General features: G+C 42.2%; 3 protein-coding genes across 8 annotated transcripts in view; 2 read left to right on the top strand and 1 right to left on the bottom strand.

The window, feature by feature from the left end:
- Positions 1 to 9,021: 9,021 nt before the first annotated feature.
- Positions 9,022 to 73,833, bottom strand: Pank1 (pantothenate kinase 1). 4 transcript variants are annotated; one of them, XM_042054234.1, is made up of 7 exons: positions 73,815 to 73,833; positions 31,098 to 31,450; positions 24,141 to 24,394; positions 19,072 to 19,248; positions 18,433 to 18,556; positions 11,772 to 11,897; positions 9,022 to 10,469 (listed from the first exon to the last, which is right to left on the bottom strand). In XM_042054234.1, the coding sequence occupies exons 2-7, from the start codon at positions 31,431 to 31,433 to the stop codon at positions 10,410 to 10,412; spliced, it is 1,077 nt and encodes a 358-aa protein (XP_041910168.1). In that variant the 5' UTR covers positions 31,434 to 31,450; positions 73,815 to 73,833; the 3' UTR covers positions 9,022 to 10,409. The 4 variants fall into 4 exon arrangements, with proteins under 4 accessions (XP_041910168.1, XP_038170203.1, XP_038170218.1 ...); XM_038314275.2 differs by lacking the exon at positions 73,815 to 73,833 and adding an exon at positions 69,326 to 70,096; XM_038314290.2 differs by lacking the exon at positions 73,815 to 73,833 and adding an exon at positions 68,494 to 68,732.
- A 22,433-nt stretch (positions 73,834 to 96,266) lies between these two features.
- LOC119806508 (ribosomal biogenesis factor-like) lies at positions 96,267 to 96,560 on the top strand. Of its 2 annotated transcripts, XM_038318286.1 has the most exons (2): positions 96,267 to 96,387; positions 96,496 to 96,560. In XM_038318286.1, the coding sequence occupies exons 1-2, from the start codon at positions 96,267 to 96,269 to the stop codon at positions 96,558 to 96,560; spliced, it is 186 nt and encodes a 61-aa protein (XP_038174214.1). The 2 variants fall into 2 exon arrangements, with proteins under 2 accessions (XP_038174214.1, XP_041911399.1); XM_042055465.1 differs by having other exon boundaries at positions 96,267 to 96,560.
- Positions 96,561 to 128,624: 32,064 nt separating this feature from the next.
- Kif20b (kinesin family member 20B) overlaps positions 128,625 to 144,179 on the top strand; it is a 57,325-nt gene continuing 41,770 nt past the window's right edge. For both annotated transcript variants that reach the window (XM_038314361.1, XM_038314362.1), the window contains exons 1-11: positions 128,625 to 128,712; positions 131,066 to 131,213; positions 134,422 to 134,508; positions 134,592 to 134,708; positions 135,488 to 135,626; positions 137,536 to 137,720; positions 141,480 to 141,516; positions 141,971 to 142,195; positions 142,708 to 142,819; positions 143,796 to 143,867; positions 143,952 to 144,098. In XM_038314361.1, coding sequence (XP_038170289.1) covers positions 131,067 to 131,213; positions 134,422 to 134,508; positions 134,592 to 134,708; positions 135,488 to 135,626; positions 137,536 to 137,720; positions 141,480 to 141,516; positions 141,971 to 142,195; positions 142,708 to 142,819; positions 143,796 to 143,867; positions 143,952 to 144,098 — 1,268 coding nt within the window. In that variant the 5' untranslated portion in view covers positions 128,625 to 128,712; position 131,066. The remainder of the gene's footprint in view (positions 128,713 to 131,065; positions 131,214 to 134,421; positions 134,509 to 134,591; positions 134,709 to 135,487; positions 135,627 to 137,535; positions 137,721 to 141,479; positions 141,517 to 141,970; positions 142,196 to 142,707; positions 142,820 to 143,795; positions 143,868 to 143,951; positions 144,099 to 144,179) is intronic.

The raw sequence follows: 144,179 nt of genomic DNA on the forward strand, positions 1-144,179 counted from the left end.
CTATACTTTCTTTACTTGAAGGATTAATTTATGAGATATACTGTAAATGTATATGCATCCAAACACATACACCACATAAATACTAGAAAAAAACACAAAGAATGCACTATAAAAGAAAATGTAATCTATGAAGGTAAATAAACTTGAGTAGTAATAAAAAGCAATTCTTTTATTCAGATGTAGTGGTGTCTGCCTGTAATTTCAGCACTAACTAGGGGGACTGAGATACTAATATAGACTTGGAGACCAGCCCAACTATACAGCAAGGCCATATCAAAAGAAAGAAAAGGCCGGGCGGCACGCCTTTAATCCCAGCACTCGGGAGGCAGAGGCAGGCGGATCTCTGAGTTTGAGGCCAGCCTGGTCTACAAGAGCTAGTTCCAGGACAGGCTCTAGAAACCACAGGGAAACCCTGTCTCGAAAAACCAAAAAAAAAAAAAAAACAAACAAAAGAAAGAAAAGCTTTTAAGTTCTCCTGAAAATTACTATTTATATATCCCCTGAAGATATATGAGAAGATAGACTATCTGCCTTTCTTATAAAAATGTGGTAAATAGGCATGTCTCAAGGAGCAAATTGCATAAATCCTTTAGATTCCTTAACTTGTTGACATTGGGACAATATGCAGTGACGGGGAAGAGGAGAAGAAAGAAAAGTCTAATACTAAAAGAAAAATCGTCATAATTATTTCTGGATGCTTTATAGCCTACAAAAATAATGAACTCTTAACCTTATACCTCCAAAAATTCAAGAGGAAATCCATTTGGAGAGAGGACTGGGGAGAAAGAGGGAGAGGGAGATGTGTGTACTGGTTAGTTTTGTGTCAACTTGACACAAGCCAGAGTCATCAGATGATGGAGCCTCAGCTGAGAAAATGCCTCCATAAGATAGGATGTGGCAGGCCTGTGTGACTTTTTCTTAACTAGTGATTGATGGAGGGGGTCACAGATCATTGTGGGTGGTGCCATTCCTGGGTTGGTGTTCCTGGGTTCTAAAGGAAGCAAGCTGAACAAGCCATGAGGAGAAAGCCAGTAAGCAGCACTCTTTGCAGCCTCTGTATCAGCTCCTGACTCCAGATTCCTGCCCTGTTTGAGTTCCTGACCTGGCTTCCTTCAGTGATGGACTACCGTGCAGAAGCATAAGCTGAATAAACCCTTTCCTCTCCAACTTGATTTTTCGGTCATGGTGTTTCATGGCAGCAATGGTGACCCTAACAAGACAACATGGAAGGGAAAGGGGAGGATGGAATGGAAAGAGAGAAGGAAGTGGGGAGAAGGGTAGCTCACACAGTTGAGACTCTCTGAATTTATACCAAAGGAGTCCACATGTAAAGTACTCTAGCTTTGGACCACAAAATATTGGAAAACATACACTTGGTGTTTGGAAATTTTAGCTTGAACACTGAAGCACACACCAGTCCCAATACTCAGGAGGCTGAGACAGAAGCATAGCCATGAATTCAAAGCCCATCTGAGCCATATAGTAAGCACAATTGGTTAGAGGCACAAAGCAAATCTCTATCTCAAAAACAACAACAAAAGAGTGATAATTTCAAGAAATATGTAGAGAAACAGAGAGAAAAGCAAAAGAAATTAACAGAATTGAAAGTGGATCCCATCAGGATTTCTTTAATGATTCACATATAAATTAATAATTTTAATTCTAAAAGAAAATTTTGGTTTTCTTTTTAAAATTTATTTTCTCTATTTGGATGTTTTGCCTGCATATAAGTCTGCACTCCATGTGTGCTATGCCCACAGAGGCCAGGGAGGCATTGGATCCCTAGGAACTGGGATTTACATCTGGAGTTACAGATGGTTGTGAGCCACCACATGAATGCTGGAAATTGAACCCAGGATCTCTAGAAGAACAACCTGTGTTTTTAACCACTGAGCTCTCTTTCCAGTCCCTTTGTACCACTTTCAAAGGATATTTCTCTATGTACTGTCTTAAATTTCTTTTTAAAGCAACTTTATGTAAATATAGTTCATGCATGATTCAATTCATTCATTTCAAGTATACAAGTGAATAGTTCTCAATCTAGTTGTATACCCATCAACCACAATCTATTTTAGAACATCTTTCTCACCACACTAAGAACCTCAGGTTCGTTAGCAATTAGCTTCCTCATTTCCCTCAAAGGAAGCCTAGGAAACCACCAATCTACCCTCCAGCTCTGTAGACCCACCTTGTCTGCATATTTCACAGAAACAGTCATATGCTATTTGCTCATTTGCCTTCGGCTGCGTTGTGTACTCAAATTCAAGATGTTTTAGACTCCAGTCCTTTTTATGACTATCTAGTTCCTTGAGTTTCTATACAAATCTTGGGATCGTTTTCTAAATTTCTGCTACAAGAACAAGAGAAAGCATCTGAGATTTGGGTAAGAGTTATCTTATCATCTGTATATCAATTTGGGAGTTATTCTTATCTCAATAATATTAACTCATTAGGTCTGGTAGTATAGGCAGATTCTTCTATACTCCCAGGGTTGAGGAAAAAGAATAGCCACAAGTTTGAAGCCAGTTTATCTAGTCTTAGTGTAAAATCTTACTCCAGTAAATAAATAATCTTTGGATCTAAGTGATATGAACTATTTCTACTTCTTTATCTGTTTTTGTTTAATTTTTGTTATTATTATTATTGGTGGTGGTGGTGGAGGTGGTGTGTGTGTATGAAACTGAGATAGTCTAGTCTTAAATGACAAGCATGTTTCTTTGTTGAGCTATTTCATCAACAGTTTAGTTTTTGTTTTTTATTTAAATAACATTTTTTTCATTTATTTTATATACTGACTGCATTTCTCCTCCTTCCTCTCCTCCCAGTCCATCCCCCCATGTTGTGTCCTGATGGAGGACTCTCACTGGTTAATAAAGAAACTGCCTTGGCCCATTTGATAGGCCAGCCTTTAGGTGGGTGAAGTAGACAGAACAGAATGCTAGGAAGAGGGAAGTGAGGCAGATGCTTCAGGCAATGGCCATGCCTCCCCTCTCTGAGACAGTTGCCATGAAGCCAGCCACCAGGTCAGACATGCTGAATCTTTCCTGGTAAGACACCACCATGTGGTGCTACACAGATTATTAGAAATGGGTTAATCAAGATGTGAGAATTAGACAATAAGAGGCTGAAACTAATGGGCCAGGCAGTGCTTAAAAGAATACAATTTGTGTGTTGTTATTTTGGGGCATAAGCTAGCCGGTGGCCGGAAGCCGGGAGGGACAAAAAGCAGACCTGCCCGCAGCTCATCACTACAGTGTGTCACCCCCCCAGCCCACTTCCCATCTACTCACCTCCCCTTCCACTCCTCCATCTTCATTCAGAAGGGGCAGGCCTCCCATGGGCTTGAGCAAAGCATGGCACGTCGAGTTAAGGCAGGACTGAGATGTCCCTTGTGTCAAGGCTGGGGAAGATAATCCAGCATGGGGAACAGGTTCCCAAAAGCCAGCTAAGCACCAGAAATAGGTCCTGATTTCACTGCTAGAGGCCTTAAAAACAGCAAGCTATACAACTGTCACACACGTGCAGAGGGCCTAGGTTGGCCCCATAGGGGCTCCCTGTTTGTCGAGAGTCCATGAGCTCCCAAGGGCTCAGGCCAGCTGTGTCTGTGGATGCATCACCTGCCTGTCATGGCCCCCTCACATCCAGTCATGACTGCCTCACCTGTCATGACACCCTCACTTCTCTGTCATGAACGGCTCATTAATCCCACCTCCTTTTCTTCAGCAAGACTCACAGAGCTCAGCCCAGGACTTGGCTGTGGATCTCTGCATCTGTTTCCATCAGTTACTGAATAGTGTCTCTGATGACACTTAGGGTAGTCCCCAATCTGATTACAGTAGATGGCCTTTCATGTACCCTCTCCACTATTTCTAGGAGTCTTAACTGGGATTATCCTTGTGGATTCCTGGGGGTTTCCCAGATATCAGGTTTCTCCCTAACCCCCAACTCCCCCCCCATTTAAGACATCTTTTTAGCTACTCTCCCCTTCCTTCCTACCTATAACCTACCTCTCACACCCAAACCACCCAACCTGCTCCCTCAAGTTCCCATTCTTCCATCCCTCTTCCCCTACCCCCAGTTTATCCAGGAGATCTCTTCTATTTCCCCTTCCCAGGGAAATCCATGCATCCCTCTTTGGACCCTCCTTGTTATCTAGCCTCTCTGGTGCTGCAGATTGTAGGTTGCTTATCCTATACTTTACTCCTAATATCTACTTGTGAGTACATATCATATTTATCTTTTTGGGTTACCTCACTCAGAATGATTTTTTTCTAGTTTCATCCATTTGCCTGCAAATTGTATGATGTCATTGTTTTTTACAACTAAGTAATACTCCATTGTATAAATGTACCATATTTTCTTGGTCCATTCTTTGGTTGAGAGGCATCTACGCTGTTTGCCAGTTTTGGTTATTAACGAATAATGCTGTTATGAACATAGTTGAGCATATGTCCTGGTGGTATGATTGTACAGCCTTTGGTTGTATGCCAAGATTGGTATAGTTGGGTTTTGAGGTAGACTGATTCCCAATTTTCTGAGAAACTGCCTTACTCATTTCCAAAGTGGTTATACCAGTTTGCCCTCCCACACTCAGTGGAGGAGTGTTCCCCTTATTCCACATCCTCTTTAGCACAAGCTGTCATCAGTGTTTTTGATCTTAGCCATTCTGAAAGATGTTAAGACAGTATCTCAGAGTTATTTGTGATTTGCATTTCTCTGATAACTAAAGATGGTGAACATTTCCTTAAATGTCTTTCAGCCATTGAGATTCTTCAACTGAGAATTCTTTGTTTAGATCCGTACCCCATTTTTAAATTGGATTATTTGGTATTTTGATGTCTAATTTCCTGAGGTTTTTATATATTTTGGATAGCAGCCCTCTGTCAGAAGTAGGATTGGTGAAGATCTTTTCCCATTCTATAGGCTGCCATTTGAAACAGGTCCTGATATGTAGTTCAGGTTGGCCTTGAATCTCCTAATTCTCCTGCCTCAGCCTTACAAACGCTGGAATTACAGATGTGTACCACATGACTAGTGTATTTAGATCTTTAAAATGTTCTCTTAACAATACCTTGTAGTTCCAAGAGTATAAAATGCACTTGCTTTCTTTTAAATTCCAAAATATTCTGCTCTCTGTAGCTAAAGTCAATGGAATTGGTGTCTTGGTTTCATTTTCAGATTGCTCATTGCTCACTTAGAAAACTACAATCGGGGCTGGAGAGATGGCTCAGAGGTTAAGAGCATTGCCTGCTCTTCCAAAGGTCCTGAGTTCAACTCCCAGCAACCACATGGTGGCTCACAACCACTTGTAATGGGGTCTGGTGCCCTCTTCTGGCCTGCAGACACACACACACAGACAGAATATTGTATACATAATAAATAAATAAATAAGAAATACTTTAAAAGAAGGATGACTTCTTAGCAACTGGCTGAAAACAGCGTGGTGAAAACATTGAGTTGTGTCAGCTAATTCTATCGAAAGATTCTGTGTTAATCTGTGAATAGTGAGTATAGAAAGAGTCAAAGACTTTTAAAATGCAAAGTTTATTTTTATATTGCAACTGATGAATCCTTGACAAGCAGCCTTCCAAGGTTGACTTGAAAGGGCTCTATATAAATGGTTACACCGCACCCCTGGTAGGTACCTTTCAGAAACTGCAGTCATTGAGTTCATTCTGAGAGACAGTGATTGTGGGTTGGCTGAGGAAGAAAAGATCAACATATCATATATAAATTCACAAAGGGCTGAAGTTATACACTGGAAACAATGAAGTGATTCTGATGGTAAGCTATCGACAATGATGATTCATGTGAACAATTTGAATCAATCTGTCTCGTGAAATGATCAGTTTAAAAAACGGGAAGCAAGGTGAGCATGCCATTCCCAAAGGCTGACACCATGATTGAATTATATCTGCACACCAAGAACACCTGACCAAGGAGGTCCTTCCCCTTGCCCATCATTTTCCCTTTCTTCTGAGCACTGAAGGCTCTGAGCGCTTCCAATGTATTGGCTTCCACACACAATGCCTATCCCTCAACCAGAACGCAAGCCCAAAGAAGCCGGGGTCTGTAGTATCATTTGTAGCTGAGGGCCATCTCAGATGTTGTTCATTGCCTCCTGTGTTGTGAGTTTTTAGTCAAAACTAAAATGATGGAGAGTGAATGAACGAGCACCCAGTAGGGCCAGTAAACAAGGTACACAAGTCTTCCTCAGAAAGTTAGGGTCATCTTCTGATCACTAGGAGAAAAATGTATTTCCATAGAACAACTCTTGAAAGTGATAAGAGCTTAGGGTGAACCTTGGTGCCCGAACATTCTTATTCACTGACTAGAGTCACAGTAGTGTTGTAGCCCTCAGTAGCTGCAGAGCAAACATGGTCCACTGCCCAGGTAGTGCTTGAGCCTGGCACACTAGGAACAATGAGCCAGGAAATGGAATGGTGTGATGTATTTATGCGGTAACTATTTTAATAGATTTCCCTCCAGAGGGCAATTTGATCTGTTACTTTGAAGTCAGGTTACTTATAGCTCCACTTTATTTGGAATGCTTCAATGGCTCCATGCTGACTGTGGAGTAATCTAAAACTTTTAGCATGGGATAAAAAGCCCCTCCATAGCATACATAGCTGATTGCCTCTCTCCTAGTACCCAGTTTCTCATTTGTGAACCAGGTTCCAGCAAATAGGTTCTACTCCAAAGAAGGCAAGCAGGCTATTTCTTCCTCCATCACTTAGCTTAGAAACCCTCCTTTCCTGATCCACACTTGGTTAAGATTCCACAAAACCTTCCCAAGCATCCTTATGAAGGAGACACTTCCCGCCCCATCTCCCCTTCCAGCTCTCTGCTCTCTCACAAGTCTGACGCCCAATAGGACTTGGCCCGTGACTGCTCCTAAAGCTTTGTTTCCCGCCCCTCTTGCTGTCTTACCCCTTATGATAAAGCCTCTTACAAAGCCTCTGAACTCCCACTCCATTTGCGGTGAGTAGAAAAAAAAATATGCCCCCAGCTACTCAGTCTGCTTCGGATTTCACTCATATTTCTGTCCGGAGGCCATCGTCAATGAGAGATTGTCTTTGATCACCCTGTGATTGTCTTTGATCACCATGGTGGAAGCAACTCCTCCCCTTCTCGTTTCCCTAAAAGAACTACCCTGCTCAATAAAAGGAATATAAAAGCCTTAGCCTACTTTTTCCTTGTAGTAGTGATGTGGTAAGATACTATATATTTCTTATGTATTATGTAATGTATCTATTTTTTTTCCTTCTAGAATATAAGGTTTGTGAACATGGGACTTCATTTTGCTTATTACTATGTTTGTGAACAATGATGAGAGAATGTTTCTGTGTCTCATTACACACTTTGCCTTGCACTTTCTGTTTTCTCTGCTGGACAGCAGGGATGTACACTGTTCATCTTCGTTTCCAACTCCTTCCTAGTTCTTTAAAGTAAGCTGAAATACTGTGATACTCCTCATATGACTGAGTGACATCAATTGTAATTACCCGCTTACAGTTCCCAAGAAAGGGTTTCTGAACCCATGTACTGCAAAAGCCCAGGAATACAATTATACTTCCAATGATGCTTATCAGAAATTCTTAAGACTGTACATACTTTAAAATTCATCATTCTCATTTACCACCCTTAAAAAGTACCTTGAAATCATATACATCCCCAGTTCTGCTACAGAGTTATCTGAGAAGTCCCATTATCATGATAAATCATGCTCAAGTCAGCTGAGGCTGCCAAGTCGATCACAATGGCAAACTTTAAGAGCATGGGGTTTTGGAATCGTGGTCATGCTCTATCATGGAGTCCTGTGAAGTGTCTCCATGCTAAGTGCCCCATTCATCACAACTGAGAAAGCTGGGGATGACTTATTTAACGTGTTGATTTAAAACATCTTTTAAAATAGGGATGCCATTTTAATGTGTGTATTAAAATATGAATGTAAAACTATTTGCTTTATTTTACAGATGAACAAACTTGAGCTTAGAGAGGATTTGAGTCATTTGCTTTCACAGTTGGTAACAGGCTAAGCAGCATCCAAACCAAAGCTATCTCACTATGCCAAGATGCCAGGCCACATGCTGGACGATCTCACCATCCTTGTGTCACATGACACAGGCTTTTTTTTTTTTATCTTAATTCTTTCCAGGTTTCTTTGTGATGGCGAATCTAAGGAGAGCTCTGCAATTCAAGAAAATGTGAAAAATCCGGAGGACACAAGTCCCTCCCTTGTAAAAACAGGCTAGCTCTATGTAGCCAACACCTAGTTGGTAATTTAATGTAAAATTTACTTATTCATCTATACCAATGGTAGTGGTGGGGTTATGCAGAGCATCCTGGAACTGTATGTAGTCCAGGCTGGTCTTGAATTCACACTGATCCTCTCGCCTTAGCCTCCTGTGAGCTGGGATTACAAAAGTGTACAACCACACCCAGCTCCAATGTTTTGGATGTTTGTAATAAGAGATCAAGTGATTTCAGAGAATTAATAAAATATATAGGCACAGTTACTTGCTCTGGTTTCCTTTGCAGAACCATGACCTTCAGGTCTCAGGTCTGCTGTCCCCTGAAAGACTAAAGAAGGGAGGGGAGACCATCAAAAGGCACTAGGATAGATAATACGGAGACGGCGTCTTTTTCAAGAACATTGTAGTTGACTGACTATTTGACAGCTAAGCAGAAGCTGACACAATGTAGATGCGATGAGATAAACCTGAAAGTGGTTCAGAATCACCAAATATCACAGTGGCACTTTGACACTTTGACAGCAGTCAATAATCTAAGAGCAATAAAGCTAAATATTAAGCAGCCCCTACACAGGCCTAGGGCTACAGCTGAAGACTCAGTCTGGACCTTACCACACTTGTGGGAAAGCCTCATGGTATGAGCTATGCAGCAGAAAGAAAACAGCAGCAGCAGCAACAACAACAACATACAGTTACTTTACATATACAGCAGATAAATATAAAGACGAGGTATAAGAAATGAAAATAACATATACACTAAAAAACATCCCAACAGAAACGGGCTTTATTTAAACCAGACAAGTGAATTCTTAAATTAGCATCAACTTCTTCAAGACTCGAGGATATGGAAATGAAAGGTGGTGCTTCATAAGGTAGAGAGGTGAAGACTGACCAAGGAGTAACTGCATTGCCTTTCAAAAGCCCTTGCAAGGGTACCCTCAATCCAGAAGACGGTCAGATCTTGTGTGACAGTGTGTGTACAACACCCTCATTTGAAAGTGACCCACCATCTATCTTAATGAAAATCTTTCCGAATGAAATGTCTGCATGTGTGAGTATCATAAATTATATTTAAGTTTTAGAAATGAAATAAAGTACAAATCTCCGTTTAAAGACTAAAACAGAAATTAAAAAAAAAAAAAAACCTTTAACATTATTCCTCACGCTGTCTTCTTGTTACAGGGCTCCTAGGTACAAACACGAATCAAACACTCATTTCTGACACCTCAACTCACGACCTCCCTAAATCTAGCCTGACCAGATGAGCCCCTCCAAACTGTACATAGGGATCTGGTGCCATTCATACGCCATCCATGAATGTGGACGTCTGATGACAGGCTACTTCAGCTTAGCGTAGAGTAAATCCAACGAAACGTTATAGCTATGAGGGGTCAACAGACAAAGATGAAACTGCAAACCATGTTCAGTGTCTGCCACTTTCATCAACCCTTCCCTTTAAAGTCTTCTCACTGTGGTCACAGTTTTAGAACTTTAGATTATGTGTTTAACTTTGTGTTGAGTTGGTCAGCACCTTGATTGACATGAGCAATTACAACAAGGAAAGTGTATAGATAAGAGGGAGATCACAGGGGACAAAAACGGAAGGACTTCTTTTTGTCCTAAGACACTGAAACAGAAAGAATAAAAAGAGAGAGAGAGAGAGAGAGAGAGAGAGAGAGAGAGAGAGAGAACAAACAAAGTGTTCACAGTGCAACATGCCAGATTCGTAGTTTCATTTGAAACCAAGAGCAAATCATGAAACGTCATGAAAAAATATAAGTAAAGGTAGAATCTCCTAGAGTAATTACTAAATGAAGTTAAAATTACCACACTGATCAGTAAACCCCAGAAGAAAAATGGACAGCGCTTTCAGTTCAGGCCCCTCTTAAACATCACACAACTTTTCAAAGTTAATGCATGAAATTGGTAACTTTGGCCACGCTGCACAATTTTTTTTTAAAAAATACAGTATATGGAAAAAAATTATATTCCCCATTTTATATCATAAGCTTGAAACCTAAGAGCAAAAAATTTTCAGTTATTTACAAATACAGCAGGTTCATCCACCACAGTGGCTTGGCTTCTGTCCCAAGAAGATGTCACCTTCTCTGGCAGTGTCTATCACTCCTCTGTCCTCATTGGAGGCTGCTTCATCTACTGCGCATCCGTCATTTTGAACAGTTCCAACAGGGCCCCAACTGCTCCAAAATAACCCTATAAAACAGTGAAGAACTTCTGTAGGATTGTTTCCGAGCTTTAGCCAAGGGCTATTACTGTCACCAATTCTAAGAATGCTGCTGTTAATTTTACAGGTGCATAATATTAAAAGCAGAATTCATAGCTGGGGATATGGGTTAGAAACAGGACCCGGGTTTAGCATGATCGAGGTTATGCAGTTGACCTGCAACACAAAACAAATGCTGATCTCTTTACAAAAGGGATTGAGTGATCAAATAATTATAACTTATCTGACTGCATATTTATCTATATTAACATAGGAAAGAGCTTAGGGCTATATCTGGCATAAGATGTCAATGCCTCCCCGTAAAATAGAAGCTCATATTTCTATGAAAATGAAGGTTTCTGAAACTCAGCTGTTTTAGGAAATAGTGTTTTAGTCATTGAACTACTAAATGCAAAAAAATACCAAAGACTAGGCAGCTTATAAACAACATAACTTCATTTCCTAGCTTTCTGGAGGCGGGGCAGTCCAAAATCAAGGTGTTTGTCAAAGCCAGGCTCCTTGCAGACTGCTGTGTCACAGCAAACTGGCATTGCAGTTGGGGGGGGGGGGGCCTCTTTTATAAAGATGCTAATTCCTTTCCAAAGAGCTCAGCCCTCTGATCCAAACACTTCCCCAAGCCCTCACCTTCTAACCCCATCATCTTGGGGGTTAGGATTTCAGTGTGTGAAGGAGTGACATAGAAACCAGGACTTACAAATACTGAGTCCACTAGCTACCTAGTCTCCAGAGGGCTAGAAATGCAGCTCCTCGTTTGCCTGGCTCAGCAGTTCCCTTAGAGATGGCACGGATATGCCAGGAACTTTATTGCAGCTGCTGAGCCCTTCTCAGGAGCTAGAAATTATTCTGAGCAATTTCCATGTGTTAAATCATCTCATCGTTAATCACGGGGCCGTCTCTTCAATGTACTGACTTCACATGTGTTGGAATACTACACAGCAGTGTGGCTGCTGGATCAATCAACTCTACTTTTAGTTCTCTAAGGAATTGTCCACACTGTTTCCCACGATAGTTAAAATAGCCCATCGTTCACATTTCCAAGTGACATTTTGTTTTCATTTCAGGAACTGTCTTCAAATCTCCACTGTTGGCTAAGAAAGCTCCCATTGTATAAATGACTTTTGTGTGAGGGGGTGAAGTGGGGAAAGTAATAAACACAAAGTTTAAAAGGCTATTTCCTACTTAATCCATTTTGAAATGCACAGATTTGACTCACATTGTTAGACAACTCAAAATAGACATAGGACAATAGAGTCCCCATGAGCCTGACCTACCTCATGTTCCAAAAACAGTGCTTTAAGTTGTCCCTTAGACCAAAAGTCCATGGCATATGCTAGCAACTTCATCGAGACCATATTGATTCTGAGAAAGTTCCCAACAAATACAACTTTGTCAATATTCTGAAAGAAAAAAAACAGACGAAAACAATTACACCATGGCTTAAGACAGCATTTAGTAAGGACTCAGTGTTCTGTGTGTGGTTGTATACGACACCTCTCAGTCAAAGCTTCTAAATGGAACTATTTCAGCATGTCCAAATCAAAGTTAAACCAACAGAGCATCCCACAGAACAGAAGGGTCAGATTCTGGTTGGGCTATGCTGGCTTTTTGGTTAACGGGACACAAACTAGAATCAGCTGGGAAGAGGAAGCTCAACCGAGATGCCTCCATCAGACTGGCCTGTAGGCAAGCCTGGGGGGCATTTTCGTGACTGATGGTCCAGCTCACTATGGGTGGTGTCATATATGGCTTGTATTAGGCTGAGCATGTCAGCATCAGTAAGCAGTATTCTTCTTCAGTCTCGGCTTCAGGCCTCATCTCCAGGTTCTTGCTCTGCATGTGTTCCTGATTTGGTTTCCCTCAATGATGTTTGATTAGGAAATGAAGGCCTAGTAAATCCTTCCCACCCCAAATTGCCACCACATGAACTTTATCACAGCAACAGAGAGCAAACTAGGGCATGGGAAAAGCAGAGATAATAATGAACAGGTCGTTTGTTATTGTTTATAGTTACTATGCTAGGCTGCATTAGGTCGGATCTATCTTCAGTTTACAACATGGAGTTGAAATTAGAGTTAAATTTGTCCCTCAGTGCCCCCCATCCCCAAACTCCAAGTATAAAATACTAATTCAACTAACTTACAAATGAAAAGAACGGCTGCAGTACGGTTTGTTCATTTACTAAGTTTGGGATATTATAAAAAAACAATATCCATCTCAGCCCTCAAGAGTAGAATATCTTAGTATTAAAATACGGGTTAAAATACGGAAACAAAAAGACACAGCATGGATGTAGGCTTTCATTCGGAACCCACTCTGATAAACACCCCTCTCATTCTGTGCATGCAGACAGGCTTCATATCTCCCAAGACTCCCATTCCTGCAGCTCTTCCCGTCTTCCCTGAGGTATTTCTGAAGCTAAAGACTGAGCTCAGCTTGCCTACCATGCAGATGCTGGACCAAGGCCAGTCATCATGGTCAGTCAGATCAAAGGCATGAAAGGCTTGGACAGTTATTTTCTGCTCTGTCTACCGGGAATGATTAAGGTCCAGGAGCATCATCTTTGAAATGTCTCAGGTTTTAACAATGTATGTTCATGAAGACATTAGTCACTGGAAATATTCCATGGGTAAAGGACTCAGAGGTACTTTCAGTATCTTTCCGTTAGAAATGAAGTCTGGAGCCAAAACCTAACCAGACTACAAACACTCAAGATGAAGAAAGAACACATCAAAAAGGAATTTAACTAAATTTAGGGGGCACAAATAGAATTCTTGTATCACCCTACTAGGAAGACAGATGGAATAAAGTCAGTACTAAATTCTGACAAGCATTTCATATTTCAAATAAAGGCCAGGTGGGTCAAAATTACAATTGTTTGACAAAGAAGGAAAATGAGAATTGACTAAAGGAAATATAAGCGGACCCTTCTTAAGAGCAACGTAAGGTTAGAAAGATAGCTCAACAGGTAAGGGTGCATGCTGCTCTTGCAGAGGACTAGATTTCGGTTCCTAGTACATCCACAAGGCATTTCATAACTACCTATAACTCCAGCTCCAGGGCATCCAATGGTTCTGAGCTCTGCAACCACCTGACTCATGTGCACATATCTACATGAACAGATGCAAACACACACATAATTGAGAAGACTCAGAGTCCAGTAAAATTGATTTGTTTACTTGAAAAGTTATCTTCAGTACATTTCAGATGAAATGATTTATTAATAGAGTTCCTGCAAACCAACAAGAAAGCAGGACCAACTATCCAATACACAATGGGTGAATAGTCTATTAATAAGCTATTTACATGTGCACAAAAGGGGAATTACTGAGCCAGCAAGATGGCTCAGTAGGTAAAGGTGCTTGAATGTTAAAGCCTGATCACCTGAATTTAATGCCACAAGTTGTCCTAACATGGACCAGAGTATGTTTGTGCCCCTACACATAGACACATACTGAAACACACATATACATGTAATTTATGAAACTTTAAAAAGGGGAAAACACAATAATGATTAAATATATGAATATTTATGTATATATTCATATATTACATAACCACTTACATTAAAGTACAATTTCTTTTCTATTAGATTAAAAAAATTTTTTTAAAGGTTAACAGTCCTCTTAGAAATTTATATATTATGCTTAGTGGATATACAAATTAGAACTATGCTTATGGAAGTTTTATAATGTCTGTCAAATTATAATCAACATACCCATTGATTCAGAAATTTATCTTTTTAATTTAATTTAATTAAGTTACTTTGTTTAATTAATTTACTTTGTTTGAGACAAGTCTTACTATGAAGACCTGGCTGGCCTCAAACTCACAGAGATCTCGTTTCTTTCTGCCTCTTGAATTCTGGTATTAAAGGTGTGGGCTCCCGCGCCCAACTAAAAATTTATCTTACAGATATACTGATATTTATACAAAATTTTATGTTGTATAAGCATGTGCACAATACATATATATCATATATATGTATATACTGCAGGATTTTTGATAAAGCAAAAGGCTAAAAAATACCCTAAGTATTTCTAGGAGAGTGATCAAATCTTTAATAGCATGTAGAGTACTAGACTGCTATTACAAATGATGAAATATAAATATAGCAATCTCAAGACATTCTATGTAAAAAAACAGTGAGAGGCATATTTCAGAGATGCATTTGTGTAGACCGATAATGGCAGAAGCTAAAAAGAGGAGTAGAAGAAGGAGAAACAAGGGACTGGAGAGATGGCTCAGTGGTTAAGAACTCTGCCTGTTCTTCCAAAGGTCCTGAGTTCAATTCCCGGCAACCACATGGTGGCTCACAACCATCTGTAATGAGATTTGGTGTCCTCTTCTGGCCTGCAGGAATACATGCAGGCAGAGCACTGTATACATAATAAATAATTTTTTTAAAAAAGAAGGAGAAACAAGAAAAGAGACAGACGAGGCATATGTGGCAAAATCTTGGAAACTGTTCAGTATGAACTGATGGATATGCGGGAGTCCTTTATTCTCGATCCTTCATACATGCCTAGAAACTTTCACAGTAAAAAACCCAAACCAACAAAGCAGGATGCAGAATAGTGTGTAGAGGGGGACTGTAGAATTTGTGGTGATTCCTCAGCTGATGCTCCAGAAGACCTAGGTTCAGTTCCCAAGACCCACATGTCAGTTCCCAGCTGTCTGTAACTCCGGACCTAGGGTATCCAATGCCCACTTCTAGCCTCCGTGGGCACTACAAACAAGTAGTGCACAGAAATAAATGCAGGCAAGACACTCACTCAAACACATACAAATAAATTTTTAAAAAGAGAGAATGTTCTTTAGAGCTTGATATCTTTGAAAGCCATATTTATCTCATACCGTATAAAACATAGAAGAAAGACAAACCAAAGCTGAAAACCTCCCGAGTGAGGTTCAAGGGGAGGTGAGTGTAGAAATGGACTTGCTTCCCTGACTGCCTTTCTGCTGTCTTTGGGACTCTGCATTATCTGTTGGAAACCAAATAAAAGGTGCAATGCAGGCTGCTGGGAGAGGAATGACATCAGCAGCCTTAGCTAGCAGGGGTGGACCTTGTATGTAACGACACCGACTGTCCAAGCAAGATATGCCCACAGTACAACCTCGTGAGCCCATCATGGCGGCGACCTACTGCTTTCAGAGAGGAACAGAGGAGGAAGTTCACATCTAGTACCACACTCCCAATCACAACCTGTGCCTGGGGAGGTCACCAGGCCCTAGTTGGGAAGCTATTGTTCTTGCTAAAAGGACATGATGTGCCTATCAAATTGCCTCCTAAAGAGCTCTCTGTGCCCATGGATCAGTGTTGACATCAGCTTTAGTCAGAGGAGCTTCTTTTTCCATACGCTCATAACTGGTCAGAGCGCTGAGAATACATGGCTGCTGCATATCCAGCCGTAAGGGAGGCATCTATAGCTCTCCCTCTAAGGCTCCAACAATAGAGGACGGACCAGTATCGCCTTTGTTGCTCTTATAAACCTTCACCAATGCTCCTCTTTAAAAAACAAAACAAACAAACAAAAACCCTAATGGAAATTACTGGTGAGAGAAGGAGTGGGGAGTAGAAAGGGAGGCTAGGGGTCGCTTGGGAAGAGGAAGGGGATCAGTGCCAGTGAGAGAGGAGACAAGGAAGAGGAAGAGAGGCAAATACAACCAAAACATACTGTGCATATGTTTGAAATGTCAGTACGAATGTATATATGCTATGAAAAGGTAAATAAAGCTTAAAGTTGGGGGGAGGGCTGGAGTGATGGCTCAGTGGGTGAGGGTTAGTAAGTGATGCACTTCCAGAATGCCTGACTTTGATTCCCAGCACCCACATCAGATAACTCACAACCGCCTGTAACCCTGGCCCCGGGGGATCCACCGCCTCTGAACACTGGGGGCATCTGACTCACATGTATACCACTGACGTACGAACATACGACTCTCAAGTATACCACTGACGTGCACACGTACACATCATTGAAAACAATAAAATCAACTTTCAAACATAAAGAAGAAGTTGTAAAGAGAGCATTTCATTACCCTAACAGAAAAGCAGCTCAGATTCAGGAAATGTGGTGCCCCACTATATGAAATAGCTAAAACCAAAGATGCGCAAAGCAGCAACTGCAGAGAGCAATGCAAGGCTGAAGACCTTGGCTTCTGCTCTCCCAGGGAAATCTGATACTGCTAATCCCTGAGCTGTCCAGAGAGCCGGGGGCAGTGAGTCAGCCACCCCATCCGTTGAACTGCAGAGGAAACATCCAAAGTAGTTGCTCACGCCAGCAAATGACATGTGCACATTTTCGAATGTGAGAAAGGAAAGGCGGTTGGCCTCTCCCAAAGGGATTGTGATATCTGCGCAAAGACCTGGCTCACTCCAGCAGACTGCAGGGCAGAAGGTAACTCAGGAAAGCAGGGCAAAGGGCACAGCTGCTCTGTGGGGCAAAGGCTGACACTATGTAACCGACCTTTGAGAGCCATGAACATAGCCAGCCTACCCACACATTAGTCTTCCGGCTTGTTTGGCAACTTAGAAAAACACGCTGGAAAGGTTAAAGCTCGAGAAACCCTTGTTTCCAAAGAATCTCTTGACTGCGGTGGACTTTGAGAAGTCATGTCTCTGGGACCTGATCACCAGCCTCCCATCTATGCCCGTGTGGACCAGGGACCTCTAGTAAAGGCTGACGGCTCTCCAGGGGACAGGGATATACTCTACTCAAAGTGTTGTGAAAGGAGAGGGTCTCAAAGCCAGGATCAGCATTAAAAGAAAACAAAATCAACCAAGCAGCCAACCAAACAAGCACGCCCTGTAGCTCATCCTGGCGGGGTCTCTCCAGATGCCCTAGAGTTGCAGTTACCAGCACTGGTGAGTGCTGGAACCTAAATTGGAGTCCGTTGAAACAGCAGCATGTACTCTTAACCACTGAGCCATCTCTCCAGTCCCTCAAAAAGGTTTTGAAGTATCTGTGAAGTTTCATTTATTGATCTAGGTCTTGTGTCTGTGTGTGCGAGAGTGTGATAGTTATGAAGCACTTTGAACTGACTTTTGCATGCATGTCATATTTCTATTAAAACTTCCATATTTCAAAACCCCTCTACTGACCTGATGTTGGTGTTGTTTTTTAATTTACTTATTTTATGTATACAAGTGCTCTAGCTGCATGTACGACTTTATGCCAGGACCTCTGGAAGAGCAGCCAGTGCTCTTAACCGCTGAGTCATCTCTCCAGACCCATCCCACTTCCATTTTTTTTTTTTTTTTTTAGAAAAGATTGATTTATTTATTTTATATACCTGCTGTGGCTCTTATATATTTCTCCTATTACCTGTTTCATGCCTGACTTCTTTTTCTTGTCTTCCTAATACACTTCAAGGAGAGGGCTGTTCTACTGTGCAAATCTTGTTTCTCAGACAGGGGTTCTGCTGTTTTTTTTTCTCAGTAGAATTTAATTTTTCAAAACTTGTTAATAAAGCTTTGTCTGACCTCAGCTCTACCTGCTTCTTGTGCCTGGGGCTCTGGGGGCCCTTGACTGTAGCAAGCTCTCTGTGCTTTGATAGCCCTGTACAATGCTGCTTGAACTCCATGCCACAAGGCAACACTGTAAAGAAGCTGAAAGCAGAGAGAATCTCGAGGGCTGCAGGCAGGAGTGTTTTGTGTGGGATTAGCTACACAATCTACACAGGCCCAGGGCGTGCCCTGTGCTCCAGTGGCATGTGGCAATCAATAGTTAGAACGACTGAACCGTAGATTGGAACTCTGATACGCGTCCACAGGGGTGTCTATTTAAAAGTAAATCCTATTATCTTCTCCCCCCTCACTACACCCCTCTCCTGTTCTCTAAGGCGAGTTTCTGAAGAATGACAATAGTTATCCCATTGCCAGAGACAAAATGCATGAGACGGCCCCCGGCTTCCTCAGGGTTAACGCCTTACCTCATTCAGTGCACACATCCGAGCAATGGAGCCGATGTTGTTGGTGATAGTGACCAGCGTGGCACGGGCGAGGTCCTCCTTGCTGATGGACTCTCTCTTTTCTTTACTCATCATGTTGCCAAAGCTATGTTGGAGATATCAGGGAGAGTATTCAAAGTCATCCCCAGGCAGGACCCAGGCTTCCACCAAGGCACTCTGGGAAGCAGTATGAAAAATCCTGCCCAAACTCACATGACCTGACTTTGCTATCACAGTTTATAAGCAGACAGTATTGCACTGTGAATGGCTGGCTGCCCCCTTCTTACCGAGGGACAAAGTAGTATGACTATAAATGGGGAAGAAACTTGCAATGCTTCTAGATATCCGGACAAGCATGGAACAGGGGAAACTGGCAGTTTTCCAGAACCTTCTTTCAAAGTTGCCTTATTTTAAGCACAGGTAACAGGTGGTAACCATCTCAGTGCTTCGTTAAGGACAGGAGATCGGGTCTGCGGTCTGACATGACAATATTTGCGCCAGGCTGGTAGACCGGCGTTTATTTCTTTATTTTTTTTAAAGAGAAAACTACATGAATGGCCAGGGTGGAGAGGCTGCCTTGTGTGGTGGACTCTCTACAGCTCCTAGCCACTTTGTCTCTACCTTGATGCTACAGCAGATCCTTGAAGGCCAAATCGTTCATAGTCTCCTCCGTAAATGTCCTTCACCAGCTTATCAACATTGGTGCTGTCGCCTTTAGCTGCCATCTCCAGAGCTTCTTCAAAGGTCTCACAACCAGTCAGCAAGCAACACAGGCCTAGGAATGTCCCGCCTCCAAGACTGAAGGACAATAAGGTTGGTTTTTTTTTAATGTTTGCTTCGTGACATGCCCATCCAAGTCCCCAGCTACATCAAGACTATTAATATGGGTTCAGGAAAATGCGGACAAGCGAAGGAGCGCTTTGTTGGAGAGCAGAGAGGCTAGAGTTAGAACAGAACTTGAGGGTAGACTGGATAAAGAAAGCGGGCAGTGGCTAAGATCAAACATCAAGGAAAACTCGCCCCTAAATTTGAGAATAAAATTGAAAAAGACTCTCACTGATTTCTGTTGTGAGACCTTCAGCTAGCTACTAGCCTATGAAAGTGGTCACATCATGGTGTGTCCAGTTTGGGTAGTCTGAAAGCAGCACGTAACCAGAAATGGCTGGTATTAGAGCACCATAGGCAGCTAAAAGCAAATACACAGGGAAAGAAACGGTGTGTACATACTTCACAACTATAGAGCCAATCTCCAGGATGGCTGTCCCAAAATGCTCCCTGAAGGCTGTCTTCCCTGACCCTGCTCACTACAGTAATCATCTCGTCCCACCTCAGAAATTTTGAGAGTAAAACTACTATCTATCTAACACTGTTTGGCTTTGGGAAAGGGTATTGCTGATGTTCTAATTACCACTCACTAGTGAGAGTGGCAAAGGTCACAAAATGCTTGAAGTATGTTTTAAAAGTTTTCCATTGTTTTGGAGGTTATGACTCCAAGATAGACCTTGTTGCCAAACTTAGCAACAAATTATAGTAGCTGAGTATAAAATTAATTATATATCATATCAGAACTTCCTGGTGTCTTGACACCCAACTCAAGGAAATAACTACTACTAGTGAAGTCATGGCAGAAAAGGGAATTTTAGCTCTCAACTGCTGGCAAAGGCTTCTCTCTTTGATTTACCATGCATGGATGATAAACAGAGAAGAGCTGGCTGCCCATCTCAATTGGTTCTGAAGCTTCAAGAGCCACTGATTCTGGAAAAACAACTTGCATTTGATGACCAGCTTTTAATTCTAAGGGGGAAAAATTAAGTTGAGATTAAAGAAGAAAATGTATGGCAAAATTAAATTGATCATCAATAACTTATACCAAGAAGACACCAGATTATAGACAGACACATAGATTTTAGTGTTGCCTTGATTAAAAAAAAATGTGTCATAGTCTCAGACTGTGATTCTAAGAAAAACAAAATGAAACCCAAGAGTTCTTTTTCAAGGGTCATGTAGGCCTCGCTGTGCACCACCACCAAAACTACCAAAGTCGTGGGTGTGGCATCCCAAGGGAACAAATAGGCACACACACAAAAAGAAAGTCTACCTTCATCTGTACTGCAAACCCCACACAGATGCGTTTAACAAGAACCCTTGCGGGGTCCTGGGACGTCTACATTTTCTGGTTTGCTCAAATTTTTAGCTTTGACAGTTTTGTCCCTGACAATCTTTCTTTGAACGTTAGGCATCCACCTTGATCAAGGCATTCAACCACCAGCTCTGGATGTAGGCAACTCAAGAAACTGGCTGACTTAGAAAGAAGGTAACTCATCAACTGACGTGCTGGTATAACCGGAAAGGGGGTATGGCCAGAAAATAGTGATCCCAGATAGAAGGCTGGATGGGAAAGCAGGCATGCATCTGTACAGCTGGCGTGAGGGAAGAACACAGGGTCACAGAAGAGCTGAGAGTCTCTAACACTTGTCATTCCCCTCAGCCTTCTTATTTGTTCAAGAAATTTTCTTGCTCACAAGCAGATATGCCTGTCTGCTTTGACAGACATGAAGAAAAATCCTCAGTATATCAGAGACAAAATATCTAGATAGAACAAGGCACTGGATATTATTATTCATCGGAGTGGGAAGAAATCGTCAGTTCCTCATTTAGTAATTGAATTGGCAAGCCTGGGAGCAATGCCTGGGGATGGGCACACATGTAGATTCCTGAAGGGTCAGGAAGATGCACTGTTCCTTCCACGTTAAGTTCCACAGTTACTTTCATCTTACAACAGACCATACACTGTAACATTGCCTGTAAAGTACTAATTTTCATACTGAGAATCGGACTTGTGTCACTAAGGGGAAAAAAATGATTGTGCCCAATCTAGAAAGTGGTGAAAGTATACAAAAGCCACCCATCTAAAACATGCAGAGGAAAATGGACATCACGAAATGCCATGATTCCTTACACTTACTGCTGGAGCTGGGGAGGCGGCTCCCCAAGCCTGGGGTGTGTGTACGAAGGATGGATCTAAGATGCTCACTGGCCAGCACATCTGGCCATCGAGAACTGGTAAGCTTCCAAGGGTCATTGAGAAACCTTGTCATGTATTTATACCAGCACACACATGCATGCACACATACACACATGCATACAAACACACACAAAGGCATGGACACCTATGATCCCAGTACTTAGTGGAAAACTCAAGGCCAGTTTTGGCTGCATAGTGAGACAATGTCTCAGAGAAAAAAAAAAACAAAATCAAAATGAAATCCACCAAAGCAACAACAACAAAATGCTTACAGGGGAAAGCCTTATATAAGAAAAAAAATACAGTAACAAAAATCTGGAGTTAAACTCTCAGTTTATAAGAGAAGCAACAAAACTTAAAGTTTATACCATTTGCTACATCAATGGTCCCCACTGGGATAGTTCAGTGGTAGAGAGCTTGATTAATACCAATGGTCCACAAAGTGTGTCACCACTGATCCTAAGTATTTACATCTGACGTTTTCTAAAATATAACAAGAGAGACTTCTGAGCTGGAGGTGGTGGCACACACCCGTAATGCCAGCACTTGGGAGACAGAGGCAGGGGGATCATAAAGGAAGGGCATTCCTCAATCCCTGGGGTTTATAGGCATTACTCCATCTATGAAGAAGCCACACCCACAATTAGCTCCTTCACAGCTTCTCAAGATGATATGGATCCCTAAAGTATGTACATTGGAGAGTGCATCTGTCATTCACTAGCTATTGTATATGCATCAACAAAAATGCTAAGATTTCTAACTGTGGAGAATGTATAGCCTGTTGTTACCTTGAGAGCAGCTTTACCAACTCAGCTACTCATGAGAGAAGTCTGTTGTCGCAAAACTTATACCTTCACCAGGACAGCACTCTCTCTAAAGGAAGACCTGCTTAGCTAGGTGTTCATATCTTGATATTCCTATGGTCCCAAGGAGACCGTGGGATCAGTGTTCCTTCCTGGCCAAGCCAGAGAGCTACTATATTCTCAATGAAAAGATGTATGCAGTGCCAGGAATTACAGTGCACATCTTAATCCCAGCACCTAGGAGGAAGAGACAGGCAGATCTCTGAGAGTTTAAGGTCACCCTGGTTTACACAATGAATTCCAAGCCATCCAGGGCTACATAATTATAATAAATAATAATAAATAAAATGAAAATTAGAAAACAGGAACCGTGTGTGCCTGGTAGCAGTTTACAGACATAACAGATACTACACTCTGAACACATGCCCACTTCAGTTAGAGCGTGGCTGTGCCCCAGGGTTTCTCAACTGTAGCACTATTGATATTTGGGACTCCACATACCTTTTGCTGTTGGAGGAGCTGCCCTCTGCATTACAGAATTTTATCAGTATCCCTGACTTCAGCCCACTACATGTGTGTAGTGCCCCACTTCCAACTGGGAAAACTAGAAATCTCTTCAGACATTGCGTTGCATCACCTTCTCTACACACACACACACACACACACACACACACACAGAGAGAGAGAGAGAGAGAGAGAGAGAGAGAGAGAGAGAGAGAGAGAGACAGAGAGAGAGAGAGAGAGAGAGAGAGAGAAGAGTGCTGCAGAGTTTTCAGTCCTGGAAATGTCTCCTTCCCAAAAAAGCAATTACAACACCCTTCATGGCAGAAATGAGGACCCTGAGGTCCAGACAACGTGCCATGTTCCTCTGCCATGAACAATGGTTTCAACACCATATCCTAAGCACACTCTACGTGGTACTCATCCTTTTTAGTTCCTTTAAAAGATGGGTTTTGTGGTCTACCAAGTTGAAGCAATGCTTCATTCCAAATCAGCTTAATTTTGCTCTTAGTGAGCTTTCTTAATGACTTTTGACAACAGGGCCTTTTGCCATGTTGAGTTCCCCAGTAACTGGAAACTGAGCCCGTTTGCCCTTCATTGGTCTTAGAGTACATGTATGAAGGGGGAAAAAATCCTCCAAGGATTCTAGCCACCTTGGGTCATGGTTGTGTTCCTGAGCCCTGCATTCCAAAATTCCTATGAGCTGCGCTGACTGGTCACTTCTTGCTTATGCAAAAGGAGGAGAAACCATTCCTTGTACATTTCTTTGCTAGTTGCGACGATATACTATGTCAAGGCATCTTTCCTGGCTTGACACCAAGAAGGTCCCCAAAGGAAGTTTCTTTGAAGCATCTCAGACCATCCCAGCTCCCACCCCTGTCCTACTGGGCTTGCAGTCCTGGTGGTCCTATTGGTGGCACTTAGTACACGTACTGGCTGACAAACTAATGTATGCCATCCTCCTCCAACTGGAGCAGGACCTCCAGTAGACAAAGACCTTGATATTAACCGTTACGTGAATCATCTTCTACTCCTGTAATGCCTCATCCAATAAACTGGCCACGGTGGCTCATGCCTAAATTCCCAGCACTCAGGAGACAGAGGCAGGATTTCGAGTCTGAGACTAGCCTGGGCTTACACACGCAGCTCCAGGATAGTCTTAACTACAAATTAAGATCCTGTGTCCAAAAACAAACTAAAAGAAATACCCAATAAAACCCCCTATTTTGTTAGTACAGGAGCCCAACATATTTCTTTTAAAAATATATTCGATGTAAAAAAATCTTTTACGATATTCTACTCATCAGGAAATAGGCATCGTTTAGGCAGAAAGAGGCTCTCCTAGTCGAGAGCAGGTTTACCTGGTCCCAGTAACTCTCTTGTAGTTGTCCTTGGAGTACACTGCTAGAATGCTGACACCTGAGCCCATGTTAACCAGCAACATGGGATATGGGTTATCAAGGCAGTATGGCTTCTTTTGACACAACTCGGGATTTGTGGGGTTCTCAAAATAGTAACATTCCGGCTTGCCGTTGAAGCCAACTGAGTCAACGTAAAGCAGGCCCTGAATCAAACAGTCCAGTTCGTCCAGTTTGTGCAGTTGCAGGTCTGCAATCTGCAAGAAAACAGAAAGAACCCTGTTAGATGCCACAGACTGTGTTAGGAGGAGCGTTGGAGGTATGTGCTGTCGGTAAGATTCACGTTCAACGTAAAGAAATACTCTCAGACCCGTAGTTAGGAAACTGTGTGGACGAGCATGCACTGCCAGGAAAACAGCTGTGCTACAAGAGCTTGCCTGGTTCTTGGGAAAGCACCCATTAGCTTATATGACTGGTGGCCTGAATATGGGCTCTTCTTAGCTCTCAGAACCTGTGAGTGCGGTCTGATTTGGAAAGCAGATCTTTGCAGATGTGAAACTTGAACAATCGCTGTAGGTCATCTAGATGGATCCTAATTCCAACAACAGGAGACACATCCAGGAAAGATCTGAACAGCTCAGAGGATTAAGCCTTTGGAAGAAGAAGGCAGAGATCTGAGCGGGGCACCATGATCTATGGGATGCCGGCAGCAAACAGACACCAGAAAAGGCAAGCTGTGTAATCTTCCAAGGCCTGTACAGAACTGTATTGTTGCCAATGCTTTGATTGAGAGCCACTGATCTCAAGAACTTTGATGGAAGAAATGTCTGTCATTGTAAACCACCAAATCTGTTGTAAATTGTTAGGGCAGCCAAGAGAAGTTAGTGAATTAGAATATTGAGGAGCTAATAATAATAAGAATCCTACACATGCTTGACAGAACGTGGGTCCAAAAGGCCTGGTTATGGACGGAGCAAAAACCCCTGGAGCCCATTAAGTCTCTTCCCACACTTGGCGCTGGAGCAGATGGCCCTGGCTTTGAACTCCAGGTCTAAAGTTTACTTAACTGAGAGGATCTGGGTGAGTTATCTAGCTTCTTGGTGTTGCTGTGACGATTACGACAGTCACACACTATCTGCACAGCACTCCCCACACACAAAGGGCTCACTAGCTAGGGTGGTCCAGGAGTGTCCTTTCTGAATTCTATGAGGTAAAACCTCCCCTTGTTGGGGATTTTAAAAAAAAGTGCTGAATTATATGTGGTGTGAAATCGGAAAGGAAGATAGTTTGGAGAGGAAGCAGGCCAGCCAGAGGTAAGCCAGATGTGGGACACTACAGGGAGGGAGGTAGATAAGAAGAGACAAACCCCTTCCACTTCTTTCAGGGACAGAGGAGAAGCAAGAATAGATCTGGCTGTAGGTGGTCTGAGCAGTTAGTGGCCACTCTATGTCCTCAAAAGTTTAATTCCTATTAACACTGTCTCAGGTCCAAGTTGGTGATCATTTTCTCGGGGTCACGTATATGCGTGAACACACGTGTACTGGGTGTGTAGCTGTGAACATGTGTACGGACTTGAGAAGGACATAGGCTACCTTCTACCATTCTCCACTTTACCCCCTCCCTGAAGCTGGAGTCCACTGTTTCCTGGCGAGGCTGAGAGCCAGTCAGCCTCAGCAATCCTCCTGCCTCTGACACTCCCTCCCACCCAGGTCTGGGGTTACAGGCATGTGCAGACACAGCTGGTTTTCTCATAGAGGTGCCGAGGAGCTGAATTCGGTACCTTGTGTTGGCTCAGTAAGCACTCTGCCCTGCTGAGTAACCTCCCCAGACCTCCTGGAAGTCCAACACTGAAACCCACGTGAGGAAAGCATCCTGACCTCACTCAGCCAGACTGTCATCATAACCTACTCAAAGCAGAGATCTGCAGATTCTTTTTAAGACAAAAAATTAAAAGAATAGCTTTTTTGTTATTGCTTTGTTTTGTTTTTGTTTTTTGTTTGTTTGTTTTTCCAAGAGAGGGTTTGTCTTTGTTGCCCTGGCTGTCCTAAAACTTGCTCAGTAGACCAGGCTGGCCTCGAACTCACAGAGAAACCCGGGGGCGGGGGGAGGGGGTTGCATTATCAATACTCTTGTTGAAGTTAAGTAAAGTATGAAGCATGGCAGAGCATGAAATATTACCATTAGCAGATAAAGCATCCCACTACAAAGCTAACTGTAATCTACATTGTTTCGTGTTGTTATGAATAATCAGGATTTATCACATGATCATGTTTACATAGTGGAATTCTTCATTGGCTTATCAGTGTCATATACCATGTAACATTAATCTGATTTAATTATGGGGGGCCCACAGTATGTGGAGATCAAAGGATAACTTACAAGAGTTGGTCCTCTCCTTCTACCATTAGGGTTCTGCAGACTGAACTCAGGCTACCAGGCTTGCTGGCAAGCATCTTTACCCACTGAGCAATCTCACTGGTCCCCATTTAATATTAGGCTAGGTTTTGCATTCCAGCTTGCAAATAATATACACCAATCATGAATTGACTTGAAGTCAGGAATATTGATGTGTGTTGCAATCCCTGCACCTGAGAGGCAGAGGCAGGAGGATTAGGAGTTAGGGCTACACCGTAAGATCCTGTCTCAAGTAAGAAGCTTTGTTAGGACCATGATCCTAAATGTTAAATAAAAAAATCAATAGGGGCTGGAGGAAATGGTTCAGTAGTTAAAAGCACTGGCTGTTCCTTCAGAGGACCCAAGTTTGATGCTCAGCACACACATGGCGGCTCACAATTGTCTGTAACTTAAGTCCCAGAGTATCTGACACTTTCTTCTGGCCTCCACTGATATACAGACATACGTATAGGCAAAATACCCATACACATAAAAACAGAGGTAAAAAATAATTTTAAAAAATTTAATTGAAATGAAAAGACTATGAAACAGAAATAAAACTGAAATAGAGCCTTGTTCAATCAAAAATATCCTAGAGAAGAGTCTAATTTAAAGACTCTCATCAGTTACAGCCTTTTCTGGTTATTCTAAATGAAAGAAAGAACAACTAACACTTCCTAAAAATGTAAGTGCATTTGCTATATATATCTTCACATCTAACAAGTGCAAACTATTCGGAGTTTGCTGAAGATCGTCTGCTTGGGTCTGATAACTCAAGAGTTCTGACACTCCAAAAGCAGCGATTCTACACAACACCATCATTTTACACACATGTGCTTTGTTCTTGGACAAACTGTTTAATGCAGAGAGTAGCAATATTCTTTTCTTAGTTTATTTCTGTATGTATCTCTGTGTGTGTGCGTGTGTGTGTGTGTGTGTGTGTGTGTGTGTGTTTGCGCACGCGCATCAGGTGGACAGAAGAGTGTTGGATCTGGGTCTGGAGTTACAGTTGGTTGCGTGCTGCCTAGTGTGTGTGATTGGATCCACACTCCGGTCCTCATGAATGAACAGCAAGGATTAACAGGATTAACTGATAAGACCATCCATGTAGCCCCTAAAACAGTGGTTCTCAACTTTCCTAATGCTGAGACCCTTTAGTCCAGTTCCTCATGTTGTGGTGACCCCCAACCATAAAATTATCTTGTTGCTACTTCATAACTGTAATTTTGCCACTGTTATGAATCATAACATAAATATCTGATATGCAGGATATCTGATAAGTGACCCCTGTGGGGGTCTCTACTAGGTTGAGAACGCCTGCCCTAGCTTATATAGTGACCCTTCCTTCCTAAGTCTTTAGCTTTCTATTGTACAACACCCAGGAGCTTGGACTCTGGACACATATGTGCATTAACACTTACTAATCTATTTGCCTAAAATATCTGTATGGCCTGGTATTTATTACTTCTCAATGTTTTTGCTTCAGTGTTACCTCATCACATCTTGGACCCCTCGCAACACTCTATCCTTCCTTTGCGTCTATTTCTCCTTCATGATACACACACACACACACACACACACACACTTTAATGTATATTAAACATATTAAACATCTATATATTTAATACATTGCATATTCACTTGCTTACCTGATCACTGACCACAAGGTAGTCAGGAGATGTGTAGCACAGAGAAGGGGCACGATAAACTATGTGTTGAGTGGATGAATGGCTACACAGAAAGAAGGCAGGAGAACCTATCCATCCTCACAAGCTTTGGATAAAAGAACATCATCTATTCAATCACGGGAAGAAATCTTTCTCAATTCTGTCTTCACATTGACCAAGACTTATCATGGAAACAGAAGACAGTGGTTAGTCCAATACGGATGGAAACAGATTGATCAATATTATTTTAAGGTGTGCTACGTTTTTTATGCTGTGGAACATTTGTTTAATGATGTAAAGATGTGTTGCTTTTGTTTATGCTGCCTTTGTTTAACTCTGTGAAGCTGTGATTCTTTGTCTGTCTAAAACACCTGATGGTCTATTAAAGAACTAAATGGCCAATAGCAAGGCAGGAGAAAGGATAGGTGGGGCCGGCAAGCAGACAGAATAAATAGAAGAATTTCGGAAAGAAAGGAGGAGGAGCAAGAGAAGGACGTCAAGGGCCCATCACACAGCCAGGCTCAGAGTAAGGAGGAAAGTAAGACTTACAGAAGTAAGAAAGATAAAAGCCCGGAGGGAAAAGGCAGACAGGATAATTTAAGATACGAAAAGCTGGCTAGAAACAAGCAAAGATAACGCCGGGCATTTATAAGTAATAATAAGCCTCCATGTATTTATTTGGGAGCTGGGTGGTGGGCCCCCCTAAGGAGTGAAGAGTAAATAAAGAAGTACACCGAAGAGCTTAGTAAATACTCCATTTAGTAAATGCTCCCTCCTCTGGTCTAGTCATTAGGCTCCAAGCGACTACCTGAAGGATGATACGACCTTTCTCAGTTCAGAACCTTAGGAAACACACTTGCTCATGGCCAGCACAGATGGAGTAAGTCTTTCTCCTAGGACATGAGCAAACCCTGAGGAGGGACGGAGGTATGACAGAGGTTGCATAAATCTATCAGGTCATCTTGGTTCACGTCAGGCTCTCCGGTGCACAGACAAGATAGCGTGGACTGGACCGCTTAAGGAACTTATCTCATCCCCACACAAAGTCAGCTCTCCTTCTGAATTAAAATGGAGTCCAAGACCAGCTCTTACCCAGCAGGCATTGCTATACAAAAGCCTCATCAAGGCCTGCAAGCCTTTGCTTCTTCACACAGTGCAAGAATGCGATTATCACTTCTAGTACTTTTGTCCTGGATGCTCCTCCTCCTCTCCCCGTATTGCTGCTCCTGTTTTGCGGATGACGAAACTGAGGCCCACAGCAGAAACTCACATCAGCAAAAGTCACCGAGCAGGTAAATGCAAAAACAGAACTAGAATTTCACCCACCCGCTCCCACCCCATTACGGACCTAAGTTTAGTTCTCCCATCCGTGCTCCTTAACTGTATTTTATTTCAAAACTGTTTGGCTACGGAATCCCGTTAGCAGGGAAGAAGCCCCCCACCCATGAGTCATTTGAGTAAGTGGTTGTATCAAAGTCTATAGCTGGGTAGGGAAGGGTGTCACAGATGGTTAAAACCTGGAGCTAATCAGCCTAGTCAGGTTATTGCTGCAGGACTGCAGCCAGCTCCTCTGGAAAGTACCCCCTGAAGGGTCAGTTTGTACAGCACACACTCAAGCCTGGGTCCCAGATTTTATCAGTGGCATCACACCCATCCCCAGAATATTACTCCCTGAAATCGGTGAAGGAAACGGTGTGCCTTTTGACGGGCAAACTTTGCATCTACCAGCTTTATTAAACGCCATGAACAACACGATTGTTCGCTATGCAAAAATCACAGGTTTTTCTACCAAGACTGCATTGCACTTGTTCTGTGAGAAAACGCAGGTGTCTGCGCTGCAGGCTTTGGAAGCTGCATTCCACAACACGTCTCATGGGCTTGCCAACTTTGTGAGGCGATCAACCCTGGCATCTTCTAACCTTTCCTTCACCTATGTTCAGGCACATGGCTGCCTGTACTGTCCAAGATAGACCTACATTTGTTCCTTAATTTTATTCTCACTTTACCCCCCAAGAGATGAAGCCAGTCAGCGGAGAGATTACTATCTTGACTGAAGAGATGGAGAAATGAGAATGCAGATGTCAAGGGATTGCTAAATAGAGAGAGAACCTGGGCTGAATGTTACTTCTCCACATCTAATACTAAGCATTGCATACCTGATGATGTTCAATAATGAAGAAATTTACCAATAAATAGTAAGGTTTGTTTTCAGTATGGGTTTTTTGTTTGTTTTTGTGGTAGAGTGGCTAGCCTTGGTCCTTCAGCCTATACATCCCAAGGGCTAGGATCACAGGTACGCACCATGATGACCAGCCAAAAGAGAAACTTCTGAACGGCACTCACAAAACTGAGACATGCATGAGAGCAAACGGGTATAAAGAAGTAAATCGTTTTTAGTCAGATGTGTAGAAAGTTTTCCTGTGGGTCTTAGTCTATATATCCATAGAACTGGCCTCATGATTATGTAGTAAGAGTCTGTGGAAAAGCCTGTACTGTCTCTGAAGGTGACAGATATCATCTTATTGTGACATATGATACAGCAGCAACTGTTCAATCCCAGCACCATATAAATCATCCTGGCAACAAATGTAACCCTAGGACTCAGTGAGAGAATCAGAAGTTTGGGTTATCTTTGGCTACATAGTGAGTTCAAGACCAGCCTGTGCACTGGAAGTAAAGATAACAGACCTTAAGTACTCAGTAAGAACCAGGTACATTTCCTCATTTAACCTTTCTTGGAAAAACGCTATGAAATAGGTCAAATATCTCTTATCATATGGGTGAGGAAACCACAGCACAGACAAGTCCAAGTCCCAAGGTTAATGGTCTAGATCTCAGCAGCCCAGACTGTGGTCGCATGAGAGGCTTGGCTGATCTCACAAGGGCAAGCCCAACCTACCATTCTGAAGTCCTCTTCAAACTTGAAGGCCCCACCTCCCGTGGCACAGAGGGTGGTGTGGAGGCTGGAGAAGTTCTTCTCGCTGCCCATCTGGATGAACATGTGCATGGCACAGGTGGGAAAGCGAATGAAGTGCAGGTTCCCTTTGCGCCCGCACATGGTCAGGTTTTTCAGCTCCAGGTGGACGTCTCGGATCCCAGTTTTGCCATAGGCAGTGTTAGAAGTCAGATACTTCCGGATGCTCTTCAGGTTCTCCACTTCTTCCTGTTCTTCTTCTGCCGTGATATCCTTTGGTTCAAAGTAGACCAGCTTAACCAGGGTTCCGCCAATATCCATACCAAACCACGGGAATGCTGGGGGTGGGGGAGAAGAGAAAAGAATGAGGCTGCAGGTTCAGGGTTGGGATATTCAATTAGGACATGCATTCAACATTAAATTCCCTTTTTCTTTGTTTTTGTTTTGTTTTTGTTTTGTTTTTGTTTTACAAGACAGGGCTTCTCTTTGGAGTCTTGGCTGTCCTTTAACTCATTTTGTAGATCAGGTTAGCCTTGAACTCGGAGATGGGCCTGTCTCATGTCAACTACACAAATCTAAAATGAGGTGCAGAGAGACAGAGGCCCTGTGGTACCCACAGCTGTGTACAGTCACTCAGGATCAAGAGAGACAGCACAGGGTTCTGCAGAATCCTAAGTCAGCCTCAGTTTTGCTTTGGGGACTCAAGAACCCTGCCAAGCCCTGTCTGCGCTAGTCCAATGTTGGAAGACATTTTCTTTTCTTTTTGCATAGATCATAGTCTAAATGTTATTTTATAGAAATCTTCGCCAAATTAATGGATGAGCTCCTAAGCCCGGAACAGTGATACACACCAGTACACAGGAGCTGCAGCAGGAGGATTGCAAGTTGAAGGCCAGTGTGGGCTACAGTCTCAGAGGAGAGGAGAAGAGGGGAGGGGAGACAAGACAGACTGATTCTGGGAACAAAATGTGTCTTTGAACGCTTTTCTTTTGTTTCGGCCCCACAGGTTGTCTCTATAAACCCTTGCGGAACTGAGTGTGATGGAATCTAGTAAAGGTGTTTTGTGTGTTGCCAGGATCACCTGGTTTTCTACTCATGAGGTTGAGGGAAAAGTGTGCAAGGAAAATATCCCTGCACTGCACACAAAGTCTTTCCTAAACCTCACTGCTGTCTCATTTATGACCCAAAGCATCCATTTGACAGTTGGTAAGTGCTTGTTTAGCATATGGGGTGTGTGTGTGTGTGTGTGTGTGTGTGTAGTATTTCAAAGATAACAGCTTTGAAGAAGTTCTGACAACGTGATAGAACTAAAGGAGCCAGGTGTGGTGTCACGTGCCTCTAATCCTACCACGTGAGAGGCAGAGGTAGGTAGATCTTTTGAGTTTGAGTTTCCTGGTCTACATAGTGAGTTCCAGAATAGCTAAAGCTACGTAGAGACTGTCTCAAAAGACAAACAAACAAACAAACAAACAAATAGTCCTAAAGGTACATAAAAAAAAAAAGGCCCAAGCCAGGTGTGTCTGTAAATGTCTGTAATCCTAGCATCCAGGAAGTTGAGACAGGAGGATTGCCTGTTTTGATTTCCAGGGCAGCCAGAGCTATGGCTCAGCTGTAGCTGATTCTGTAGAACAAGACCCCTGTCTTAACAAAACAAAACGTCTAAGTATTCCAGAAGTACATATAAACCTGTTAATAGTGTAACTGGGGTGGCGCAATGGCTCAGAGAGGGCTAAGTGCACAGACTGCTTTTCTCCCGTTCCCAGCACCTACTGCAACTGTCTGGAACTCCAGTTCCCAAGAGACCCGGCACCTCTGGCCTCCTCAGACAAAGGAGCACACATGTGCACACAGAGACACAGACACATTAATTTAAAAATAAAAAAGGTAGATCTTAAAAATAAAATGACCAAATTAACACAACTATTCAAACTATAAACAAAGTGTCTGCCCTTTAGCAAAGAGAGGACGAGTATGACTCCATTCTAAACCGTGGGACACTAGACAGTTGTAAACCTGATCTCACTTTAAGAACTTTCCCCAAATTCCCATTCATGAGAAAAGCAAAAGACCGGAGCAGTGTACACACAGACAGGCACAGACGCTTATCTTCCTTGTATTTGCTTTTTGCTTTGAGACCGGGTCTTATGTAGCCCAGGCTGGCCTCAAACTCAATGTATGTCCATGGATCCCCTTGAACTCTCTGACCCTCCAGCTTCCACTTCCGGAGTTCTGGAGTTACAGATGTGCCATGCTTGGTTTATGGGGCGCTGGAGATTGAACCTAGGTCTTCATGCATGCTCGGCAAGGACTCTACCAACTGAGCTACATCCTCAGCCTTTTCCACTCAGTTTTTAAAAAGAAAAAAAAAACAAAAAACAAAACAAACAAAAAAACCCAGGGGAATCAAAGAAGGATGAGAGACATTTAGTCCCTACATTAATGGATGTGAGCCAGCAGAAAAGTCAGGAGACCTTAGATCTGCTAAAGTGACAGACACGGAAGGAGTGGCGACCCAGGCAGAGGCTAGACAGAGGGAATGAGACTATATTCTGGCTGCTTTTAGTGCAATCAGCAGTTGAAAGAAGTCAGCAACCATGGGAGACAGAATGACAGAAGGAAGAGCCCCCTCAAAACCTTCTATTTGGTTAAATCTTGCTAAGCACAGGCAACTGAAAATGACTGACTCTTAAAAAGCACAGCAAGAGATTCCTGAACATTTTACAAGTTATTCAGAAGCCTCACTTGCCTTTGGGCCAAAGCGTCAAAATGACAGGAAAAATGTGTAGTGTTACGAAAATTTAGTACCATGTTTGATGAGCAGTTTGGGCTAAGGTAAAAAAGAACAAAGATTGGAAGGACTGTGTTAATTTAAGCAGGAAATTGTTCTAGGACTTGGAGATGGGGAGAAGGAGTCAGGAAGGGAGACTGAGGCTGTTGCTCAGAAGCACGGCACAAACCTTGAATGAACAAGGGCCCAACGTTCTATCCCTAGGATGATGGGAAGTGGAGAATAGGAAAGGAATTATTGTTAGAGAAGGGGTGGTTGAGATAAGGTCTTGTCCTGTAGCCCACACTGATCTGAAACTTTTGAGCCTCCTGCCTCAGACCCTTACGGCTGAGTTTGCCCACACGCCTGCTTTTCTACCGCCATGCACACAGCAATGCTCTTCTTCTGCTCACACTGCAATGCTCTTCCAGGTGTGTGTATACTCGTACTCCTCTTCCTGAAAGCTAGATCAGCCTGAACCTAAGCTTCCCTCAGAGCCACACTGTCAATGGAGATAGGAGAGAAGGGGAAGGAAGAAAGAAGAACAACCCGTGCGGCCGCCAACGCCCCACACATGCCACAGATGGATGCCCAGATATGTGGATAAACTCAGCTGAACTAGTGTGCCTACCAGAAGCCATGCCCATGCTAGACACAGAATGCTAGCATTCACTCCTTACTATCCTCCCCGAACCAGACGGTACAGCAGAAACAAAACAAAGGCTGATACAACTCAGAGGTAAGTAGCCTGTGTGACAGGAGCAAGGCCCTAAGCTAAATCCCCAGAGGAGGAGGGCGGGGGGGGGGGGGTGTTCAGTAAGAACAAACCAGAGGAATCAACAATAAGAGACCATGTTCGGATTTCACAAGAACACTTCCATAAACAAGTGTTAAATAAAAACCACAGGAGACCACTGTTTGGACTAAGCACTTCCCCTACTCCCCCAAAGACCAAACTAACTCCGTGGAGTCATTCACACCCATCTGAAACTAAGCTATTGATTGGTCTGACCTCCTGAAAAATCTAGATTAGAAAAATACCAGGAACTGCACCCCACCCCAAACAAGCCAGCTTCTGCTAGAATCCTCCACCCCACCCCACCCCCCACTTTTAATCCTTACACAAAGAAGCAACCTAGCTATGAGTAGGGACTCCTATCTATAATCCTCACCTCGGATACTGAGGCAGGAGGATTGTTACACATTATAAGCCAGCCTAGGTTATACAGTGAGTTCCAGGCCAGCTAGGGCTCCTCAGATCCTTCCCTGAGAAAAAGAAACAAAACATCAAGGAAAGAAATGACTTCATGCTATCAATTATTTTTCTATGCCGATTCCCCTTCTCTGCCATAAAGGAAATACCTTTCTAAGGACTGATTTATTTGCATTTTATTGACTCTGCTTTCCAGGCCTTTTCTGCCTGTACCAAACATCTTTGGTTGGCCCACTGGAAAATTGCTAAAATTGAAAATAAAGCCAATTAAGCTTAGAAACCTAAAACTGGGGAGAAAGCTCAGCACGTGAAGGTATCTGAGCCTGAATGAGAACCCTGGAACCCACACAATAAAAGAGAAAACTGACCTCAGACCTCCATGTGTGCCCCCTGACATGCACATAAACACATGGACATGAAATAAATAAATTAAAAAATCAGTAATTTCAACTGTTGTGAGTCTACCTGTTGACAGCATGTATAAATAAACCTTTGCTCTCTACAGCAGAGAGAGCTGAGCCAGGCGGTGGTGGCACACGGCTTAAATCCAGCTCTTGAGAGGCAGAGGCAAACAGATCTCTGTGAGTTCGAGGTCAGCCAGTGTGGGTACACAGAGAAATGCTGTCTCAAAAAGAAGGAAAGAAGGAAGGAGGGAGGGAGGGAGAGAGGGAGGGAGGGAGAAAGAAAGAAACAAAGAAAGAAAGAAGGAAAGAGAAAGAAAGAGAGAGAGAGAGAGAGAGAGAGAGAGAGAGAGAGAGAGAGAGAGAGAGAGAGAAACAAGCAGTTCAAGTGTAATAACAGCGTGAGGTGAAAGATCAGGCCCCAGAGTGAGAAGCAGATCTGGGAGACTGGTAAACAATTGGTAAAATAATTTCCTGTGGCGATTTGAATGACAGATAACTAATATACCTGAAGCCTGACGCCTGAGCTGAGACTTGAAAGTCAAATGTTAGCAGCGTGTTCTGGCTCTTTCCAGCTACCACTGGCTGTACTTGTAAAGGTGAGAGGGAACAGCGATGAGGGTGTGGTCAATAACCGAACTAGGTGGAATGCAAAGCAGGAACTCACGACAGGTTTGAGAGTGGAAACGCGGGGTGGCGCATGCCTGGAATCCCAACACTGGCAGGGTGGAGACAGAGGACCAGAAATTCATGGCCTGCCTCAAAACAACAAAACAAAATGAAATAATGCCCCCTCTCTAAGCAAACCACTTTAGGAGTGGGCATATTCTTGAGCATGCTCAGTTTAAGGGCATACTTAAGGAAGGAAGAATGATGGGCACACTTTGGGCCATGTTTACCTCTCGGTCAGGGAGTAACCATCTGAAGGGTTAAAATGCCTCTGGGTAAGCTCAGCTTGTGCCACACGGTTTCTGATGAAGAAGGAAAGGGTGCTTTGAAGGTGTATTTTTAATGCAAAACTATGCTCTAAACATGCCCGTCTTGCTTCTCGCTAAGAGTTAGGTCAGCGGAGCAGGGGAAAACCACCTGGTGACAACCAAACCGAAATAGCCTCTTCCTGAGAAAGGTCAGTTAGCACTCAACACTCTCGGCAGAAGCCACCTGTCACGGAGCACACACAAGGAAGGAGGGTGTCCGAAGGAAAAGTGCGGCTTTGCTGCAGGGCTGTGGAAAGACGAGACTCAAAGAGTTACGAAGCCGATTCCTTTCGAAAAGGTGTACAACCGGGGACCCAGAAGCCTGAACCCGCACAATCAGGGGGCAGCGCCATTGTGAGTGGGTTAGCCTCTCATGGCACCTAAATTCAGAACAGCCTCTGCAACTGCTACCTAATTGAGGTGACTCAGAGGAGAAGAAGGGCTAGTGGTAGGGCTGAGGAGCGCAGAGGGAAAGCAGAAAGGGACATTCTCCACCTGGGGCAGAGCATCTAACAGGGTTGCAGAATCCCTTCTGTATTTTGCAGTGGCTACGGAGGGACTCCATCCACTCCTTCCTAAACAGCACAGCTGTGTGCGCTGCCTTTTCCCGATCTTTGTTTTTTCTGCGTTAGTATACAATGGGAGGAGTATGGAGAACAAATAGCTTTAGAAGTCTCTAAATCAGCAGTTCTCAACCTGTGGCTGTGACCCCTCGGGGGTGGGGTGTTGGCTAAGACCATAGGAAAACACAGATATTTACATTACAACTCATAATGGTAGCAAAATTACAGTTATGAACTATCAATGAAAATAATTTTATGGTTGGGAATCACAACATGAGGAACTGTATTAAAGGGTCGCAGCATTAGGAAGGTTGAGAACCACTGCTCTAAATCAATAGGGATCACACCCAAGTTGATTTAGAATGACTTTATATCACCTAATTTAGAGCCCTAATTAGGCATCATCCGGATGTTGTGACTAGCCAGGACACTGGGACAGTCTCCTTTGAAGAAGACTTGGATGTATTTCATCTGCAAGACAAATATCTGGTCATTAGAAGAGCACACTCGTGCTACTGACCAGATAATTCTGGTCTTTTTCCTTTTAGGCACAATGAGGTCAGATAGCAACTCCTGCCATTTGATAACTGACCTGGGCCATGTTCCTAACCAGGCTACTGAGCTGTCAAGGTGTGTGCTTTCCAGGCAAAGGGGCATGGATGGCTGGAAACACTGCAGCACCCTTAGCCAAAATAGCAAGACTTACGTTGCTCTGTCATCTGGGTCTCAGACTGAAGATGAGCCAGAGTAGACTCCCTGTCACCCTTTGATAGACTTGCCTTTTTAAAAAAAAAAAGTACTTTATTTTTAATCGTGTGTGTGAGTGTGTGTCTGTGGGGGCCAAGAGCATAGGACCCCTTGAAGCTGAAATTACAGGCAGCTGTGAGTAACCTGATGCGGGTGCTCAGAATTAAATACGGGTCATCTGGAAGACCACTATTCTCTCTCTCTCTCTCTCTCTCTCTCTCTCTCTCTCTCTCTCTCTCTCTCTCTCTCTCTCTCTCTCTCTCTCTCTCTCTCTTCGAGATAGGGATTCTCTGTAGCTTTTGGAGCCTACCCTGGAACTAGCTCTTGTAGACTAGGCTAGCCTCAAACTTACAGAATTCCCTCCTCTCCCGCCTCTGCCTCCCTCCCGAGTGCTGGGATTAAAGACGTGCACCACCACCGCCTGGCCCAATAAACTCTCTTAACCAGAGTCACCTCTCCAGCCAATTGCCTTTTTAAAATTAAAATAACTTTAACACATTTATCTGTGTGCATGTGTACGTCAGAAAACAACTTGTAGGGTCAGCTCTCTCTTTCCACCATGTGAGCCCTGGGTCTCAAACTTAAGTCGTCAGGATTACAGTAAATCATCCCTCCAGCCAGGACTCTTTTTGACATACATGGTAGTTTAAATGTAACTGGCTCCCATAAGCCCATAGGAAGTGGCACTATTAGAAGGTGTAGCTTTGTTGTAATAGGTATGGCCTTCTTGGAAGAAGTGTGTCACTGTGGGAGTGGGGTTTGGGGAGGTTTCATATATGCTCAAGCCACGCCCAGTGTGTCAGACCACTTCCTGTTGCTATCAAGCTAAGAGGTAATACTCTCATCTGCTTCTTGAACACATGTCTGCCTGCACACCACCATGTCACACCATGGTAATGGACTAAACCTCTGAAGATGTAAGCCACCCAATTAAATGTTTGTCCTTTATAAGAGTCACCATGGTGTCTCTTCACAGCAATAGAAACCTCAATGAAGACAATATATAAACCTTTTGTTTTGTTTTGTTAAGCCACTGGGATTTCATAGTTATTTGTTGTTATAGCTAGACCTGCTACATTAGTCAGTGCTGAATTAAGATAATGAAATACTTGAGATAATCAGCTTACAAAGAGAAAAGGTTTGTTTGGGCTCATGGTTCTAGATGCTCTAATCTAAGACCTAGCAGCTGCTTTGCTCTGGGCCTGTGGCAAGCCAGCACATCATGACAGGACCACGAAGAACAAAAATGATCACTCTATCAACCAGGAAACAAATGGCAGAGAGGAAACAGTGACCACGGTTTCACAACCTCCTTTACGGAAATGCACCCAATGGCATCAGACCTTCAGCTTATGTCCCACCACCTCGTGCTTCTTCCACCTCCGACCAGCATACCTGTGCAACCAAGCCTCAGCATGGGAACACTTGGGAAACACTTAGGCAAACTATCGTGCTTGCCTGTACTGACTCCTACATCAAATCTTTGGCTGCTTGTTGTCCTGAGAAGTCTCTTTCTTCAGCAGAATTAGACACGGGGCTTGTCACCACCCCTGGGAAGTGTGTGGTGACTTATTAAAAGGTAAGTCCAGTTAACATTCACTTCCTTCCTAAACTTTCTTCAAAAACCAGGATGGTCGATCTGATAGTGGCTCAAACTGTGAATTGAAACTGTATTCCTAACACTGTGGCAAAAATTTCAAACACCTTTTGACAGTACCTGGGACCTTTCACGGCTCAGCTGTGCATGAGCCAAGGACATACGATACGTCGGCATCAAAGATCATCCTAGGACAGCAGCTCTAAGTTCATTGTCTTTCACCACTAATGATTAATGATGTGGACTCTCAGGAAGTATTCAAAATGAACGCAGGCTTTATGGAGAATTATCTACAGACGAACTGGACTAAGAATACTGGCTATTCTTCCACAGGACCTTGGTTTGATTCCCAGCACCCACGTGGCAGAAACAACCACCTGTAACTTCAATTCCAGAGGATCCAATGCTGTCTCCTGGCCTCCACTGGCACTAGGCAAGCTTGCATGCAAACATGCAGACATGCAGGCACAACATTCATAGACATAAAATAAATAAATTTGAAGAAAATTATTATAGTAAAGTGAGAAATCAAGTTAACTGAACTAAGAAAGGGAGACAAAGTCCTGTGAATGAGAGAGGGATTTCCAAGAGAAAAAATAGACTGTTGAATTTTCTTTGTCTGGGGTTTTTGTAGGCAATGACAGAAACTGGAAAAATTCAGAGGAAAATCTCTGTTAAAACTGGTTAATTTTCTGGGATATCATGGACTGAACCAATGGAGGACCTACATTCTCTATGCATGTCCTCCTAACCCAACCAGGTTGATGAGCATGTGTTATTCATACGTTACCCACCCTGCCAAGGCTGGTTACAGATGGCACCCCAATCTATCTTAGACTTTAACTACCTGCTAGCTATTAGTCACTTGGCCAGCATTACTACCTTCTGACCTTGCAGGTGTCTTGCTAATTGTTAACGAAACTCGATGGCTTCTTAGTGGTTGATCTTGACTGACTGTTGGACATCAGTTAACAGCGGGTATTACTACCTCTGACTCTGAAGATGTTTCAAGTGCTGCCAACTGCACAGAGCTGTCTTTGATATCATAGCTACAAAGGAATAAATCGCAGTTCAGTTATCTCTGTCTACAGGGTAATCTGGGATCTCTTTCTTGAAATAGGACAGGCTTGTTAGGACAGGCTTGTTAGAAGCCATCCTTGCTTACAGCTTAGTCTACAGAACTAACTGAATTAGAAGCAATGTATTAAAAGCAAGAATATTCAACAATATTTAATAACAATAGTGTTTAGCATGTGTTTCCCAGAGGGCAAAGGTCTCATAGATACTATCCAGCTGGCCCACTGTAACTGGCCTTGATTCTTGAAGCCTGTTCTTCTCTCTCTGTTCCACTTGGCTATCTCATACTGCCTAAAGGTAACTGGCTCCCGCTTCATTAGCTTAAAACAAAGACTCTTCTCTTTTTCTTTCCTCCCCAGTCCCTTTTGCTACTTCTCTCTTTTATTTGAGATAAAGTCTGTAGCCCAGACTATCTCGAAACTATAGCCAGAAATGACCTTCAACTCCTGATCCTCTTGCCTCTTTCAAGTGCTGAGACTAAAAGCATGCAGCACCACTCTTGGTTTCGGTGTTGCTCCTTAAAGTCTTTTGGAAAACTAGGATCATCTGAGATGATTTGTTTCCTATGGTAAATGTTAAGGGTACACAGTGATCCCCAAAGAACATATCAAAGACAAGAGGAAGAAAACAAACAACAATAAAAACTAGAAGAAGGTTCCTACTGGCTTCAGAAGCAATTTTAAAGATATAAGGGAGTCTGGCAAGAAAAAAAAAATCTATTTCTGCTTGACTTCACAGGATAAAGAACTAAGGGAAAATCTGAGACTCCCTTTAGTTGACCACAGAGACTTAAGTGTCTTAGTAGGCAACACTCTCCAAGAGCCACAGCACAGATTTTTGGTCAATGATGGTAGTCCCCTAAGATTGGCACCTAAGTGACAGTATAGCCACCCTTAGTACGTATGGATTTCTCCATGCTCACACAGTGACACCAAACACATCAGAATGCACGTATCTTTGAGTAACACAGGCTATATTCTTTCTAATTGTAATTAGACGCCTGTATGGTTAATTACTCCTTTGGGCATGTACCTGATCCAGTGACCTTGGACAGCGACAATTCTTTCAAAGAATTATGAAGTTAAATTTGGATCTCTCTATGGGCTGTTGAGCTGATCAGCAGCCATAGGTGATTGCTGCACACACCAGACTGGCGACTGACTTCAATCTTGAATGGGACTTCTACAAATCAAAAAAAAAAAAAAAGAGAGAGAGAGAGACGGGCGGTGGTGGCGCACGCCTTTAATCCCAGCACTTGGGAGGCAGAGGCAAGCGGATCTCTGTGAGATCGAGGCCAGCCTGGTCTACAAGAGCTAGCTCAAGGACAGGCTCCAAAGCTACAGAGGAACCTGTCTCGAAAAACAAAAATCAAAGCAAAAAAAAAAATCTCTTTACTCATATCTTAGATCTGAGGGCTAGTCTTCCCTTTATCCTTCATAATGTATAAATTTGGTCAACAGTATATTTTAATTATTTGTTAGTATATATAGAAAAAACTTAACTTTAAGAGGCAGCAGGGACCTCAATCTCAATATTCTAACAAATGAAGACCAGACAGAGTGGCACATGCCTGTTAATTCCAGCAATACTCAGACGACAGGGGCCCAAACATGGTAAGTTCCAGACCAGCATGAACTAAATAATGAGACCTTGTCTCAAAAAGAAAATAAAATACAAATAAAATGGACCAAAAAATTCTCCAATATTAGTCATTAGAACACAAGACATCAGAACCCAGTTCAGTTTCATGAGCCAACTTTCCATTCTGCTAGGATAGTCTGAGCTGAGTTATCTAAGGCTTGCAACCAAAGTCCTGAGAGATAAATCAAGTTTGTTGTCGGAGGCCGCTAGTTTGTTTCCCGACCACCCTGACTCGAAATGATCACACAGAAAGTATATTATTTGCAATACTGTTTGGCCAATCACTTAAGCATATTTCTAGCTAGCTCTTATATCCTAAACGAACCCACGAGGTTGTGGCTTACTGGCAAAGTACCCAACTGGCAGCTCCTGTCTTTCTTCTCTGGCAGCTACATGGCTTCTCTCTGACTCCGCCTACTCTCTCTATATCTCTTTCAGCCTGGCTTTACTCTGTTAAGCCATTGGCTGAAAGTAGCTTCTTTATTAACCAATAGCAATGAAACATATTTACAGCATACATTACCTCCAATATCACCTCTCCTTTTCTATCTAAATAAAAAGGAAGGTTTTAACTTTAACATAGCTAGATTACATATAACAAAACAGTTATCAAGCAAGAATTACAGTTACAACATTTATATCTACTTTGTTTTTTGTCATATCTAAGGAAAACTATAACTATCTATTCTTCAGCTCCATCACAGACCCCAGAAGGATATAATATTACCAAAGTAAACAGGGAGTGCATTGTAAGCAACTTCCAAAACTCTAGAATTGACAGAGACATCTCACTGCTGGACAGTCACCCAAAGTTCTTCTGTATTGTTGGGGCACCCATCTTCAGCCTACTGGCCCATAGTATCCAACAGATTTTTTCCATGAAGCAGGAAATTTCAAAGACAGTTCTGCCTATATTGGCAGTTTGTCAGTCACTTTCTTCTGTATCCAGCAGAATGTCTGCAGAGACTTTCATGAAGCAGGAACCCCAAAGGATTGTCTCATGTTCTTTAGGCAAATGTTTCTTTTTCTAAAGTTTATTTACTTTTATTGTATGTGCCCTTGTGTTTTGACTGCAGGTAAGTCTGTGTCAGAATGTCAGATCTTGGAGTTACAGATAGTTAGCTGCCATGTGGGTACTGGGATTTGAACTCGGGTTCTTTGGGAAAGCAGTCAGTGATCTTAACCACTAAGCCATCTTTCCAGCCCCTGGAAATGTTTTTTTAATTTAGCAACTTACTGAGTTCTTATACGCCATCATCCCAAATGCACACACACTAAGCACGCCAAAGCCATATGTCAACAGTGTGCCAAGAGTTCAAACACTCCATTTTTAAGGACCTTAGAACGTAATGAAGGGTTTCATGTAACATTAAGAGACCCATTATTGTACAGACAGATCTGTTAAGCTTTATATTCTCTATACAAAGACACCAGAGTCAGTGTTTCTCTCAAGTTAATGTATGCCAGATTGTCTAAATTTAAACTATAGTCATGTAGTGACTGTCAATGCTGACAAGGGTATATGTACCACAAATGGGAAGGTAAACTGGTGCAATCTTTCCCATGGGGCTAGGTTGGTGTACAAAAGAGCTCCACAATAGCCCAGAATGGAGTATAACAAAGGTGTATTTACCTGGGGATAAACTCAGAGAAAGAATAGGATCTGCAATCCTCTGTGTGTGCTGGAAACTGGAATTGAATCCAGCAGCCAATTTTCATGTGCATTTATAGTACATGAGACCACGCCCAAAGTGGGCTGGTATCTTAAATCTATTGGTTGAAGGAGTTCCACAGTATGGCTATTCAGAAATCTGTATTAAAAAGCTCCAGAGCCGGGCGGTGGTGGCGCACGCCTTTAATCCCAGCACTCGGGAGACAGAGGCAGGCGGATCTCTGTGAGTTCGAGACCAGCCTGGTCTACAAGAGCTAGCTCCAGGACAGGCTCTAAAGCTGCAGAGAAACCCTGTCTCAAAAAACCAAAAAAAAAAAAAAAAAGCTCCAGATTCTTCAACCTTTGACACCTTCATTCTAACCCTAAGGACATTAATTATTATGAGTGTGTCCAAAGAAATTAGCATAAAAATTTTCAAAATTTGGCCAAAAAATTCAGGGCTGGATGAAGAAATGATTATCCATTAGTACAAAGCATCCTTATTTAAGTAATTTGATGGGGGGGGTGCCTGGAGAAGTGATTTTTGGTGCTCGTTCAGAGGACCCGTGTTCAGTTCCTAGCACCCTCATGGCAGCTTACACCCTGTAACAACAGTCTTAGGGAATCTCCTGGTTTCTATGGACACCAGGCATGCACATGGTACACAAACATACATGCAAGCAAAGTACTCATATAGAAAATAAAATAAAGATAATTTTGTTGGACAGAACTTAGGGGCATTAAAAGAAAGTTCCAGTTAGGGTCAAGGAGGATGATTAAGCGGCACATGCTGGATAATTGGAGTTCTGTCAACGTATGAAATTGGCCTTGAGCAGTTACAGAAAGCAAGCCTAGCATCACAGTTAGCCATGGGTCATAGAACAGGGTGATCCTTCCAAAAGAATTTTCTGACACTTTCTGATTTTTAGAAGTAACACGGTTAAACTTCATAATCTGAGGTCTTTCTAAGTCCCTGGTCATACCTCTGTCATGGTATAAAAGAAAAGAAACTGTTTTAACTTTGCTTCAAGTAGCTGATAGCCGATCTTTGGTTTCCCATGGAAAATAGTTCAACATTTCGTTTGCTTCTGAGCCAGTACCTTACCCATATCAGCCACCACGTCAAAGTTGGTGTTACAACCCACTGGGCACTAGCCATCAAGCATGGCAGAGAAGCCAGGTGCAGTGTTGCACACCTGTAATCTCAGTACTTAGTAAATTAAGGAAGGGGGACCATGATCTTGAGGCCAGCCCGCACCACAGAGCAAGTTCCTGTCACAAAAACGGGGGAGGGGGGAGGGGGTGGGGTAATATTAATTAGTCCCTTTAAAATCATGAGAGCCAGGTACAGTAGCACACAATTGTCATCTTAGCATTTGAGAGGCGGAGGTAAGAGACCTACCATGAGTTTATGGCCAGCTTGGGATACTTAGTTCAAGGCTGGCCTGAGCCACAGGGTGAGGTTCTCAAAAGACAAACAAAATAAATCGAAAGAAACCATAAACACACACCTCTCTCCCTCCCACCTCTCTGTGTGAGACACAGTCTCACTGGGTACCCCTGGCTGGCTTGGAACTGGCTATGTAGCTGGTGGGAAACTCACAGAAATCAAACAGCCTCTGCCTCCTGCATGCTGGAAGTAAAGGCGTGTGCCACCACACCAGGCAAAAAGATGAACTTGTAGGTTGAAGGCAAGGTAGTACAGATGTTAACACATTCCTCTCTGCTAATATAGTCATAAAATACATTATTCTTTTATTGTTTTATTGGTGAAAGTGACAAACAAAGGTGGGTTGGCCTGGGGCCCACAAAAGCAGGCCTCTTCACATTTTGTTGCCTATTTAACCTCAGCAGCAGAAATGACTCCCACGCCACAGTCGACTGCACACTTGGAATTGAAACTGGATCTCTATGGGTAATTTACAATCACGTTTCCTTAAAGCAACCTAGACTTTGGTGTTTTGTACAACTACGCTCGAAAGCAAGGATTTCTTATTTGTGTGTGGTGGCGGGAAGCAATGACTTCATGGGATGGCACACATGTCGAGGGCAGAGGACAACTAAGGGGGGGAGTCGCTCTCTCTTTTCATTGTGGATCCTCCGGATTGAAGAAACGTTACCAGGCCTGAGAGACACGCCTTTGCTGGTTGAGCCATTCGGCCAGCCCCAATTACAGTTACTTTTTTAAATGACTGGCCATATTCACCCATGAGGTTTCTCAAACTTACCAAACTTTACAAAAACAAACAAACAAAAAACCGACAAAACACCTAAGGTATATTATAAAAATACAGACTGCCAGAACAGAAATGTCAGTCAGTGGTAGGGTATTTGCCCACCACCCACGAGGCAAGTTCAATCCACAGCGCCATAAAAATAAAAATAACAATAACAATAAAAACAAAGAGTACAGACTGCCTGGCTACCGTCTAGAGATCTGGGTTCCCTGGGGCTGGAGCACTGCCCAGGAAGCGTTTCCAACTAGGGGGTCCCTTGACTCAAGTTCAGAACTACGTACTACACTAGCTGAATCCAGACGGACGGTCTAAGAAGCTGGAGCTCATCTTCAGTGAGATGCTGGCACGTGATCAAGCTGCTGCTCCTGGCACCTCTGAGGACAGAGCCCTGCTGCTGACAGCTGAGGGCAGCGCCCGCCTGTGACCCGTAGATGCCGCCGTTCCCAGGACACACCTAACTGCTTCCTAACAAATTTCTTCACCAACGACTGACTTCATGAGTGCTGCAGGTGATTCTCAAATTTAAAATCCGGATTTTGAAGTTCTAGACATCATGCCGTGCTTGATTAACCCCGGGGTTGCAGTTCAGAAAGTCTTAAAATTAAATTCCCTTGATGTCTCCTCTCTCTCAGCGACGACCATGGTAGAGGTTAAGTGTGCATTTTTTCATAAGGAAGCCAGCTCTGGCAACAGTACTCGAGTATTTAGGTCATGTCGGTGCACAATTCTTTGATTTGCAGCCCATCTGGCTGACCCTAACACATGAAATTAAAACAAGCTGAAATATCAACATTTCAAACAACAACAAAAAAACCCTATGTCTTGAGGTTAAGGTTTAAAAAGCAAGATGCTCTTGCAGAGGCAAGGGAAAACATGAGCCAAAGCTCCCTTCATCCCTGCATTTGGACAAGGCAGAAGCAAGATGGAACTGGGGTTGATCCAAAAATACCAAACTCAAAAGTTTACAAAACATTCCTCAGCTCACACCTGTAATCCTCACACTGGGTAAATCTCACACAGAGACTAAGATTGGAGGATCAGTGTGTGGTCTTCGGGGCCAGCCTGGGCTAGTAAGACTCAAACCAAACAAGTGCCCAGAAAGAGCAATTTTTAGTCCCAAGGTCCTGGAGACTCAGTGCCAACCTATGACAGAAGTCACAGACGAGACTAGTCATAGAAAAAAAAAAAAGAGAGGCCGCTCCAATGACCTCATCTCCACAATACCCATGCTGTCTGTCAGGCCTTGCACTTCCACTCTAGGTCTTAAGGAGGGGGGTAGGGGAGGCTGACTGAATCCAATTCCTATTCTACATTAGCATTCTTGGGCTGTCTAGAGGGAGACTGTGCGAAATAGTTACCAACAGCCTCCGTCACCACCTTTACTTCTCACCAAGAAGATGCCGGTTCTGCCCAATTTAGAGGCAAGAGAAGACAGATATCAACCTTCCTGTAATGACACCATATTGTGCAGCTCGCTCCTCCAAATTTAAACACTCCCTCCTAGAGGAAGGAGGCAGGCTCCTAACTAAGGAAGTTCATAAAAGTCAAAAGATGCACACGGCCCCTCACGAAGGCTACAGATGCGGCAATTACTCATGGGCACAGGGGAGACTTTTCCATGCGCTGACTATATGGTGTTCTAGGACACAACTTTCATGAGTCTTCACTCTTTCCTGATGGGTCTGTAAACTATGAGGCTGCCGTTGAGTCACCCAAGCTCCTGGAAGTAACCCCAGGTAAACTCAACTGGCTCATTGTGCTAGAGTTTGGTCAAATCATTTGTTGGGTCTGTGGTTGATGCTTTTTTCTTAGGATAATAACATCTCCCCAGGGAAAGTCACACAATCCCATTTTCTTAATTAAAATTAGTCTCTGGATGACATAAGAATCCCATTATTTGACCACATGCAGATATATACCAAAGGACATGTCCACCAGGCACTTGTGTGACTGTCTTTGATGTGCCCACCTCACCGGCCAGAACTGATTGGAGTCCACCAAGGTATAGAGCACCTTCAGCTTCTTATAGCCCTGTTCTAGGGCTCAAGATGGTAATCTCATTATCTGCTTAGACAAATCCCAGTTTAAACCACCAAGAGGTTTAGCTTTCTGTCTGCACAAGTCACTAGAGGATGCTGGCTTACTCTAGGGATGCTACTGATAATTTAATGTCACAGAGTAGATAATTAAAGAGGTGCTAGAAGGAATAGCACTGCTAGGCAGCACCACCAAGCAGAACAAGTCTACCAAAAATAAGCTTCTTTCATTTCTTTCAGCCTCAACTATAAAAGTCTAGCAAATCCTTAAAACTTGGCTGGGGTCACAGGGAGAAGGAAGAAGAGTGTTCGGCTGCTCTTGTGACAATGCAAGATGAAGGACAAAGTCACAAGCATGTACCTCATATAGTTCGGAACAAGTGCATTCTGCCATTTAGCCACTGAATAGGGTCCTTACTTGTTTGTTTTCCTAGACAGGGAAAGATATTGCAGCAAACAAAATTTAGACATAGCAATGCATATGTCCCCTTTGGCACTTACATTCGAAGTCTCAAGGACTAACGATTAATTAAGGATAGTTTAGAAAGAAGGGATGAAATCCACATTGCCTGAGACCCAAATGTTATTTAATTAAAACCAATCTTCAGTACCTGGAGGTCAGTCAGCCTCTTAAAGCTTGTGACCACCTAGCAAAAGTCCAGTACTTTTTTAAAGCCATGGCAGAAACATACTTTAACTGGATAAAGGACTCAAACTTAGAAAACTTATAAACCAGAGGATGTTAATGTCTGAAGGGTTTAAATGCTCTAGACAGCAATACATAATAAGATGTCCATCTCTAGGAAACGCCAATAAAAACCAAACAACAACAGCAAACAGTTTTTCAAACCCAGTGGGAGGCACTGAGAGAGGGAGGGAGGGAGAAGGAAGGAGGGGGGGGATGCAACACGTCTTGGCGAGGATGTGAAGAGTGCTCATTGCTCCATTATCATCTCCCGGGTGGAAACGACCCAAATGGCTACCAACTGATGAGTGTGAATGCATAACATGTGGTATAATCATAGAACGCAGAGCAACAGAAAGACGATAAAATGCTGAGAGATTTTGTAACATGTATGAACGGTGAGCATTGCCATGGGAAAGCATCCAATGAACAGAGACCACATGTGGGGAGCCAAAAAAAAAAAAAAAAAAAAAAAAAAAAAACCTCCATCGAGACAAAAAAAATAGGATCAAATTCCAGGACAGCCAGGGCTACACAGAGAAACCCTGTTTTGAAAAGAAAAAAACAGAAACAAAAACAACCAATAAAAACAAACAAACAAAAACCAAAAAGACATAAAATAGATGAGTGACTGCTTAGGGTTGGAGGCTATGGAAAGATAGCGGGAGTGCCTGCTACTAAGTGTTTTGGAAGATGATGAAATGTTCTGAAATTATGGTACTGGTTGCACAATACTAAACACCACAGAATTGTATATATTAAATGCAAACATTGTATAGTAAATAATTTTAAAGTACATATGCTAAATTCTAGTCTTTCTTTGAAAAAAAAAATCTTCCTAAAACATAGGGAGTATTTTTTGTATCAAAAAAGAGGAAGAAGAAGAAGAAGAAGAAGAAGAAGAAGAAGAAGAAGAAGAAGAAGAAGAAGACGACGACGACGACGACGACGACGACGATGAAGTAGTATATTTTTGGCTCTTTCTAAGTTGAGGCAAAAGATATTCAACTTTGTCTGTCATCCACTGTAGTGAGGAGCTGCGGGCAGGCCTGATTTTCATCCCACCCAGCTCCCGCATAGCTAGCTTAGCTCCAGAAATAACAACACACAAATTGTATTCATTTAAACACTGCCTGGCCCATTAGTTTCAGCCTCTTACTGGCTAATTCTCACATCTTGATTTAACCCATATTTAGTAATCTGTGTAGCTCACCGGGAAAGATTCAGCATGTCTGACCTGGTAGCTGGCTTCATGGCGACTGTCTCGGAGAGGAGAGGCATGGTGATTGCCCAAGGCGTCTGCCTCACTCCCAGCATCCTGTTCTGTCTACTCTACCCACCTATGTTCTGACCTATCAGGCCAAGCAGTTTATTTATTAATTAACCAATGAAATCATCAGATAGATAGAAGACACACCTACATCAATCCACTGACACCCTCAAGAATAAACCAAACTTACTGATGTTCTCAGAAGGAATGGGGGTCCATGCTTCCCAACTGCTAAGTTCCAGTGTTCTGAAGTCTCGAACCAATACAGACAAAGAAAACCAAGTCTGTTAAAATGTGACTTCGAGCAAGTTGCATGCCTTTCATCATAACACTCATGGGCAGAGGCAAGCAGACCTCTGCAAGCTCAAAGCCAGCTTGGACTATACAGACTTTGACTCAAAAACAAGCAAAAAGTGACTTTGAAGGGTGGATTAAAGAGAGCTACCTAGCAGGTACAAGGTTCTGGATTCAACGCATAATACAGACAGGAAAAAAAGCTAAAAAATTAGACCCCTAAGAGACATGAGCATCTTTCACTCCATATACTTTCCCACCATTTGGCTGTTTAAAAGTGTTTGCAAGAGCCAGGCATAGTGGTGCGCACCTTTAATTCCAGCACTTAGCAGGCACAAACAGGTGGATCTCTATGAGTTCCAGAATAGCCCAGTCTACATGGTGAGTTCCAGAGCAGCTACAGCTATGTAGACTCTATCACAAAGACAGGCAGACAGAAATAAAGAAAGGGTTTGCAGGGCTAAAGATGCAGCTCAGTTGCTACAGTGATTATCTAGCATGCACAAGATCTCAGTTTTGAGTCCCAGCAGGGGGTGGGGGAGAGACAGGACATGAGCATGCCTGCCATTCCAGTACTCTGGAGGATCAAAATTCAAGGTCTTCTTTGACTGATTATTGAGTTTAAAGCCAGGCTGAGTTAAGAAACCCTGCCTCAAAAAAAAAAAAAAAGAAAGAAAGAAAAAAGAAAAAAGAAAGGAAAGGAAAGGAAGGAGGGAAGGAAAGAGGAAAGAAGGAAGGAAGGAAGGAAGGAAGGAAGGAAGGAAGGAAGGAAGGAAGGAAGGAAGGAAGGAAGGAAAGGTGTTTCCTGTTGGGCATAGCAGTGACCAGTGAATGTCTACAATCCAAGTACTTCAGAGGCTATGGCAAGAGACTCTTGAGTTTGAGGCCAGGCTGGTGATAAAGTACACCCATCCAAATAAAGAAAAAACAGACAACAAAAGAAGGTAAATATTTCCAAGCTCTTGTTTGAAATTCTTTCACTCCATCTTACTCCTGAGGCCCACATACGATAGATAAAAGCAATCCTCCTTCGTACAAACTTACAAATCATATCACAACACTTAAAGCTAAGTGGTCTCATGGGCAGTTGAAGGTGTATAGCCTTGGCCACTTCCTGCTCTGTCCGCTTCCTGAGTATGGCTGGAACGTCATCACACAGCTTTCCCCTCCAGCCAGCATGCCATTATGGAGAGTAGTCCTCCAGAACCATAAGCCACAACAGATTCTTTTTTACGTTGCCCTTGGTTCTGGCATTTTATTACCATAACAGAAAAGCAACTAGCACCGCAATGAACAAGAATAATGACACTTATTTGAGCAGAATAAAAGCAAGAAATTGTCTCGTGGAACAGCTTCATTTTCATGAATCCCAGCACACTTGTTTGTTTATTTTTATATTTATATTTATTGGTTTGTTTATTTGAGACAAGATCACACTCTGTAACCCAGACAGGCCTCAAATTCACAGTAATCCCCCTGCCTCAGTGTCTCATGCTGCAATTAGAGGCATGAGGTCCCATGCCTGGCAACCCATGTGTGTACTCTATTGGTTTACATACTACAAGCAGAATCCTAATTTACAGAATAGGTGCAAATCCTAAATGTTTTTGAACAGCCTCTCCCCCCCCCTCGGAAATCGACTCAGAATTGATTCAGCAGCACAGAAAGGTTTACAGAAAGTCTTCCATACTAAGCTGAAATCTAAAAATATTTAACAACTCTTCACTCTGCTCATGATAAACATAAAAATCAGAAGTTACCTAAGCCTTTCAGCAAATGTTCCAATACGAAGAGAGCATTATCCAAGGCCTGGCAAGTTACACATTTACTTCTTAGGTAACTGACCTCAGCCAAAGTCAGAGCAGTGGCCAAGTAGAAATGCCTAACCCTTGACTACAATGTCAATGAAATTGCTGCACACACGTGCTAGAGTAGTGTGCTGGATGGAGCATGTGCTGCTACCTCAGTGACCACTGGCATCTCCCTGCAGGCCAGGAGCTACAGGTTTGCTCATAACAGTTAGGAAGATGCTTACCACAGGGCTCTGGCAATCCATCCAATCCAAGCCGGCAATAGAACAGCAGCCGTCAACTAACGTGGCCTGTACCTGCACAGTGTCAGGATGGTAACTAACCTCAGTTAACAGGGTGGGGCTTTTGTTGGTGTTTTTGGGTTTTTTTTTTGGGGGGGGGGGTGTTTTGGTTTGGTTTTTTGATGTTCGTGTTGGTTTTTGTTTGTTTTTGAGATGGGTTCTGTGTATCCCTGGCTATCCTGGAACTCATTATGGAGAGCAGACTGCCCTGTGAATTCTAGGCAAGCACTCTACCATCTGAGCTAAATCACCACCAACAAGACGGAAAACAAAATTAAGAATTTTGAATGAAATATTTGAGCCCTTCAAGGTTATAAGCAGCACATAACTCAAAATGCTCACTGAATAACCTAATTCGGATATTTGCGCTTTATCTTAGACTTCCCTGAACTGTACTTCAGTATAAAATTGCTGTTGATAGTACCTCTAGGTTATTAAAACATACTAAATCAGATACTCATTCTGTCAAGAAAGACAAGAATGTATGAAACGTCTCTAACGCATGTTTTGATAAAACTGACAGAAATAAACCAGCTCTAGCCATCACACAGATGAGAGACATCCTGCAGAACTTCAGCTCCTGGGGATTCTTAAATACAGTGGTTTTAAGTAGATTCAGTTTCTCTGTGTACTTCTGGGCTTGGCTGGCTTTGAAACAAACTCACAGAATCTAAACTAAAGCTCAGTGTGGCAAATCCCACACAGTTCAGCAATCCAGGGACTTTAGACTCCAGTCCTAAACTCAGCTCTATACCCTAATGATTTTTCAAGATAGCTTGTCCACCTGTTTCTACTAGCCTTTTACAGCAATCTTGAAAAGGAGAAAAGACAATTATTTTACTACTATTCCTTGCCTGGCATATGAGCACCCTTCTCAAATTTCTAGTATTTGGGAGACTGAGGGAGGAGGAGCTCTGTGAGTTTGAGGGCTACCTAAACAGGACCTTGTCTCAAAAATCAAATAAATAAATATGAAAAATTTAAAAGGGAGGGAGGTAAGATGTCTCGGTTGCTTGTAAAGCATGAGGAATGAAATCCAGATCCCTAGAACCCACAGAAAAATAAGACCATAGAGGCACACGCTCAGAATCCCAAAGACAGCAAGACAGCAGACAAGCAGATCCCTGGAACTCACTGGCCAGTTAGCGTAGCCTCCCTGTGAAGTTCCAGGCAAACGGCTAAGCCTGTATCAGACAAAAGGTGGAATATGTATGAACAGGACGAATGACACTTAAGGCTCTGATCTTAATGTACACACATGTTGTCTGACCTTCCAATGTACACACATGCAGGTATACACCCTCACACAAGAGCACACAACATACATGCACACTCCTACACCCATACCAAAAAAGTATTGCTTTTTCTCTCTCTGAGGTCCCAGCCCCAGTTTGTCTGTGTGTTTTGGAGGCTGTTTTTTGAGATGGTGTCATGCTATGTTTGTAGCCCTGGCTGGCCTAGAATAGGCTGTGGGGATCAGGCTGGCCTTGAACTCGTGGCACTCCTCCTCTTCCCTCTGCCTCGGGAATGCTGGGATTACAAACAGATGCCTGCACTCTGGCCTGTTTCTTCATTCTTAATCTCTCAAGTCAGAAATGATGGAGAAAATATTTATCATTTCTAGTCTAGTGATTTGGGAGGGATCTAAATGCTGCTTTTTGGCACAATATTATCTTATTTGCAAAAATGAGGTTTCAAATCTCAGATCATAAAACAAATGGTTAAAAGTTAATCACATGCAAACAATAACAGGCACTTTCAAACAAAGGGGTTCTCTTAGGACAACACAATAAGGAGGCGTTTATCACTTGGTCTATAAGTGAGATGTCACAAGTTTTATTGTGACTAAATAACTTCTAATTATACATTATATAACACATTGCTAATTTTAAGGTAATAACAGGTTACATTTTTAAAGAGGTTATCTTTTTTCATGGTTTCTCTGTGTATCTCTGGCTGTCCTGGAATTCACTCTGTAGACCAGACTGGCCTAGAACTCACAGAGATCCGCCTGCCTCTGCTTCCCTGAGTGCTGGGATTAAAGGCGTGCGCCACCACCGCCCGACTTAAAGAGGTTATCTTACAGAAAAACACACAAAAACACAGTAATTGAAACAAAATGGTCCCTGAGATTTTCTCTCGTAGCATTCGGTGTGCATGGAGGGAAGCTGAGCTTGCAAGAAAAGAAGAGGTTCCACATGAGCAGCAATTACAGAAGCGACTGATGGGAACTTGGCAGTTCCTAACACTCTGGTCTCTAGTTTTGAGTAACAGCTAAATTTTTCCTAAAGGAAAAAGGTTTCTGAAACCCCAGCACTGTCCAAATGTTCTTCCAAGACAAGGGAGTCACAACAGGTGATCTCTGAGACACAATCCGCATGGTTCTCGGCTGGAAACATCTCTCTCTTTGCCTCCCAGATCCTATTTATAGAAACAGTGGGGACAATTTCCTCCACTTGGCTACAGCGCACTTCAATTTACGTGCCATAGCACTGAAGACGAGATAAAGACAGTGTGGCCACAGCACCCTGACACCTCAGGAGCAGTCGTCGGAAGTCATCTCACAGGGTGGCACTGGCCTGGCCAACACCTGGGAAGGAGAGGCAAAAGAATCATGAGTCTGAGGTCATCTTCTGCTACATCACAAGCCTGGGGCCAGCCTGTCTCCATGCTTCCAATAAACCAACAATCACTTCAGAGAGGTTGATGGGCCCAACCGAAGCCCTGTTTAAAGCTCTTTAAAGGCAAACACTTGCTGCGTTCAAAGTCACAATAAACAAGGGCCTCGAAATAATTCAAGTCATTCAAAAACAGTAATGCTGAATCATGAAATACATACAAACAAATCCAAACCGTTGCTTTTCCTGAGACTAACACTCTGGTACTCACAGGTACAAACACCTACAAGCAAGAATAAACACACTCTCTTTTCCCCATTCTCCCCCCAGAGTGCATGGACATGTTCTACAGCTCCCTGACCTCCTGGATCAGCCAACTGGTCAACTCAGCACCAAGCCCAACTATGTTTGGAATAGGAATTTAATAAGAAAGGGATGATCACAATATGGTTCTTAAGAAATTCTATCCTCATGCCACAGTGGACCCTCAAGTATTTATAGGATACTTTTTCTCCCAAATCAAAAAATCCAAGCTGAAGCTCTGTATTACCACTGAGCTACAGCCTACTTTTATCCCTTTCTTTCTTTACAATTAGCTTTTTTTTTCTTTTGAGGCAGAGTCATGCTCTGCAGCCTGGCTAGCCTGGAACTATGTTGATGCTTTATAAAGGAGGACAACCCTGAATTTCTTCTGTGTTTACCTTCTAAATGCCTGCTGGGATTACAAGCATATGCTGCCACCCCTGGCTTGAATAAATCCAGCCAGAGCAAAGGTAGCACCCTGAAACCCTCTGGGAGGTAGTAGTACCCTGAAACCCTGGGAGGTAGTACTCCAAAGCCCACCTGGGCAGTGGAAGTAAAATGATGAAGACTCAGGTCATTTTCAGCTACATAATGAGTAGTTCCTGAACTGCCTGGGCCACAAAAGATCCTGTCACAAAGGAGAGAAAAAGAAGATAAGGAAGAGGAGGAGGAGGAGAAAAGAGGAAGAAGGAAGGCAGGAAGGGAGGAAGGGAGGGAGGAAGGGATGGAGGGAGGGAAGAAGGAAGGAAAAAGGGAGGGAGGGAGGAAGGAAGGAAAAAGGGAGGGAGGGAGGGAGGGAGGGAGGGGAAAAATATCCCTGCTGGGTATGGTGGCTTAGACTCATAACCAATCTAAAGAGACGGAGGCAGGAAAATTACCTTAGGTTCAAGTCCAGGCTGGGTTACATCGCCAGTTCAAGGCTAGACTATGCTAAGTGTGAAACCTTGTCTGAAAGAAGCAAATGAAAACAGTCAAGAACGGAGATCTCCAATCCCTCATCTGACTTTTGCTGTCAAGCACTGCGACACGGGAGACTGCTAGCCTTTCCTCTAGCTCTCTACACCAAACGCTTCAGTAACTCAACTGTATTGCTGATTGCTTCTCTCTGGTTCTGTGGTCTGTGTCCCTTTGAATGGGAGCACCGGTAAATGCGTAACTGGCTTCCTGCTTGCCAGTTTCATGGTGTAAATATAACCACCATAGCCAAAGACACCGAATGCAAAATTAGCGAAGTGTGCACATTCAAGTCCTAACTTCAGACACGCTGCCTTGAGCACACCACCAGGCCAACTGGTTTGCTTATGATAATCCTAAATTATGCTAGTCGTGGTCTCATTTATTATGGTACTACTACAAATACATGGTCACCTCAAAGAATAAATTTCACCCGAACCTTTCTCATAGTAAAAACCTTCGGCAAGGGGCTGGGTATGTAGTTCGATGGGAGCTTAGAATGCACGAGGCCCTGTGTCTGATTCATGGAAATGCATACAATCAAGGGCGGTGCATGTCTGTAATACCAAAGAAATTACAGGAAGAATTTGAGGCTACCCTGGCCTCATGAAACTCTGTTGGGGCAGCTGGCCCAATCCCTGCGTTCAGGGGCGTGGCTGCCCCAGAGGAGTAGCATTCCCCTTAAATAGGATCGGGGCGCCGGAAGGAGCCCCGTTTTGCTCTCCCCCCGCGTACCTTCTGCTCCGCTGGACCCTTGGTTCTGTAAGTTCCCTTATCTCCCCTTGTATTAAAACTGATTAATTATAAAAGGACTATCGTGGTTATTCCCTAACTTCTACAACCGCCGGTACCGCCGGCATTTGCCGGTACGTTTGCCGGTACATTTGGCGCTGCTTCTCACTACAAAACTCCATCTCGAAAATGAAAAATAATATTTTTATTTAATTTAATAAAATAATAATAATAGAATAAAAAGCTTTCTATCACAGGGAAAGGATAGCGTCCCAAAGGTAAGATATGATTACCCCGTTGACCAAACTTATTTTTTGCCTTTATCTACTTACTATTTTGATTTTACCTATTTTGTTTAGGTCTTGCTATATACCCCTGGCTGACATGGAGCTCACAATTCTCCTGCCTCAGTTTCCCATCAAGGGCTGTTATTATCAGCATGCCCCCACCTTGGCTTCAAACATTTTCATGGGAAACAGGTAGTTGGAAGCAGACATGATGATGGGCATCTAGAACTCCAGCTACTTGAGAGACTGATGCTAGAGGAGCTACAGTTAAGGGTAGCCTAGACAACAACATCACAAGACACAGGCTCAGAAAATACAAATAGAAAACTTTAAAGCATGGTTGACTGGAAGAGGCATGACAGCAAACAAATGTAATTTGAAAAACAGTTTAAACAAAAATGTTGTCCTGACTCTAAATTAGCAGTTAAATCAATTACTCAGCAGATCCTCAGTCACACACTTGTGACTCTGCTAACCTCTGTAACTGCCAAGCAACTACTGCAGGGTCCACCTGCTTAGAGTCGCGGGAAACTGACAATACACGAGTACTTGGCCCACAGGAATAAAACTGATTAGTGCTTATGGGGTCCTGCTGGAATCATTACATCTGAGTCTAAGGCCACCAAGCTCAATGCCTTCTTAATCCCTTCTCCATCACTCTAAGAAGCTTTCTTTGGGTCTTGGGTTAATTCTGGCCAGTAACCCAATACAACCCATGCTGAATGACAGGAGTGGGGTTTGGCAGACGACAGTATTGACAGGTCTTAGTTCTGCAGGGACTGAGGGATTCAGAGGAAGAGTTAAGATAATATGGCTATCTTAAAATATCTAATGGGCTGTCATATAAAAGAATAATGGGATAAATTGTGAAGGAACACAGGATAGAAGTCATGGGGAAAAGAGGCAGGATTTTACCTAGAACATCTATATAACCACCAATAATAATCGCTAACAAGTACTGAGTGCCTACATTATTTGGGAAGCCTCACTATACTGCTGACTCAGATTATATATATATATATATATATGCCAAGCCCACCCTTGCCACTTTAAACCAGCACAGTTGACCTTGGGAGATGGAAGGAGCTGCTAACTGGTAGTACCTAAGCTGGCCACAGCTCACCGGTTCCTGCTGACCACAGCCCACAGATTCATGCAGGCACAGCCTTCCTGTACGCAGCCTCAGTCCTCAGCAGAGACTCAAGGCCAGAGCACTAGCGGTCCTCATGGTAATGCTGAAGGCAGCACACACCTGGATACGTACGTTTCATCTGTACGCCACCAAAAGATGGCCTGAGAGCTAGAGGCAGCTGCGCCAAAATCTTGTTCAATTCATGCAATTCTTCAAAAGAATAGCTGTGACCTTTCTAACCCTTCTCATCTCTTTCTGCCTCACTCAGAGGCTGATATAGTCAAGAGCAGAAGCACTTGTTGCTCAATCTGAGGACCTGCGTTCAGTCTCTGGAACCCACGAGACAGAAGGACAGAACACACTGCTGTGAGCTGCCAAAGATTTACTGTGGCATGTGTATGTAATGTAACTTAAATGTAATTTGAAAAATAGTTTAAACAAAAATGTTGTCCTGACTCCAAATTAGCAGTTAAATCAATTACTCATTTCTCTTATTCGCTAAGTTGCCAATATCAGTTCACGCTTTCTTGGTCTCAGGAGTTGTAGTGGGACAGTCTAGGCGTGTAACAATGAGGTTAAGACTTGATTGCCACATAGTGAGCTTCTAGAAACGTCAGAAGGTATTAGAAAACTCTCCTCTCTGGAGGTAATGGAAGATGGGATTGCAGAATACTCTAAACCCCAGTCCTCAAATGATCCAGAGAACATGCATACACTTTATACACATATTCCATATCTGGTTCTCTCTCAAGCCAGTTAAGATGGACAACTCTATTCCTGCTAATGAATGTGCCTCAGAGAAGTCTGGACCTCACCCAAGTCTACACTGTTAGTTAAGAATCTGAGTCTGAAACCAAAGCTGATCTTTCCAAGGCTCTGTTCTCTATACAACACTTACCTTCTGGAACTCCATGAGAGTCCTGCCCAGCAGAGTCAAAACCCCACATCTTCAGCCTCTTCATCTGTAGACAACTGTAGCCCTCACTCACAGGGCACTGTACAAAGGGGTCCACTTAGCACATAAAAAGTTGGGTGTTGCCAGGCGGCGGTGGCGCACGCCTTTAATCCCAGCACTAGGGAGACAGAGGCAGGCGGATCTCTGTGAGTTCAAGGCCAGCCTGGTCTACAAGTTCCAGGACAGGCTCCAAAGCTACAGAGAAACCCTGTCTCGAAAAACCAAAAAAAAAAAAAAAAAAAAAGAAAGAAAGAAAGTTGGGTGTTCCTTAATGTAGGCTATTGTTACTTCCATAGACATGGAGAAGCTTGCTGCCAAAGCTGTACAGACTGCATGCACCTATCTGTTTTAAAAGACGTACAGACTACATGTACATATCTGTTTTTAGTTTTACAGAACTGGTTCCCATTCCCAATGAAATGTCAGGAACATTGTGACAGAAAAGAAAGTCACTTGGAGAGGGAGCTAGGCATGGGTTTAAATTATGGCCCTAACAATCATTACCCACGTCTTCAGGCAGGACCTTTCACTCCGAGCCCTCTCCACCTGCGCAATGGAGACTGTGCATATACTTTTGGAAAAACAAACTTGGAACAAAAGTACACAGCTCTTGCTCAATGATGGCTACCTGCAGGCGTCCACAACTGCCACAAGTTTCTCCAAATGACAGCGAAATCACAGTGGCTAGGATCGTGACTTCTATAGCCATCCCTAAACAAAGCCATTCTCTCACCCCTTTGAATCATCCAATGCTCTCAAATACATTCTCAGGGAGAAAAACATATTCATAAATATCCATTCAACTCGAGGCTTCTGAAAGCTGTCATAAATTAGGTAACACGATACTAAGCCTGACGACTGTACTATCTAGAAAAAAAATGTGCTCAAATGCCACACGGAGTACACTGAAGCTTCTGTATCTGAATTAGAATACTGTCATTTCAAGATGGGTGGATATTGGCATAGATATGAAAGCACACATACCTAAATGTAATAAAAATCAAACAGAGCTGGGCGAGAGCTCGTGAGACAGTGCTCGTCTAGCATGGACGATGTCTTGGGTTCAATTCCAGACACTGGGGGGGGGGGGGGGGCGGGGATGGAGAAGCTATTCTGTTTTGGTCTTTTTTTCTTCTTCTTTTTTTCTTTTTTGAGAGACTATATCTCTCAGTAGCCCAGACTGGCCAGAAACTGACTACGTAGCCCAGCTGGCCTTGAACTCTGGACAATCCTCCTGCTTTAGCCTTCGTATTGCTGGGTTTCCATGCATGAACCATCACATCCAACAGATAGTTTATAACACACAGACACACACACACAAAAAAAAATGAACACACAAATTGAGCCAGGTTGGTACAAAAACAACAACAACAAAAAGGGAGGGAGGAAGATCTGACAGTTAAAACTAGTATTTCCACTACAGACAGTAGACAGACAGCTCATTCCAAAATTGCAATGTGTTTCCCCTTACTCACTTGTAGAATTAACATGTCCCTCATGGTAAGAATTAACCGCATTGTTTTCATCTGTGGTTATAACACCAAATACATCCACACTGTTCTCGTGTGCGTAACAGAATCCTGAAAAATAGGCAGGCAGTACGGGGTAGCATCTAAAGACTGGGCGACAACTGGCGGAAGTCAGTCTTCTCCTTCTTCCGTGTGGTTTCCAGAGACTGGTTGGTTGTGAGTCCCCAATGCAGCTGTTATATGAAGCGTTGTTCTTCTGGCTGTAATGGGGTTTGTATATGTGTGTGTATTTCATGATGTAAAGACCTAGCTACAGACTAAAGCTACAAGTCAGAGTAAATAAATTATGGTATATTCATATAACAGAATATTAAGAATATAATACAGCATGGTATTAATGATGATATTTAGTCAGAAGAAAATGTTTATGCTGGGTTGTTGGGATGGGCAGATGGCGTTGTGAGTAAGAACCCTCTTGTTTTGGAGTCCCAATATTCATGCTGCTTCCCAGACCTGTAACCTCCAGCAATGGAGGGAGGAGGGCCAGAGAGAAGTCTTTATTGGCCATCTGCCTAGTTAAAAAAAAAAAAATGGCAAGCTTCAGCTTTAATGAGGGAATAGACAGAGAGCACTAGAGGATCCCCAGTGTTCTTCTTTGGCCTCCACATATACACAAACCTGCAAATACACATGTGTACAACATGAATACACTTCAGAGAGAGAGAGGGGTGGGTAGGAAGAACAGTTCAAGCTAAAATGTTTGCTTTTCTTTAGAGTTATCAAAGGGGTCATAATAAAAAAGTATAAGATACTCAGTGGATAAAGATTCCTGCTATCTTTGGCAACCTAAGTTTGATCTCCAAAGTGCACGTGAAGGTCAAGGAGAGAACTGACTTCACAAACTTCATCTAAACTCCCTTGAGTGTCCCGGTACATGCATCTCCCAAACACATACACACATTTTTTTTTTAAACCATCAGTAGGTAGGGAAATATCTCAGTTGGTAGAGTGCTTGCCTAAGAATGAACAAAACCCTAAAGTCAGTTCCTAGCAATGAATTAAAACGAGGCATGACAGTAATACCAGTAATCTCACCACTCGAGGCAGAGGCAAGAGGATGAGAAGCTCTGGGTCGGGGCAGGAGAGGTAGGAGCACCAGCTGCTTTCAGAGAGGACCAGAGTTCAAGTCTAAGCACTCACATAGCAGTTCAAAGTTGTCTAAAACTCCAGTCCCGGGTAATATGACACACTCTTCCGCTCTCTGCTGGCCCCAGGCACATATGTGGGGCACACACATACATACAGACAAAATACCCATAACATAATAAAAAATAAAAACAAACGAACAATAATCCTGAAGGTCATCCCCAGTTACACAGTGAGTGAATCTCAGGCCAAGTGGGAATCTGGAAATTCTGCCTCAATCAACAACTAAATAAGCAAACAAAAAACAAGTTAGCCAGCCTGGCATAGTGGCACATGCCTGTAATCCCAGCACTTGGGAGGTTGAGGTGGTAAGCTTGCCATGAATTCTAGGCCATCACAAAGTATGTAGTGAGTTCCAGTCTCCCTAGACTATCTGTTTCAAAAACAAACAGAAAACCCAACAATAAAGATGTTATCAAAAAAATCTTAATTTAGCAACATTAAAATAACTCTTAAAATGTGGCATATTGTCACAAATAACATAAAATATCTTGGAGTAACTCTAACCAAACAAGTGAAAGACCTATATGACAAGAACTTTAAATCTTTGAAGAAAGAAATTGAAGAAAACACCAGAAAATGGAAAGATCTCCCATGCTCTTGGTTAGGTAGAATTAACACAGTAAAAATGGCAATCTTACTAAAAGCAATCTACAGATTCAATGCAATGCCCAGAAAAATTCTTCACAGAACTCGAAAGAACAATATTCAACTTCATATGGAAAAGCAAAAAACCCAATCCTGTTCAATAAAGGAACTTCCAGAGGCATCACAATCCCTGACTTCAAACTATTACAGAGCTACAGTACTGAGAACAGCCTGTTACTGGCATAAAACGAGACCGGAGGACCAATGGAACCAAATCGAAGACCCAGACATCGATCCACACACCTACGAACACCTGATTTTTGACAAAGAAGCAAAAAATATAAAATGGAAAAAAGAAAGCATATTCAACAAATGGTGCTGGCATAACTGGATATCAACATGTAGAAGAATGCAAATGGATCCATATCTATCACCATGCACAAAACTCAAGTCCAAATGGATCAAAGACCTCAACATAAAACGAACCAACCACACCGAACCTCATAGAAGAGAAAGTGGGAAGTACACTTGAATGCATTGGCATAGGAGACCACTGCCTAAATATAACCCCAGCAGCAGAGACACTGAGAGAAACAATAAAATGGAAATAAAAAGGGACCTCCTGAAACTGAGAAGCTTCTGAAAAGCAAAGGACACGGTTAACAAGACAAAACAACAGCCTACAGAATGGGAAAAGATCTTCATCAAACCCACATCAGACAAAGGGTTGATATCTAAAATATACAAAGAACTCAAGAAACTAGTCATCAAAAGAACAAATAATCCTATTTAAAAAATGGGTTACAGACCCAACAGAGAACTCTCAACAGATGAATCTAAAATGGCTAAAAGATACTTACGTAAATGCTCAACATCCTTAGCCATCAGAGAAATGCAAAATAAAACAACTCTGAGATTCCATCTTATACCTATAAGATTGGCCAAGATAAAAGACACTGATGACAACTTATGCTGGAGAGGCTGTGGGGTACTCCTGTATTGCTGGTGGGAGTGCAAACTGGTACAGCCACTTTGGAAATCAGTATGGCAATTTCTCGGAAAATTAGGAAACAACCTTCCTCAAGACCCAGCAATACCACTTTGGGGTATATACTCAAAGGATGCTCAATTGTACCACAAGGGCATATGCTCAACTATGTTCATAGCAACATTGTTTGTCATAGCCAGAACCTGGAAACAACCTAAATGCCCCTCAACCGAAGAATGCATAAGGAAAATGTGGTACATTTACACAATGGAGTACTACACAGTGGAAAAACAAATAATGACATCTTGAAATTTGCAGGGAAATGGATGGATCTAGAAAACATCATATTGAGTGAGGCAACCCAGATACAGTAAGACAAGTATAATATGTATTCACTCATAAGTGGCTTTTAGACATAAAACAAAGAAAATCCAACCTACAATTCACAATCCCAGAGAACAACGAAGAGAGACATACATGGATCTAATCTACATGGGAAGTAGAAAAAGACACGATCTCCTGAGAAAATTGGGAGCATGGGGATCATGGGAGAGGGTAGGTAGAAGTGGGGGAGGGGAGGGGAAAAATATATAGCTCAATAAAAATAATTTTAAAATGTGGCATATCGTAGCTGATGTGCAGGCATGCCTATAATACCAACTGTCTGGCGACTGAGACAAGCGAATCACGAGTTTGAGCATAGTCTGAGCAACAGAGCAAGCCAGTCTCTTAATAATATAATAATTTTATATTATAGTATAAATAAATATAAATAAATTACATATAATAATATATAATGATATGAATTAATATATAAATAGTATAAAATGTTTAAGTGCCATATTTGTTTTGGTTTCTTTTATTGAGACAGAGTGGTACGTAACCCGGTCTAGATTCTAGTTCGCAATTCAGTCAAAGATGGCCTTGGTCTCCTGATCCTCTGGCTTCTACCTCCCATGAGACAGGATGAAGGGCATGGGGTAACATTCAAGCTTGGGATCACTGCTGGAGAGAAAGCCCTGGTGTGTGTTCATTTGTAGACTAGTACTCTACATCCAGACTCACTGATTACCAAAACCCAACCCAAACCAACAACAAAGGCAGAACTATTTGTTATTGTAGTGGGGGTATATGGTGTGTGTATTACATATTTATACTTTTACCTATCTTAGTTTGTGAACATATGTGTATATATGTGGATGTACACGTGCCACAGTGTGGGTGTGGAGGATACAGGACAACTTGCAGGAGCTCCTTCTCGCCTCCTATGTGGGGCTGGGGATCTAACTCAGGGCATCAGGCTGTGCTGTAAGCCCCCTTCCTCGCTAGCCAGGGCCATCCCTAGAACAGCTGTTTCCTGAGTCATGGCACCAGGAGCACTTTTCCCTGCTGTTTTCTGATATTTTTATAGGAAAGGAAGGCAGGTATGGGGTTAGGAGTGCTATAACTAATAAAGCTCCGTCTCTTTTACTTAGGCCTGTGCTGCTTTCTTGAAGAAAGCCAGTCTGAGACAGCATATGCCGCCCCATTGCCCATCCTGAGATTCGTGGAGGCCGACGACGTTTAGTAATGACGGCTGGCAGGTACAGAGGGAGTACATATTGTCCCCTGTCACCCTCATACGAGTTCTGCATGGTCTGATTACCTTCCTTTCACTCATCCGGAAACACAAAGGCTGAGTACTCCCTTCGACCGCACAGCTGAAGCCCAAGCCCAAGCCAAGTCATCTGGATGGAGGGAGGGGTGAATTCATACAACTTCAAATGCGCTGGGCCTTCCTAGCACCTTGGCACTGTATCCATTTCCAAACTTTTGTAAATGAGGTGACCTCCCCAGCAGTGCTACTTTACCCCCATTTCACAACAGCAGCACAGCAGGGCATGTCAGTCAGCCAGACTTGCTGCTGGGTGTTAAGAGCAGCACCCCAGGAAACCCAAACTCACTGTAACCTGCTTTGCGCTTCACTTTTGAGCCAGCTTTTGCTAGGGAACTTTTGGATCCATTTGTATATGTGTATTTGTATATGGATCACTTTTAACTTAACGCTGGAAGTAAAAATAGCCAACAAGTATTAGCCACCTATTAACCAAAACACAGCAGAGAACTGCCAAGGAAAGACATAAAACCAGCACAACAGAATAGATCAACCGGGAACCCTGGAAGGATCAATCGGCTACGGAAATGGAAGCAACTATCCAGTGAGGTGGTGATGCCACCTGAACCATTTTTCTGCTCCAACATCAACGACATATACATGCCTCTCCACGTCAAAGTACATGAGAACACATCATTTTTAATCAGACTTCTAACTTTATTACACACAAAGGCAGGAACAAAAGGCAACGGAGTAGCTCTATGGGACAGTATGTTTTGGGCACGTAGCAGGCCCTAGTTTCAATACCCAGCACACACACCCAGCACACACACCAATACATGAGAACACAAATGCCCACTCATATGGCGGGCTAGACAACTAAAACAGAGGTCACACAGCAAGATGTGTCAGCTTTGAAGCATCATGGAGGACTCTCTATAACAAACAACATCGAGTTCAACTCCAGCACTCCAAGAGCTCTGGTCCCGTACTTGTGCTCCTGACTGCTAGGAAGCAGGGGCATGCAAAGGAACTAAGGAAACCGGATGAAGAAGGCAGTCGGAGAAAAGTTCTCCAGGAAAGATGTGCAGGAAATAGACAACATTCTCCTCTCCTGGTTTAGTAAAACTGATCTGATTTTTTTTGGAGGGTGCTGGGAGTAAACCCCAAGGGCTTTTGAAAGTCTACATCTTCTACGGAGCTATTCCTTCAGCCTCCTGATTTGATTTCTAGATTAGAACACCTTCCTACTGATAGACTTGAGTTTACACTTTTGGTCTTAAGTGTGTGTGTGTGTGTGTGTTGTTTGTTTTATATTATACATGTGTGTGTGTGTGGCATATGTGCAAGTGTCCTTATGGGTCAGAAGAGGGTATCAGATCCCACAGGGCCAGAGTTACAGATAGCTGAGCCTTCTGATGGAGGCCCTGGAAAAAAAAGCATGCATTTTCAACTGCCAAGCCGTCTCTCTTGTGCTAAACCTAGCTTTAAGTAAGAAATTTTGGTAGTGAAATGTACAGGTATACTCCTTAGAGCGTGCACAATCTATTTCAGAACTGTGTGTTCACGGCTACAGAGATGGCTCAGTAGTTAACAGCATTTGCTGCTCTTGCAGAGAACATAGGTTTGGATCCAGCACCTAAATGGTGGCTCACAACTATCTGTGACTTCAGTACCAGGGGATCTGACACCCTCTTCTTACCTCTGATGGCACCAGGCAAGCGCATAGTATAGAAATATACGTGTAGGAAAAACATTCATACACATATAATTTTAAAAAAATTAATATGTGATCAAGTGTAAGAAAATTAAACATAATAGGACAAAGAAAAACAAGCTTTGATTCAATCCTTTAGAAAGCTGTAAATAGGTCTGGTTGGAGGCACACACCTTCAATTCCAGCACTCAAAAGGCAGAGCCAGGTAGATCTTTACAACTAGCTCGTTTCGGGATGGCCCATGCTACATAGTGAGACTCTGCCTCAAAAAACAAACAACAAGTTGAAAATAAACCAAGTGTGATGGTTTACTGTAGAGACAGGAGGATCAAGGAGTTCAAGGTTATTCTTGACTACACTTGGAGTTTGAGGCCAGTCTGGGCTACAGGAGATCCTATCTGGAGGGGGAAAGAAGGAAAATCAATAACTTATAAATAACAGAACTTGTAAATAAAAAGCATTAAAAGTTTTTACTGTTCTGTAAGAAACACAAGCCACTTAACTTCTGACACAAAGCACACAGACAGTAACATCTTCTTGTATTTTAAAATAATCTCTATAGCTTTGTAAGCATAGTTGAGGCTTAGATTAGTTTTTTTTTTTCTTTCTTCAAATCATTGTATTTCCAATTCCTCAAAAAGTATTTTAAGAAGAGCAGAGTAAGGTATGTACAGGCCTGTGATCTTTGCACTCCGGGCAGTTGAGGCATTTGGAATACCAACCAAGAGGTACAGGCCAGCCTGGGGCTCAAAAACCCCAGAAGAGGCCAGAGAGACAGCTCAGCAGGTAAGGGCCCTTGAGGCCATGATGAATTTGGTGACCTGAGCTTGATCACTGGAGCCCACATGTGGGGAAGAGAGATCAACTCCTCCAAGTGGTCCTCTGACCTCCTCAGTTGCTGTGGCAGGCTCACACCCACATACCCACCACCACACGGTAAAAAAAGAAAAAGCACAGAAAGAAAAATGCAATTTAAACCAGCAACTCTGCCTCTCTGCCACCCCTACAACTCACTATCTAGTTTAGTCTGGCCTCAAATTGGAGTCTCCTGACTCAGACTCCCCACCCCAGCCTAGCTATTGTCATTGAAAACTATAGAAAACTCTTTACAAACGTAGATCAGAGAAACAACTAAAATGGGGCTTCACAGAAGTAAAACAAATGAATAAGACACAGGGAGCAGGCAATATGAAGTTCATGAAATAATTTCCCAAGAACTATAAAAAAAAAAGTACGGAGAAACTCAGATACTAATTAACTGTCTTACAGTCACAGCCAAACCAAACCTGCTGTATAGCTCCCAAATTTCACACACGCCTGACCATTTCAGACCTACAAAATGCACGCACTGGATTCACCCGCAGTAATGTTAAAGCATTTTCCAAAGTTTTAGAAACGAATGTACTATCGAACAGCTATGAGAAGAGATAGCAATCACGAACAAAGGCTGAAGGCGTTATGCTGTTTGCCAAAGTTCAAACTTTTACAGAAATTCAAACCCGAGCTCTTCACTTCCCAACACCAAACAGTAATTTTATATGCAAAAAGTTCGCGTTTGAATGCGTTCAGTTTCCCGTGCACTCTACTTACTTTGCTTTTTGCCATTGATAAGCTTCATTAAAGACACTCAAAGAGGTAACCAGTTGAATGGAGTTAGGCTCGGATTAAAAAAACAAACAAATTAAAAAAAAAAAAACCCGCAGTCTTAAACTCTACCTACAAACTGACATCCCAGAACGCCAGGTGGGGAAGGTACCCTTTACAATCTACCATTATATATACAAGCCTCGGATTGTGAAACAACGCACTTTCGGCGCCGTACAATTACAAACACTCAACTCTACCCACTCCAGAAAAAAATAAATAAATAAATAAAACAATCCACCTGCAGGCCTCATTGGTCCGAACAGTTCCGGCCCACATGGTGTCAGTGGGTGTTTCCCTCTACACAGGCCGTCTCACTGGCTGTGTAGAAACACTGTTTAATAGGCTGTGATTTGGGGGATTGTCAAACTCCACGCCTCCAGACTTAAGCTTGCCAATGGGCCCAAAATACGGTTACTCTGCGATTCAACGGGCAAGCTTGGTAGCTTGAGCTGCAAAACCCAAAAGATGTGCTCGGACAAGGGAGCAATGAGCCGGGGCTGTACCAGCCCTCCCCGTCCCTAGCCCCAGATAGATCCAAGATCAGTCTGGTGCACCATCCCGGCCATCAATAAGGGCGGGCAGAGCGTTCGCCTTTTCTCTACCGCGACCGCGAGACCAGCTACAGCTAGTTGTCAGGCGGATAGGACTAGCCAGGCGACACCGAGGGCCACCACCTTCAGCGCTCGGCGCCTCTAAGAGAAGCTGCAGTCCCGAGCGGGAGCTTGGCCGTCCCCTCCACCGCGGGCACCGCCGCTCCCCTCGCGTCGGGACTTACGCGGCCTGTTCTTCTTCCCGGAGTCCATCCTTCTCCGCAGCCGGCATTTCTTGGCCGGAGAATCATGTTGGGAGAACAGCGGCTGCGGCTGCGGCTGCGGCTGCGGCTGCAGCTCGGACGAGAGCTGGAAGCGTGCAGGCAGCGGGTCGCGGCTGCAGGCAGGCGGCGGGTGGAAGCCGTTGTGCAGCAGCCCGTTCACGGTGGCCGCGGCACCCTCGGGGGCCCCCGGGGACTGCAGGGCCGCGCGCTCATGCTGCGCGCCGCGCTCGCCCATGCCTGGGGCTGGCGGGGCGCTGCGCGGACTCCGGTTCAGGCAGCCTCGCTGGAGGTCATGGTCGGGCGTTCTCCCGGCCTCGGATCCTCCCTGCGGCTTGTTATCCGGCAGCCTTAGCGCCGCGGCCGGGGGCTGGCGGCCCGGGCGCTCCTCCCCTCCTCCCGCCGGCGCCCCCGTGTCTTCGGCGACCTGGCTTCCGCGCGCCGGGCTGGCTGCTCCCGCCCGCAGCATGTCGGCCTCGCGTGCAGCACCGGGAACATCCACGGACCCCAACCGGGGCACCCGCCTCCCCCTCATCCCGAGGCCGAGCCACTTCAAATGCGGCTTCCTCGCCTCCCAGACCTGTCCCCGCCACTGAGCATGCCCAGTCCTGCCCGCCACCGCCACCGACGAGTTTTAACGTGCGGAATGAAGTTCTCTGGGTTTGCGAAGAGGAGATAGGCGGATCGGGCTTTGTGTGGCAGAGCGAGCGCAAAGGGTACTAGGTGAGGCAGGCACGAGACAGCCAGAAGCCTCGGGAGGAATGCGGGAGGAAGCCAAATATTTGCAGAGGTTTCAGGTTTGCTAATCCTGTCCCCAGTGGGCTAGTACCTTCACAAGGTCACTCATGCCCACACCCCCGCCCCCGAAAGTGTGTGTGCCGGCGCGCGTGCGTTAATGTGACCAAACTACTCCGTGGTCTGAAGGGAGGGAAGAGAACAATTATTTATAGAAAGGTAGGCAGCCTTGGAGACGGAGGGGAGTGAAATTTCTTGGCTGGCACACGAACACAAACAGCATGTGTTCTTGAGTTAGTTATGTTTTGCAGGGAGGAAACGTAGGAATACAGCGTGTGAGGACAGTGAAGGACGAAACTAGGCTGAAATAACCGGTGCTGGAAGAGACTAAGTAAACATATCCCAAACTATAAAAAGCGCATTCCTCACCCAGAAAAGACCGAGGGGGACAACATCCTCTCCTGTTTATGAAGTAAAAAGTTGTCCCTGGCTATAAGTAGGGAAACCAGCACCACAAGCTGGTGCTGGTTAGTTAGTACGTACCGATTCCTACTGTCACTGAGCGAAAGACACATTCAGTACTTAGCACACCTGTAATAGGCATCCAGAGTGGCTGTTCCCAGCTGAGGGGACACACTTAGCTTGTTGGTGATCTAGTGAGGCCTCAGCTTTTATATCTGTCCAAAAGGGGGTTTTATTTTTCACAAAAGTACCTAGTGCAACCTTGGTTCATAATAAATGTTCACAGGGGTCTAATGTGAAAATTAAACTCAGTGCATCCTACGACGACTCAGTAGTAGGATGCTACCTAGCACAGCGTTCTATTCCCCCACAAAAGAGTAGAGAGAGAGAGAACATAAAAGCTGCAGGCCATAGTGTTCAAACCACTATGAACAGAGACCAAACAGGCTGAGACCAAACAGAAGCCCCTCTGGTAAGTTCCATATCACCACCCGGAAACTAAACTCTGACCACCTGAGAAATCTGTATTAAAGTCACCAAACAAGCCAGCTCAACAAAGTAAGCTTCCCTCTACCTTGTAAAAGTGACCTGTGGTTAACCTACTTGTTGCTTGAACTAAATCTTCCAGGGGCCCAGGGCTAGCATTAACTGTGCCATGGTTTACAAGTGGGTTTGAGGATTTCTTCCAGCAGAGCACTTTAAAAAAAATCACATTTTCAGGATCAATGAGTCCACCCCGTTCCTTCCACTTGTTTTTGTTGTTGTTGTTTTTCAGGCAAGCAAACTAAGGCACAAAGAAATAACTGAGGTTAGGAACAAAGCTAGAACTCAACCTAAATCACTGTCCTATCTGCTTCCTTGAGTTACTATTTAATGGCTCCCAGAAGTTGCCTTAGGAAATCCAGCCCCTGCTTTAATCTCTCCCTACTCCTATCCCTGTTCATCTCTCCTTATTCTGGCTATAAAATACACACAGCCTACCTGGTGACACAGGCCTGCAGTCCCAGCTACTCAGGAGGGTAAGGAAGAAAGGCCTCAAGTTCAAGGCCTGCTTTAACTACTTAGTTCAAGTCACAACTTAATGCAACCTTTTTTCAAAATAAAAGTCAGATAGCTAGAGATGTATAGCTCTATACATAGAGCATTTGGCTAGCATAGCATACACAGGGTTCTAGATTCAGTCCCTAGAACTGTTAAAATACAATGCATATGTTTCCTTAGTTTTAGAAGGTCACAATATTGGTAAAGTGGTATATTATTTGTGTCTTAATAAATAAATCTTGCCTGAAGATCAGAGGGTAAAGCAGCCACACTAGTTGGCATACAGGTGGAGTGGTGACAGACACTTTTAATCCCAGGACTCAGGAGACAGAGGCAGTAGACAGATCCCTAAGAGATCAAGGCTACCCTGGGCTACACAAGATTGATCCAGAAACTGATCCAGATGGTGGTGACTCACGCCATTAATCCCAGTGTTTGGGAGTCACTCACCTTTAATCCCAGCACTAGGGAGGTGGAGCCAAGAGTAGTCTGGCTGGACAGAGAGAGGAATATAAAGGGAAGAGACAGGAACTCAGTGGAGAGTGGGGTCTGAGGATTCGTGGAAACAAGATCTCGCCCTTTTGGCCTGAAGATTTGGTAGAGGTAAAAGGTCTCTCTAGTGGTTGGCTGCTTTTCTTTTCTGATCTTCAGCTTGAACTCCAATATTTGTCTCTGGGTTTTTATTATTCATGCAACAGATTGAGATGTCACCTTATTGCTGCAGAGCTGAAATGAGTTCACGTAAATGTGTACAGCTGAAGTGACCAGTCACGTCTCATTTGGTTGCTCTTTTTCCCCACTGCTCTGTCCACTACTTTAAGGTGGATGGCTCCTCCTCACTGTATCTCCAGGAAGCCCTGGATAATTGCTTGGGGGCTGAACAAGTGACTCTAGTCTTGGGGCTTCTCACTTTATTCAGTAAATTTGCTAAAGGCCCCCATTGCCACTTCTCAAAATCCAAATTCTCACCCACTCCCACTGAGTACTTAGCGCTGCAGTAACTTTCAAGGACACATCCTCCAGCTTGATTCCCAGGCATGGAGAGGGAGGCCGGAGCCAAGTGGCTCCGACCCAGCCAGGGCAAAAGTCCTGGTACAGAATGTCTCTCACCTGCTTCCCTTTCGGGCTGGTGCCCTGGTTCCAGCCTGGGGGAAGCCAGACGGCATCCCACAGGTTTATTCAAGGGTATGCGTAGGTGGTGACCATGAGCCATCACGTGTTCCAGGAGAGCTGAGACGAATAATGTTCGAGAGTGATAAAGGGGGAGGCTTCTCTCTGTTTCTGCTCATTCATGATGTGTCAGCCATTTATTAAGTGCTGAAGACCCTAAAACAGACTTTAGGGGTACAAAGACAAGATTGATGCCTTTGCTGCACTCAGAAGGTTACAGCTTACTAGACAGACAGAGATCGTTGGTTTTCTCACCTCTGTGTCCTAAGAAAAATCCAGAGTCTACAGGCTTTATCTTGTGTTTTGCGTGTTGGAGTCAGGGCTTTCCACATGTCAGCCAAGCGCTTTATCGCTGAGTTACTGCCTCCACTCCCTCTTGTGCTCTGAGGCAGGAGCTCACTAAATTTGCCCAGGCTGGTCTTGACCTCTCTCTGTCGCCAAGTGGGCCTTGGATTTGTGATTCTTTTCTCTTGGTAGATAGGATTACAGGTCTGCACCAACAAATCCAGTTGAGAATTTTTACTTTTCCTGTGTTTTTTAAGTATCTCATTGTGTAGTCCTAGCTGTCTGGCCTGGGACTTGATTTGTAGATCAGACTGGCCTTGAACTTTCAAAGTTCTGCCTGTCTCTGCCTCCTGAGGACTGGGATTAAGGGTATGGGCTACCACACTGAGTATTTTGTTTGTTTTGCTAGTCCTAACCATGTAGCCGAGAGTGGCCAGAAATCTTGATTCTCCTGTCTCCATCTCCTAAATTCTGGGATTACAGATACTACACCCAGCAGAATATATTTACATTTTTAATTTTCTTTTTTATTTGTTTTGGTTGCCTTTAACGACTGAGTCATATCTGCAGTCCTTAATTTCTTTTTTTAAAAGAGGGCATTGTAGTTGAAGATGAGTGTAGTGGCTCATGTCTGTCATCCAAATTGCAACGCCAACAAGGGCTACATAGTGAGATCCTGCCTGAGAGAGAAAGAGGGAGATTTCTCAGCCTCCCAAGTACCTTGGCCTGTAGGCATGAGCCTGCCTAACTTCATTCTTACCTTTCTTTTTCTCTTCAGCTTCTCGCAGCTTTCCTCTCCAGCCCTTACCCCTTTGCTCCCTCTCTCCCTCCCTCCCTTCCTTTTTATGTGGGTATGCGTGTACACGTGGATAAATAATTAGGGGTTGTGGTGCTTGGGATGGTAACCTGCCAGTGCAGACACTCAATCACTGAACTATGACCTTTGCCTTGTATGTAACCTGCTTTTATTTTTCTTTGCTTGTTTGCTTCATTTGGAGCTCCATCCTCTTGTGTAACCCTGACTTGCCTAGAACCCTCCATGTAGACCAGTTGGCTTCCTTTAATTCGAGGCAATCCTCCTATCTCTACTTGCTAACTTCATGCCCTGATACTTGGAACTGTAACCTCATGAAGCCCTGGCTGGCCTGGAACTTGCTGTATAGACCAGCTGGCTCCCAAGTGCTGAGATTAAAGGTATAAAGGTGTGATAGCATCACACCTACCACCGTGTTAGTTTTTGAGACAGAGTTTCATTTAATGATCCCATATAGTACTTGCAATTTATTTTTTGTAAATTAATTTTTAGGTTAGCATACAAGATATTGAGTTTTGTATTATTATACTTTTCCCCAAATGTTCCCCTCTCACACTCCCTCCCTTTTGCTGGTTCTCTTTACAATTTATTGTTAATTTCTGGAAAATGCAGATAAAACCCACCCACTGTGCCATAATTATTCACCATTATTGGAAAAATCATAACAAAGACAAACAGGCCCAAGCTTAAGCTGGTGGAAAGTCAAAAAGAGGGCTCTATCCCCAGCTTGGCAAAACGAGAAGAAAAACAAAACACAAAAAGAAAAAGACACACACACACAACACACACCACCCACACACCTGTGCTTTTCTGCATTCATCCCATCAGCTGGCCTATGAGCTCTGAGAACAGAAACAGTCGACACTCATTGTTAAACCCAAACTCTCAACACCGAGGGATCTAACGGACAAGTGTTCACTGCGTCACCAGAGATGAAGAAGAAGGCCAGGTCCTGAGCCACATGCCCATATCCACCAGCACACTGGCTACACAGGCACTGGGGAGAATATGTTAGGCCTGGAGTTCAGAGCTTTTTCAGTTTTGTTCTGGCTTCGGTTTTGAGACAGGGTCTCACTGTTCAGCCTTAAACTTGTGGTCCTCCTTCCAGATGCTACAGATAGAGGCATGAGCCACCAGGCTGGCTTAGTTTAAATTTCTTAGCTGACTTTCCCTGTCCTTGGTTTCTGAGACAGGGTCGTCCCCTATAGTCTCAAGCGCATGTCCCTAAGTTCCTAAAACCATTTATTGAGGGTAAAGATTATCTTTTATATGAATGATAGCCCCCTCTTTTTTAAAATCATAACTGATTTTATTCTAACTAGATAGCTCAGGCTGGCGCCAGAGATGGGATCCAGATAAGGCTGAGCACCAGAAACTAAAGCATCAGAAAATCAGAGAGCTCAGACTTTGTCTTTCTTAGAGGGAGGGCAGAGAATGGGAAGCCAGGGTCTTACTTTAACCCAGGCTGGCCCCAGAATGGCCTTGAACTCTCAGCTTCTCCAAGCTAGGGTGATAAACATGAATCATCACAGAAGGATGAGGGTTGAATTTTCAGTCCCATCTAACAACCTTCAAGAAGCTTTGCATGGCTAGAGACTAAACTCTGTAAAACACTTGGATAATGGACTCAAAGAGACAGAAGGAGCACCAGGTCCTCTGCATATATGTTGTGGCTGTTAGCTTAGTGTTTTTGTGAGACTCTTAGCAGTGAGAGTGGGTGTTATCTTTGACTCTTTGTTCCTAGGACTCTTTTCCTCCTGTTGGGTTGTCTTGTCCAGCCTGAATATGAGGGCTTTTGCCTTGTCTTCTTGTACCGTGTTTCGTTGTGTTTGACTGTCTCTCTTGTAGGCCCACTCTTTTCTGAAGAAGAAACAGAGGGGATGTGGTGATGTTTTGTTTGTGCTCTAACAAATAAAGCTTGCCTGAAGATCAGAGGGCGGGGCTAGCCACTAGTTAACCGTAGAGGTCTAGAGCTCTGGGCAAGGAGAGAAATTTAAGGCGGGAGGAAACAGGAGCTCAGTACCTGTTCAGCTGAGGAGTTAGCAAGGAAAGACTTAGCCGTGGCTTGCTCCTTTGTCTCTCTGATCTTTCAGTATTTACCTCGATATTTGGCTCTGGATTTTTAGTATTAAGACCAATTAGAATTCATGCAATAAGGAGGAGCATATCTAGGGGAGAGGATAGACTGTGGTCAGAACATATTTATGAGAGAAAAATCTATTTTGAATAAAAAAAATTTAATGATCTTTCATGTTCTAATTTTTGTTCTCTTTTTAAGACAGGATCATCTCATATAGTCCAGGGTGTCATCAATTGGCTAGGTAGCCAAGGATGACCTTGGACTACTGATCCAAGTACTAGGATTGCAACCCTGCACCACCAAGCCCAGCACTTGGGTGTAGGTTTTTCAAGTTAGCCCTGCCCCCATACCTTGCCAGTATATCCTTTCATCTAACTGTACATCTGAATTCTTTATAAGTGAGTAAACCTAAGTAAAGTATTTCCATGAATTATGTCCTATGTCAACAACAACAAAAACCAGCTACAACATTGAAAGAAAAAAAAGGATAGTTTATTGTGGAGCCCAATATGAGTAACCGTGACCCAGGAACACAGACTCAGGTCACCTCCAATCCCATGTTTCAATGCGGTAATGTGGTAACAATTTCATACGGGCTTTTGTTTGTTTTTTGTTTTATTTGAAACAAGGCCTCTCTATTATGTAACTGGCTGTCTGGAACTTTCTATGTGAACCAGGCTGACCTGGAATGTACAGAGATGCACCTGCCTCTGCCTCCCAAGTGTTGGGATTATAGACGTGGGTCATCATGCCCAGTTTCATGGATTTTTTATAGTAAGAGAAAAAAGAAAGTTACAAATCAAGACACTTTCAAAATACATTGCTAGAAACATCGGGTAGGTGGGTTAGGACAAAGCCTGGAAATCTGTTTCTGATCTTGTGCTATAGTGATATTCTTAGCTTTTAGATTGGTGGGAGCAAGAGGTTGCTAAAAATACATTTTAAAGGGTTTTTTTAGTTTTTGAATAGGTTCCTTTTTTTTTGATAGGCACACCATATTAGTTTGGTCATAGAGGTGGGCAAGGAGTGGCTTTCAGAGGGACTAAAAGTAGCCCAAGCTAATTTAGCTTTGACCTATACCATTTTAACTTTTCATAGTAATGAAATTTAGTCATTTGACCATGTAGAATCTTCAATGCACACCGGCTCGCTTTTTCTTTCTTTAGGAACCTGAGTTTACACTAGCAAAGTTTGAACCCAAGGAAGAAGTTCATGGGATACCAACCATGTAGTCGGCTAGTCAGAGCACAGATCACACAGCTGGGGCTTACAGTTGGTGTCTGAGGAAGAGGCGGTCTCTTGGTACTGAGTCCTCACTTAACCTGTGTGAAGTCACCTCCAGGTGGATAGTGTTAGAGCTGAGCTGTAGGGCACCCACCCCCACATCTGGTTACCGGAGTGTTGTTTTTTTCTCACTGTGGGAGGATGGAGAACAGGTGTTTTTCTCTACTCCCACACACTTCCTAACCCTGCTGCAGTGCCTCCTCAGAGAAAGCCAGAGAAACTGCTTCTCCCGTGGCCCCAAGACCTGATGCGGTGACTTCCCATGCCTGGGTAACATCCACTGACAGCACTGCACTGAGTTCTTAACGGTGATTGGATGGCTTAGCTTCTCCTTCTCACTGGTATTTGCATTCAAGCATCTTACAGTCTTGTATACAAAAGACACCTTTTCTCCTTAAAGGAATTTCCTAAGCCGGGCGTGAAGGCAGCACCAATGACTGCATCATTCAGGGGTAGACACTTAGAAGACTAGGAGTTTGGGGCCAGCCTAGGCTACATAATAAGACCCTGTCTCCAAAAACCAAATAAAAGAGCTAATGAGATGACTCATCTTTAAAAACAAAAAAAATCTTGGTATGCAAGCCTGGCAATGTTAATTTGATCCTTGGAACCCTTGTAAAGGTCCAGAGGCCACAAAGTTGTTTTTACGAAAAAAAAAGTAAAAATTTCAAATTCAATCCCCAGCAACAGCAATAATAATGATGATAAAGCCCCAAATTCTAGCCGTGTTCTGTTTTCTTCTTAACTCTATGTATCTGTACACGTGACTGCAGGTTCCCTTCGAAGCCAGGGATGTCCCCACTCCCACTGCAGATGGATTTATATGCAACTGTAAGCTGCCTGACATGGGTACAGGGAACTGAATTCAGGTCCTCTAAGAGAGTAAGCCCAGTGAGTGTTTTTACAGTCTCACAAAATACGTAAACAACTGTCTTAACTGATGGCCCCTGCTACAAGTACTGAGTTTACAGAACTGGGGATATGGCTCATGGGTAGAACACTTGCCTGCAAAACCTAACTGTTAGAGGAAAAACATCCTGCCAAGTACTAGATTACCTTAATAACTGAGGGGGGGAATGTCCCCTCCCACTACAGATTACACATTCTTCTTGGAGGAGAATATAGCAAATATGTAAGTCAATAAATAAATACAGGTTCTTAAGAGACACAACAATTAAAATAGTATAAAACACAGTAAGTGGAAGAGGGTGACTTAGGGTTTACTACTGCTGTGGAGAGACACCATGACCATGGCAACTCTTTAAGAAAACATTTAATTGAGGGTGGCTCACTTACAGTTTCAGAGGTTCAGTCCATTATGATCATGAAGGGGAGCACGGAGGCATGCAGGCAGACGTGGTGCTGGGGTTGAGCGTGCTACATCTTGTAGCTGTCACACTGAGAGAAGCTTGAGAAAAAGCCTCAAAGCCCACCCCCACCGTCACACTTCCTCCAACAAAGCCATAACTCCTAATAGTGCCACTCCTTTTGGGGGCCATTTTCTTTCAAACCATCACAAGGGGTCTATTTGCAAGGGAGTAATAAATCACATTATGTTGGTAACTGAAGGATGCGGTGTGACCTGTCGTGTAATGAAATGGAGGAAAAAAATGAATACCTCTGTGCATGAGTGTCTGTGTGCGCGCTCGCGTGCGTATGTGTACATACACTCTTGCATACATACCATTTCTCTAGGATCAAAGTTCCATGATGCTAGGTGCCATTTCTAATTTCTAGATTTGCCTTACCTGCTTTATTTTCCAGGCTAAGACATCTACAAATAGTGAAGCTTCTCAGCTACAAATGAAGCTACCTGGTTTTCTCTTTTTCATATTTAACACAGCCCACAACACTCCTATGACCAAAATGTATGGGAATCTCCTACCCATCACACATATACCAAGGAAATAGCCAGCCGTATCGTCAATCTGCAATCCAATTCAGTTCTGCCACTTTTCAGATCCCACAGGCCAAGCGTGAGTCTCCTAAGACCTCTACTGTCATCCAGTGCTAAGTGTAAGTGCCAGGTTGTGGCCTCTATTTCTGACCGGCAACCTACAGAATCAGGGTTCTCACACTTTCTCCTTAGGTTTGATTATTGGCTAGAGTAGCTCAAAAACCCCCAGTGACTGTGAAGGATATTGTAAGGATACAGATGAGCAGGAAGATAAAGAGACGCACGAGTCAAGGTATGGTGGAGGAGTTGGGGACGGAAATGTACTTTTTTTTATTCTGCAAGACATTCCTTAGATGATTTCAGGATAGAAGATAGATTTTTCCAGAATGTTAGCAATGCTTTGAGAAGGAGGTGAATGACCTAACGCCACCCATTCCCGTCTGCTAGCCTATGGTGGACATTTGATACAACTGTAGTCCAAGAAAGATAATGTAAATTGGTCAAGAGATATTTTAGAAGTGAGGCATGGTAGTACAGACCTGTAACCCCAGCACTCACTCAGGAGGAAGAGGTAGGAAGATGACCTCAAGTTCATGGCCAGCTTAACCTACATAGTGAGTTTCAGGTCACCCAGGGTTATATAGCAAGACTCTGTCTCAAAAATATTTTTGTTCTGATAAAAACAATATTTTGTTATGGTTTGACTATGACATGTAATCCCATAGGCTTATGTGTTAAACATTTGATCCCCAGCTGGTGATATGATTAAGAGGCTCTGAAAACTTTAAAAGATAGGGCCTCTCTGTAAGAATTAAGTCACTGAGAGTGAGTCCTGTACATGTGTATATGTGGGGGGGGGGGGATGTGTCTGTGCCTGATCCCATCCCATCAGTCTCTTGTTGGGGCAGCTGGCCCAATCCCTGCGTTCAGGGGCGTGGCTGCCCCAGAGGAGTAGCATACCCCTTAAATAGGATGGGGCGCTGGAAGGAGGCCCGTTTGGTTCTCCCCTGCGTACCTTCTGCTCCGCTGGACCCTTGGTTCTGTAAGTTTCCTTATTTTCCCTTGTATTAAAACTGATTTATTATAAAGGACTATCGTGGTTATTCACTAACCCCTATAACCGCTGGTACCTTTGCCGGTACATTTGGCGCTCCAACGTGGTGACTAAATCCACTTAAAAACCTTACATGGGGCAGAACGCGGACCGCTCCGCACCGCGGGACCAGACAAAACCGCGGCTCGCTCCGGCCCTGCGGCGCACGAGGCCGTCCAGCTGCCAGTCGTTGGGAGTCCCACGAGCGCGCGTTCCCCCTCCCTCCCAGACAAAACCGCGGCTCGCTCCGGCCTGCGGCGCGAGACCCCCGACCAGCCGCTGGTCGTTGGGAATCCCACTCGCGCATTCCCCATCCCTCCCACCCGCAGTTCTTGTAGGGACCCGAAGCTGATATTAAGCTAGCGGATCGCTACCCGCTCGCCCGCCAGCTGTTTGTGCAGCTTTTGCCGAGGTTCACCGTTGATTTTAAGCTACCGGAACATCGCCGCGGCTTCCTCAGCTACTGTGCTCTGCGCAGGACGCCATCTTTGGTTTCCCAAAACACGTGAAACTCGGTGCACTGCGCCATCTAGTGGCAGACAACGGTAATTACAGGTAATTTTTCATTTGATTAAAATCAAGCATTTAGATCGAAAATGTCTGATAATATCACTATTAAAGGATTCTATAATTTGTTTAATTACACGATGACTGAATTTTTGAGCGATACAGATGTGGTTTCCTTTGGCTGGATATTTACAGGGCTTGGTATCTTCTTTATTTTTGTTTGTTTCATTACAACGTGGTTGGAAGATAAAAAGGAGAAAGAGTCCTTACAGGCAGGAGCTAAAAAACTAAACAAGGACATAACTGGTTTGGAAAACACTAATAAACAGCTTGAAAAGACGGTTGCAGCTCTCGAGGAAAGGAATAATAGACTTTCCTCTGAGATGGCTTTGTTACTTGAGAAATTTGGAACTTTCGAGGAGAAGTTTGAATTTCATGAGGAAAGGAATAACAGATCTCTCTCTGAGATGGCTTTATCACTTGAGAGGAAAATTGCAAGGTATGGAGTCAGGAACAGCGGATCTGAATCATAAGTTACAATCCCTGTCGGTAGAAACTGAAACATTATCTGAGAAGATTCGAACCGTTGACTGTATTAACAAGACTTTATCAAAGAGCTATGAAAGATTGCTGGACAGAATTTCAATACAAGATGGCACCATTCATGCCATGAAAATTCTGTCCAAGGATGAGACGTTATCGGTGTTGGACAAACTTCATACCCTTGAATCCTCTATGAAAGCCTTGAAACATAATACTGGGCAAGAGATTGAGGCATTGCAGAAGGCAATGGTAAATAGATTGAGACTTCGTCAACTAGCAGGCATAGACCCAGCAGAAATCATAGTGCCTTTCACCGCTGATGAGATACGAAAATTGTGGGAAGATAATGAACCATGGCAAAAAGCTTGTGCTAACTTTTTAGGAGAAATTAATAACAACTATCCAAAAAGCAAAAGGCTTAACTTTATAAAGAGAACTTCTTGGATTCTTCCTCGAATTGTCCGTGATGCTCCAATAACTGGAGCCCGCACGTTTTATACTGATGCTAATAAATCAGGGAAGGCAGGCTACAAATCAGAAGACTTGAGCAAGGTGGAACAAAGTCCTTACGATTCTGTCCAAAAGGCAGAGTTATTTGCCATTCTTATGGTGCTAAGGGATTTTAAGGAACCTCTTAACATTATTACTGACTCACAATATGCAGAAAGAATTATCTTACATATTGAAACTGCTGAATTCATACCTGATGATACTGAACTAACCTCATTGTTTATCCAGGTACAAGAAATGATCAGGAACAGACTTTGCCCTATGTATATAACACACATCCGATCCCATACGGGTCTGCCAGGTCCTTTAGCACGTGGCAATGCAGATATTGATCAGTTATTGATTGGTAGTGTGCTGCAGGCTTCCGAATTTCATGAAAAGCATCATGTCAATAGCAAAGGCTTGAAGAAAGAGTTTTCTATTACATGGCAACAAGCTAAGGAGATTGTAAAGAAATGCCCTACTTGCTCTTTCTATAACCAAACACCACTGCCTGCAGGGGCTAATCCAAAGGGCACCAAAAGGAATGAAATCTGGCAGATGGATGTGTTCCATTTTGCAGAATTTGGAAAATTAAAATATGTACACCATACCATTGACACTTATTCAGGATTCCAATGGGCAACTGCTTTAAGCTCAGAAAAGGCCGATTCAGTAATCACTCACTTATTAGAAGTCATGGCCATCATGGGTATACCTGCACAAATAAAGACGGATAATGGTCCAGCTTATGTCTCTAGAAAAATGAAACGGTTTTTTGCCTATTACAATATTAAGCATGTTACAGGCATACCCTACAATCCTACAGGTCAAGCAGTCATTGAAAGACCAAATAGGACTATAAAGGATATGTTAAACAAGCAAAAGGGGGTGGAGAATACCCCCAGAAATAGATTACATAATGCTTTACTAACTTTGAATTTTCTCAACGCTAATGAGAAGGGGACAACGGCTGCAGAAAGACATTGGATAATGGAAAAGTCTGTTGAATTAAATCAACCAGTTTATTTCAAGGATGTGCTAACCTCACAATGGAAGCCAGGGGATGTGCTGCGTTGGGGAAGGGGTTTTGCTCTTGTCTCCACAGGAGAAGAAAAATCGTGGATACCATCAAAGTTAATAAAGGTTCGGTTTGAAGAGGAGAAGCCCCTTGGAAAAGAAAAATAACAATTCATGCACAAGGATGGTGAACATACTGATGGTAAGAGACCTATAGTTCGGGGGCAGGGTTCTTTTCTTATCCCCACAGGAAGACGCTCACCTTCAAAGGACCTGAGGGACCCTGGATACCTTGAATATTGATGAATTGGAACCAATTGCAACCCAACAAGGATCAGCATTAACATTGGGTAAGCTCTGTGAGTATAAAAAACAATTTTTGAATGTGTGTCAATATGCATTTCTTCATAGATATTTAGAGCTGGTTTCTTGGAGTTGGACTCTGGCCCAGTCCCTCTCCAATTCCAAGCTTGTTTATAAGAGATTTCTCAGAGTTTCTGTCTCAGGTTAGGAGTCAAATTATGAGACAGAATATTAATAACAATAATGTTGATAATGGTACCAATATATTTGCCTTCTTTGCCTTCATTCACATCTATGGTTGTCTTTAATGCACCTTTCTTTGAAGATATGCACATATACGTCTGTATGTGTCTTTGTAGATAATGCTTATCTCTCTCGCAACAAACGACAAAAATTTTTCTTCAGTAATCTTTGCAGTTTCCAGGATGAAGACGGGGCCCCGCGACATCAACTCCAACTGGTTATTATGACGTCATGTTTTTGTAGCGCTAATATTTGGCCTGTTTTTTGGTACCAATTGCACAGAACACTTTTGAATGGTGCACATTTTTGACAATATTCTGGCCTCATTTTCTAAAAAAATTCAGAGGCTGGACACATTTTTCCTAGATGAAATGTTACTCTGGGTATTTTACCATCATTTGCTTTCACAGGAACCTCTGGGAAGAAAAGTCGCCCCTATGTCAGCTGGAAGCAATCTTGGATGACGACGCCCCCCCTCCCAACAAAGTTTACCCTTAGGTTTAGGGACACTAATTGGTGGCTGGTATAGGGTGGTCGGGTTGTGGAAGGCTTTATATGGACTCAGGGGTATAAATTATGTGTATATATATATGTATATATAAATATAAAAAAGGGGGGGAGGGATTAACTGGTGATCTGAAGGAATAATTGATTTTTGTGAGTTATTGTTTTTTAAAAAACTATATGAGTGTTGATTCTTGTATATTGATATATTGAACATTGTATGAGAGTATGATACTACCTCTGTTTGAAACAATTGTTATATTGACATTGTTTACTATATTGCAATGTACATCTCTACGTCTGATACTATTTATGTAATGACATTGTTTACTATATTGCAATGTACATTTCTAGCTCAGATATTATTTATGTAATGACCCTATTCACAAAGAAATCATTGTCTTCATTTATTGCACAGTTGTCTATTCTATTAGTCATACAGTTACATAAGTGTTGAGAATTATATGTTGGTCATATTTATATTTAGGACAATCAGGTTTTTTAGACACATAGAGGTTGTATTTAGTATAGATAGCATAATCTTCAACCTCTTTGAAGAGCTATAGAACATGGCCTTTAATCTAACCTAGAGTTTTGTATTTATGAGACACAATCACTCCTGGCAACAATGCTCTACTCCCGAGAGAACGTTGAGCACCAAAGACACTCCACTGGGAGTTTGTCTTCTACTTGGCAGAACTGGCCTTGGGGCAAAGAAAAGCCCATACCTCCATTACTGACTAAACTACGAAATATCCATAAGTGGATAAAACAGAATTGTCTTATCTTGCCAAGACAGGATAGGATTGTTCTACTAAAGGTTCCTTGCCGTTGTATAATGGTATGTCAGGTTTTTTCAGGCCTCAGCCAAAGTTGGTTGCCTCAACATTGCTATCAAGACTTCGTGTGGTTGCCCAGGTAGTCAATTGTCTCTGTCTTGTGTTGCACATTTTGGAAGTTTCTCGTTTGTGCTTCCTGGTTGCTTTGGTAATTTTACTCTCCTTCTCAGATCTTTGATGGGGTTGAAGATTAGATAATGGTAGCTACCTTCTAGATTATTTAGACTTCCCAAAGTAGAGTGATTAGAAAAATTTTTTTGTTATATACTCCTCGCCTGATATTGTTTACTTCTCGTAATTTTATATGATCTGTTCCCATTGTATATAGTTGTATTTGGTTTCTGAATCTGTCTTATTTAGACAAAAGGGGGAGATGTTGGGGCAGCTGGCCCAATCCCTGCGTTCAGGGGCGTGGCTGCCCCAGCGGAGTAGCATACCCCTTAAATAGGATCGGGGCGCCGGAAGGAGGCCCGTTTGCTATCCCCCGCGTTACCTTCTGCTCCGCTGGACCCTTGGTTCTGTAAGTTCCCTTATTTCCCCTTTTATTAAAACTGATTTATTATAAAAGGACTATCTTGGTTATTTCCTAACCCCTCCGACCGCCGGCAGCCGGTACAGTCTCTCAGTACAGTCTCTCAGCCTCCTATTCTCCATGATGTTAGTAACTCGCCCCTGCCCCTCTACCCTGAGGACAAACATGAATAAGCTTAATCCTTCAACACACATTTTCTGTCTCTGGTCAACTGTTCTGTCACAGCATGGTGGCTTGACTAGGAATGGACCCCAGAGACTCATGTGATTGAGCACTTGGCCCATTGGGAGTGTCAATATAAGAAGGTGTGGCTTTATTGGAGGAAGTGTGTCACTGAGGCAAGCTCTGAGGTCTAAAATGCTCAAGCTATGCTCAGTGTGGCTAACAGCATCCTTCTGCTGCCTTCAGATCAAGATATAGAACCCTCAGCTCCCTCTCTAGCACCATGTCTGCCCAAGTGCTACCATGTTTTTTTGCCATGAAGATAATAGACTAAACCTCTGAAAGTGGAGGGCCCAATTAAATGCTTTCCTTTATAAGAGTTGCTGTGGTCATGGTGTCTCTTCACAGCGGTAGAAACCCTAACTAAGGTGCACAGCAGCACAGAGTAATGAATACAAAGGAACTGGCTGGAAACCATTCTGAGGTTGCTGCCAATGGCAAGCAATGGGACAAATCTGCACAAAAATAATTTGGGGATTTATCAAAATATATAAAATATGTTGAAATCTGCAAGATCATCCTGTCTCTTGCATGACGCTGGGGATTGAAAATAAGACTAGGTTGCATGCATTCATTACATTGTTACTGAACTATATCCCTAGCCCAAAATTATTGGTTTTGATTGGTTATTATCAGAGAATTTAATGAATAGATTCTCTATTTTGGACAGTGGTAGGCCAAGGGAGATATAAAACAATTGCCTCCTTATTATCTGTACCTGCTAGATAGTTTAATAATAAATAAGAAACTTTCTCTTCATACATCTGATTTGTATAGTTTCTCTGCCGCTTCTTCCCCACCCTCCCTCCCTCTCACCTTTCCCTCCCATAACCCACTGAATAAACTATATATACCCAAACCCTCTCTCTGCATGGCATGACTAATTGCCTCTCACCCACTGCAGCTGCCCTGCCAATGTCTCTCACCGGCTGCCTCCCACCCGCCTGGGATCCACAGAGGCCTCGGGTGGCAGGACCTGGATGCCTCTCCTGGCTGCTGCCGCCTGCGCCCCGCAGGGAACTGCATCGTTTTACCATTACACTTGCCACCAAGACTGATGACTTGAATTCAATCCCCAGAACCCACATTGTGGAGAGAACTGATTTCTGCAGGCTGTCCTTTGACCTCCACACATGCATTGTGGGCCTGTGGTTGGTTTGGTACAGATTGTGTGTGTGTGTGTGTGTGTGTGTGTGTGTGTGTGTGTGTGCATGCGTACGTACACACGCGCTCACTCACACACACAAAGTAAATAAAAAATATTTTGCCTAAATGAATAGTAACTGATCCCAGGCATGGTGGCACAAAAGTCTGAAGCAGGAGAATTATCATGACTTAGAGAGTATCCTGAGCTACAGTGCGACATCCTATCTCTAAACTCTAAGAAAACAACAAATAAAATTAAAACAACATTTTAGTTGAGTGTAATCCAGGTGCGCAGGCTTCAGCAGAAGGATTAATAAGCAACAAGCCCCTGTCACAACCTAATTCCTACCGCCAAAACCCCAAACTAAACCTAAAATCATTGCTTGTCTATTTGATGTTTTTAGACAGGTAGCCTGGTAACCCTTATGTAGCCTATCTTAGCCTTAAACTCATTATCATTCTGTTACCCTTCCCAGTGTTGGAATTATAGGCATTGAAATTACCTGGAGCAAGTGAGAAGGAAGCACGGAACACACAACAAACCCACTTAGGAGTTTATTAGATGAGATGTGTACAGGCCTGGGGAAGTCCGTGTACAGAAAGAAAGAGAGGGCTGAAGGTGGCCCGTCCAGCTTTTAAAGGCTGCCTAGCACACGCACACAGGAGGGTGACGTAGTTCCATCATACGCAGATGACCGAGTTCATGCGTGCACACAAGAGCTTATGTAGCTGCAACATATGTAGGTGATGCAACCATGCAGCACGTGGGTTACTCAGGGCCTTTTAAGGTCTCCAGGTTGGACTAGGTATTTTTGCCTGAGGGCTTGACTGCACAAGCATGGCCCTGGAACCTTGAAGTACCAGCCATGCTGGTTTGGCTAAAATCATAGCAGGCATGCCCCAGTGAAGTGGTTGGTAGAGATAGTCTCCTGCCTCTGACCAGGTTATTGCCCTCTCTCACTAGGACCCAGCCATGACAAGCTCAATAGAGGCCCGAATCTCAGTAGTTTACCCTAAGGCAATACCTGGTTCCAAGAAAGACCACAAACTGAGACCACCCAGGTACCACCCAGGAACAGATCATCCAAAGGAAATTTCTAACGTTCCAACCATTGTAGATAGGATCACCTGCCAGCACACATCCATCGCTTTTCAGCAGGACACTCCTAAACACATGTCAGCTAATCAGGGGTCCTGAACCTTAGAAATCCTTCACCCCTACCTTTGCTATTATAAGAACCCAACCCCAACTGAGCTTGGGGTTCTCTAATCAGGCCAACACATTGGACATATGGAGAGTTCAAGCAAACTTGTATAAGAATAAAGGCTCGGGCTGAAGAGATGGCTCAGTGGTTAAGAGCACTGACTGCTCCTCCAGAGGTCCTAAATTCAATTCCCAGCAACCACATGGTGGCTCACAACCATCTATAATGAGGTCTGGTGTCCTCTTCTGGCCTATAGGCACACACACAGATAGAATACTGTATATATAATAAATAAATAAATATAAAAAGAAATAGGTAAACATCAAGGAATGTTTCAAATGAAGGCTTTATTACTAACTTTCGATTAGCAAACCTCACGTGGATTAGATAAACAGGTGGCCTACAGGATTTGACAACTGAAACAGAACAGGTTTGAACTCTTATAGCAGAAAGATGTTACCCCAGAGCCACGCAGCACTAAAAACTGTTACAGGAAGCTCTTGGGGTTTTGGGGTGTCAACCAAGAGCAGTCCCTTGAAGAGAAAAGCTGGAGAAAACAGGTCATTGATGGGAAAGGCAGATGTGTATCTCATATTTGACAAGTCTTAAAGCAAAAAACCCGAGTGTCCTTGCTTGAAGCAAATGGTTGGAGTCCTGGAGGCTGGCTCCAGTGAGTTCTCTATCCACCGCAGAACCCTGAAGCCCCCATTGAGTTTTTCTCCAAGCAGGCTCCTTCCTAAAAACTAGGAGCTTCAGTCTTCAGGAGAGCCTATCTCCAACACTCTTCCTTCTCCTCGCTTTCCATTGAGCTTCCGAATTTTCCGTCTCTGCAGCCCTGAAGTTTCAGAATTTATGAAGTGCCAACTGGACCCTGACTGGCTAAGAGTATGCAAATCAGGTGAGAACTGTAACCAATCAAGGAAGAGCTATCAAAACTTTCTGTGCTGGTTGCTTGTGGTGAGCCTTTCGTAGTTTCTGCCTGCTACTTTGGGGCATGGTCAGACTTTAGGTTCTAGCAGTCAAGAAACTGGAGGTTTTGTTTCCTTTGCGTTTTCTTTGCCCTACACATTTGATCTCATTGCCCATCAGAGGTCCCTGAACGGGTCTGGAAGTACTGTGTTAGGAGTCCCTCCTACCCCAGTTACCAGCACACTTCCTTAGGAATCATGATCTCTCAGCAGGAGCCAGTAGCTCATGCCTGTAATCCTAGTACTGGGAAGACGGAGGCAGGGGACGTCAGCAAGTCTGAGTCAGTCTGGAGTGCACAGTGAATTCTAGGCTAGCCTGCACTACAAGAGTGAAACCTCATCTCAAAACCACAAAATCTAACGGATTTTGCCAGGAGTGGTGAAGCATGCCTTTAATCTTATCCCTTCGAAGGCAGAAGCAGGAGGGTCTCCGTGAGTTTGAGACCAGCCAGGGCTACATAGTGAGACCCTATCTTAAAATATAAATAAATAATGGGCCAGACACAATGGCATAGGGCTTTATTCCCAGTACTCTGGAAGTATTGGCAGGTGGATCTCTAAGTCTGAGGCTAGGTTGGTCTACATAGTGAGTTTCAGGACAGCCCAGGCTATGTAGAGAAACCTGACTAAAAAAAAAAAAAAAAAAAACAAAAGCAATAAATAAATAAAATAAAATGGATTTAGATATTAGTCTTTAAAAGCTAATGTGCTGCGAGTACTGAGCCTACTTGGAACGTTTTTTAAAAGGCTTTTCAGACCCTATGTCTAGATTTAGTGATGGGAAAATAAATTCACTTCTTTCCCTCCTATCAGTGAAATATAAGGTTATATCATTAGCTTATAAAATGAGGACAAAGGGAGACGAAGTCCTGAGGAAGGTGAAATACATGAAACAGTGGGATATCAGATTAATTTTACAAGCGAGTGATGAGTAACTACTTGAGGATAGTAAGAAGAATATAATGTCATCTGGAAAAATGCCCAAGTAATCTCTAACTTGACCTTATAGTTAAATGTTAGGAAAATAAACATCATTTAATATTTGACAATATTACTGCCAGGGGTCTACACAGGTAGGTGCTCTTCATCCCACTTTTGTTGTTCTGTGGTGCTGGAGACGGAACAGTGGTCTTGTGTTTACCAGGTAGGGGTTCTACCATTGAGCTAGCTACATCTCTAGTCTTAGCCTCATTAAAGATAAGAACACGTGAGCTAGAGATGTGGCTGGGTTGGTAGAGTTCTTCTAGCTGAATGAAGCCCAGGGCTTAATTCCCAGCACCACAGAAACACTGTGTACAGTTGAGCAGACCTGTAATCTGAGTTTGTGGGAAGTAGATGTAGGCAGATCAGAAGTTCAATATCTGCTTTAGCGAGTTCAAGGTCAACCTAGGATAAATGAAACCCTGTCTCAACAAACACTAGATAAAAAATTTCCTCAGCAGGATGGATCTTGCTTGAATAATCTCCATACTTGGGAGGCTAAAACAAGAGAGTTGTGATGATTTTGAGAACAGCCTGGACAGTAACGGAAGCAAGGCCCATTTGAGTTACAGAGTGATAGCTTATGTCTAACTGTAAAAGAAATAAAACAAATAGAAAATGTAAAATAAAATCAGGTGGCATACTCCTGTAATCCAACTGCTTCAGAGGCAGAGGCAGGAGGACTACTATGAGTTTGAGGTCAGCCTGGTATACCTATGGAGGTCTGGGCCAGCCAAGACTACATACTAAGACTTTCTCTCCAAAGAAGAAAATATTCAGTGTGCCCAAGTTCACCAACTTGCCCAGAGTCATGCAACCAGCTCACGTAGCAAAGCAGAAGAGTGTTTGAACCCATGTTTAGCCACCCTGAAAGCCATACCACCACATACAAGATAGGCAGAGCTAGGCTAGAGACTGCAGAGTGACTACAGAGTTTTCTGGCATTCACACCCAGACTTCCAGGCCAGAACCTTCCAAGGCCAGCTTTTAGCTGCAATCCCTGCTGCTGCCCCACAGAGCTCATACGCACGACTAAGAATCAAAGTCTGCCAATAATGACCAACTGCTTTTTAACATTAGGAAAAATGAACAGATGACATGGGGTCAGTTCAGCCAGAGTAGTGTCAGAGGGCAAATCACAACAACTCTGCTTGACAATTTTTATTGGCTTTATTTTAATTACAGAACTGGGCAATACTACATTAAACAAAAAATGTGCTCCAATGAAGTAAGCAGAGTTGGTTTTAAGGCCAGAAATCAGATGAATAAATGTTGACGCCCCAAAAATGTGAGCCTAATCCACCTTGTCTGAAGGTCAGAGAGTTTGAATTTATTCAAAGTTGTTAACAAGTGTGGCTACATACCCTGACCTCGGGTGTGGTTACTTGGTGTTTTGAACCCAAGGAGGTTTACCCTAACACAAGGTCAGAAAATTCAAGCACACTTCTACCGCTTCTTTTGAAATAGGAGGTTTGACCAAGGGAGTGACTGCCTTCAGGATACTTGGTCTAGGGTGTTTTCACTGCTCCAAATATCTAATACTTTTCTCAGGAAAGAATGATTTGACGTCTCAAGTATTGGAGCAAATAACCGTTCTGGTTGTCATTTGTATCATATTAAAGCAGTCTTTTGCTTTCTTTCCCCTTTTATATTGGGGTATAAAAATGTATGAAAATTAAACATAGGCAAACTCAGAACTCAAAGAATTCAGCATTCAGTATTCGCTGACTGCTCTCCCATTACTATCCTGTGTCTCTGTGTTTCCTTCTTATCTCTATTCCTCCTACCTAACATTTCTAATCCTCATGCCCCTTCCCTGGAACGTGAGAACGCACCGAGGCTAGGATAGCCATAGTGGCAGAAGTCATTCCAAAAAGGTGGCTCCCAACAAAGAAAGGAGAAAAAAACAATAAAACGTGAAACCAAAGTTCAGCAAGGATGTCTGTTAGTAGCCCACGCTGGCCTAATACTCAGTGTGTATACCAGGGTGGCCTCAAATTCATGATCCTCCTGTCTGCTGAGATTACAGGTATGTGCCAGCATGTTTGATTTGGTCACTTCAAGGTTACTTTTTTTTTAAGGCTTGTACAGGGATAAGGGACAATAGAAAAATAGCCTATGTGTAGCACAAATAATAAAAACCCAGAGACAGCTATAGGAGTTCAAGCTGAAGATCAGAAAAGCAAAGCAGCCTACAACTAGAGAGACCTTTTACCTCTACCAAACCTTCAGACCAAAAGGGCGAGATCCTGTTTCCATGAATCCTCAGACTCCACACTCCACTGAGTTCCTGTCTCTTCCCTTTATATTCCTCTCTGTCAAGCCATATCGCTCCTGTCTCCACCTCCCTAGGGCTGGGATTAAAGGTGTGTGACTCCCAAACACTGGGATTAAAGGTGTGAGTCACCATCACCTGGATCTGTTTCTGGATCAATCTTGTGTAGCCCAGAATAGCCCTAAACTCACAGAGATTCAAAGGAGTGAGCCACTACTTTCTGGCCTCTAGTAGTTTAATTTTGCATTCTGATCTTCAGGCAAGCTTTGTTTATTAAAAAACAAATAAGGTATCACTATACCTATGGGTTATCATTATTGGGTTGCTTCAGGTTAGTTGTTTCTGTGTAAGGATTAAGTTAGAAAGAATGTCGTTATCATGTCAGTTTGCGGAAGCAAAGACCTGTATTTTGAGATCTGTATTTTGTTTACAGCCATCTTAAGTTTACAAGTTAAGTAAAATATTCACCTCTATAATCTCTGCAAGGTAAGTTCTGTGATGGAGGAGTGTCTATGTGTTACTTTCATTATTAATAAAGATACTGCCTTGGCCCTTTAAGAGACAGAAAATTAGGTAGGCGGAGTAGACAGAACAGAATTGTGGTAAAAAGGAAGCAGAGTTGGGGAGACACTTCAGGCAGTCGCCATAGTGAGTCTCCATGCTTCTCTCTGAGATGGACGCAGGTTAAGATCTCTCCTGGTAAGCCACACCTCGTGGTGCTATTCAGATTACTAAATATGGGTTAAAGCAAGATATGAGAATCAACCAATAAGAAGCTACAGATAACGGGCCAGGCAGTATTTAAATAAATACAGTTTCCATGTAATTATTTTGGGTAAAGCTAGTCGGGTGGCGGGACACAGCCCCGCCACTCCATTTCTACAGTTCTGGGCCTAGGAAATTAACCCGGTATCTTATCTCCTAGTGAAACAACAGGCTTCAGGCTTTAGAAGTAATTAGCACCACCTTTGTTAGTTAATATCTCTTTCTCTCAGCCAGAGACTTTCCAGACTTGAATTCCAGCAGTCGGGACTTTCCTGACACCCTACCCTCCCCCCTGCCTGTTTGGTGTATAACAGCTCATGAGAAAAAATAAAATTTGCAGCTTGATCAGAAAGCCTATCTTGCTGTCATTTCTCATGTCTTTTGCTCTCCATTCCTCTTCTCCAGGTTTAACAGGGACCCCCGTTTGGTCCCCGGTCCCTTTAAGAGACAAGCCACGCCCACTCCCTCCCCCTTCCGCTGAGGCAGGCTGATCTTCAGCTTCCAGCCTGAGCTCGCTTTCTTTTCCATCTTCCTCTGGGAGAGGCAGTTTCGCTTCTACCTCTCTCCCCACTTCTCTGCTTCCCCCTGTCTCCCTCCCTCCCTCCCTCCCTCCCTCCCTCTCTCCCCCTCCCTCCCTCTCTCCCCCTCCCTCCCTCCCTCCCTCCCTCCCTCCCTCCCTCCCTTCCTCCCTCTCTCTCTCTCTCTCTCTCTCTCTCTCTCTCTTTCCCCTTCATAACCCCCTTAATAAATATTCAACCTCACTCTGCTTGTCGTGTCTATCCACGTCTCTGTCTTCTGCCCGCCCGCCATGTGTCTCCCTGCCTGGGACCAGCCACTGCTCGGGGACTGGCAGCCATCTCTGCCTGGGACTGGCTGCTCGCAGGGCCCGCTGTCTGCCGCCACATGGCCCGCTACCACCATTTGGGACCTACAGCATTTCTGCCTGCCTACAGCTGCCATCTGGGACTTCATAGCATTTTTAAAAGAACAACAACCCCCATTCGTGTCCCGCTGGCTAGGATATTAATTGGGCAATTGAAGAAATCTGATGTTATCTTTCTAATTCTAGTTTCTTTTTTTCTTTTATTTTTCTTCTTAGTTCTAGTTTCTTATAGGTAAGATAAACAGCTTAGTCTCTCCCTTGGTGGCATGGAAGTTCAGACTGATTCTGGTTACCTGAATTAGGGCCTAGTGTAGGAATACTCAGTTCAAAGCAATGGTCCACTGTTATTTTTATTTAGCAGTAGTATTTGAACTTGTTTTCAACAGGTGCCTTTTATTTAAATGTCTTTTGGTACTCCACGGTAGGAAAATGAATGGATCTAGAAAACATCATATTGAATGAGGCAACACAGACCCATAAAGACAAATATAATATGTACTCACTCATAAGTGGCTGAAAGTTCTAGAACAAAAAGAAGTGACTAGTTGATACTTTGTGTTCTGGCAAATAAAACTTGCCTGGAGAGCAGATGGCAGAGCTAACCACTAATTAACTGTAGAGGCCAGGCAGTGGTGGCACACACCTTTAATCCCAGCTTTTGGGACGAGGAAGCAGTAAGATCAGGAGTTCAAGGCCACCCTGAGCTGTGCGAAATTGAGCCAGTCTAAAGGAAACAGCTGGGCAGTGGCTCAAACCTTTGATCCCAGCACTTGGGATCTCATGCCTTTGATCCTGGTACTTGGGAGGCACACACCTTTTATCCCAGCACCAAGGAGGTAAAGACAGGAATATAAGATGGGTGGAGACAGAATCTCAGGCCCATTCAGTCTGAGGATTCATAGAGACATGTCCTCCTCCATTCAGTCTGAAGATTCATAGAAACAGGATCTCCCCATTCAGTCTGAGGATTCATAGAGACAGAATCTCTCCTATTCAGTCTGAGGATTCACAGAGACAGAATCTCTCCTATTCAGTCTGAGCTTTAGTAGAGTTAAGTTTCTAGTAGCTGGCTGCTCAGCTTCTCCGATCTTTCAGCTTTTACCCCAATATCTGACTCCTGGTTTTATTTGATAAGTCTAATTAGGATCACGCTTCAAGTTTCAGTGACCCTTGAGATTCCACAGGGGAACTCCTTCAGCCAGTAAACACTTTCAGCAAAGTAGCTGGACACAAAAATTAACTCACAAAAATCAGTAGCCCTTGTATAAATAAATGACAAATGGACTGAAAAAGATATTGGGGAAACAACACCTTTCATAAATGGTCCCAAATAATGCAAAGTATCTTGGCATAACTCTAAGCAAGCAAGTAAAAGGCCTATATGATAAAAACTTCAAGTCTTTGCAGAAAGAAACTGAAGAAGATATCAGAAGGTGGAAAAACCTCCAGTGTTTATGATTCAGTAGGATTAACATAGTAAAAATGGCCATCCTACCAAAAGCAATCTACAGATTCAATGCAGTCCCCATCAAAATTCCAACACAATTCTTCACAGATCTTGAAGAGACCTCAACTTCGTATAGACACATAAAAAACCCAGGGTGACAAAAACCATCTCAAATAAATAAAATAACTGCAAGAGGTTCACCATTCCTGATCTCAAGTTATACTACAAAGCTATAGACATTTTAAAAGAGCATGGTATTAGCATAAAAACAGACATGTTGATTAATGGAATCGAATTGAAGACCCAGACTTAAATCCACATACATATGAACACCTGATTTTTTTTTCTTATTCAGAAGCCATAAATACATACTGGGAAAAAGACAGCATCTTCAAAAAAAATTGTAGGCAAAACTGGATGACTACATATAGAAGGATGCAAATAGATCCATATTCATCACCATACACAAAACTTAACTCCAAATTAATCACAAACTCAACATAAAACCAAATAAATACATTGGGCTTACGAGGTTTGTCTGCACGCTGGGGTGAAGACATGCTTGGGCCAAGGTAGGACGTAGCGGGGTTTCTGGCTGCAGTGGCTCCCATGACTCTTTTCTCCCTCCTCCACCAGGATGCCTGTTCCTCGGGGCTGTGGACCCACCCACCCGGGCCGGAAACCATGTGGTCACCCCTTGGCAGGTTGCCTGTGTTTTGAGTGTGTCTTCACCACAGTCTTCATTAAACCGTCAGCTTTCCCAATTCCTGGCTTCAGCTAGGTTGTCAGTGTGCTCGAACTGTTCTAGTTCTAGCTTAGGAAACGTCTTTCGTCATTCGGGTACGTTACGCCTTTACACCTGTGCATGCTTTATGTTGACTTCTTTGTGTATATAAAATATCTAATTATGGATTATTACTTCAGACTTACTACTGATTAGTTAATCAGTTTAGTTTTTTGTCTACTGTTTACTCCTGTAATCATATATTTTCTACTGTCTAGTGTGTGAGTGTGTGTGTGTGTGTGTGTGTGTGTGTGTGTGTTTGCAAACCAAACGCTTAAACCTTGGCAAACTCTTTGCATCATTCTTTTAAAATCTGTAAAATGGGAATAACAGTATTTACCAAAAGGGTTGTGGTGAAGAATAACTGAGTTAAATCGCATAAAACACAATGGCCAAGAACATATTAGAAGGGCAGAAGTCCAGGAATGTATTTCATATAACCAGCCAAAAAACCTTCAAGGCTAAAAACAAGGCAAAATCAGTTACTACTAATCTTAAGAAGATAAACATTAGGAACGATGAAAAAATCAACAGAATGAACAGAGCTTTTGTAGACATACAGAAAGAACTTGCAAGCTTTTCAAACAGCCTTTCTCTTAAATCTGTGCAGAAAGAGCTGAAGCAGCGTGAAAATGAACCAGCTAACGTTGCTGAAGCAACAAGACTAACGGCTCCATTGTAACACAGTGACAGTATAGCACACTCCCCCAAAGATCAATAAATTGAACGTTTTATAGAAAAAAAACAAAAAACCCCAAAAAACAAAATAAAACAAAAGAAAAAACCAAATACATTGAGCCTGATAGAAGGAAGGTAGGAACAACCTTGAACTCATTGGCACTGGAGAATACTGTCTGGACAGAAGGCTATTAATGAGGACACTAAGATCAGCAAAGGCTTCCACATGGTAAAGCACACTGTCATTCAGACAAAGCAGCAGCCTCCAGTATAGGAAAGGAAGCTTACCAACGGTATTCAATAGATGTGCTGTAGACCAGGCTGACCTCAAACTCAAGAGATCTGCTTGCCTCTGTTTCCTAAGTGCTGGGATTAAAGACCATGTGCCACCACCAACTTTTATTTTATTATTATTCCTAAGATGCCTGTTGGTTTTCTAATGAGAGAGAGAGAAAGGGAGTGGATCTCGATGGCAAGGGAGGTTGGGAGGAACTGGAAGGAGTAGATGGAAAGGAAACTATAATCAGGATGTGTTATGTGAGAATAAAAGCTATTTTCAATAAAAGAAAAATTATATTAAAACATATTGTGAAGCTGGGCCAGTTGGCCAAAGCTCATTGATCTCCAGCTGCATGCCCTTGAAGGAACACTCAGTGTACTTGGCCTGACCTGTATGATTACTCCATATCTGCCAGGGCTGCTGGATGCCTTTCAAGCTGTCATCTCCTTGGCACAAGCAACACATGGTGAAGTTGTCACTGGATATAAGAAAATTCAGGAAAAAGTCCTTATCTTGTAATGTGTCTTTAAACTTTTGTTTTGTGGGTGTTTACCTTGAGCCAACGTTAAAGGGAAGGAGGGAAGAGGAGGTTAATATATGCATGCCACAAGGAAGGAATATGTGCGGGATGGGTAGAGATTATAGAAACAGCATTTATTTCAAATCCTTGTCTTGCCCTTCACTGACTAGCTGTGAGGTGATTTGAGGCAAGTTGCCTAACTGCTTTCTGTTTCAGTTTTCTCAACTTTAAAATGGTGGTAACATCTATCTTGCAGAATTGTTCAAAGGTTGAGATGATATGTGAAAAGCAATCCGAACAGTGGCTGGAAAATAATGCTAAATTGGCAGTAGTTATAATTATTGATTTGAAGAAAAGTGTTTATTGGAACCTACTGGTGACAGATGTTAGACTGCTAGAAATAATAAGTCGAAGAGAATATGATTCCTATTGTGCTAAGAATGATAGGCATGGATTGTATGTGGGAAGTAGAAGAATGGGGAGAAATTCACATTCATCTAGGAGTACAGAACGTGGAGCATTTCCTTTCTTATGGGGAGGTACGAGATACTCCCTACAGGAGGTGATCTTTAATACCAAGTGTTAAAAGAGTGAGTAGATATTTGCCACGTATGTGGGGGGAAAAAGGACACATACACACAATTACTCTCTGCTTTTCAGGGAACATAGAAGGTATATAGTGAGGTAGGGTTGGTGAAGATGTTGATGTACCTGAGTGTAATGCACAGTATGTTTGTGTTATGATAAGTATAAATTCCAAACAAACACTGCAAGATATTAGTGAGTCAAGTTTGTTTCTGCAGCAGATGGTGATGGGAGTTATTTCCTAAGCAGAGTATGAGAGTTGTTTCTAAAGCAATGGCCCCTTGCAGCAAAAGAGGCATGGGTATTTTATTCAGGAGCCTACACATATAGAAGAATGCAATCAGCTTATAATATCAAGAAGAAAATGGGCCCATTTTTGGACATGCATAGTTCAAGCTATGGAGCATATTTAGAAGGTTAATAGGTAGGAACACCTATGGGCAACTTTGCTTGTATCACAGTTTTAGCAGAATGTATGTGGTAGTCTGAATGTGATTTTCCCCCATAAGCTCATAAGGAGTGGCGCTACTAGGAGGTGTGGCTTTGTTGGAGTAGGTATGGCTCTGTTGGAGAAGTGTGTCATTGTGGAGGTGGGCTTTAATTCTCATATATATGCTCAAGCCATACACAGTGTTTCAGACCACTTCCTGCTGCCTGCAGAATCAAGATGTAGCCCCTTCTCCACTCTCAGTTCCTTTTCCAGCACCATGTCTTCCTGCTTGCCACCATGTCCCAAAATGGCAATAATGACCTAAACCTCTGAAACTGTAAACCAGCCCCAATTAAATGTTTTCCTTTATAAGAGTTGCCATGGTGATGGTGTCTCTTCACAGCAATAGAAACCCCAAAATAATGTAAAAGAATGGATACTTTAAAAAATGTTTTTAAGATTTATTTTATTTTAAATGTATGAGTATTTTTCCTGTATATGTGTATGTATATCATGCATATACCTAGTGTCCACAGAGGCCATAAAAGGGCATCAGATCCACAGATGGTTATGATCCACCATGTGGGTGCTGAGAAACAAACTTGGGTCCTCTGGAGAGCAGCCAGTATTCTTAACTGCTGAGTCAACTGTCTAGCCCTAGAGCATTGCTTTTTTCAGATAATGTCTCAATATTTGTAGCTGAGGCTCACCCTGAGGGTCTCCTGCCTCAGCCTCTAAATGCCAGGATTATAAGCATGAGCCATGCACAATGCATCCTGACACTTTGTGTACTTGCATGTATGTGCAGATATATACATATATATATATGTATACATACATATATACATATATACATGCATTAGGGGCTGGATGTCAAACTCTGGTGTCTTTTCTCAAGCTGTCCACTTTGTTGGAGAGATAGGGTCTCTCACTGGGACCCAGGACTAGCCTATTAGACTAGGTTGGCTGGCCAGCAAACCCCAGGAATCTACACTGGGATTATTTGTATACCACCACGTCCATCTTATTATGTGGATGTTGGAGTTTGAACTCCAATCCTCAAGCGTGTCTGGCAAGCACTTAATTAGCTGTACTGTCACTCTAGCTCCTGCTTTGTTTTGCTTTTGAGGCAGAGTCTCACATAGTCTAGGCTGGCCTTGAACTCCTGGTTTTCCTGGTTACATTTTGAAAAGATTGCTGGAATTACGGGTATGGTTCACATCTAATTTTATTAGGTACTGGGGATCAAATCCAGGGTTTTGGAAAGCTAGGCAGCACTCTACCAACTGAGCTACTTCGCCAGCCCCATAGTAACATTTTTGAAGGTGTATTAATATAGATCTTTTCCTTAAAGTGCCTGTCTTTGGAGTTAATAATGAGGCTGCCAACCTCTGAAGGTCTATGTGGGTAATTTAGCTGTAGTTTGATCTCTAAAGGAGAGCTGGTTGCAAGTCCTTGAAGAAGTGTGTTTGACGTCTGGCTCCTATGTGTTGCATGGCAGATTGATAGATGACTATCATTAACCAGGGTATCACTTAAGGAATATTTGCAGCCATCTAGGCAAGAGAGCAGTAGAAGAAGAAGTCTAGGTGTAGCCTAGGCTTTTGGCTTAGCAGGCCTGAGCAGATGAAGGAATATGATCAGTTAGAGAGAATGCCATATGGTCTCTAGTGTAATCATTAAAAATTCTGTATGGCACCATAGGAGAAACACCCATGATCTTATAATAACTGACAAAAGCAACCAAATCGTGTCTGCACTGTGTATGACCAGATACCCACCCATGTTGTATATAGTAAGTAGATGAGGTTCTAGGTTGCTGTGTAATTGGTACAATCCATCAGCATGTGCACAGCTGAGCTGTTCTGTATGTGTGTCTGTACATTGGTGTGCATCTGCCCTTTCTTAATTCCCTCACAGCCCCAGTTAGGTTTTTAGGATCATACCATGTTGGGCAAGACAGGACAGTCTATGGTGTTTAGAGAGACCATATCTCAAACCAGAATTAAAATCCCCCAAACCCAAAGAACATACTAGCTTCTTTTATTACATTTATTTATTTATTTAGTGTGTGTGTGTGTGTGTGTGTGTGTGTGTGTGTGTGTGTGTATGCATGTATGTGAATGTGTCAGAGCACAAGTATGGAAGTCAGTGGACACCTGTGGAAGTTGGCTCTCTCCTTTTACCATGTGGGTTCAGGTGACTCATCTTGTCAGCCCTTGCTTCTTTTAATAATTCCAGACTCTCAGGGGCTTTATTCAAGAAGAGTTTTTTGTTGTTCAGTGTGGTCAAGTGGGATCTTTGTTAACTGAATAGTTTTAGAACGCTTGGGCATTTCACCCAAGGGGTAGATGATAGGTGGAAGAGCATCGAGGATGGTGTGGAATGTTTTCAGGATTACACCTGTCTTAGTTAGTGTTCTATTGCTATGAAGAGACACCATGGCCGGTTGTGGTGGCGCACGCCGGTAGGATTTGCTGAAGGAGGCAGAGGCAGGAGGATCACGAGTTCGAGGCCAGCCTGGGCTACACATTTTTGGGCTGGAGAGATGGCTCAGCGGTTAAGAGCATTGCCTGCTCTTCCAAAGGTCCTGAGTTCAATCTCTGGCAACTACATCGTGGCTCACAACCATCTATAATGAGATCTGGTGCCCTCTTCTGGCCTGCAGGCATACATGCAGACAGAATATTGTATACATAATAAATAAATATTTAAAAAAAAAAACAGAGAGACGCCATGACCAAGGCAACGTAAAGAAGAGAGCATTTAACTGGTAACTTGTTTACTCTATCAGAGGGTGAGCTCATGGCTATTACGGCGGAAAGCATGGCGGCAGGCAGGCAAGCATAGTGTGTGAGCAGCTGAGAGCTTAAATCTGATCCACAAGCAGGAGAGAGAGAGAGAGAGAGAGAGAGAGAGAGAGAGAGAGAGAGAGAGAGAGAGAGAGAGAGAGACAGAGAAACATGGCAGGACAGAAATTGCCTTTACAGAGATAGAGAAACACAGCTAGGGACTCTGCTTGGTGTGGGCTTTTGAAGTCCCACAGTGCATCCCCAGTGACACATTCCCTCAAACAAGGCCATAGTTACTCCATCAAGGCCACACCTCCTAATCCTTCCCAAACAGTTCCACTAACTGGGTTATCAAACATTCAAACATATGGGCCTATGGGGCCATTAGCATATAAACCATCAGAATATTTGAACTACCATATAACAACTTTGCCCAGGCTTAATTGGCCAGAACTAAATTACCCAGCCCTTTACATTTAGCTAATTGTAGCACAGGTGAGAAATGTTTAAGTCAGTGCCAATGTGGAAAAAGAAATGAATTTGGAAAACATATGGCCATTCTCTGCCATTTTTTCTTTTAATCAATAATTTCCCATTTTTTTCTTCTTTCCATATGCAGAATGTCTTTTCCCACCATGACTCTCAATAAATTACACATCAACCAAAATCCCTGGGTGATGTGTCTAACCCTAACCTGTTCATCTAACACAGATATGATTTTTCCTTTGAGTAATTTAAAACCAGGATCTCTACTTCCTTTGCTGTCCACATCTCCAAATACACAGTATGGAAAGACAACTTAAGTGGCTAACTTGGAACACATAGACTGTCACTTGTAGTCGGAGGCTTTTCGTTTGTTCCTAGCCGCTTTGACTGGAAATAAGCACACAGAAATTATATTATTTGCAATACCGTTTGGCCAATAACTTAAGCATATTTCTGGCTAACTATTATATCTTAAATTAACCCATTTCTATTACTCTGTGTATCAACACGTGGAGGTGGCTTACCAGCAAGGTTCAGCTGTCTGTCTCTGGATGCAGATACACGTCTTTTCCCTGACTCTGCCTACTCTCTCTATAGATCTCTTTCAGCCTGGCTTTACTTTGTTAAGCCATTGGCTGAAAGCAGTTTCTTTATTAACCAATGGCAATAAAACGTATTTGCAGCATTCATCATCTCCCACATCATCCACTCACCTAAAGAAGGTAAAAGATTGATTCCTAGGTCAGAAAACATACGGAGAGTTATTATTTTAAAAAATTGGCAGTGGGGAGGAGCTGGTGAGATGGCTCAATTGTTAAAAACTTGTTACCAAGTCGGACAACATAACTTTGATCTCTGGGATTCACAAGTTATGATGGGAGAACTGACTTCTGCAACTTCTGACCTTCATACACACATCATAGCATGAGCCCTCCCACACCGAAATAAATAAATGTAAAAAAAAAAAAATTACTAGTACATATTCATTATACAAAGTAGTAAGTTTCAAGGCAATATTTTTGTTCATCTATATGTACTTTGAGCACATTGTCTGTAGTTAACCTTTCTTTTCCCTTTCTCTCTCCCCATATTCTTCCCTCCTCTTTCAAAATCACTTCACTTTCTATTAATTTTTGAGTGTGTGTATTCGTGTGTGTTCTATAGATGAGAGAAAACACATGATAGCCAGAAGGAGGGTTCTGGCTTATTTCACGTCATATGCTGATCTCCAGTTATTTCCATTTTTCCTGCCAATGTCACAATTTCATCTTTATGGTGGCATAAACTCACTGAATGTTCACAGCACCTGAGATAATTGTTTCAGTCATCTGTCCTTACGAAAATTTGGTTTTATTTCTTGAGAATTCCCTTTGTTGTGTTTTACCTTACATGGTGATTTTAAGGTTGGTGAATGGGAGTAGGCTTTCTTCAAGGTTTACAGTCAATTTTGGAGTCCATTTTGAAGTCTATTCTCTTCATTCATGGATCTGAAAGCTGTTTTATTCCTTTACTAGTCTTTATCACAGAGTTTTGTTTTGTTTTATGGCAACAACTTTCTTCAGAAATGTAAGACTTTAGATTACTTTTATATACAGTTTCTAAGGCCTTATATACTTTCTTGATATATTCTCAGTTTTCTCTTAAATTTTTCTTTTGGTTTTTTGAGACAGGGTTTCTCTGTAACTTTGGAGCCTTTCCTGGAACTAGCTCTTGTAGACCAGGTTGGCCTAGAACTCACAGAGATCTGCCTCTGCTTTCCAAGTGCTGGGATTAAAGGCATACACTATAACCACTCAGCTCAGTTTTTTATTTTGTTTGATTCATCCCCTCTTTGATGATTCATCTTAGTGGTAGACTCTGTGGTGCAGTCTGGACTGATGGGAAGACCACATGTCTGATGTGCTCTTTGCCATAAAATAGTAAATTAACAGGCTTTTGTTGTTACCAGTTTTCTAAATATAATTCCCTACAATTTGAGATCAACAAGTAGTTTAGTTTAAGATCCCTTTCATATTTTCCAATTTTTCTTTTGCAAATTGCCAGTACTTGCTAGCCAACAGTAGCCAATATACATGAACAGTTTGGTTCCCTGTAGCTGCTTCTCTTGGACCAGACAGATCAGTGAGCATATAGCTTGCCTTCTAAGTTATTATTATAAGGATTTTTGCCAAGTGCTTTGCTATTTCAGATCATAGATTGCCAACTTTTCTGCCTCTAGCATTAATTTTCTTTCTTCTCATAACTGGTAGTCAGTCTCCCCTATTTTACATTTACTTCAAGGTTTCATTATGGTTTTATTTGATATAAGTGTTGCTTGCATGAAAATGACTTTCAGATCCCAGCAGCTTAAGACAGAAAGCACACTACACCAACACTCGTTCTGCAGTCCATTAGTAGCTTGAACTGGTCTTCCAAATCTCTCTATGGCACGTCCTAGCAAACAGCAAAAAGCTGTGTTAAACTTTCTCTCTCCTTTATTTAAAGCCCTCTCAGGTTTTTAAGTGGATTTAGTCACCACGTTGGAGCGCCAATCTGTAGATGGAGCAGCGCTGTGTCCCGCACCCGGCCAGCTTTATCCAAAATAATTACACGGAAACTGTATTTATTTAAATACTGCCTGGCCCCTGGCCCGTTATCTGTAGCTTTTTATTGGTTGATTTTTATATCTTGTTTTAACCCATATTTAGTAATTTATATAGCACCACGAGGGGTAGCTTACCAGGAGAGATCTTAACCTGTGTCCATCTCAGAGAGGAGAAGCATGGCGACTGCCTGAAGTGTCTCCCCTCTCTTTCCCACAATTCTGTTCTGTCTACTCCGCCTACCTAATTTTCTGTCTTTTAAAGGGCCAAGACAGTTTTTTTATTAATAAATAAAAGTAACACATAGACACTCCTCCATCAATTAAACATGAGAAATGTCACATAAATATTGTCTGACTCTGACTATAAGGCAGATAGGTAACTATGACAAAGAGGACATTTGGACATCCACTTACATATGTGTGTGCAGGAATGAAAAAACAAGTAGGCCAAAATGCTCACAGTGAGAATCTGGAAGTCTTTGGGTGATGGATCTTCAGGATAATTTTTCTTCATGTTAAATATGTCTAAAGTATTTACTAATAGAAAATTAAACTGAATAAACAAAATACTGTTGATCCCAAAGTCTTCACTTATGAAAACTTGAATTTTATACTTCTTTATTTTGCCTAGTTAGAGGACTTACTCCATCTATGCTAGCTCAGCTTTTTTTTAAAAGTTTCAATGTATTTTTAACAATTGAGATCAATATAAAAATATTACTGTAGCTCTTCCTGCAGGGGTTATTCTCCCCGGATACTGCCTCTCTCTTCCTGTCCCTTCCCAGCTTGCACCCAGAATCCTCCCCCCCCTCCCCCTGCCTCATCCTCCCGTCTTTGGGGCCACAAAATCCCACAGCTCAGCCTGTTTGGGCTCTGGGGACCTGGAATTGAGTGCACCCAGGCCGGTGGGAGGTCCCCTCCTTCATTTGACTGCCCGGAGCAAGGTAGGCCTTTGTCTGAGAGCTGCTTGGCCTGCAAGGGGACCTGAAAATCTGCAGGAGGATCCATCGTTCTTTGGGGTGAGTGAGGAGTGAGTGCCCGAACCGCGGCAGCTGCCCGGAGAGGGACCACCGACTCTCCACAACCCCCCCTGCCACCAGCACACTTCCTGCTCTTCCTGCAGGGGTTATTCTCCCCGGATACCGCCTCTCTCTCCCTGTCCCTTCCCAGCTTGCACCCAGAATCCTCCCCCCCTCCCCCTTCCTCATCCTCCCGTCTTTGGGGCCACAAAATCCCACAGCTCAGCCTGTTTGGGCTCTGGGGACCTGGAATTGAGTGCACCCAGGCCGGTGGGAGGTCCCCTCCTTCATTTGACTGCCCGGAGCAAGGTAGGCCTTTGTCCGAGAGCTGCTTGGCCTGCAAGGGGACCTGAAAATCTGCAGGAGGATCCATCGTTCTTTGGGGTGAGTGAGGAGTGAGTGCCCGAACCGCGGCAGCTGCCCGGAGAGGGACCACCGACTCTCCACAACCCCCCCTGCCACCAGCACACTTCCTGCTCTTCCTGCAGGGGTTATTCTCCCCGGATACCGCCTCTCTCTCCCTGTCCCTTCCCAGCTTGCACCCAGAATCCTCCCCCCCTCCCCCTTCCTCATCCTCCCGTCTTTGGGGCCACAAAATCCCACAGCTCAGCCTGTTTGGGCTCTGGGGACCTGGAATTGAGTGCACCCAGGCCGGTGGGAGGTCCCCTCCTTCATTTGACTGCCCGGAGCAAGGTAGGCCTTTGTCCGAGAGCTGCTTGGCCTGCAAGGGGACCTGAAAGTCTGCAGGAGGATCCATCGTTCTTTGGGGTGAGTGAGGAGTGAGTGCCCGAACCTCGGCAGCTGCCCGGTGAGGGACCACCGACTCTCCACAACTCCCCCTGCCACCAGCACACTTCCTGCTCTTCCTGCAGGGGTTATTCTCCCCGGATACCGCCTCTCTCTCCCTGTCCCTTCCCAGCTTGCACCCAGAATCCTCCCCCCCTCCCCCTTCCTCATCCTCCCGTCTTTGGGGCCACAAAATCCCACAGCTCAGCCTGTTTGGGCTCTGGGGACCTGGAATTGAGTGCTCCCAGGCCGGTGGGAGGTCCCCTCCTTCATTTGACTACCCGGAGCAAGGTAGGCCTTTGTCTGAGAGCTGCTTGGCCTGCAAGGGGACCTCACAGTCTGCAGAAGGATCCATCATTCTTTGGGGAAGAGATGGGCAGGCGCCAATGCAGGAGCTCCTCCAACAACATGAAAGGCAACATGACATCACCACAAGCCAGACATCCCGAAACAACAAGAATTGAACACCCTACCCCAGAAGATATAGAAGAAACCGACATTAAACAGTACTTTATAAAAATAATAGAGGACCTTAAACAGGAGGTAAAAAACTGCCATAAAGAAATGGAGATGACAAACAAAAAGGTAGACGAAATAAATAAATCTCTCAAAGATACCCAAGAAAAACAAGAAAAACAAGAAAAAAGCAATCAAACAGGTAAGGGAAACAGTACAAGACCTGATAAATGAAATGGAGGTATTGAAGAAAACACAATCTGAGGGACGACTGGAAATGGAAACTCTGAGTAAACGAACAGAAACTTCAGAGACAAGTATTTCCAACCGAATACAAGAGATGGAAGAAAGAATCTCGGACTCTGAAGATACTATAGAAGAAATAAACTCACAGATTAAAGAACTAAACAAATCTAACAAATTCTTAACACAAAACATTCAGGAAATCTGGGACACCATGAAAAGACCAAACCTAAGAATAATTGGGGTAGAAGAAGGAGAAGAATTACAACTCAAAGGCCCAGAAAACATATTCAACAAAATTATAGAAGAAAACTTCCCCAACCTAAAGAAGGATGTTCCTATGAAGGTACAAGAAGCCTACAGAACACCAAATAGACTGGATCAAAAGAAAGCATCCCCACGCCATATAATAATCAAAACACAAAACATACAGAATAAAGAACAGATATTAAGAGCTGCAAAGGAAAAAGGTCAAGTAACATATAAAGGGAAACCTATCAGAATTACACCTGATTTCTCAATGGAAACCATGAAAGCCAGAAGAGCTTGGATAGATGTGCTACAGACACTTAGGGAACATGGATGCAAGCCTAGACTATTATACCCAGCAAAGCTTGCATTCACCATTGATGGAGAAAACAAGATATTCCAGGACAAAAACAGATTTAAACAATACGCAGCCACAAATCCAGCCTTGCAGAAAGTAATAGAAGGAAAATCACAAACCAAGGAGTCCAACAACGCCGACAATAACTCAGGCATCTAGCGACCCTTCACCAGCACAACTAGAAGAAGGGAAACACACAAACTCTACTACTAAAAATGACTGAAGTTAACAACCACTGGTCATTAATATCACTTAATATCAATGGACTCAATTCACCTATAAAAAGGCACAGGCTAAGAGACTGGATACGAAAACAGAATCCAACATTTTGCTGTTTACAAGAAACACACCTCAACCACAAAGACAGGCACCTACTCAGAGTAAAGGGTTGGGAAAAGGTTTATCAAGCAAATGGCCCTAAGAAACAAGCGGGTGTGGCCATACTAATTTCCAACAAAGTTGACTTCAAACTAAAATCAATCAGAAGAGATGGAAAGGGACACTTTATACTCATAACAGGAAAAATCCTTCAGAATGAAGTCTCAATCCTGAATATCTATGCCCCTAATATAAAAGCTCCCACTTATGTAAAAGAAACACTTCTAGAACTCAAGGCAGCCATCAAACCACACACACTAATAGTTGGAGACTTCAACACTCCTCTCTCACCAATGGACAGGTCAATCAGACAGAAACCTAACAGAGAATTGAAAGACTTAATGGAGGTAATGAACCAAATGGACTTAACAGACATCTATAGAACATTCCACCCAAATAGGAAAGAATATACCTTCTTCTCTGCGGCTCATGGAACCTTTTCGAAAATTGACCATATACTTGGTAACAAAGCAAACTTCCACAGTTACAAAAAAATATTAGTAACCACCTGTGTCTTATCGGATCACCATGGATTAAAATTAGAATTCAACAACAATGCTACCCCAGAAGGCCCACAAACTCATGGAAACTGAACAGTCAACTACTGACCCACACCTGGGTCAAGGAAGAAATAAAGAAAGAAATTAAAGTCTTTCTTGAATTTAATGAAAACAAAGACACAACATACTCAAACCTATGGGACACAATGAAAGCAGTGCTAAGAGGAAAGTTCATAGCACTAAGTGCCCACTTAAAGAAAACGGAGAAAGCACTCATTGGTGACTTAACAGCACACCTGAAAGCTCTGGAAAAAAAAGAAGCAGACTCACCTAGGAGAAGTAGAAGACTGGAAATAATCAAACTGAGGGCAGAAATCAACAAAATAGAAACACAGAAAACAATCCAAAGAATCAATGAAACAAGAAGCTGGTTCTTGGAGAAAATCAACAAGATTGACAAACCCTTAGCCAATCTAATCAAACGGCAGAGGGAGAACACGCAAATTAACAAGATCAGAAATGAAAAGGGGGACATAACCACAGACACAGAGGAAATTCAGAAAATCATTAGATCTTACTACAAAAGCCTGTATGCCACAAAATTGGAAAATGTAAAAGAAATGGACAGTTTTTTAGATAAATACCATATACCAAAGTTAAACCAGGACCAGGTAAATGCTCTAAATCGTCCTGTTAGTCGCGAAGAATTAGAAACTGTTATCAGAAACCTCCCTACCAAAAAGAGCCCAGGACCAGATGGTTTCAATGCGGAATTCTACCAGAACTTCCAAGAAGACCTAATACCTATACTCCTTAAGGTATTTCATAATATAGAAACACAAGAGTCACTGCCAAATTCCTTCTATGAAGCTACAGTTACCCTGATACCTAAACCACACAAAGACTCAACCAAGAAAGAGAATTACAGGCCAATCTCACTCATGAACATGGACGCAAAAATTCTCAATAAAATACTGGCAAACCGAATCCAAGAACACATTAGAAAAATTATCCATTACGATCAAGTAGGCTTCATCCCAGAGATGCAGGGCTGGTTCAACATACGAAAATCTATTAATGTAATCCATCATATAAACAAACTGAAGGAAAAAAACCATATGGTCATCTCATTAGATGCTGAAAAAGCATTTGACAAAATTCAGCACCCTTTTATGATAAAGGTCTTGGAGAGATTAGGGATACAAGGGTCATTCCTAAATATAATAAAAGCTATTTACAGCAAACCGACAGCTAACATCAAATTAAACGGAGAGAAACTCAAGGCTATCCCACTAAATTCAGGAACACGACAAGGCTGTCCACTCTCTCCTTATCTCTTCAATATAGTGCTTGAAGTTCTAGCAATAGCAATAAGACAACATAAGGGAATCAAGGGGATCCAATTTGGAAAGGAAGAAGTTAAACTTTCATTATTTGCAGATGATATGATAGTATACATAAGCGACCCCAAAAACTCCACCAAAGAACTCCTACAGCTGATAAACTCCTTCAGTAACGTGGCAGGATACAAGATCAACTCCAAAAAATCAGTCGCCCTCCTATACACAAAGGATAAGGAAGCAGAGAGGGAAATCAGAGAAGTATCGCCTTTCACAATAGCCACAAATAGCATAAGATATCTGGGAGTATCGCTAACCAAGGAAGTGAAGGATTTATATGACAAGAACTTTAAGTCTTTGAAGAAAGAAATTGAAGAGGATACCAGAAAATGGAAGGATCTCCCCTGCTCGTGGATTGGGAGGATCAACATAGTAAAAATGGCAATTCTACCAAAAGCAATCTATAGATTCAATGCAATCCCAATCAAGGTCCCATTAAAATTCTTCACAGAGATTGAGAAGACAATAATCAACTTTATATGGAAAAACAAGAAACCCAGGATAGCCAAAAAAATCTTATACAATAAAGGTACTTCTGGAGGCATTACCATCCCTGACTTCAAACTCTATTACAGAGCTACAGTATTGAAAACGGCTTGGTATTGGCATAAGAACAGAGAAGTTGACCAATGGAATCGTATAGAAGACCCGGATCTTAAACCACAAACCTATGAACACCTGATTTTTGATAAAGGAGCCAAAAGTACACAATGGAAAAAAGAGGGCATCTTCAACAAATGGTGCTGGCATAACTGGATGTCAACCTGTAGAAGAATGAAAGTAGATCCATATCTATCACCATGCACAAAACTCAAGTCCAAATGGATTAAAGACCTCAATATTAATTTGAACACATTGAGATTGATAGAGGAGAAAGTGGGAAGTACTCTACAACAAATGGGCACAGGGAACCGTTTCCTATGCATAACCCCAGCTGCACAGACTTTAAGGGCAACATTGAATAAATGGGACCTCCTGAAGTTGAGCAGCTTCTGTAAAGCAAAGGACATTGTCACTAAGACACAAAGGCAGCCTACTGACTGGGAAAAGATCTTCACCAACCCTGCAACTGACAAAGGTCTGATCTCTAAAATATATAAGGAACTCAAGAGACTAGACGGTAAAATGCCAATTAACCCAATTAAAAAATGGGGCGATGAACTGAACAGAGAATTCTCAACAGAAGAAGTTCGAATGGCCAAAAGACACTTAAGGTCATGCTCAACCTCCCTAGCTATCAGGGAAATGCAAATCAAAACAACTTTGAGATATCATCTCACACCTGTCAGATTGGCTAAAATCCAAAACACCAATAATAACCTTTGCTGGAGAGGTTGTGGGGTAAGGGGCACACTCATCCATTGCTGGTGGGAATGCAAACTTGTGCAACCACTTTGGAAAGCAGTGTGGCGGTTTCTCAGGAAATTCGGGATCAACCTACCCCAGGACCCAGCAATTCCACTATTGGGAATCTACCCAAGAGATGCCCAATCATACAACAAAAGCATATGCTCATCTATGTTCATAGCAGCATTATTTGTAATAGCCAGATCCTGGAGACAGCCTAGATGCCCTTCAGTGGAAGAATGGATGAAGAAACTGTGGAATATATACATGCTAGAATACTACTCAGCGGTAAAAAACAATGACATCTTGAATTTTGCAGGCAAATGGATGGAAATAGAAAACACTATTCTGAGTGAGGTAACCCAGACCCATAAAGATGAACATGGGATGTACTCACTCATATTCGGTTTCTAGCCATGATTATAGGACATCGAGCCTATAAGTTTGGGATCCTTGAGAAGATAATAAGAAGGTGAACTCCCAAAAAAGATATAGTAATCCTCCTGGATATTGGAAGTAGACACGATCGCCAGGCAAAATTGGGAACTTGAGGGTTGGGCAAGACTGGGCCAAGGGAAGATGGGGAGAGAAAAGTGTGAAGGGGAGAGCGGGGGGAGCTCGGAGGAATGGGGTGCTTGGGATATAGGAAGGGTGGATATGAGAGCAGGGAAGCATATATCTGAATTTAAGGAGCTACCTGAGGGTTGTCAAGAGACTTGACCCTAGAGGGGTTCCCAGGTTTCCAGGGAGACGCCCCCAGTTAGTTCCTTGGGCAGCTGAGGAGAGGGAGCCTGAAAAGGCCAGTTCCTATAGCCATACTGATGAATTTCTTGCATATCACCATAGAACCTCCACCTGACGATAGATGAAGAAAATGACAGAGCCCCACCTTGGAGCACCGGACTGAGCTCCCAAGGTCCTGATGAGGAGCAGAAGGAGAGAGAACATGAGAAAGAAAGTCAGGACCGTGAGGGAACCTCCAGCTGGCGACAGATGGGGAAGGTGACTGAGCCCCACACTGGAGCACTGGACTGAGCTCCCAAGGTCCCGATGAGGAGCAGAAGGAGCGAGAACATGAGGGAGAAAGTCAGGAACGAGAGGGGTGCGTTCACTCATGGAGACGGTGGGACAGAACTAATGGGAGATCACCAACTCCAGTTGGAATGGGACTGATGGATCATGCGACCAAACCCATCTCTCTGAGTGTGGCCAACAGCGGGGGCTGACTGAGAAGCAAAGGAAAATGGCTCTGGGCTCTGATTCTTCTTCATGGACGGGCTCTGTGGGAGCCTTCTCAGCTTGGTCGATCACCTTCCTGGACCTGGGGGGAGTTGGGAGGACCTTGGTCTTAGCATAGAGTGGGGAACCCTGATGGCTCCTTGGCCTTGAGAGGGAGGGAGGGGAGGTATGGGTGGAGGGGAGGGGAGGGAAGGGGGAGAAGGAGGGGAGAGAAAGGGGAGAAGGAGGGGAGGGAGGGGGGAGGAGGAGGGAAGGAGATGGAAATTTTTAAATATAAAAAAAAATAAACCATGAGAAAAAAAAAAAAAGAAAAAAAAAAATATTACTGTAAACATGAAGCTAAGTGGTTTTTTTTTTCCTGTGGCTTTAGTCCTTATTAAAGTAAGATTGCATTTTTTAAACAATCAAATTCATACTGGTGTTGTAAAAATAAAAATTAATCTAGAACAAAAGTGAAGCTTTTGTTTGATATAGGATTAAAGGGGGATGAAAGATCATTCAATGAGTAAGAGCCCTCACCTTCAACCCTGATGACCTAAGTTTGATCCTGGAAGCCACAGTGAATGGAGAGAATTGGCTCCTAACACACATACAACAAATAATATTCTTTTAAATTTTTTTTAAAGATGTATTTCATTTTATGTGCATGAGTGTTTTGCATGTATATACACCACATGCATGCCCAGTGCCTGCAGACATCAGAAGCAAGTGCCAGATCTCCTGGAATTGGAGTTACAGATGTCTGTGATCCACCATGTGGGTGCTGGGAACTGAACCCAGGTCCTCAGTAAGAGCAGGAGGCTTTCTTAACCACTGAGACATCACTCCAGTCCCTAATAAGTATTTTTTTAGAAATAGAACTGAAAATCTTCTATGCAGATATATGAAATTATTTCTTGAGTGGATATAATTGAAATTCACAAAAAATAAATCTACATGAAAGTCACTCCATTTTACATCTTTCTTATACAATACATTGATTTCAATATGAGAAGGAATCCGAATTTGTTGCAGTTAAGTGTTCCTTAATAAAGTTGTCAGTCTATTTCTGGCAAGCACAGCTTCCCACAAGCTTAAGTCATATGGACATTTCAAGATAAAAATAATTCAGATTCTGCTATTGGGATACATGGCACTTGCCTGGTGTATAATAATGGGATGTATTGTTGAAAGGGAGACTGTTTTGGCTTTGGGTTACAAACCCAGATCAGTCCTTGGGCTCACTGACTTGTAGTCTCAATCAGAGTGGCCACAGGGCAGCTAGTTAGAGTCTGCAGCTGCTGCTCTTCCCAGTCCAGGAGCACCTGTCCCGAGACAACTGGAGCTTGATCTTTATGTGAACTGCCAGCCCTATTCTGTAAGCTTGAAAAGGTTTTTTCTAATAGGAAATTGCCAAAAAATGGCAAGAGCTAGTCTTAGTACCTAGGCAAGCCTAAGGTTAAGAGACAATGTTTTCATTTTAATAATTGTTGTGTGAAGATTTTTTTCTTTTGATTCTTTAGTCTTTTAAATTTTGGCAGAGGGCACCACCCAGTTTCCAAATAAAGCATACACGAAGACTTATTCTTAGTTATGAAGGCCCAGTCTTAGCTTGGCTTGTTTCTTGCCAGCTTTTCTTAACTTAAATTACCCCATTTATCTTTGGCCTTGGGGCTTTTATATTTCTCTATTCCTGCATACCTTTTCTTTCCTTCTTACTCCCTGTCTGACTATGTGGCTGGTGCCTCAACCTTTCCTCCTTTCTTCCTCATTCCCTAGATGTCCCCTCATATTTATCCTCTGCCTACCAACCCCACTCATTCCTCTCCTCTGCCTCACTATTGGCCGTTCAACTCTTTATTAGACAATCAGATGTTTTAGACAGGCACAGGAACACAGCTTCTCAGTTAAATGCGACATAAACAAAAGTAGCACACCTTAAAATACATTACCCAACAAGTAGTAACGAAAATAATAATGCTAGTTCCTAATTATTTATTTATTATAAATTATAGCTGTCTTGTGTGGAAAAATGGCTAAGTGGCTAAGAGCACTCACTAATCTTACAGATGATCAGTGTTCAGTCCCAGCGTCCACATGTTGGCTCATTCCAGAAATTTCAGAACTCCACTTTTGGGAAATATGGCATGGTCTTTTGATCACTGTTTACCTGGTAGGTGCACATGTGTACACAGACATATATGAGACAAAACACTCATACATGTAAAAAAAAGAATGGATTCATTTTGGGGGATATAGCTCAATGGTTGTGTTTACCAGCATAGGCAAGATCCTGGGTTCAAACTACACACACACACACAGAGAGAGAGAGAGAGAGAGAGAGAGAGAGAGAGAGAGAGAGAGAGAGAGAGAGAGAGAGAGAGAGAGAGAGAGAGAGAGAGAGAGAGAGAGAGAAGAGTGAGGGAAGGGAAAGGAGGGACTAGTAGGACCAGATGTACCTGAACTATAAATAACTCCAGTGATTTCTAAGTCAATCTTCAGCGTTCTAAGATTCCATGAAGGGTTTCAGTAGCTATATTGGTAAACAAGGAAGACAAGGAGTAGTTCACAATTAAGGAAGGCTCTCTCTTTTGTTCTAGTCCAATCATATTGCTCTTATTTCTTTTCTGTAGTGACTTTCTCTATACACTTCATTTTAAGAGTAGTATTTGTACTAAAAGGTTTTGAAAACTTCTACAGAACCACAACACTCAGGAGGCAGAGGCAGGTGGATTGCTGCATGTTCAAGGCTAGCCTGGTCTACATAATAAATTACAAGACAGCTGAGCTACATAGTGAGAACATGTCTCAAACAAGAACCAAACAAAAATATAGCAATATAAACACAGATAATTCCTCTCATGATCCAAACCCTAACACTTACATGAAGGAAATGTCTTTGTGTGCCCACATGTTTGGGCACATGCGTGCACAGACACACACCCCATGCTGTAAGACAAATGGGATCAGAACAATAGAAAACAGAAAATGGATCTGGGATAACATTGAAAGAAGGAATCGCTGCTGTAAACTCATGAAAGTAGCAGCATCTGTAACTGTGAAAGGCTTCAGTCTTGCTCCAGGTTTAGGAAAAACGAATCTTGAGACTGTGAGGCATGCCTAGATCAAATGGTCAAGATGATCACCAGCAGCAGGGACAATCAAGCAGTTCTTTTTGTCCTTTCATTGCTCTGTGTCGCAAACAGGAAAAGCAATTCCAGGACAGTAACAGTTGGGCACCAGAAGCAGTGTAGTACACCCTAGGAGTGTTGTGTCTCTTAAAAAGCAAGAGAAGATATTCCATCCCCAAATGTGCCACTGTCTCCATACCCCTAGAAGGGGACCCATCTCTTCCCTGTGTCCATCAGAAGGATATAGAATGCGACAGACAGATGTGCACTCACACACAGGCAGGAAGCTTAGCGCTTAGGTGAAAGAGCAAACATCAGGACACAATCATTAACTCACCAAATACTTCACGAAAACTAGGAAAGAGTTCTGGAAGAAAAGTTTGGTGAAAATAATGAAGAATAAATTTCTGAAGAGATAACAGAACAGCATCTCTCACAGAAAATGAAAGATGGGAACATCAGTGGAAGGGCCTGTGACTGCTACTTAAAATGAGGAGGAAAATAAATAGAAAACTCCAGACTAAATCCTGGGCACTTACTGGCAAAATTTCAGAAAACGAAGGATAAAAGGAAAAAATATATTTATAGAACAAAAGAAAACAAAATCAAATAACTTAACGAAAGTATGAAGGCTTTGAAGACAGTGCAATATTTTCAAAATAAAACCATTAAATGAAGGCAATTTCAAATGAGCCCAAATTTGTTAATTCCCATGAATACCGTATTAATAAAGGGAAATGGGCTCATGGAATCTTCCCAGCTTTAGGACTGTAATAGAAAAATGTTGCATTAGTGAGATCTGTATCTAGGTAAAATGTAGTAGTGGTAGAATTCATAACAATAAGAAAACAATAATTTTTTCTAACTTTCTTGGGAATCTGAGAACTGATGGACTAACTTCTGCTTTGGCTGCTAAGGAGGGGCCTGGAATAGATCACCTCTTGTTTTAGCACATTGATGAGTTTTTTTTTTTTTTTTTGTTTCTGCCATTCACAACTGGATCTTGTGTAGTCCGGTCTGATGCTGAGGATGACTTAAACTCCTGATCTTTCTGCCTTCACGCCCAAATAAGTATAATACTGTAATGAAACATACTGACATTTTTGCATGGTGACACATACCCTTAGTACCAGCACTTACGAGGCAGGAGAAATTTTACATTAATAAATCTATCAATAAACGTAATTTGTTCATCAATTTATTGGTAAGTATAACAGGATAAATATATAATGTGCTCTTCAAGTTTTTTGAAAGACACAACTTTCAAGAAATTAAAAGGCATTTAAATTTATATATATCAATAGGTGAATATGTAACATAACATAGATAAATGGAATAAATGTCCTTTCTGGCTGCTTGAGAATCTTGGTGAAAAGGTTATTCTACCATTACCATTGTCTATGAGACTAGGTTGGACCTGAACATTCTGTGAGATAAAAACACATTGTCAAGTGTGAAGGAGACACTACCAGAGAGCCTTTAAAAACATTTTCTCCCATATCATGTTTTCTCAACATGGGTTTCTGTCTAAGGAGTTTCTCTCTAATTAAATACAGTACCATAAGCTCTTTCTCACTGATAAATGCTCATTATTAACTGGGCACATGTTTATGTCATTTGACCTGTAGATATTTTCCCCCTGTGCTCTCAGTATTACCAGTGCTGTTATTGTCTGCATCATGATCTGTATTTAATGCTATCTCAGTAATTTCTCCCTCATATAAAGGATGTACACCTGGTACATTATTGTCAATACTCAACATTTCTTCAGTGTCAGCTTCTTCCAATTTATTTGCACTTTCATCTGACAAACTTTCGGGATAAGTCATCAGCTTAATATCATGATCTTTTCATTAGAGCCTTTAAAACCTTCAAAATCTTCATTAGCAAGGTCATTTCCAAATGTCCTTGTAGCCCAAAAATCTGTGCCAAGCATTTGCTAATGTTGGTAAGTCAATTCTAAGCATTAGCAATGGCATAGATAGCATCCTTAAGACTAAACTCTTGCTGGAAGCCCTGGATTTTGAGACATCTGTTGAAGTAAACAAGCTGTGCAAAAAGAAGTGCTTGTATTTGTTCTCCATAGAGTGTAAGATTCCTAGATAACAAGGGCGTTGCACCAACCTTTTTTCTTTTGGGTCACCAACCAGCTCCCAAATCATAATACAGAAACTTATTATTAGTTTTGAATGGTTGGCCTAGCATAGGTTTATTTCTGGATAGTTCTTTTAACTTAAATAAACCTGTTTCTCTTTATCTAGTTTTTGCCTTGGGGATCTTTATCTTTCTTTCCTTCTGTATATCTTACTTTCTCTGCTTCTCATGTTTAACTGATTGGCAGTGGCTGCCCAGCTTCTTGTGCCGGGTGTCTCCCTCATTCTTTCCTCTTTCTTTCATTCCTCCTCCTCAAGACTAGATTTCTCCTCCTATTTATTCTCTCTTCCTGCTACTATCCCCACCTATCCTTTCTCTGCCTAGCTATTGCCCATTCAACTCTTCATTAGACCAGTTGGGTACCTTGGGCAGGCAAGGTAAAATGGTAATAGATCTTTACATAATTAAACACAAATCCTTACATCATTAAACAAATGCAGCATAAATGAATGTAACACACCTGTACACAGTTAAAGTAATAGTCCATAGCATAAACAAATGTAACACATGTTTAGATAGTGAAAATAATATTCCACAACAGGCTGTATTGTATTGCCATGTTAGGCAGAAGGTAAATGCCAAAAACATTACTTTTCATGAGAAGTTCTGGAGGAGGCTACTCAGAACAATTGTCTAGAAACAGTAGAATTTTGCAATTTCCTTCCAGTCCAGCCTGTGTATAGTACGTTTGTGCTGCTGGTACAAAATGCTTATTGAACCTGTCAGAAAAGACTTCTCTTGTTACTGATACTTTTTTATTTGCATAGTAATACACTTGTAAACTGTCCACCTTTTAAAAAATAATTTGGATATGGACTTCATCCAGTCACTGCTAGCTTTAGCTTGTGTGTGCCTTGCAGCATTAGCACACCTAAGAACAAGGATGTCAGCCTTTGCTTGGCATCCCTGAAATTTGTTGATGCCTTTTCGTTGGCCATGGTTAATGCTTTTCTAGTTCTTGGTCACTGTAAAAATGTAAAAACTTATCTTTTCTGTTTCTTTAAGTCATATATGGTAGTGGTTCCCACACCATAGTCTTCAGTAAGATGTCTCAGTTACACCAGCATCAAGCTTCTGCAATAATTCTACTTTCTGAGCTATTGATAAAGACAAACGCTTCCTCTTCTTCTTACCATTATCAAGAGGTACATCTTTAACACTTTTGGACATCTTCCACTGCAATTAATCTTCATGTTGCAAAATTTGAGCAAGTTAAGAGAAACATGTGATGGATGGATGGAGAGAAATCATCCAAAATGAGAATTCAGAGATTTCATGTTGGCTCACTGTGGGTTTTGTTGCCCAATAGTCCTGCTACCAAGTCTACTAAATACTTTTGGGTTTCAGAGTCTTTTCTGCTTTTCTCTTATTTTTCAGTTGCACAATAAAGATTTGACTTGTATTAAAGTTACCAGTTCAATGACGAAAAGACTGAAGCTCAGCTAGAAACTTGGTCAAGATTATGAAGCTCTTTTTCGTATCTGTCCTGCTTATTATATTATCTTAAAATTCGGTCATTTGACTGGATTTGTCTTTGTTTTTGTTTTTAGTTTTCTGAGACCCTGTTTCTCTGTACACAGCCTTGGCTGTCCTGGAACTCACTTTGGAGACCAGGCTGGCCTTGAACTCACAAAGATCCACCTGCCTCTGCCTCCCAAGTGCGGAGATTATAGGCGTTCATCACCACTGCCCCACTTTACATTTTCCTTGTTGTACTAATTAATCTGTTTGGTACTTATCTAGTGATTGCTTACTGTTTGCTGTGAAAAATCAGGCAAAATGGAAAAAAAGAGCTCATTTCAGACATAGCTCTAGCATCCTTGTTATTTTCACAAACTGGTTTGTCTGGGGAGACAAATGTTCATTGCTCTGAGACCACACCAATACAGTCCAACCTCGATTCAGAGAGTGGAGTCCACAGTCAGCTGGCTGGGGTGGACCATAGAGTTTCCTGGTGGACTCAGAGGGAGATCGAAGGACACACACACACGGAAGAGGAGGAGCCCAGTGGTTGCGTGGTCATTTTTGATCTAAGAAGTGTAGAGAGGCAAGATTGTGTCTCGGTAGCTCTTTGGATCTCCCGTTTTTGGTTTTTTTTTCTTTTTGCTTTGTTTTATAATAGAAAAGATCTCATTATGTAGTTCTTGATATTGACTTGATATTCACTCTATAGTCCAGACTCGCCTCAAACTCCTGGTGATCCTCCTGCCTCTACCTCCCGAATGTTGAGATTATAGGTGTGCACTATGATGGCTGTTCAACCAGCTTTTAACTGCTTCATTAATTGTCCACCCAAAATGTGACTCCAAGTTATTGTTTTCAGGCCTAAAATTGAAATCCACTAGAGACATTCAACAACTGGATGCTTCTAGAAATGACAGAGTTCATCTTCTGCAATCTGGTCCTTATTTCATGCACTACTTATGAATTTCTACTGAACAGTAACTTTCCTTCCTCATTCCCATCATCTTCATATTTTTTGGATCTTTATCAAATGCTAATGGAGTTTATTACAGAAACCTGAAGATGGTTTATTTACTCTCAAGTCTTTCTCTACTTTCTCATTAGGTGCAAGGACAGTTTTTTGGGTTGGGAGGGTGATAAAGAGAGTTTAGTCCATTTCTATGATTCTACAAATGTGGAAAACCCAGAAAATAAGAACAGAACATTTGTGAAATGCAGCAAGACTGGAAGAAATCACATATTTGTGGTGAAGTGTGAAGACATGGAGACTATTTCAACAGTATTCTCTCCTACCAGCTTGTAATAGTCAAGTGTGATTATGTATTGAGTGCCTTCTTTGTACTCAGCTGGCACACAGGCGGCCTCAAGGCACTGACTTGTACTTGCTAAGCACTGCAAACTTCTTATTGACGGAGGAAAGACGTCACTTGTCTCTTTATCATAAAATCCCATCCATTTTCCCTTTACATCAACACACTCTGCCATACGTAAGCACTCTGTAACATTTCTTTCTTTCTTTCTTTCTTTCTTTCTTTCTTTCTTTCTTTCTTTCTTCCTTCCTTCCTTCCTTCCTTCCTTCCTTCCTTTCTTTCTCTTTCTTTCTTTCTTTCTTTTTTTTTTTTGTTTTTTTTGAGACAGGGTTTCTCTGTAGCTCTGGAGCCTGTCCTGGAACTAGCTCTTGTAGACCAGGCTGGCCTTGAACTCACAGAGATCCGCCTACCTCTGCCTCCTGAATACTGGGATTAAAGGCGTGCACAACCACCACCCGGCTCATTTCTTTCATTATAATCTTGTCTCCTACCTTATGAGAGAAAGGCATACCATAGATTCCCCGGCTCTGACACACACACTCACACACACACACACCCTGCCCCCCAAGACAGGGTATCACAGTGTGACTTGGAACTTTCTATGAAGACCAGGTTGGGCTCTTCTTGTGGTATAAGGTCCCAAGAAGCAAAAATCTGGCTGTTCCTTACAGGAGCAATATAAACGATTAGTTTAGGGGCCTCTCTCTGGAATAATTAACCAAACCACATAAAAACCTCTAGCGTTTCCCTGTACCTTTCTGTTCAGTGTGAAGCGCGGCTTCAGAACTCAGGTATTGTTTGCTCTGTGGAGATTTCTGAACTAGCAAGGGCAGTAGGAGTGACTGTTAAATTCTCATTTTTTTTCAATTACTGTCAATGAGATTAATACTTGAGATTCAGAAAGGGAGTTCTACAATTATAAAACCAGGTTATTTAAAAATATAAAAAGCTGTCAAAAGAATTTCTACAATAGGCAGTTCTCGTAAGGAAGCCCATACCATGCTCTCTTTAGTATGTCTTATTTTCTTCCCAAGCACCTTTTCCTTTCTCTTAACTCTTGTACTTAAAATACATATTAAAAACATTTTTTGATAAGCCCCTCTCTCTCCAAAAAATTTAAATAAAATAAAGAGAAACAAAGAGAAGTTCCATGGTAGCGAAACAAAGACAGTTTGAAGTAAAAAGCAGGTGCCAGGCAGGAGATGGCTTGGTGAGTACAAACCCTAGTTTACAAGCCTAAGGACTGCAGTTCGAGTCCTGAAAACCACAGACAGGTGGTGGTATGAACCTGCAATCACAACACTCCTAGAGTAAGTCAGGAAGCAGAGACAGGAGAATCAGTCGGAAGCTCAAGTATAGTGCGGTGGCAGAGACACAGCCTCAAAAACAAGGAGAGAACCAACTCCTAAAAATGTTCTCTGGCCTCCAAAGGTGGGCAACTACACATGTGTCTGTACGCTCTCTGTCTCTCTCCCTTCTCCCTCACACACAGCCTTAAAAACAATAACACATCTTCCCAGACATGAAGACAAAACCAAACAAACAGGTGACAAACCTCATCCTAGGTGAGCGTCCCCAAATAGTTCCCACCGCAGTGGCAGCGATGCTCCTGCCTGTAACTGCTTTTCAGTGACGTCAGACTTTTCGAGAGGCACTAGTGAATGTCTATGAGTACAATTGCTGTGAGTTTTCTCAGAGGCTGCGGCAGATGGCTAGCTACTCACATGTGTGCTGCTCTGGGTTTGAATCCTAGCTGGGGGGCGGGGGGAGAAGAAGGCTATGTTCTTTATTTTCTTTATTTCTTTCTTCCCCCCCCTCTCTCTCTCTTTCTCTCTCTTTCTCTTTTTTGGTTTTTTTGAGACAGGGTTTTTCTCTGTAACTTTGGAGCCTGTCCTGGACCTAGCTCTTGTAGACCACGTTGGTCTCGAACTCACAGAGATCCACCTGCCTCTGCCTTCCGTAGTGCTGGGATTAAAGGCGTGCGCCACCACCACCCGGCTGTTCTTTATTTTCATATTCTTCCCCTGGTGCTATGCAGTGATGATGACTTGTGCATTCCATTTAATTTTCCAGAACCTTTTATTTTGACTCTAAGAAATGAAAGATCACTTGTAGTTTCTCCCCCCTTACTCTCACTCTTTTTCATCTCTCCTGGGACTGGAGCCAGGGCCTTGCACATGCATTATGTGGCAAGTACACTATGACTGAGCAATATCCCCAACCTTCGTTTTTATTTTAATAAGACATGGTTTTTATTTTAATAAGACAAGGCTCAGCTGGCTGGGAACTAACTGCCTGGATAAAATTGGCCTTGACCTCGTAACATTTCTGTCTCTGTCTCTGAATGCTGGTGTTATAGACATGTGCCATCATATTTAGCATGTAGGCCCTCACATGCCCTGATAGTCTATTTCTGTGAAGCAAGGATACGTCATTAGATGAGTATAAGCAAAATAAATGCATTTTTTTGGCCAGGTGTGGTGTCTCATGTCTATAATCCCAGAATTAGTAAGTAGAGACTGAAGGGTTAAGTTTGAGGCCAGCCTGGGCCACATAGTGAGCATCAGGCTATCCTGGGCTACATGGTCTGACACTGTTTCAAACGAAAAAGCAACCCGTGCCTGGCATGCCTTTAATCCCAGCACTTTGATCTCTGTGAGTTCAAGGCCAGCCTGGTCTACTAGAGCTAGTTCCAGGAAAGGCTCCAAAGCTACAGAGAAACCTTGCTTTGAAAAACAAACAAAACAACAACAACAACAACAACAAACACTAAAATAACCCACATCTTTTTCCTTTTTTCTCATTTTCCTCCCTCCCTCCCTTTTATTCTTCTTTATTCCTAATATTATAAAGGCCTTACTTGCCCACATCAAATTTTACATTTTTTACTGAAATCAGTCTGTTTTTGTTTGTTTTGTTTTGAGTCAGGATCTCCCTGTATAACTTTGGATGTTCTGGAACTCACTATGTAGACCAGGCTAGCCTCTAACTCACAGAGATCTGCTTGCCTCTGCCTCTCAGGTGCTGGGACTGAAGGTGAGAACCACTGCACCCAACTTTTAGTCTTAATTAATTTAACAATTAATTATATTAATTTGGTGGCTTTCATTAATTAACAAGCTATCTGTGATATCTTTTCTCGGATAACTGAAATATCATAAACACATATTAAAACATTTTCTAAATTAAAAGGTTCACCTAGGCATAGATCCTACTGTTTCTAAAGGAAGCTAGAGTTCAGCAACAGGCCTGTGATGGTTGCCAAGGATACTGTGTAAAGTCTATTAGCAACACCTTGTGCTGTTTCCAACCCAATGCCACATGTGATATCTGTAAGCATTGCCATTTGGATCTTAAGCAGTTGCATTTTGGTAATCCCAAATAGAACCTTCCATTGGGTGGTATGGTTTTATGTATTTGACAGATTATGAGCAGTGAGGGAAGGCCTTGAAATGTTAGCACTGTGTTTCCTTTCTTGTGTTCATTTTCATAGTCAGAATCATCTATCTTCACCGACTTTGAACTGAGATTTTTATTTTATCATTGATACAAAGGCAAAGAGATGGTCAATATTCAAACCAACGACTTGAGAAAACTGGTAGGGTAGGACAAAGAAGCTCGCACAGACATGGTTCTTGGCTAGTAGTGAATCCTCAAGCCATCTTTTACAGTTTATATAAGTATGACACATTGGGAAGTGAAGCCACAAGAGCTGCACATAGATACATGTAGGCCAACATACATGAACATAAACAAACACAAATCTTAAAATTAAAAATTACTCCAAGGACAGATTTAATGCAATGCGCATCAAAATCCCAGCAAAATTCTTCAAAGACCTAGAAAGAACCGGTACTCAACTTCATATGGAAAAGCAAAAAACCCAGGATAGCCAAAACAATTCTGTACAATGAAAGAACTTCTGGAGGCATCACAATTCCTGACTTCAAACTCTACTCCAGAGCTAGAGTACTGAAAACAGCCTGGTATTGGCATAAGAACAGACGGGAGGACCAATGGAACCGAAAAGAAGACCGGGATATCAATCCACACATCTTCGAACACCTGATCTTTGATAGAAAAGCAAAAAATATAAAATGGAAAAAAGAAAGCACATTTAACAAGTGGTCCTGGCATAACTGGATATCAACATATAGAAAAATGAAAATAGACACATATCTATTACCATCCACAAAACTCAATTCCAAATGGACCAAAGACCTCAACATAAAGCCAGCCACACTAAACCTTATAGAAGAGAAAATGGGAAGTACACTTAAATGCATTGGCACAGGGAACCACTTCCTAAATAGAACCCCAACAGCACAGACACTGAGAGAAACAATTAATAAATGAGACCTCCTGAACTGAAAAGCTTCTGTAAAGCAAAGGACATGGTCAACAAGACAAAACGACAGCCTACAGAATGGGAAAAGATCTTCACTAACCCTACATCAGACAGAGGTCTGATCTCCAAAATATACAAAGAACTCAAGAAACTGGACACCAAAAGATCACATAATCCAATAAAAAAAAAAATGGAGTACAGACCTAAACAGAAAACTCTCAACAGAGGAATCTAAAATGGCTGAAAGACACTTAAGAAAATGCTCAACATACTTAGACATCAGAGAAATGCTAATCAAAACAACTCTGAGATTCTATATTACACCTGTAAGAATGGCCAAGATCAAAAAAAAAAAAAAAAAAAAAAAGATGACACCTTATGCTGGAGAGGTTGTGGGGAAAAGGGAACACTTCTGCATTGCTGGTGGGAATGCAAGCTGGTACAAGCCCTTTGGATGTCAGTGTGGTGATTTCTCAGAAAATTAGGAAACAACCTTAATCAAGACCCAGTAATACCACTTTTGGGTATATATTCAAAGGATGATCAATCATGCCACAAGGACATGTGCTCAACTATGTTCATAGAAGCTTTGTTTGTCATAGCCAGAACCTGGAAACAATCTAAATGCCCCTCTACTGAAGAATGGATAAGGAAAATGAGGTACATTTACTCAATGGAGTACTATACAGCAGAAAAAAACAACATCTTGAATTTTGCAGGAAAATGGATGGAGCTAGAAAACATTTTGAGTGAGGTAACCCAGATCCAGAAAGACAATTATCACATGTACTCACTCATAGGTGGTTTTTAAACATAAAGCAAAGAAAGCCAGCCTACAAACCACAATCTCAGAGAACTTAGACAACAATGCGGACACTAAGAGAGACTTACATAGCTCTAATCTACATGGGAAGTAGAAAGTAGAAAATGACAAGATCCCCTGAGTAAATTAGAAGCATGGGGACCTTGTGGGAGGGTTGAAGGGGGGAGGGGAGTGGCAGGGAGGGAAGCAGAGAAAAATGTAGAGCTCAATAAATATCAATAAAAAATGTATAAAAAAATTAAAAAATGTAAAAAAAAAATCACTCCAAGGTGGCCAGTCTTAGTGGCTCATACCTATAATTCCAAAAGTAGAAACGATGAGGTAGGACTGTTGGGATCCAGGCTAGTTTGCATTAGAGAATGGGATATTTTCTCAAAAACCAAAACAAAACAACGTGCCAGGAAGTAGAATTGCTTATGTACTGAGTGCTAAGGGAAAGGACACAATGATGAGTCCCTGGTTTTCAATGGAGTCATTTACAAGACAGAATAAACCAAGGAGGAAAAGGATTAGGATACCGCAGTGGAACATTCAGAGTCTTACACTGCTCATGTTATGTAGGAATCTGTCACACTTCATTAAGTGGGTAGTAGAATATTTCCATGTAGTTAGATCGCTGACATAAGGTCTGAGAATAATTTACCAGCTGTATGCTGTTTATAAGAGTTGATGAACTTGTCAAGTAGAAAGCTAACTAGACAGGCAAGAAAGCAGGGGGTCTCAGGACTCGATGTTCCTTTAATTTAGAGCTGGGGTAAAAGAGAAAGCAGACTGTGTGACGGTTGAGATCAGAAGGGCAAAGGGAGAGTGCTGACCCCAGTAACCCAGGGAAGAGTGTTTCAAGCATGAAACTTGGAAATGCTGCTGAGAATAAGAATCAAATAAAAGGTGAACCACTGGATTTTGTTTTCTCTCGTCCCTTGTGCCTGGTATCATGTTTTCTTTGCCTGGAATGTTTGCGTTTCTTAACTAGTTAATTCCTAATGATCCTTGATGATACAGATCAAAATTTGCTCTGGTTTCCCCATCACGATCTTATAGCCCCAAGACAATTCCCTTTAGACTACTCGGCATCGTTTCATTTATTTATTTTTTGACTTGACCGTTGCCCCATTAAAATCTTTCCTTAGGAGGCATTGTCTTTGTGTTCACCCTTCTCACCTAGTCTCTGTCACCCTAAGCCCCAGAATATTGCAAAATTTCAACTAATGTTTGCCAAACCAATACATAAAGGTGCCACACGAAGGACTGGAAATAACTAGTAAAAGCAACACGGCACTGTGAGGTCTGGTATACAATTTTGATCTGTTTGGACTTTAGAGTCCAAACACCAAGGAAGAGTCGCCCCCAGAGACCACCTCTCACACCACAGCCAATGCAAAAGCATGAGGATTTTATTAATTCTGTCATGACAGGGTCCCTCAGCATTTGGGAAGCCAAGAGACCCCTACTAGCTGGTACAGGCTACTTTTAAAGAAGGCCATAGAAGCAAGGGGGGTTGTGATTGGCTTATTCGAAAGGGCTTTTACCAATAATTGGCTGGAGAGATGTTACCAGATCAGATGAGGTAAGAGGTCATTTTGACCCCGTTTCCCAGGGGACTGAATCAAAACATACGTATATGGGTAATTGTTCGGAAACTGAGTATGTGCATTGTGTAGCTGTTAGGTCCTTGGTTCCCAGGGGAGGAGGGGAAGCACTATGGCACAGAGGCTGAGAGGGTTCAGAATTGTCAGAAATGGCTTCAGAATTGTCTTAAAGTCTTACAGATTCAGGGAATCGATGTATCTTCCGGAGCAATGAAAATGAGCAAAGTCCATTAAAGACTGACATTCAGCTGGGCGGTACTGGAATGCTTCTATGATTTCAGCATTGAAAAGAAGCTGAGGTACAGAACTTGAGGCCAGCCAGAGCTACGTAGAAGAACCTTTTGTTAAAAAACAGAAACAAATCAAACAAACAAAAAAGGAGCTGGGTGATGGTAGCACACACCTTTAATCCCAGTACAAGGGCGGCAGAGGCAAGCGAATTTCTGTGAGTTTGAGATGAGCCTAGTATACAGGGAGATTTCCGGGACTACTATGCTACACAGAGAAACCCTGTCTCAGGAAAAAAAAAAAAAGGCTTAAATTCCAGCTTGGAAAGGAAAAGTTTGTATTTTGATCTTTCCTCCTTTTACATTTACTTTTCTTCGTTCATTTTTCCTTTTGGCCTTGTATCTACTTTTCTATTCCAAAGTAGTTCTTCTCAAATTTTATATTTTGGGGGTGGGGGTGGATTGGGCAAACGGAATGAGGCAGTGAGAAGTCCGTGGGAGATACAAATGCTGTATCAAGGGTGGAAAACACTTTGTCAAGCAAGCGTGATGCTTCCAAGCAAGAAAATAGATGAAAATAGGATCACAGGAAAGCAGGGCCACATTCTTCAGCTAAATTTAGATGTCGGTTCCATTTGCCTTTGTGCCCTTTACGTATTTTAGAATGCATAAAACGGGACGATAGCAATACCTGTCTTAGAAGGTTGTTCTCTGGACCAGACAATCCTTTTCTTAAACTTAGTGTCAGGGGAGGCGTAAGGTAAACGCGAAGTCTAACCTCAGTAGTAAATCCCTGTCACATGAATGTATTAGTAAATTAGTACCTCACTCAAAGCAGAGAAGTATGCATGGGCACTTACATTTTGGGCACTGCAAACACCGTGCCTAAGGTAAAACTGTCACGGCACAACGCCTCGCAGCGGTAGCTGGTTTAATACTTTCAGAGAAGCCAAAAGGAAAAAGAAGATAAAAGATAAAGGAAATGTTTCTAAAATGCATTTTGAGGAAAAAAAAATCAGTCTCATCCACGACAACAGGTAGGATCACGTGGGTCGCCAAGTCCTTTCTGGCCCCGGAATGGCACGACTCGGAGGTGACTAGTCCGCCTTTCCTCCCCGCCTGGGGGCATCTCGGGCCTAGGCGTGTCGGCAGCGGCCTCAGCTCGGGACAGTCACCTACCAGGGTTTAGGGACCGAATCTGGGAAGGCTCACACAACTCGTGGTCGGGAGAAACCCAGAGAAGGAGCCCGAGCCAGGCCGCCCATTGGTCGCCCAGCCAAAAGTCCCGCCCCCCAATTTGAAAGCCTTTTCCGGAAGCCCCAGCAAAGGTCCCCCGCGCGCTAGCCCCGCTCCTAGGGCTCTCCGGAAGCCCCGCCCGCTCCCAGGGTTCAGTGCGCTGCTGGCCGCCATTGTTTGAATTTGAAAACGGAGTGGTGCTGGCTCTGCTCGCGGGTTTGGCGGAGCCCGGGAATGCTGCAGGTGAGGAGCTGACGCTTAGGAGGGTGACTGCTTGCACGGAGCCGAGGCTGCGACACCGCGGCAGTGTCAGCGTCGGCCGGGCTCGTCACGCACGCCCGTGGTCTGGGAGCGGGGCTGCTGCAGGTGGGGGGCTGAGCCGCAACTTTTAGGTAGTTTAGACACGCAAGACTTCCAATCTCTCTGGGCCTTGGTTTCCTGCTCTGTTAAAGGAGATGCGAGTTATATTTAAAGACATTAATACTCTCCTAGGACAGGAAAAGACTTTTGCCACATCTAGCTCTCTGAATTCTGGAGGTGAGCAGTTTCGGCCCGTGACAAGGACTCTCTCTTTCTGGGCACAGGCCAGCCTTATGTCACGCCACTTTGTGGCTAGAAAATCAGCTTATTTGGGTTTTATGTGTTTATAAAGAAAATGGAAGTGGGCCAGTTTTATTTGGGCACTTCTGTTGACATGTATTTTGAAGCTTGCCTTAAGCAAGTGTAGGTGGATGACTGTTTCCAAATTGGGAATCTCCGTGTGTATGTTTTAGATTGTTGTTTCTTAAAAAAACAAAACAAACAGACAAGCAAAGAGACAGGAGAGTGGCAGCCCTTTCCCCCTCTGGTATTGTTCATCTGGTAGATTTTTGTTTGGTTTTCTTTTTGTTTGAGATACGGCTTTTCTGTGTAGCCTTGGTTGCCTGTGGACTGGCTGGCCTCAGTCTCTGGAGTGTTGAGTGTTGGGATTAAAGGAATGAAGCATCACTGCTTGGCATATCTGGTTGATTCTTAAAAATATTACAACTTTTTGTGGGGTCAGGTTTACCCTGTAGTGATGAGATTCAGTTCAGATTTAATAGTTCAATGATGTCTTTATTCCATATTCAGATTAAGATTTGTGTTTGCCAGTTACTGATTTTTTTCTGATCTGTCTGTCTGTCTGTCTGTCTGTCTGTCTATCTATCTATCTATCATCTATCTATCTATCTATCTATCTATCAATCATCTGTCTGTCTATCATCTGTCTATCTCTCTCTCTCTCTCTATCTATCTATCATCTATCATCTATCTATCTATCTATCTATCTATCTATCTATCTATCTATCTATCTATCTATCTATCTATCTATCTAATCTATGTATCATCTATCTATCTAGCTGGGAGGGTGGTTGTCCTGGCCATGGACCCCAGAGTCTCAGGTACCCACAGTTTCTCTCGTTAGAACTCAATCCTCTATTTTTCTTTTTTCCTTTCTTTTTTTCTCTTTTCGTTTCTTTTCTTTTTTCTTTTTAAGAGACAGGGTTTCTCTGTAGCTTTGGAGCCTGTCGTGGAACTAGCTCTTGTAGACCAGACTGGCCTCGAACTCACAGAGATCCACCTGCTTCTGCAGAGTGCTGGGATTAAAGGTGTGCACCACCACTGCCGGCCCAATCCTGTATTTTAAATATAAAGTTTATATGCATTATTTCACTTTTTACTTAAATTTGGAAGAATCAAATTGAAAGTCATTTTGCAAATAACCAAGTTTCAGCCCTGAGTCTTAATATTTGGTTTACAGCATTCTTGAAAAGATACTTAGTAATGAAAATAACCCACGATCTTGATTCAACCCATGTTCTCTTTGCTGTTTGATTTCTGAGATGAGGATTTCAGGTGGCGTGAATATTTCATACTCTCCTTTCCCTGATTGCTTTTGTTCATAGCGTGTCTTTGGATGAATATAAGAGCTGGACCATATGAGTAGTTGTAGGTAGTGGTCAATATTAGTATATTTGGAATCTGTCAATATAATTTGGCCTTTTGTCTTTTCATAGTTGTAGTGTAAATGAAACAGTCTATTTTTTTTTCTCTGATATCCAATTTCTTTGATGGGGGAAGTAGAAAACTTTACATTTTATATTAACTAATCAGTTGATTTGAGACAGGGCTTTATTATATGGATCAAACTTGCTTCAAAGTCAGAGATCCACCTGCTTTTTCCTTGGAGGGGTGTGGGCACTGGGCTTATGCCATCATTGTCAACCTGTTCCTATTTAATTAATTAATTAATTAATTACCTATCTATCTATCCATCCATCTAAATTTATTCATGAGACGATCTTTGGCTTAGCCTAGGCTGGCCTTGGATCCCCTGTGTAGCTAAGATGACCAGAAACTTATTTTCCTGCTCCACCTCTGGTGCTGAAACTGTAGGCCCATGCCGCCACACCCTGTTTATTGTGCTAGGGATGGAACCCAGGACTTTGTGCATGCTACCAAAGTAGTATACTAACTGAAGTACATCAAAGTTCCTTGGAGTGTAGACTTCAAGTTGTGGATGACTCATAGACTGATGCATTACACTTGTTTAAAGAGGTTACTGCTCTTCTTTCAGAATGGAATCTCATGTGAATCAAGATGGATTGCCTAGACCATCTTATGTTTTCAGTGCTGACCCAATTGCAAGACCTTCGGAAATAAATTTTGATGGCATTAAGCTTGATCTCTCTCATGAGTTTTCCTTGGTTGCTGCAAACCCTGGGGTAAGTACAATGTAAGGAAACCCTGTTTATTGTGCTCCAGGGAAAACGTGTTCATGTGGTAAAGTTTCTATAAACTTCCTATATTTTAAGCAGATTTGTATCCTGGCTTTTCAGTGGAACCCTGTACCAAAAGAAATACATAGCAGTTCATTTTCTTTCTTTCCTTTCTTTTCTTTTTGGTTTTTCAAGATAGGGTTGCTCTGTGTAACAACCCTGGCTGTCTTAGAACTCACTTGATAGACAAGGCTGACCTCCAGTTGAGTTTTTCCTGCCTCTGCCTCCAAATGCTAGGTTTAAAGGCCTGTGCTGCCACCACCTGGCAACAGTTCATTTTTAAACAATGGGTCTAAACAACTTAGAATGTGTGTACCTGTATCCTAACATGGTAGCCATCTGAAGAAAAAACATTTTCAGGTTTTATTCTTTGGTATTTAAACTAACTGGTGGAATATTCATGTGGTCTGCTTTATTGTGGTGCTTGCTTTATTGTGCTGTTCTGGAAAGAACCTGCAATGTCTTCATTGTTGGAGTGCACTGTGTGTGTAGCATGGATCCCCTGAAGAAAGACAATCCAGGATGAAATTTTAAGGCCTGTGTGGCAACAGGAAGATCCAGCCTCTCTTGATGGACTCAACCCCAAACAGCCATGCAAAGGTGTATTTATTGCTAATGCCAATTATTTCTCATAACAAGGTCCCTAATATAATTTTCATGTCCTACTGAAGGAGAGCATCACATGTCCCCAAGGCTCTAGTCCTTTATTCTGTATCATTTGCAATACACAATTGATGTAGGTTTGTCTTTTATCTATCTGATGACTTCATTGGTTAATTAATAAAGAAACTGCTTGGTCTGATAGGTTAGAACATAGGTGGGTGGAATAGACAGAACAGAATGCTGGGAAGAAGGGAAGTGAGGCAATCGTCATGCCTCTCCTGTCTGAGTCAGATGCGATGAAGCTTCGGCCCAAGGTGGACGTGGGTTAGAATCTTCCCGGTAAGCTACCTCCTCGTGGTGCTACACACATTGCTAAATATGGGTTAATCAAAATGTGAGAGTTAGCCAGTAAGAGGCTGAAGTTAATGGGCCAGGCAGTTTTTAAATGAATACAGTTTGTGTGTTGTTATTTCGGGTGTAAAGGTAGCCATGTGGGAGCCGAGTGGGACGAAAAGCAGGCCTGCCCGCAGTTCCTACTACACACAATAATACAGGAGCCTCAGGTGTGCCCGAGGCTTCTTGTGATCAAAGACATGGGATAGGTACAAAAAATTCTATAAATCACAGAAAACAATCAACTGTTTCCCACAAGGTTCTTCAAGGCTAAAGTATTTCTTTTTTTCTTTTTTTTTTTTTGGTTTTTCGAGACAGGGTTTCCCTGTAGTTTCTAGAGCCTGTCCTGGAACTAGCTCTTGTAGACCAGGCTGGCCTCGAACTCAGAGATCCGCCTGCCTCTGCCTCCCGAGTGCTGGGATTAAAGGCGTGCGCCACCACCGCCCGGCTTGATGTGTCTTCTTTATTAGGGTTGGTTCTTTAATTTCTCTTAGCAGTGTTTTGTAGCTTTCAGTCTATATGCCTTTTCTTGTCTATTCCTATTTTGGAATTTTCTATATTCTTGTGAATGGTGTTGCTTTTTAAAACAAATCTTTAACTGTTCCTATAGCAGATAGAACAGTAATTGATTTTGTATATTAATTTGTATCATGCTACATTGTTGACCTCTAATGGTTTTAGTAACTGTTAGATTTTGTAGGTAGATGGTTGTGTATGTGAAAAGGCGTCTTCATTCCTAATTTGGGTGTGTTTTCTTTTTTTTGTCTTTACAGATTGCACTGGGTAGAGCTATTTCTAGTGCAAGTGTTGAATAGAGTTGTTAAAAACATTCTTTCATGATTAATTATTTTTGTAAATGCCCTTTATCATGATAATGAATTATGATTTTTTTTACTTTTCTGTTCCTTTTTTAATGTAAATAAAATCACTTTCTTTTAATTAATTTACAAATAGAACATCACACAGCAGGTTTAAGGAAGCCACTCAAACATCTCAACTCTACATCTCTGTGAACTGTATACAGTTAGGATAAGGTTTATTTATTTATTTTTTTGAGGCATTTATTTTTTTGTAGCTTTCCCTTGTCCTACCCTCTAGTCTCCGCATTTCTGGAGTCCTCATATTACAGGCACGCAGTACCCTACAATCCTGGCCTTGTGTTTTTTTTTTGTTTTTTGTTTTGTTTTGTTTTGTTTTGAGACAGGGTTTCTCTGTGAAACAGCTCTGGCTGTTCTGGAACTCTGTAGAACAGGCTGGATTTGAATTTACAGAAATCCATCTGCTTTTGCCTCCCAAGTACTGGGATTAAAGGTGTGTGCCACCACCACCTGACAGTTGTTGGTTTTGAGATCTGGATTACAGGAATGCACTTTGTTGGTTTTTGAGACAGGGTATATCTATCACTTAGTGTAGGCTGGTCAGGAATTTGAATATGACTGAGAATGACACTGAATTACTGAACCACCTAATAAAATTACAGACCTGAGTTTTTACAACTGGATTCCTCCTCCCTTCCGCCTACCAAAAGAGAAAAACTTTCCCTTATTTATCTGTTTCTAAAAACATCTGAATTGTCTTGATAAAAGCCATGGCCTGTATATGCTAGGCAGTCATTCAACTACTGAACTGTATCCCTAAGATCTTTTGAGTTGCCCAGACTGGCCTTGGAGCTAGTTTTGAATTCTTGCTTTAGTCTTTAGAGTAGCTGGGATTTTTCTTTTTTTAATCTTTCTTTCAAGTATATGGGCATTCTGCCTGATTGTATGTTTGTACACTATGTCTGGTGCCCTAGTAGGTAATAGGTGTCATATCCTGGAACTGGAGTTAGAGATGGTAGTGGGCGCTGGGAATTGACCTCAGGTCCTCTACAAGAGCATCACATACTCTTAATACCAACACTTGAAAGTTTTGTCTCCTGAACTCCACATGCTAGTTACTTTCCTCTGTCCCCAAACAAAACAAAAAACCGCCACCACCAAAAACAAAAACTGAATCTTTGGCTAACCCCAGCTATGTAGCAAGGCCTTGGTTGTCGAAATACTAAGAAACAAAACCAATACGGGTTAATGACTGAATAAAAGTTCTGTAGACTATTATGTAAATAACCATACGAAGACAGTTAATCTCTTAAAAATTATATTTTTAATTTTCTTTTTAGGCAAACCGTTTGGGATCTAAAAATTACCTCCAAGTTTGTCTTCGAATAAGACCATTCACACAATCAGAAAAAGAACATGAGACTGAGGTTTGTGTTGAATTTACTTAGATTTTAATGTTTTGCTTTCATTCAATAAATGCTACTCTTATTATTGTGTGCCTGTTTTCTAGGGCTGTGTACAAGTTCTGGACTCAGAAAATGTTCTGCTGAGAGATCCCCAAAGCATCCTTGGTCAGCTAAGTGAGAAGGGCTCTGTACAGATGGCACAGAAATTCAGTTTTTCTAGGGTAAGTGAGTTCCCTGGAAAACAGGGATTTGTGTGTGTGTGTGTGTGTGTGTGTGTGAGTGGTGTGAGGGAGATATGTTGTGGACATGTAAAGCACATATTCTATCTAAAGAACACCTCAGCTCCCTCTCCTTGTTTTATTTCAAAGTCATAGTTTCTTTTTTCTTTTTTCGTTTTTCTTTTTCCTTTTTTATTTTTATTTTTTTGAATAGGGAAGACTTGACATGGGCTCAGTTGTTGTATAATTGTGTGCAGTAGAGTGCATGTTTTATGCTCATAGAACTTCAATCTTCGGTGATGATATATATATATGTATGTATGTATATATGTGTGTGTGTGTGTGTATTTTTTGCCTTCCTGAAGTTAAGCTGAGGTCTGTAAATAAATAATTTGAAATAAGTCACGGAATTGACCTTTTTATTCTATTTAAAAATATTTTTTAAAACTCATGAACAATTGATTGGGTGTGTGAGATTTCTTAGTGTTATTTTTTTGATTACTTGTGTGTGCCTACCATTCTGTGCATGTGGAAGACCTTGCAGGAGGCTTTCCTCCTGTTTCCACCATATGGTTCTCAGAGATTTAATTCAGGTTGTCAGCCTTGCTGGCAGGGACCTTTACCCACAAGCCCTTGCCAGTTTTGAAGTTTTTATCCTAAAAATTTATAAATACTAGTAGTAGAGATATGGTACTTGTTTTGAATTAATATTTCAAAATAAATATTTAACAATTTTTAACATGAATTTTCTTAAAAGTCTTATCTTAAAAATGTTTCCTTAGGTTTTTGGACCTGAAACTTCCCAAAAAGAGTTCTTTCTGGGTTGCATTATGGAGCCAGTAAAAGACCTCTTGAAAGGACACAGTCGGCTGATTTTTACATATGGACTGACCAATTCTGGAAAAACTTATACATTTCAAGGTAAATATTGTTTATTTTGACTAGAAAAATAAACCATTAGTATTCATTCAGTATTTTCATAATTAAATGTTGTTACAGTTCCATCATCTAGTCCATATTTTTATTTTTACTATTCATTAAAATATATAATCACATTATTTCTTCCTCCCCAACTCCTTTTATATCACCTCTACTGTTCCTTCTCATATTCATTGCCTGTTTATTATTAACATAGCCTTCTGAATCTGTTAACTGTTGCATATATGTATATGTCTTTTTACATTTTTTTTAAATGTAAATTTTTTAAATTTTTGAATTTTTGACAAAAGGTTTCTTTGTAGCTTTGGAGCCTGTTCTAGGACTAACTCTTGAAGTTCAAATTCAGTGATCTGCCTGCCTCTGCCTCCTGAGTGCTGGTTTTAACGGTGTGCACCACCACCGTCAGGCATATGTATATATTTTTAGGGTTTTAAAAAATTAATATTAAAAAGTACTGGAGCTGGAGGTGTTGGTGTAATCCCAGCATTTAGGAGTCAGAGGCAGGACAGCCTGATCTACATAGTGAGTTCCACTCTAGCCAGAGCGACATAATGAGACCTTATCTCAGAAAGCAAAAACAAAATCACAGTATTGGTTTAATTTTTCATGCTTGTACATACATGTCATTATAATTTGTTCTTTTCATTTTCGCTTATTTCAATTCTCCACTCCCCCAATCCTTCCTCTTCTGGTCCTCTTCCTCCTTGCAAAATAGTCTTTCCTTCTGGCTGCATATTGTACACACACACACACACACACACACACACACACACACACACACACGTATATACATATATATTTTGTATAGAAAACGCACACTCACATACCGCATTCCATAGACTGCTCTTTTTGCCTTCCCTTAGTATCGCTTCTCCTCTCATAGTTCTCTTCCTCCTTTAGTGATTTCTCCCTCTGTCTTTCTCAGTTTAAGTCTAGATTCTGCACATGAGAGGAAATATATACTTAGTTTCTGCATTTGACTTACTTCTCCGAACACACTGATATTCAGGTCTGTTTGCTTTGTTCCTCGGCAAGCACTTTCAAATTGTACACTCTGTCCTATCCCTGCCAGTGGGACACAAACGGGTCCCTGATAAACCTGGAGGGGAGGAATGGAAGAGCAAGAGACGTGAGAAATGACAGCAAGACAGGCTTTCTGATCAAGCTGCAAATTTTATTTTTTCTCATGAGCTGTTATACAGTAAACAGGCAGGGGGAAGGGTAGGGTGTCAGGAAAGTCTGGTCTGCTGGAATTCAGGTCTGGAAGGTCTCTGGCTGAGAGAAAGAGATATTAACTAACAAAGGAAATGCTAATTGTTTCTAAGTCCTGGAGCCTGCAGGTCTTGCAGGGAGACAAAATTTTCCTGGTCAGGAACTTACCCTGCAGAGGTGATAGAGATGAATATTTTACTTAACTTGTGAACTTAAGATGGCATAAACAAAATACAGGTCTTTGCTTCTGGCACTCCCCAAGCTGTATTATATTCTTTGTTCTAACTCTTCTTGGACACACAGAAAAAACTCGTAGCTAGTCATCTTATCTGGCTCTCCCTTCAATTTTTTTAAACATGTCATATATATAGCTGATAGTTTTTTATACACGATAGAGAGGAAAATATTGTTAAGAATTAATATATATTCTAGAGAATTAAGCATGGAATAAACATTTCATTTTGTAATTATGGGTGGTAGGAAATAAATATTAAGACTAGATCTGAATGTGAAATTTCAGGATATTGAATCAGAATATGTTGATAATAAACTAAAGACTAAAATGATAGAAAACTAATAATTCCTTAACTTCTTGCAATTTCCCTTTTTTAACTTTATTATTGCTATCAAAGGTGCTTTTTAAATTCAAAAACATTGCCTTTTTCCTGTCTTTTTATAGGCACAGAGGAAAACATTGGTATTCTGCCTAGAACACTGAATGTATTGTTTGATAGTCTTCAGGAACGACTTTATACGAAGATGAACTTCAAGCCACATAGATGCAGAGATTACTTAAGGCTATCATCTGACCAAGAGAAAGAGGAAGGTGCTAACAAAAGCGCGTTGCTGCGGCAAGTCAAAGAGGTACACCAGGATTTTAGTACAGAAAATAGCAAAACCATGGAAAATTTTTGAAAACTTTCATGATAATTTTAGCTTGTATTGTAATCTGTGTTTGGTCATGGTGGTTTATTTGAAAAAATATTTAAGGCAACAAATAGCAATACTAAATAGAAATGTAAACTATACTGGTCTTTTTTATTATAGAATTAGTATTATGCTTTTAAAATATTTATGAAACATTTGAAAATAATAAAAACAAAATTTAAAAAATAATGTAGGAAAAGGAAAAGTGAATATTTGGACAGTTTGATTTCTTGAGAGACTCCCTGTTTAGTTCAGCAGATCTCACCTTTGCGATCTTCCTGCCTTTGCCTCCTTAGTGATAGATTTACTGAATGCACCTCATACCTATCAAATGCAGAATGTTTCTGTCTCTGAATGGGTATACACAGTCATATGTAGCTACTTTCACATTTGATTTTTATGATACTGGTTAGATCCAGGCCTCATGTATGCTAGGGAAGCACTCTCATTGACATATGTTTTTGCTCCCTCTTTGTTATATATAGAATACAGTTGTTTTTCTTTTAATCAGACCCAGAAAGACAAACACAGTATGTACTCAGTCATAAGTGGATACTAGGAGTAACATACAGGATAACCAACTTACAAATCCACAGTCCCAAAGAGGCTAGAGAACAAGGAGGGCCCAAAGAGGGATGGATGGATATTAGATCTCCTGGGTTAGCCAGGGGCTGGGAATAGAGGAGATGGGAACTTGAGGGAGCTGTTAGGCAAGCAGTTGGGCTGGCTGGGCACTGGAGGCAGGTTGGGGTTGGAATAAAGAAAGACATTTGATGTGGGTGGGTATTTTGGGGCCAGGGAGAAACCTGTTGCCAGGGAAACTCTCAGTAATCCACAAGGATGACACCAGCTAAGACTTCTAGCAACAGTGGAGAGGGTGACTGAACTAGCCATCTACTATAATTAGATTTGTGACTACCTTAAGTGTCATCAGAGAGCCTTCATCCAGCAACTGAAGCAGATGCAGAGATCCACAGACAAGCATTGGGCCAAGTTTCAGGAGTCCTGAAGAAAGGGAGAAGGGATTGTACTAGTCAGGGGTGGGTCTTTTTAGTTATTGGCCAGTCAGCTTCTGTATTAAACCAATCACAGTGACATATATTCACACAGTGTAAAGGAATATTTCACACTCTTAGTACACTAAATCATTGGTGTCTATTAGCAGTTAGGTCAGTGTGTTTTACTTCCTTCCTTTAAAAAAAATCAGCTTGAAAAACTAATTGTATATTGTTGAACTTACTATAAGCAGTGCTTTGCTTCAGTGAGGGAATGTTCTATTTCAGGTGTATTTCCCGTTACTTTCTCCAGACTGAGTTTAACAGTGAATACTTTATTTTCCTTCTGTGGACATAGTTTCACTATGCAGTCTTGGCTAGTCCTCTACTCTCAGTCTTCTTGCCTTAGCTCCCTGGTGCTGGGGTCACAAGCCTGTGCCCCAACCCTTGGCCCTGGGAGCTATTTACTAGTCTGCAGTAGTCACTTAACAATGGTCTCAACTCAGCCTTAGTTTCTTTCTTTACAAGTGAGATGATTAGGGCATCTTAGAATTTTTTTCTCTGAGTTTTCAGGTGTCACTTGCCATTTGATTTATTTTTTTTTGTTTTTAAGAACTCATTTGTTAAAATGTAAGTCATAAGGGCTGTAGATTTAGTGTGGTTAGTAGAATTCTAGCATAGCATATATGAAACACTCAATTCAGTCAAGCCAAACACAAAAAAGCTAGATGCATTATTAATAGCTTATACATTTTCCAAACTTGTTGACTTTCTTGTTTATTTTGCTTTTCTTTAAATACACACACACACACACACACACACACACAAAGTTCTTATGTGTTTGCATATGTGAGAATGCAGGTGTATGGTGCCCAGGTAAAAGGTTGGAGGTCAAAGGACAGCTTGGCAAAGTTTATTGTTTCTGCTGTTGGTTTTGGGGATCAAAATCGGAGCATCAAGTTTACGTGGCAAGCACTGTACCTGCTGAGCCATCTTGCTGGCCTCTATTTGTTTTTTAATATCCAGTTAGTATGTAATTTTTATTAATGCACTGTGATCTAGCAACGTTTCAAATGTTTAGGTCATATGGTATTGCCATTGTGGAGACTATTATAGTTGTTACAGTTAAGTACTTCTGGTTATAATTATTAGTTCATGGTTCTGCAGCCAGGAATTTTTTAAAAGTTGAATATATGCATGCGTGCTTGTGTGCATGTGTGTTTGTGTATGTGTCCGTCTATATGTCTGTTTGTTGAAGTTGTAGGAAAACTCAAGTCTGTTTTCTCCGCTATGTGGGTCAGGAGGATCTAGGTTAGGTTCTTAGGCTTAGCAGCAAATGCTTGTACCCTCTGAACCATTTTACTGACCTTGAAGACAGGAAGTTGTAAGAACAAAATTTTCTGCTAGTGGGGGCTTTCTTGTTGGTAGGGAGGTAGTACATAGTTTCAAGTTGATGCAGGGCATCACGTGGCAGGCGGGTGTTCAAGAGCCAAGGTATAGAGCCAAACAGGCTTTTTTAGCATATCAGTTCCTGAAATAACCCATTAATTCACTGATTAATGGATGAATTAATCCACGAGGTCAAAGCAGTTGTGATCTAATCACCTACTTTTTCCCTCTCTAAATTGAGACAGGGTTCTCACTGCAGCTCTGGCCTGGAACTTGCTATGTGGACCAGGCAGGCTTGCCTCGAATTCATAAAGATCTGCCTCTACCTGTCAGTGTTGAAAGTAAAGGAGCCAATCACTGCACCTGGCCTATCACCCCTTAATAATTCTTAGTGGTGCTATGTTTCAAAATAAACTTTAGTGGAAACATTCAAACCAAAATACACTGACAAATAGAAAAATACATAGTATGCTATGGAGGGATACTATTTTATGTAAGATAGTACCGTTTTAGTTTTAAAGAATTTTAAACTGAGTTTACCTTCTAACCTTCTGGGTTTTATGTTTTCAGGTATTTTTACTGTTAAAGATATAAAATCTAAACATGAGGTGTTCTCTTCATGCTTTGCTTGTGAAATATTTATAGAAGGCAGTTTGGCCCTACTGTGTCAACTAGTTCATTTTTTTGTTATATATTTTATGAAAGTAATTAGAATGAAATATATAAAGATGTTCTTTTAGTATTACTTTTTACAGGCAAAATTTTGTTACTAACCATCTGTTTACTAGTAAAGGAATAATTAAGTCATTTTATGCCTATGTTAAACATTTATCACTTTTTTTTGTTTTTGTTTTTCGAGACAGGATTTCTCTGTAGTTTTAGAAGCCTGTCCTGCTGTCCTGGAACTAGCTTTTGTAGACCAGGCTGGCCTCAAAGTCACAGAGATCTACCTGCCTCTGCCTCCCGAGTGCCTCTGCCACCACCGCCCGACTTATTTATCACATTTTTATAAGTAATCTTTATACATAGAAGCAACTTATATTAATTAAATGTAGGGAAACTAATTAAATGAGCATACTTATATATATTTGCAGATATTTCTGGTTGTCATATAATACAAGATATTCTTATTTGATACTTTGCCAAATTTCTTATGAGATTCTGTTGTTCAGCTAGGAAGTAAGCTATAAGCAGGAATCACTGAATTATGTAGTAGAAAGATTATAATTAGATGGTGGCTTAGTTGGATAGGTAATTAATATCCCAGTTATTTAACTTTAACAAAAATGTTTTTAAACTCTTTCTTTTCTAGGTTACCATACATAATGACAGTTATGACATTCTTTGTGGTAAGGATTCTTTTCTCACCTTGTTAATTTGCTCATCATAAAATGTATTTGACAGGTTTTAATTTCAAAATCTCTGCTAGTGTTAATTTTTGATGATTTGGTTCTTACAAAGTATTAGAAAGCTATATGAACTGTGAGTAGCTGTAAAGTTTCATTTGGGTTCAGTATCACAGATGTATTTTCCTTGACTTTAATATTGAATTCGTGAATTGTTCCTATTTTTTATTGTCATTTGCATTAATTTGTATTTGATTCCTTCAAAACAAAAGGTAAGATTAAAAGAAACTAAACTTTGATTGCCACAAATAGTTGTTTCTTTTTGCTCCTTAAAATGTTTTAATGTAGATGGTAAAGAAATGAAAGAGTCTAGTTGTTACATTAAATTCTATATATATATATATATATATATATATTTTTAAGTCAGGGTCTTAATTTTATGCTTTTTTTTTAATAGGAAGTTTAACAAACTCTTTGACTATCCCAGAATTTGAAGAATCCATGAACAATTGTGACCAGTCTAGCTTGAATGTGGATAATATAAAATATTCTGTGTGGGTTTCTTTTTTTGAAATTTACAATGAAAGTATTTATGATTTGTTTGTTCCTGTATCATCTAAATTCCAAAAGAGAAAGATGCTACGCCTTTCCCAAGATGTAAAGGGCTATTCTTTTATTAAAGGTACATCAGCAAACAGTTTTAATTTTATTGTTCCAAAGTTCACTTCTAATTTTGTGATAGCTATAAGCTATAGGCAACAGAAATGAAGTTTTTAAAAAATTAATATTTTTTTATCCATTTTTAACATCAAGAAAATGAGTTTGTGCTTTGTAAATATTTTTTATGTTTATTATAATTGCATAGAGGGGATCTGGCTTGATACTGTGTTTGCTTGAATGTTAATTACATTCTTGGTATAAATGCAGGTTGTTCCAATACTTATTATTCTGCTTTGTATTTGGAACTTTAAAATATTACTAGTCTAACATGTGAGCTTACATAACTTAAATATAAATGTCTTGCCTTATGTTTATGTGTCTTGTGGAGTAAGGAGTAGCTTAGTTGACTTTCTAGGATGGGTGACCAAACAGAAAGATTTTATATAGTACTAGGTAAATAGTTTGCAATGATCATATTGTAGCACAAATGTTACATTTTTACAAACTAGTGCATATCTTCTTTATTTGTTAAAGATCTGCAGTGGATCCAGGTATCTGATTCTAAAGAAGCATACAGACTTTTAAAACTAGGAGTGAAGCATCAGAGTGTTGCCTTCACAAAACTGAACAATGCTTCCAGTAGAAGGTGAGTAGTGGACCTCAGGTCCAGCCCCAGGCAAGGACAGTACTCTGCAAACATAGTAGCTGATTTTAGGTAGATGTGGCCAGTAGGTTCTCAGAGATGTGATGTAAGTTTGTAGGCATGATAAAAAGGACTAGACAGTTATTTGGACATTAGGTTTCCCAATTTGCAGGATGTTTTTGAGGTATTATTTTTACTCTTCCTTTATGTCAGCTTAAAGTAGTCTTCTCTCTATCTTTCCCTGGCATATGTACTATTTGAAAAATGATTCGGTCTCAAATTGTTAAGGAAGAATGTGATAAGTGGGATTGGGGTTGGAGACAGAACGAGCTTTGGCAGGGAGACGCTTAAAGTAATTTGTCTTAAGGAGGAAAGGTGGTCGTACTGTGATCTACAGCAGCCTGTGTATAGGCAGATTTATGTTTTGCTTTTGTATTTGTAAAAACTATATCTGTTCACTACAACGTTCTCACTAATAGTATGATCTCTGCAAGAAAATTCTTGTTTCTCCCCAAAGTCCTGGAGATTGACTCCAGGATCTCCTGTGTGCTAGCCAGGCACTCTACTCCTGACGTACATCCATCTCCAACCATCTTTTTACTTTTTATTTTTAAACAAGGGTCTCACTTAGTAGCCCAGGCTGGCCTTGAACTTTAGATCTTCTTGCTTTCTCCTAACGAATAGCTGCATACTGAGTCATTATTACACATGATTTTATTAATAGAAATGGGGCCCTAAAAGGGGAAGGTTTGTGGGATTTGGGGATTGGCAAGTGATACGGTGACTCTAGACGATTGGTCAAGTGTAGGTGACAGTGCAGTAGAGGGCTGGCATATCTAGCAGCTAGTTGTAAAATGTATCCTTGGTAGATGATAGATTAAACTTGTGTAAAGAAGCCGGTCCATTTAGGTGCTTGTCTCCTGTAGAATGCATGCATTGGAATGGAGTGATAATACTTGGTCTTTGCTTCTTCTTTTAGCCACAGCATATTTACTATTAGAATATTGCAGATAGAAGATTCTGAAATGCCTCGTGTAACCCGAGTTAGTGAGTAAGTTGAACATTCTTTAAATTGTAGTTATTTTGAATCATTTTGAAAAATTTTATAGTAACCTTTTTTTGGGGTTTGATTTAGATTGTCTTTATGTGATCTCGCTGGTTCAGAACGAAGCATGAAGACACAAAATGAAGGTGAAAGGTTAAGAGAGGCTGGGAATATCAACACTTCCTTATTGACTCTGGGAAAGTGTATCAGTGTTTTGAAGAACAGTGAGAAGTCAAAGTAAGTGTCATTAGTATAAATATCAAACTCTTTAAGTTTTAAACTTTGCTTTCTTTAGAAAGTACTTTCTGAAAACCTGTT

Source organism: Arvicola amphibius, chromosome 1, assembly GCF_903992535.2.
Source record: "Arvicola amphibius chromosome 1, mArvAmp1.2, whole genome shotgun sequence".
Lineage (NCBI taxonomy): Eukaryota > Metazoa > Chordata > Mammalia > Rodentia > Cricetidae > Arvicola > Arvicola amphibius.

Excerpts from the sequence above, each read along its gene's own strand:
- Pank1 (XM_038314275.2), bottom strand. The coding sequence starts at position 69,896 with ATGAGGGGGAGGCGGGTGCCCCGGTTGGGGTCCGTGGATGTTCCCGGT. Across the intron at positions 24,395-31,097 it reads TTGAAGAGGACTTCAGAATG|ATTGCAGACCTGCAACTGCA; the intron begins GTAGGTTGGGCT and ends GTTTTCTTGCAG. Across the intron at positions 11,898-18,432 it reads GGATGTGTGCACTGAATGAG|AATATTGACAAAGTTGTATT; the intron begins GTAAGGCGTTAA and ends TTTTTCTTTCAG.
- LOC119806508 (XM_042055465.1), top strand. The coding sequence starts at position 96,267 with ATGGCCAAGAACATATTAGAAGGGCAGAAGTCCAGGAATGTATTTCAT.